Source organism: Thamnophis elegans, chromosome 1 (assembly GCF_009769535.1).
Source record: "Thamnophis elegans isolate rThaEle1 chromosome 1, rThaEle1.pri, whole genome shotgun sequence".
NCBI lineage: Eukaryota > Metazoa > Chordata > Lepidosauria > Squamata > Colubridae > Thamnophis > Thamnophis elegans.
In genome coordinates, this window is record NC_045541.1 from 64,260,545 (window position 1) to 64,382,440 (window position 121,896).

Here is a 121,896-nt window from a genome sequence, read left to right on the forward strand (position 1 = left end):
TCCCTGGTAGTCAGGACCTAAAATTAACACCACAACACTCTTAGTAATAAGATCCTCACAATTATGGAGCCTATATTGAGAATTACCACATCTCCGAAATTTAACATGAAAGTCTAACTTCAGAAGCTGTTGCTATCTCATACTAGGTTTTAATAGTTTTCTTGGCTTCATGTGGAAACCGTGGGCAAAAAATGTTTCCCAGTCCTTGATTAAAATCTGGTACAGCTGCCAGGAAACCAGCTAATTTGCTTCTTGAGTTGCTTCTTAAGTTGTTCATGAATCAGCAATTGGCCAGCTAAACCAAAAAGCTCAGTGCATTTAAATTATAAATGGCCAAAAGCAGAAACAAGAAGAGATTCATTGATTAAACCAATGCAACCCAATTCAAACCAATACCAAGGTTTATTTTATGGAGGGAGGGGGTGGGGGTTGATTCAAAACTGGAAGATTTACTGGGTCCACTAGAAAAGAGAAAAGAGAAAAGGAGGTTTGGGGCTGATGCACATGACCATTCGTCCCAATGCAAATCTTGGCAACTGACCATTTCTCACAGGCACGAATAGACAATATCGTCTTTTACCTGATCCCAGCCGTCCAACCAGGAATGCAGCCTCTACCCATCTTTTCTATGAATCAATAGTCTTCTCTGGCCTGTTCTGGCTCAAGTTCATCTGCTGCTTGATTTTACTGTAGGCAAATACTTCCATTCGAACTGCTTCCTATAAGGTGTGGCTAGAACATCCCCTTCCCAATTTCTGCCCTTTTCTTTCTTTACAATTTTTTCGGGCACCGAACCCACCCCTGGATCACATATACAGTAGATATATCTATATGGTTTTCTTAGGAGGAGTAAAGAGGCGATTTCTCATTGGCCTTCTTCCAGGATATACATTTTTTTTCCAGCTTGCCCTATAGTCCTGGTAGTTCATAGCAGGCTCCCTCCTAAGAAATAGGGAGATTAAACCCTGCTTAGTTTCTAAGTGCAAACATGGTCCACCAAGTATTGGGACCTGCTGAAGTTTTCAAAACTACATGTTATCAATCCAAAATGGTAGGTTTGCCAGCCTAAATGCTGGATTTGGATTCCAATCTTCTTTCATGACAAAATGATGGAATCGGTTATATGAAAAGGACATGTTTCATATTGGTATGTTTATGAAGCCAGCCATTATAGATTGCAAGGAATAATCTATGAATCAGTGCTAATTGTGAACTCTCCATTAGGGTTGGTTCAGCAGAATTGTATGATGTTACAACTTCAGTCACTCTCACAACTGCTCTGCAACATCATGACCAGCAACAAGAACCTTGCAGTCAAAAGTCTGGCTATGATTTGTTTTTCATACTTTCTTGCAAACCCTCGCTTTCCTTCTCTGGGTCTGGTCAAACATCCCTCTGCTCATTCTACTCACTATCTCCAACTTTCCTTTCAACAGTCACTTCTAACTTTCCCCTCAAGTCTATGTGTTCCAATCCTTCAACACTATTCTAGATGCTCAGACTTTTTTTTTTTTACTACTAGTTGATAACCCCGCGCTGCCTTGGTATTTATTTATCCCAACTCTCCTTTCATGAGAGCTAATTCTAATGTTGGATTTTCCCCCTTACCAGAGGGAGCCCCCTTGTGGAGTACTGTGAAGCTGTTACCATACCATGTACAGTAGAAGCCACTTTAAGGCAGTACGCTAGAATCCATTTTAAAGCACAACAGGCTCTTAACAGAACCCAAGGAGTGTTAGGGGTGTTTTACCCCCACAGTATTTGTTTCCACAGGGTAAGTAACCTGTGTACCAAGTTTGGTACAGGAAAAGCCCTGATTTCGGCGACAATTCAATTAATTCCAAATGTTTTCCCTGTGCCCCCAGAAGCATCAAGAAAAGTGATACCACTTTAATTTCTAATGCTGGATTTTCCCCCTTACTAGAGGGAGCCCCCTTGTGTAGTACTGTGAAGCTGTTACCCTGGCGACTCCACTGCGCTCCACAGTAGAAGCCATTTTACAGCAGTATGATAGAAATCAGTGTAAGGCACAACAGGCTGTATCTTAGCAGAACACCCAACCCAAGGGTGTGAGGGGTGTCTTACCCCCACTGTTCTGTACGATGTGTGATATGGCCAAAGTAAAAGAGTGTGTACCTTGATTCAGTGATGGTAGAATTTTAAAAACTTTCAGGGCCACAACAGTAACAAGTTCTCAAGCAGCCTTTTCAAACAGTCTCTGAGAGCTTCACATGGGCCATAATCAAGGCAGAAGCAGCCAAGATAGTGGTTATCAAAACCCCGGCCTTTTTACTTCAGTCAAAGTAGCAGCACTAAAAGTTCATTTACAGAAATGGCAAGGGAAACAATAGTGAGCTTACACATCATGCAAAGACAGACCCAAGTCCCATGGTGCTTTATCAGAATGTATGATTCCTGCCTATATAATATGTAAATGCTGGGGTTTTTTTGTTCCAAAGAATGGTTTTAGTGCTCTAAGTGCGGGGGGGAGGATTTGTCAGACCCCAAAGAACAGCCTCCCAGGAACATGCAACCACTGTATCTCAGAATACATTTCCCAGAGGCCCCCGTGCTGAGTGTTTAAGACATTCATCTGTGTTGATATAAATCTGCTATTACTCAGATTAAGAGGCTGGTCTCATTTGCCAACGTGTTTGTGGTGGGATGAAGTACATTTGAGATGACGCAATTAAGGTTTACTTGTCCCCTAAGGAGCAAGATGGCGATAATGTCAAAACCGCTGGATGAGATCAATCATATCCTGTGCCCAGAGAGTTTGGTAACTGCTGCTAAGCCTTACAATTGTGTGTGTGTGTGTGTGTGTGTGTGTGTGTGTGTGTGTACTGTGGAGAGACTGGGCAACAGCATGAAAACTCACACTTTTCCCCCATAAGACCTGGTTGAATTAAATATATTCCGCAACACTTCGTCATGCTCAATGGGGTTTGTGGTAACTATGATCCAACGTATCTGGAAAGTATTGTTTGGCCTATCTCTGGCTCCTTTGCTTGTCATTTCCTGGAACACAAAAGACAATAACTTATAGAGAATCAGCTTTGGGACACATGCTCCTTTTCAAAGTCAATTGATACAGTACAGCTTAGTTGTTGCCATTCCTCAAATTCCTCTTCATGGCTGCCATCAACTATGTTATAGGTAACCTGGTTACAGGGCTCCATGCTTCAGTGCAAGGGGAATTCTGTATTTATTATTGGATAGAAAGAGTTGATATAGAGTAGGGATAATTAATCAGTGCAGACCCAAAGGTGCTTTTGCAAAAGGCAACTGAGCTTTCTTTGTTTTTGCTTGAGGATGCTTCCCATCCAAGAAGCTTCTGAAGAAGTGAAGAGAACTGAAATTTTTTCAAGCAAAAACAACATACAGTTGCCTTTTGAAAAAGCACATTTGGGAGAGCCGTGACCTGGATGACTGAGAATCCCCATAGATTATCAGTGCAGAATTAACATGCACTGTTTAGAATATGAGGTATGGGTTCTTTACCTTATTAAAGTTTTTTTTAAAAAAATAGACAGACGTGTCCAAATCAGATGATATCAACGGTGAAATCCAGCAGATTCTGACAGGTTCTGGGGAACCAGTAGCAGAAATTTTGAGTTGTTCAGAGAACCAGCAAATGCCACTTCTGGCTGGCCCCAGAGTGGGAAGGGAATGGAGATTTTGCAGTATCCTTCCTCTGCCATGCCCACCAAGCCACACCCACCAAGCCACACCATGCTCACCAAGTCACACCCACAGAACCAGTAGTAAAATATTTGAATTTCACCACTGGATGATATATTCTGTGCTGCCTACCTCTCTAAATAGTTTCCCTCCTAGTTACATGCAATAGCCATTGCCCTGTCTGGTGCAGGGGTGGGTTCCTGTCAGTTGTAACCTCTTCTATAGAAGAGGTTCCACAAATTTACCGTGCCGTTTAGAACCGGTTCCAGCTGCCTTCCCCCCCCTGTCCACACATCATCAAGATGAAGAGCGAGTGGAGGAATTCTGGGAGTTGAAGTCTGCAAGTCTTAAAGCTATCAAGTTTGAACACCCCTGTTTTTTTTTCTAAAGGGTTAGGGGTGCAAGGGTCTTGTAACTTGACTGCTTTAAAACTTGCGTGCTTCAAATGCCAGAGTTTCTGAGCCAACATTTTGGTTGCTGAGTTTCACCATATTTTACCATTTGGACACACCCACCTGATCACATGGCCAGCAAGCCACTCCCACAAAGCAGGCCACTCCTACAGAAGAGATTCTAAAAAAAATTGAAACCCACCACTGGTCTGGTGGAACATCATTGGATTGCCCATGTTATATACATGACTTTTCCACAAACAATAGCAAATCCAACCTTTTTCCACCTAGGTTCAGGCAATATGGCGCCCCAACACCCATTCTGCATTTCCCAAAATCCTGCCAAATTGAACTGTAAAAATTCAGCACTAAATACAACATTTTAAATATGATTCTTTTTGCCCTAATTTTGCATTTAATTTCCATTTGAGCCCTAGATTCTACAAAGGGCAAGTTGAGATTTACTACCTCTCCAGGAATTGCATCAGACATGCCCTCTGTCATTTTTTTGGTTTTTTGGTTCCTCAATCATCAATCAATCAATATTCCTCCCCAGCTGCACAAATTGTCTATTCTTGTGCTGGGGGACAGTTTGCTTTAATTGTGATTTGCTGAATAGACCACTGAATCCTGATTCACAGCTAGCCATAAAATAAAATGGCTGCTTTGCGCGAAATCAAAATTAAACAAACTATATCGTAGCTTGGCATGTAAGCATGTTATACTTCAACTAGCAGAGACAGTCTTAAACTAGACAATGGACTAACAGCTTGATTCTCTATAAGGCACAGGCATTTGGCGCAAGCCACAATGATGTCATGCACTTTAAGAAGTCATTGCACAAACAATGCATTACACAATTAACATCCTTTGTGCAATGATGTCATGACACGTGCAACAAGTCTTGTTCTCTTGCCCTCTCTACAGATGCTCTTGATAAAAGCTAGCGGCGTATGTTGAGCTCCCCACATTAAAACTGTCAAGGAAAAGTATGGGGTAAATGCCACCCCTCCCTGAAATGAGGCTGGCTGAACCAAGAGTCAAGAGGGAGGTTTTCTGGTATAGAACACTTTTCCTCTGCTGTGATCTGGCAGAGCCTTGCACTAAAGGTCAGGAATCCAATGTGGGCCATTTTGTTTCAGCCAGTACATAATGTGTGATAGAAAATATCCAGATCTCATTGCATTTTTCCAGAGGAGCGCCTTCATTTAAGGAAAGATGCTATCAACGTCTTGTTGTAAACAACGGATACCCTTGAGGATTCTTTTAAGAACCAGAAACTGGGTATTTGCTTCAGGAACAGTCCGTGAATCTGTCGGGGTGCTGATTTCCCCATCAGTGTTGCTTTACACGCTCTTTATTCCCATCCAGTGTAGATGCTGCCAGTTGGGCAGAGGTCTGATTGCAGAGCAAAGTAAGGCTGAGTAGTAAAGCACCAAGGTGCCAAGCTGTAAATAAAGAGAGTGCAAGAGGAAAGTTCATCTGAATCGGTTTAGTATTCCTACCCTACGAAGGAGCTCAAGAGAGAGTTGAGTTTAGAGAGTTTAGAGAGAGTTTCTTTCATGCAAAGTTTTTTTTCCCTTGCATGATTTTGCAGCTGGGTTATTCTCTTTTTATTAGTTTTAAATGAAAATCAAAGGGCAGCCAATGCACACTGAACATCTGCCCTCTTCTGCATTACTCACTTAAGCATCAAAGTCCCAAGTCTGCCAAGGCATACAAGATGATCACAGATTTGCTATGAGATGAATTAAGGGAGTCCCCTTAGGTGCCACCAAGTGGGGTGGGGTGGGATGGGATGAAGACCTGGGGGACTCAATAGATCCCGGGGTCTACCAAATTATTTTGCTGAAACACATGGATTTTCTCTCCTCTCAATACACAGAATTTTCTATGCTGGAGGAAAAGAGGCATAAGAGACTCGGCAAGAAAGCAAAAGGGGGTGAACATAAAGCATGGCACACATGGAAAAAGGGGGAAAGGTGACACTCATATATATATCTCTAAGCAGCCCTAGAAGCCCAGACTAATTAACAGCAGTTTCACAGGAAGCGTCCTACCACTTTTCTAAATTCATTTGAGAAGAAAAGTTGGTCAACTTCTTAGAGGCAGAAGAGGAGGAAATATTAGAAGGATCCCAGGTAGCCCTTACATGCTAATATCCCTCCAGTCTTGTTACAGGTAGTCCTCAACTTACGATCACACTTGAGCCCAAAATTTATGTTGCTAAGTGAAACATTTGTTAAACGAGTTGTGCCTCATTTTACAATGTTTCTTGCCACTGATGTTAAGTGAATCATTGCAGTTGTTAAGTTAGTTGCCTCATTATTAAGTGAATCTGGCTTTCCCATTGACTTTACTTGTCAGAAGGTCACCAATGGTGATGACATGACGCCCCTGCAACCATCATAAATACGTGTCAGTTTCCAAGCATCTGAATTTTGATCACGTGACCATGGGGATGCTGCAACGGCCGTGTGAAAAACAGTCATGTGTCTTTTTTTTTCACGACCATTGTAACTTTGAACTGTCACTAAATGAACTGTTTTAAGTCAAGGACTGCCTGTATTAACTTAATTATTGGTCCCCTTCAACTGAATATTGAGATCCACTTGATTAACTGGCCCAGAACAGAAATCGTGAGTGAAAGAAAATAATATGGAGCAGAAGAAGAAAGAAAGCAGCAGCTTTTTATCTCAGAAAGAGGAGATCTTCTCCTACGAGACATGAAAAGCACGAATCTTCAAAATGAGCTCCTGGCTGTAATGGAGACGTAGGTTGTGAGAAGGTGCCTGACCTTCCAGGTAATTAGCATGAAGGCAGTATCCATATTTCCACCTGCAAGGGATCTAGTCATACGCATTCCTGAAGAAAAGTGTAGATCAGAGGAGAATGTGGTTGAGATCAGTGGTGGGATTCAAATTTTTTTACCACCGGTTCTGTGGGTGTGACTTTGTGGGCGTGGTGTGGCTTTGTGGGTGTAGCAGGGGAAGGTTAGTGCAAAATCCCCATTCCCTCCCCACCCCACTAACCTGCTTTCCAGCTCCCTTCTCCTGTTCAGGGCAACAAAAGAAGATCAGCTGGGAGGCAGGGAGGCAGCAGGGGCGGGGCCAGCCTATTTGCCGGTTCTCCGAACTACTCAAAATTTCCGCTACCGGTTCTCCAGAACCTGTCAGAGCTGGCTGAATACCACCTTTGGGTTGAGATGATAGAAACAACTGCTATTCAGTTCTGCTCTTAAGTCTACATGATCCAGGACTATGGACTCACTTCAGCAGCCACCTGAGGGACTTCCGTGAACTTCACAGAAAGTGAAAAACATCATGTTTCCAAAGGTGGTGAAAAGGAACATTTCCATCCCAAACATTCAGGGGCTGCCACAAAGAAGAGGGAGTCAAGCTAGTCTCCAAAGTACCTGAAGGCAGGGCAAGAAGCAATGGTGGAAACTAATCAAGGAGAGAAGCAACCTAGAACAAAGGAGATATTTCCTGACAGTTAGAACAATTAATCGGTGGAACAACTTGACTCCAGAAGTTGTGAATTAACCAATACTGAAGGTTTTTAAGGAGATGTTGGATAACTATTTGTCTGAAGTGGTGTAGAATTTCCTGCCTAAGCAAGGGGTTGGACTAGAAGACCTCCAAGGTCCCTTCCAACTCTGTTATTCTGATGTTTCTGGCATGAAGTCTTACTAGTGACACAGCAGAGAGGCCATGGGATGTGTACTCAAAAACACAGGATTCTGCAAATTCTTCTTAGACTAATTTTCCAGACAGAGTGGGTCCTACTGAACAGAAGGCTGAAAAGATCTCGCTAGAGATCTGGTAAAGAAGCAGCAAATTACCAGGAAACATTCTATATGTGGGAAAGGCCTGAGATGAGACTAAGGATAAAGGGCCTTGGAGATCGACCCAAGTCTTTGGGGACAAAATGTTCCCCAAAACATATTGTTGGGTAGCAAAGATGTTCAATGTGACACCTCTCCTGCATGGCACTTCCAATCTTCTGCATGCATTAAAGTTGTGGAAACTTCTTTAAAACTGTGAAACAGATGGCTGTGTTTGATGCTCCACTCAGGAGCATTGAAAATACGCCACTAATCTTGGAAAAGCAATTCAAAATGAGATCACAGAGTTACTGGCAAGAAAAGTCAAACAAAATTATGGCAGATCGAAAGTAACCGAGATATTATTCTATTATTCTCTGTTATTCTGGATGACACATCAGACATTAATGCTACAGAACAAATGACTTTAATGGTATGTTTTGTAACAGAACTCCATGGAAATGTCCCTGAAATAACTTTCCAAGATCTTTTTTTTTTTTTTTTTTGAAATCTATTGAAATTGAGGATGCTACAAGAAGGGTGGGCCAAATGTGCTTCTTTAAAACTGGAAGATGGGAATTGTGACAGCTGACATGAAAGGTCAGAACTACAATAATAGGGAAAAAGAGAGGAGTGGAACACACAGATCCAAGAGTCAAACCATCAAGCTTTACTCATCCAATCAGCTCTCATTCACTGAACATCAGCAATGCTAAATCAGTTTCTAGGGAGGCAGCTGGATTTTTAAATATAATTCAAAGCATCTGTCCATTTTTCTCTGCTTTGAGTCTTCAGAGGAACATTTTGTATAGAGCTTGGAAGAGTCACTTTGACACTGGAACCACTGAATGTCTTGCAAATGGGACAGGCAAATGGGGGCAATAAAATCTAAGTTTTTCAATACCAAATTGGGAAAAAAAGGGATAATATCATAGTTGTCGCTTTTGAGGCTACTTCTTTAATTAGGAACTATGTGGGAGAATAAGGACAGAAGGAAATGCAATCACATTTCAGGGGGGACTGAGTGATGTGGCACAACACCCTGGATGCAATAACAGTTTTAATCAAGAGATGTCAATGAGTTGGCCTTGATATACTTGTAGAATGGAACAATTGGACAAGCAAAAGTCAGATCAACCATCTTACAGGTTAGATGAGGGATGTCTTTTAAAGCCATGATGGAGAACTTATGGTACACGTGCCCAAAGAAGCACATGTAACCATGTTGCCTGGCACGTATGGTCTCACCCGTTCCTCTTCCGGGTTTCTGGCGCACATGAGCATGCAATGATCAGCTGATCATCACATGCACATGCGAGGCAGTAACAGGAAGACTGGCTGGCTGGTGTGCATGCATGCATTGGAAACCTCCTCTTCCTGGTCACGGCCCAGATGACTGTGCGTGAAGTGCTCCCTTTTCGGCACTTGATGCTGAAAAGGTTCACCTCACTGTTCTAAAGAGTACTGAAAAGTTGGCATACAAAAGCCCATATAGCTCACTTCCTCGTTTTTTCAAGAATGCAAGAATTACCATAGAAAAGAAGAGTTGACTATAATGCATTGGACAATTCTGTAAAGGACACCAAACTATAATTCCAAATTCCAACCTCTTGCTCTGTAATCACTTTCTTAAGATGCAGGGTTCAGAAATATCACAGGATAGAGATCTCTATCCAAGTGATGTCATCACTGACTGATATAGGATGATATTGGCAATTCTATTTCTTTCTTCATCAAATTCTTCCAAGCATGGAATATGCCTAGATGCGTATTCACTACTTGGTGAGCAAATGTCAGGTCAGATCTCAATAAAGTAACATTTGGATATTTTATGCCAGGGTGCATCGTATTATTTACATTGACTATATTTGCCATTGTCAAACATTTTCATGCAAGTGAAAAGATATCTTTTTGAAGCATTCACAGTCCTTGCTTTGACGTTTCAGCCCTCAACAGTTTGACATCAGCAAATATAGCAAATTTACTAGTTATTCGTATATCAGCTTAAGAACACCATTTCCGGCACTGATCTCTATGGGATCCTACTGAGTAAATTCAGGTGAAAATCATCTATTATTCTTACTCTTTGACCAGTTATCAATCCATGAGAGCTGCTGGCCCCTCAATTCCCAGCGAAGTATTTGGAGGGGAAATGGGAAAGCAGCATAGATACAGAACCTACAATGGGAACCATCCATTGTCACAGACACAGTTTGACACATGGGGAAATGGTAGCTGACTTGAGATGCTCTTGAGGGGAGTGAAAGGTGGAGGAAAGCATCTCTGGCAAAAGGCTTTTCAAAAGATGGGAGAGTTGATTAACCTACAGTCTTGGCAGGTGCCCTTAGCAGAGCTTCCTCCTTCTCCCTTCTGCTCATTTTTCAACCCTTTTCCTTGACTCCAACCTGTTCACATCCTGGGGGGAGGGGGCTCTGTGCATAGATGCTGATGGCTCCTTCTTCTCCCTCTTGAATTATTAACACCCTTGGAGAAGGAAAGTACAGTAGACAAACTGGCTGAAGTAGCACAGGGTCATATCACTCCTGAAGCTGTAAGAGGCTGATGGCCTCATTACTAGCATTGTTAGTTTCATATTGCATGAAGACCAGTTCCTTAAAGATTGATAAGATTACTTGCCCAAGTAAGTTGCTGCATGTACCACAGTTGTCCTCTAGAAAGTCAGTGGCCCCATCCTCCTTCCCCCATTCAGCAGTCTAAGAAGTTTCTTGGCATACTAAACTCAAACAAAATCTGTGCCTGAACCGGCAGGACCAGCACTCAGATTCATCCAGGAGGACCTTGGCTCAGATCCAGGGGGTGACAGTGACCTTGGCATTTCTGTGGTGAATGTCAGCATTTCAAAGTCAAAGATTACACATTGAAACAATTTTGTCATTACACATCTGGGTTTCCCTGGCAGTGTATTGTTACACAAAACTCAGATTTTACATCTATATACATATAAGCAAGATTGTTTCTCCTCATTTCTCTCCCTGCAAAAATTGTTGAGGTTTTTCATTGGATATGGAAGAATTCACCTATTTTGCTAATCTATTATTTGCTTCATCGTGATGCTCACCAAACATCTTATGCTGAAATCATATTTTATACCCAGTACAGGCTGGGTTTACACCACAAACCAAATCACAGTGTAGAAAAACTGTGACATGGCACAGCATAAAGGGTGAATCAGGTTGATTTATTGACTTCCATTATGCGCAGGGAAGAAAATGCAGTTCTGGCTAGACACCACTACATGTGTAGTCAGCCCTTGATATCAAGATCACTCTCAGAGATTAGCCATTAGCAAGCAGAGTTTCCCATGCTATGGCTTTAGTAAATAGAGTTGGTTCATTCTTCAGCTATCAGTCACTGAACATGGATTAATTGTAGCCATGCATGTCTGAATCAGCCCTGTCTGGGGCAAAGTCATGGATAAATCAGCTCAATATCTTTTGGATCAGTTATTAATTTATCCATGTGTTCCAAACCAAATTGATTGGAGATAACAGCATCCAAATTGAAATAAATAAAATATATTGACAAGATACCAAAAAAACTGCAGGGGTTCTTGGGAAAAATTGTCTCTATCCATACAAGCTACTGTAAAATCTGCCTTGAATTTCAGATCAACCTGATAGTGATTTTGTACAGGATGATCAGTTGATAAAATTGTATAGTTCAGTTTCTACTTTGAACATTTTCAAGGGAGTTAAAGTTCCACTTGTCCTTCTGCGAAATTGGAATCTAGTCTTAAGGATAGCGGGGCGGGGGGGGGGCTTCCTAAAGCTGGCTGGAACAATCAACAGGTGGTTGAGATGACCTCCTCTGCTGGTCAGGACTAGCTGGGAAGAAGGCCATGAAAGGATTAACCACACACTTGATTCTGGGGGGTCGGGCAAGTGTGTGACAATGTTGAGACAAATCACCTTAACTAATGAATTAAGTTCTGGATGGCATGGAAGGAAGTTAGGCTGGAAAGCACTTGAAAGGGGATCAGGACAGGTTAGGTGAAATTCTTAATAGATTTAAATAGGTCATGTTTCGACAAATATCTAGGTTTCCAAAGCCTGGGTCTCAGCTACAGCTCTTTCTTGGCATGAACCGCCCCCCCCCCCTTTCTCTGCTCTCTTGGGTTTGTGTCCCCCCCCCCCCGATTCTTCGATGAAATGCCCCATCATAAATGGGGCACACAGACAGGGTGCTATTGGAATCCTCTTGCGTTTTCCTTAGAGCCTGACTTTAAAAAAAAAACTTAAAAGTTAACTTCTTAGCCAAAGAGGCCGAATAAAGACCGCCTGCTTCTCCAGAGCCTTGGAGCTTTTCAACCAGGGGTTCGGTCGAGTCCCCCTCCTTTCTTTGCCTTCTGTAGGAATGTAGCCCGAGGACAGCTCAACGCTCGCCCGGCGTCGGCTCCCATCCGAGCAGGAGCGTCTGGCGTTTACCTTAAGATCCTCGAGGACCTGGGACGGGGTGGGGAAAGGGGAGCCAAGGTGCGGCAAATGGAAAGGGGCTTTTTTTAATAATAATAAAAAAACCCGGAGGGCTTTTTCCCGGAGGATGAGCGACAGAAGGGAGATGCGTCCCGGGGTGATGAAAGAACACCTCGGAGATCCTTTCAGGAGCTACTCGCGGGGGTTGGTGGCACGTGGGAAGGGTTTTTAGCTTGCGACAGGCGTGCGCGCACGGGGGGCGCGCGAGCGCTCTTCGATTCTTAGAGGGTCTCTGTCCTCCCCGACCGTACAGCTGTCCTCACGCTTAGAGAGCCCTGGAGCGCAAGGGAGGTCGGCGGTGAAGCATAAGCCCTCTGGAGTGTGCAAGCGCCCCCCTTTGAAGCTGCCCCCCACCGGCTTTTCATTCCAGGCCGGCGGGGCGCGCTTGAGGCTGGAGAGAAGGTTGCTAAGTTGGTAAGAGCTTCTGGTTCCCCGAGTTTGCTGAAGCCCCTTCTCGCCTCCAGACCTTCCAGCTCTCTAGAAGCTCTCCTTGACACCACCACCTCCCGCACGCGCACCCGCACGCGCACCCGCGCGCACACACACACCCTCCCTTAAAGGGCACTCGGGGGTCTTCAAAACGTCCCTAAGTCCGTTGGTTTCCCCGAGCTCCGCGCCTGGAACTTCCCGAGAGCTTGGGACCTCCGTTCAGTCGTTCCCGGTCACTCTCTTCGCCTTCCCAGCTACTCACCACCAGAGTCCGATGATGTTGGCTGGGCAGAGCAAGATGAAGAAAAGCCCCAGCTGGGACAACATCCTGGCGGCGAAGAAACAACGAGGAGCGCCCGGATGATCCCGGCCGTTGGGGCGCCGATCACTTTCTCCAGCTCGGCGAGCCGGGCGCCCCGGAAGGCGCAGAGAGCGCGCACGCAGGGCAAAGCCGGCTTCCCTCGGCTAAGCGAGCGGGCTGCTCGCAAGCCCCGTCCCAACCGGAGGAGGAGGAGAGCCAGAGAGAGAGAGAGGGAGAGAGGGAGGGACGGCCGGCGAGGCTGCTTCCCCTTGACAGGCAAAGCGGAGCGCGGGGAGGGGACGGCGAAAGGCAGGGAGTGGGTGGGGAGGGGGCTGAGCGAGGGCCAAGCGGCGCATTCCGATCCGAGCGCACCGTGATCGCCATCTCTCGCCGGCCCAAGCAGGGGGACTAGCCCAGATTTCCTCCGAGGAGGGGGGCCGCCTGGAGGAAAGGCAGAAGTTGAGTTCCCACCAGCCCCAAACCAGATCACCAAAAACAAACAAACAAACAAACAAACCAAACCAAACCCTGACTTCAGCCCTACCTCGCTTCCCAATCGGGTTTGTTGGATTCTTCCTGCTCGCCGGCGGTTTCCATCAGCGGGGTAGTTTCTTCCTTTCAGCACTGGGGCGTGGGACTCTTCCTAGTCGGATCTCCAAGGTCACCAACACCATTCTCAGTGCAGAAGCTGGAATAATCTTACCCCCCTTTTTTAAACCGGTTTCATTTCTGTTCACAAAGGCCTCCTCCTTTCTGGCAGCAAGGGCTCCATTTTGAATCTTCGTTGCTCCACCGCTTATCTTTAGCCTTCGATTCCCTTCGCCCTGTTTTTGAAGCTTTGGGTTCCGTCGAGGCGCTCCGGTTAAGCTATTTGTTTTAAGACTGGCAGGCGGGATGCGAAGCCTGCGCGCGCGCACCCTCAAAAATTAATATGGGTAATCCCCCCCCCCCAAAAAAAAGTCATAGGCGTTTTCACCCAGAGCAAAGGAAAGTTTCCAACACAAACCCTTGGGACAATGTTAACGCCCTCACCCAGTTCAAATTGTTTAAAATGCAGTGATTAATAGCAGATGCAATTTGGTGCCTCCAAAATGTTGCAGGACTACAATTCCCCTCCTGCCTTCATCTGGCCGTTACGTCTGGGACTAATAGAGGCTGAAGTTCAGCATGTTGAATTCTAATATCCCGTATTCTATCCCCCCCCCTTTTATTTCATCTAATGTACAGCTAACCTAATGACCAAGGGAGTGTCAAGACAATAGATGTGCGCCTGTGGAATATTCAGCCTATTTCTGTCTGGGTGCCAAACTGACTTGGAAGATTGGTTTGTGCCAACAGTGGGTGGGGCCGCGTGCACACCCAGAGCCACTCTCATGCACACTCTACCATTCAGACCCACACAATTTGTCATTCGAGCACACACACACACACATTCCATTCAGAACCCCGCCTCCCCTCTCCTACATAGATATTAGTCACACGTGCTATACAGCCAGCGTTCACACAACACATTCAGTCAGGTCCGTTAAAGGTTTAGTCATTCCATTGGCCTCATACATACAGAAAGCCTGGCGAGTATTAACACTGTTTTTATGTTCTTTTTTATTTTATTGGCATATTATCCAAATCAAATTCAGGGTGTTGATATATTGCTCAAAGTACTGTGTGACCCCAGGGAAAAAATGGTGAATTCAGTACCTCCTATGCAGAGTACGCTGTGTGAATCATAGTCCAGATCTTCGCAGAACATCAGGGCGCCTTGCATTGCAAAGCAAACCGTGAGCCAATGCAGAAAATGAGCTATGAGCCAAGTGGTTATTCACCTGCAAATCACTTGCTCAAGTGCCAGCTTCTATCTTGTATGGTAGATCAAATAGCATTTGTCTACATTAGTTGCTGCTGTATGAATAACCGATATAAATGATAGAGGAAGTGCTGTAACAATAGTATCCCCAAGCCCCCCACCCCATGTTATCACTAGCCACATTTTAAAAAGAAAAAATAAATTTCTGTATGTTCTGTTCTAATATGGTACACTGTTAGCACAGCTGGCATTAATTCAGATTCAGGAAAGTTCACCCAAATGCTGCATTTTTTGTAATTTGTCAGCTGCTTATTTAAAACTGGCCATCTGCCCACACAACGCTACAATCCTGCCCATCCTTGCCTTGCTGACCAGTAGGTAGAGCTTTCTCCATGGATAGCTGGACAGGCTATCATTGCAGGACTTTGACACAATTCTTATTTAAGCCTTATGGGATGAGAGCTCAGGCTAAACCGTTTGTTCCCCGAATATCATTTTTGTAGTCCTGGAGGTTCCTGAATACACACGTGGCCGATGGCATGGTTTCACACCATTGGGAGAGGAGGTGGATGCACAAACACTGTTGCCATGTTCCCCTAGTTCTAACCTGCTGGAGCGCACCGGGGCTGACACTGCTTTTAGGAAGAGAATCCCTCCTCCTAGTTCCAAGAAAAGAAAATCCCTACCCAGTTCGATACAGCCACGCTCTGTGTATCAGTGACCATCCACAGCAGCCTTTGCCCACTCAAGAAATGTTAAGTGTGGCTCTCCTCGACCACGTAAATGCTGCCTGTTCCAACTATAGAAGAAATCCGAGCATAGAAAATCCATGCAGAAAAGGGCATTGGGTACCCATTTCACGGAACTAGGAGGCAGCAAAGGGCCCAATTTAAAGTGACTCATTTGCCTAAATCTGTTTTGGAAGACAAACTAGCAGGAAAGCACCGAAGAGAGAAGTGCGCCAAATCCAAGTCCAGCGTAATCCCAGTTGGTAGCCTGCATATGCTTGTCAATCAACCCAACTGCATTTGCTCCTTTGAAACTGCCCCGCCTTGGCTGGCATAAAAAGCCAGGAAAACTATGTATATCCACAAGAGTCACAAGTAAGAAATCGTGCTTGGTGATTTAAAAAAAAAATCTCATATAGAGAAAGGCCGGTTATTTTGTGGCGTTTTCTCTCTTCTTGTTTTTTTTACCTACTGCAACAGTTTCTATAAACAAGGCCATTTAAAAATACTTTCGTATGGAAACCACTCAACTTCCCCAAGTCCATCCACCCCACCCTACTCTTTTTCCTTTCTGGGCTTCCCCAATACGAATCATGTAAGCATAGGCCCAACAAACCCCCTCCCCCAAACAAATAGAGGGGGGGGTCTGCACACACACCCTCCCAGGGTGAAGTCCTAAGGAATTCCCGCCCCGCGCGGAGGAGAGCAGTCCTCTTCGACTCCTAGCGATACATAGATTTTCTCCGTGACGATCTATCCCTAACCTGTTCTCTGACCTTGCTCTTGGGAGCAAGAGGTCTCGCGGCAGCCCTTCAAACGCCCCCGCAGGGAGTCTCCCCCAGGCTCCCTCTCCCTCTCGCGCAGAGAAACAGAAAGAGACAGACAGACAGAGACAGACAAATAGACATACACACACAGAGAGAGATTCAGACAGAGAGAAAGAGACAGAGGCACACAGAGGGAGACAAAGACACAGAGAGAGAGAGACAGGGAGAGACAGGGAGAAAGAGAGACTGAGAGAGACCAAGAGACACCCAGACACAGAGAGAGAGAGACAGAGACAGACAGACAGACAGACAGACATACACACAGAGAGAGACATACAGACACAGAGAGAAAGAGACAGAGGCACACAGAGAGAGACAGAGACAGAGACAGAGAGAGACACACAAACAGAAAGAGAGAGACCAAGAGACACACAGACACAGAGAGACAGAGGCAGACAGAGAGGGACCAAGACACACACACAAACACACAGAGAGAAGAGAGAGACAGAGACAGAGAGAAAGAGAGACAGAAACACACAGAAAGAGAGACAGACACACAAAGAGAGACCAACACACACATACAGAGGGAGAGAGAGAGAGGCACTGAGAGAGAGAGAGAAAGAAACAGACAGACAGACACAGAGAGAGAGAGACAGAGACACAGAGACAGAGAGACAGAAAACACAGAGAAAGAGAAAGAGACAGAGACACACAAAGAGAGAGACCAACACACACACAGAGGCAGAGGCAGACAGAGAGACAGACAGAGAGAGGGGGGGCACTCAAGAGAAAGAGAAAAAGAAACACAGAGAGAAAGAGAGACAGACAGACACAGACACAGAGACACAGAGACAGAGACAGGGAGACAGAAAACACAGAGAGACAAAGAGAAAGAGACAGAGACACACAGAGAACAACACACACACACACAGAAGCAGAGAGAGACAGAGAGAGGGAGGGCACCCAAGAGAAAGAGAGAAAAAGAAACACAGAGAGACAGAGACAGAGACAGAGACAGAGAGACAGGGGGAGGGAGAAAGAAAGGGAGGGGGAGATTCACCAGAGCGATCGCCAGTTTCCACTCCCGCACAGCCTACCACGCCCCCTCTCTCCTTTGAGCAGAGGGGCCACGGGACAGGTGAAACCCCTTTATCTGATTTTCTAACCGCCCAAAAATCCCTTTGATTTCCTTCGTCCCGGGGAGTTCAAAGCGGGAAGAAAACGAAACTCTGTTTGCCGCGGGAGCAGGTGCGTCCGATGGCAAATCCCCATTCATCATCGCTGCTGGCTGTGTTGGGCTGCTGGAGGGGGATGTGGCCGGCCAGCTGAGCCACCGCCGCGGAGCGAAAGTCTCTGTTTGCTGCCGGCCAGGCACGCCGCCGCATTTGCGAGCCCCGAGAGCCCCCCACGCACCCACCCACGCCTCGTCTCCAAAAGACTCGAGAAACTCCTCCTCTGTCTAAATTTGAAAAGTCCAGTCCTTTCTCCTGCCTTTGTGTGTGTGTGTGTGTCTGTCTGTCTGTCTGTGCTCATGCTGCTTTTATTGGACCCGTTGGGTTGTGCAGAATTCATCCGTGGTCCCTACATCACACGGGTTAGATCGCTCTTGTCCCGTGACTAGACAGAAGCGAGGACATACTGAAGTGGAGAACTCGAATGGACGGGGAGCGGCTTGCCCAAGGACACCGGAGCAGAGGTGCTTACCACTATCTATCCAGGCAACAATGCTTTGGGAACAAGGCGACACATAGAACCAACACCCCAGAGACTGGGGACTAGTGGGTGGTGCTTTAAAGCAGAAGGGCGTGGCTTCCCAACAATTCTTTGTGAACTACGTGGGTTCTGGATTCGTTTCAAAGAAAAACCCTACAGATGTAGAGGGTGAGCAGTGCTCCAGCTAATGAAAAACCTTAGGTGACGCTTGTGCAGTCTTAAGTGAGGAGGCATCGCTTGTAAGCCATGCACACCATCCCCTAGTAGAAATCCATCTTTGCCCTCTAACTCCTTGCCCTTTGGGAATCTTATCTACAAAAGGAGCTGTTGGCACCAACAATCCCTGGACACTGGATGGATTGTTGCTCTGTTGTCTGCAAAACGGGCAACAGATTTGCCAGGCTGGATTAGAGGCAGCCACTTTAGTCCAGCATCCTCTCTCCCGCCTCCAAAAGAGCCCTTCCATGTTCCTGAAAGGTTTACAGATATACCAACTAGTAAAAATCCCTCTATCTCAGTGGTGGGATTCAATTTTTTTTACTACCGGTTCCATGGGCGTGGCTTTGTGGGTATGGCAGGGGAAAGATACTGTAAAATCTCCATCCTCTCCCCACTCCAGGGGAAGGATACTGCCAAATCTCCATTCCCACCCTGCTCCAGGGGAAGGTTACTGCTAAATCCCCATTTCCTCCCCATCAGCTGGGACTCAGGAGGCAGATAATAGATGGGGTGGGGCCAGTCAGAGGTGGTATTTACCGGTTCCAGTCAGAACCTGAATACCATCTCTGCTCTATCTCATTTCTCTCAAAAAGTTAATGATACAGACCTGTGTACATGGAAGTCCCATAATGCACTGATGGAGAAACTTTTATAAAATTGTGTGCTTGGGTAGACTCCAGGTTCATATGCTCCATTTTCACAGAACCCAAGATTTACCCTCGGAACTGTGTGCAAAACTAAGACTTAGGAATAAGCCAGTTACTTTCTGCAAATATTATTACAGTCAAAACTTCACAGTAAAGATTGTTGAAAATATGGTGTACGGTGTTCAGAGTCATTGGATATCAGTTGGGCCACAAATAAGATTTTTTTTTAATTGAGATTTGTTCAGTAAGAGGGCAAGCTATGGGGGAGGGGGAGAGAGAAAGAGAGAAGCATGGGTTTGTTTTGATTTACAATTAGAGGATAAACATTTTGACTGTTCCATTGCACATCGTCCAAAAATGTACCAGCGGGATTCAATCTGTCTTCTGCCCAACCCTGATTTAATCTCTTTTTAAAGCCATCTAAGCCCAAAGCCATCCCTGTATTTTGTAATAAACAGGCTAAGCCAACCATAATGTACTTTGCTTGATTTTTGGCTTGGTGTACCATACATACCAAGTAGTTGGGGCTTATCACTTGTCACATTGTGGCAACCAAGCTAATTGTGGCTCATTCAACAAACCATATTTAGGCAAACCATGGCTTGGAAGGATGGGTTGATCTCAGTCAATTTGTCCTGAATTAACTGCTCATTTCATTGGGAAATTCAGAGCTCAGACATTTTGAAAGATTGCTTCAAACAATGATTAGCTTCTTAAAATAGGCTATTACTCACTGTACCATGTTTGTCAACCATTATAAAAGTGATATTAAACTGAAGCTGGTGCACTCAATTAACCTGCCTACCCTATCTTTTTCAAAGAATTTCACCTCATTTCCCTAGGAATCTTCAGGTTGCCTTTGCTTCTCCCAAGGCTTCTGCCCTGACTTTTGTGACATGGGAAGAACAATCATGATGATCTCGGAACTAATGCAGGAAGGTGTAGGTGATGCTCTGGTTTCCATGCAGTCCTTGGTTAGAGTAATTTGGGGCTGGTAGTTGTATTCTAAACAACTTCACCTGTTCTTTCTCTTGTCTCCCTAAACCAAGGCAGTTTATCACATAGAGATGGCTATATTCTCTTGGGATTATGGGAATTGTAGTTCAACATATTTCCAAAGCACCAGGTTGGGAAACCTTGTTGCTGAATCCATCATCTGTGCACTAGACAAGCTTTTTAAGAGTATTAATCACTATAGTAGGCAATTTTTGGGTTTTTTTTTTAAAAATGCAAGCAAGCACTCAGCTGACCTACCTAAGGGAGCAGTTAAAAATGACTTCCTCTGGCAATAGACAGCACAGAAAACCAGGAGGGGTGAAGAAGCTTAATTTATTTTAGCCACTTCCAAGATTTCCAGGGAGGTGGGTGGCCATAAGGAAATGTGCATCCAGACAGGCACCTAGGGGAGACATGATAGCAGTCTTCCAATATCTCAAGGGTTGCCACAAAGAAGAGGGAGTCAAGCTATTCTCCAAGGCACCTGAAGGCAGGGCAAGAAGCAATGGGTGGAAACTTATCAAGGAAAGAAGCAACCTAGAACTACGAAGAAATTTCCAGACAGTTAGAACAATTAATCATTGGAACGGCTTGCCTCTAGAAGTTGTGAAAGCCCCAACACTGGAAGTTTTTAAGAAGATGTTGGATATCCTTTTGTCTGAAGTGTTGTACGGTTTCCTGCCTAAAGCAGTCCCCCCTAAAGGGACCTCCAAGGTCCCTTCCAACTCTATTCTATTCTATTCTATTCTCTTTGTCCTCATAACCGCTCCACAATTTAACAGATTCCCTCCCCATCAGAAGGTATGGCCAAGGCTGCCAGAACAGAGGGCGGTTACTTCCAGTTACGCTTCGTCCCATCTTTTGTTTTCTTTAGGCAGAAGCGCGAAGGGCGATGAACCCCCAGGAGGCCAGTCTCAGGCTTCCACTTTGCGTGGAGCAGGAAGGCAGCAGGATTCCTCTTGAGTCGCGCTTCACTCCCGTCCCTCAAAATCTTGAGCAATTCTGGGAAAGTTCCCGGCGTCCGCCAGGAGGGCCAATGCGGTTTCATCACAGGACTGAAGCCCAGGCCAGAGCGGCGAAGCTTCTTTCAGCGGCTTGCCGGGCTCTGCTTGCCGGCGCACAGCGACCCCTGGCAGGAGGCAAACGAGGAGCGAGCATTTCGGGACAGCAGGGACGGACTTGGAAGAGGCCGAAGCCACCTGTCGCCAAACGCGCCTTCCCGCAGGCCCGGCGGCCGCGATCCCTCTCCGTTGATCCCCCCGCACCCCCTCCGCATTCGGCCACCGCAGCCTCCGCCTCGACCCCCGACGCTCCGTCGACCAAGGGAGGGAACGGAAATGGACGATCCCGCTGCGGGGGGGGGGGGGACCTCTCCTGTCTCCAAGACAAACAGCCGCCCGCTCAGCAGCCGCATATTTTCCCAGCGCTCCGCGTTGTCTTATATTTATCCCCGTCCGTCGGTGCTTGAAGGCCGGCGGGCTCAGCTCCTGCAGTGAGGTCATCGAGCCCTATTTGTGACATCCCCATCGTCTCCATAGCAGCGGGCTGTGATGTCATCAACATGGGGTTGCGACCTCATGGCGGGAGAGGGGATGGTGTGGTTGCAACAACAAGAGCTGTTGCGCCCCAGAAGGTAGCAGGGAGCCATTAATCCTGGGAGGTTTTTTGCTGTTGCTCCTGCTGCTGTTGAACAGGCTATCCAGTACTGTAGTCTGGTGGAGACTACAGCAGAATTTGCCAGGACCTTCCCTTTCCGTCCACTCCTGCCCAGCCTTAGTAAAGAATGTAGGAATTGGGTCTGGAGGACTTCCATCAGCACACCTAGTCCCTGGGGTTGTGCGGCGCAGGTTCACCAGCTTGCCTTTCGTTAGCGGGCATAACTTCCTCCATGAAAACATAATTAAAGATACACTATATTGCCAAAAGTATTTGCTCATCCATCCAAATAATCAGAATCAGGTATTCCAATCACTTCCATGGCCACAGGTGTATAAAATCAAGTACCTAGGCATGCAGACTGTTTTTGCAAACATTTGTGAAAGAATGGGTCGCTCTCAGGAGCTCAGTGAATTCCAGCGTGGAACTGTGAAAGGATGCCACCTGTACAACACATCCAGTCGTGAAATTTCCTTGCTCCTAAATATTCCACAGTCAACTGTCAGCTGTGGAAGTGTTTGGGAATGACAACAACTCAGCCACGAAGTGGTAGGCCACATAAACTCATCCAACATCAGTGTGTGACATCACAAATGAGCTTCTGGAAGAATGGTCAAAAATTCCCATAAACACACTCCTAAACCTTGTGGACGGCCTTCCCAGAAGAGTTGAAGCTGGTATAGCTGCAAAGGGTGGACCGATGTCATAATCCCTATGGATTAGGAATGGGATGTCACTTACAGTAAGTTCATATGTGAGTAAAGGCAGGTGAGTGAATACTTTTGGCAATATAGTGTAAATTGGTTGTGTCTTGTCAGCACTCCAGTCAAGGTGTTGGGGCAGCATGGTTACTAGACTTCCCCGTGGCCCTGCATTTGGTACTACACTGTTGTTCTAAGGGTAGGGAGAACCAGTTGTGGAGACAATATTGCTATTCTGGCCTCAGGCAGTATAGATCCAGACCAGTATATTTCCAAGCCTTTTGTGGGAGATGATATCAGGAAGAGCCTGGAAGGATTCCCGTTGGAATAAGATTTTGCACAGATCCAGAGCTCTGATATGGGGGTCAGACTATTTTCCAAGGCACCTGAAGGCCAGACAAGGAATAATGGATGGAAACTGACCAAAGAGAGATTCAACCTAGAAAGAAGGATACATTTCCTGACTCTGAGAACAATCAACCAGTGGAACAGCATGCCTTTGGAGGTTGTGGAGGTTGTAGTCGTCACTAGATGCTTTCAAGGAGAGGAATCTGAATAGGAAGTATCTCTGAAAAGATGACCCGGCAGGGCACAGGCCATCTAGTGTATTAAAAAAAACTGACCTCAGAGAGCACCTATGTTTTCATACAGTTGCCATAGATGGCATTCTTATCTTTCTCTCCCAGCTATGATGCAAATTCTGTAAGAGAAGATATGTAGCTCAGGGTTGAACTGTGGACCCCCCCCCCCCCGAGGCTCTCTAAGTTTAGTTAAGTGCTTCCAAAACACTTTGATTAGAAGTACAGGTAGTCCTTGACTTACGACCACAATTTTGAGCCCAAATTTCCATTGCTAAACAAGTTTGTTATGTGAGTTTCACCCCAGTTTATGACCTTTCTTGCCCCAGCTGTTAAGTGAATCACTGCAGTGGTTAGGTTAGTAACCCGATTGTTAAGTGAATCTGGCTTCCTCATTGACTTTGCTTGTCAGAAGGTTGCAAATGGCGATCGTATGACCACATGGGACACTGCAGTTGTCATAAACACATGCCAATTGCCACGTGACCATGGGGATGCCACAACGGTCGTTAAGTGTGAAAAATGGTTATAAGTCACAGTGCTGTGGTAACCGGTTATTAAACAAATGGTTGTAAGTTGAGGACTATCTGTAACAAAACCTAGTTCCTCACCAATAAGGGGCAGCTGTAGTTGGATTCCCTGCCCAGAGACTAGCCCAGGGGTCAGCAAACTTAAACCCTTAAAGAGCCATTTGGAGCCATTTCCCACAGAAATGAAAACACAGGGAGCCACAAAGGTCCTAACCAGAAGCCCCCTATTCAATTCTAGAGCTGACCGGAAGTTCAGTTCCCCCACCATAGAGTCTCCTCCTAGCGCGGCGTACTTTTTCCTCTACCTGTCATAACCAAAAGCCCTATCAATTTTGGAGACAACTGGAAAACCCTCCCCTTGCCATAGAGTCTTCTCCTGGCGCACTGTGCTTCTCTTCCCCCCCCACCCCACCAGAAGCTCCTCTCAAAATTGTGGCGCCGACCAGTGATGGAGCCACAGCAGAGGGAGGAAAGAGCCACATGCGGCTCCAGAACCGCAGTTTGCTGACCCCTGGACTAGCCAGTACATGTAGCATGAACAATGAGGTGGTCACTTCTCCCACAACTGGCTACCTCTAACTCTGCGGAATTTTTTGTATCAAGAATAATAACGGTATGATTATTCTGTGCATCTTGCTTATCTACTTCTCTGCCACTGCACACTTTCCTTAAAAGGGGGGCATTGATCACAGGAACAGAGGATGAGACAGCCTCCCTCAGCAGAACTTGGAAACTAATAAAAGGCAACAAATCACCATGCATTATTTTTTTTAAAGAATGACTGCCAGGAACACTATTTGGATTTCCCCTTTCAAGTACCAAAAATAACTTGTAAGACAAAGCATGAATTAATGGGTACCTTATAAGCTTTTAGAACTGGCCCACGCTCGTACATTTATCTTTTCTCTCTTAAACAACAGCCTTCCTGCATAACTTATTTGTATTTTCAGTTATTTCAGTGCCCTTCTTATAGCTCACAACAGTTCCCTTTCGCCTTTTAAGTGCCATATGGAACTAAGCTGGGAACAGGCCTGCTAGTTTTCATAACGTGGAATGCTTAAAATAAAACCCATATTAGACTGTTCAAAACATTTCATGTACATAATCTTCCAGTAATCCCTGCTGGAACACGGCAGGGTTGGGAAATGTTCTTTGTCCCCACCAGTGGGCTTTGTTCTGAGGTAAAAATGAGAACTCTTTGTTTAACAGGACCTAAGGAACATTATTCAGCAGAGGCAAGATTTTTGAATTGGGTTTTTTAATTTATTTATAGCACAGGCATCATACCATGGTCAAAGTACCTGACAGGGTTGGATGATCTGAGAAAATACAGGTAGTCCTCAACTTACGATCACAATTGAGCCCAACATTTATGTTGTTAAGTGAGACATTTGTTGAGTGAATTTTGCTGCATTTTGGAACTTGCCTTGGTTGTTAAGTGAATCACTGAAATTGCTAAAGTTAGTGACATGTTGTTAAGTGAATCTGACCTCCCCGTTGACTTTGCTTATCAGAAGTTTGCAAAAGGTGATCAACCATCATAAATATGAGTCGGTTGTCTGAATTTTGATCCCACGACCATGGGGATGCTGCAGAAATCATGTGAAAAACAGTCATGTCCTTTTTTTCACTGCCATTGTAACGTTGAATGGTGGTCACTAAATGAACTGTTGTAAGTCAAAGACTACCTGTACTGGCCTGTTACACTAGTTTGTATTTGTGCAATACAGGTAGTCCCTCACTTATGATCACAACTGAACTCAAAATTTGGATTGCTAAGCAGGGCAATTGTTAAGTGAGTTTTGCTCCATTTTATGACCTTTTGGACACAATTGTTAAGTGAATCATGCAGTTAAGCGACTCTGGCTTCCTCCATGGACTTTACTCGTTGGAAGCTGCCTTAGAAGATTGCAAAGGGTGATCACATGACCCAAGGACAGTGCAACTGTCATAAATCCAGTTCATGCCAGTTGCCAAGCACCCAAATTTTGATTACATGACCCTGGGAATTCTGCATTGATTATAAATGTGAAAGATGGCCATGAGTCACTTTTTTCAGTGCTTTTATGCCTTTGAACAGTCACTAAACAAATGGTTGTAAGTTGAGGACTACCTGCAAAAGGGTCCATCTGTGATGCTGTGCAGTTTCATGTATCTTCATCCATCTTCTCCAGCTGGGATCATGACTGCCATAGACTTGACAGCTCTTTATATTTGGCAGTTTTAAACCTTCCTTTCTTGCCTGCTTATGAGACCTCATCTGAAGCGTGTGAGGGAGATAAGCAACCCTCCTTACTCAATCCCAAAACTCATCAGATGCTTGAAGCAAATCTGGCTGGTCCTGCAGAACCCTGGTTGCCTGCCCAACAGACTTTGATAAACTCAAGGCCAAGAGTTTATCACCACCACTAGTGTCAGATCAAATCCAGTTAAAGGCCTCACCCTAGAACAGGGGTGCTAAACTCAATTTCATTGAGGGCCACATCAGGGTTGTGTTTGACCTTGGGGAGGCAGGGGGCGTGGCCAGCTCGACGTTACTAGTGTTAGGGGCGCCCGTGGTGGCCTGAACGTTCTGCTAGCAAAAACAGGCTCCGGAGCTCAGTTTTCGGCTGCAATAGCCTCCTGCAACCAGAGGTGGTATAAGCAGGTTCTGACCAGTTCTGGAGAACCAGTAGCATAAATTTTGAGTAGTTCGGAGAACCAGTAAATTTGATTTGATTTGATTTGATTTGATTTTAACTTTATTTGTATGCCGCCCTTTTCCCTGGGGGGACTCAAGGCGGCTCACAATTCAAGGGGAGGGGAAGTACAAGTTTTGAGTTTGAGTTTGAGTTTTATTAGAATTTGTAGGCCGCCCTTTTCCCTGAGGGGACTCAGGGCGGCTCACATAAAACTGGGAAGGGGGGAACACAAACATCAAGATAGAAGACATGTAATAAAATGGTAGGCAACATACATTCATCATTCGGGAGGGGTAACTATCCTTATCCCCAGGCCTGACGGGCGAGCCAGTTCTTCAAGGCTATGCGGAAGGCTTGGACGGTGGAGAGGGTACGAATCTCCACGGGGAGCTCGTTCCAAAGGGCCGGGGCTACTGCTGAGAAGGCCCTCCTCCTTGTGGTTGCCAGCCGACACTGGCTGGCCGATGGAATACGGAGGAGGCCTAGTCTATGGGATCTTATTGGTCGCAGGGAGGTAATTGGCAGAAGGCGGTCTCTCAAGTATCCAGATCCACTGCCATGTAGGGCTTTATGGGTGATTAATAGCACCTTGAAGCGCATCCGGAGATCGACAGGCAGCCAGCGCAGCTCGCGGAGGATGGGTGTTATGCGGGTGAATCGAGGTGCACCCGCAATCACTCGCGCGGCTGCGTTCTGAACTAGCTGAAGCCGCCGGATGCTCTTCAAGGGCAGCCCCATGTAGAGCACATTGCAGTATTCCAGCCTAGAGATCACAAGGGCCCGAGTGACTGTTGTGAGAGCCTCCCGATTCAGGTAGGGTCGCAACTGGCGCACCAGGCGAACCTGGGCGAATGCCCCCCTGGTCACAGCCGTTAGGTGGTGGTCAAATGACAGCTGTGGATCCAGGAGGACTCCCAAGTTGCGAACCCTCTCTGAGGGGTGCAAAATTTGACCCCCCAGCCTGAGTGTTGGAATATTAGTCAAATCTTTGGGAGGAAAACACAACAGCCACTCGGTCTTTTCTGGGTTGAGCACAAGCTTGTTAACCCTCATCCAGTCCATAACGGCCTCAAGACCCCGGCTCATCACATCTGCCAACAAAACAAGTTATACACATAAAGTTATACACAATAAAACCTCCTCCAAATAAAAATGGACTGGATAATACTTACAAAAATAAAGGAACCAATTAACTGAAGGGACCTTTCTGGAGGGTTTTTTTTGGGGGGGGGGTTGCGAGGCAGGGATGGAGATGATGGGCCAGTGTTTCTCAACGTTGGCAACTTGAAGATGTCCGGACTTCAACTCCCAGAATTCCCCAGCCAGCAAATGCCAGCAAATGCTGGCTGGGGAATTCTGGGAATTGAAGTCCGGACATCTTCAAGTTGCCAACGTTGAGAAACACTGTGGTGGGCTATACGTGAGAAGCATGAACAAAGGAAAAGGAAAATCTTTGTTAATTAAGGGAAAGTATCCAATTACTATTCAGCATCATTTCTGGATTATTACTGTGACATGTTATGGGATAGCCCAGAAAATGATTGGATCATAGAATAAGTAAAGCCAGAATTCTCGCATATGGCCCAATTAACCAGGCTCAAATTATATATTACATTATGTTAATTCTCTAGCAAAGCCCATAATGCAGGGGGAAATGGAAGGAAGGAGAAAAAGAGGATAGGTTCCAGCAAGGATGGATTTGATTACATTGGCAAGGGGTACATAACTGGAGGAACCTGAAGAACCAAATTGGGAACAAATCCTGGAGAAGATCCATGTGGTTAAGTATCAACACCAACCTGATGGCACATAATCAACGGTGATGAGAATGCACGTGAGATCTTTCGTTGGGATGAGCTTGGAAACCCTGTTATAAATTGTATGGGGTGTTAGAGGTCCTTGGCTCAATTTAGCATCTTAAGGCAAAGAACAGTGTCCCATCTGATACACTTAAAAATGGCTCTCAGATTTCTCCTTCCTTGCAACAGGAAACCAGTTGAGGGAATACAGATGGTCCTAACATGGGGTTTATCGGGATGAGAGGCACAGCCAAAGGTAAAAGACCATAAAAGGAAGAATGAACTTGCTGAATCCCTAACTGGTCGTTACCTTTGGGAAGAAAATGTGGAGCATGGAGAGGCAATAAAAGATAGCAAATATATTTGCATTTTGTGTGCATAGGAAGATGGATATCCCATGTAAAACCTATGTAAAGCAAGGAAAGAATCAACAAGATCAGCAAAAGTAATAAATAGGTTACCAAGGAATATTCCTAGTACTGTAGATAGCTGTCTGGCCTCCACCTGAACACTTCCAATGTAGGCATGCATTAATCATTGGTCATTGGTTCTACAGTACTGTCAAACTGCTCCTTCGCTTAGGTCTGCTTATCCAACAATCCACTGGTACCTGTCTTCCTGTAACTTAGATCTATTATTGCAGGTCCCGAATTTTGGGATGAAATAAAATAGGTCTTGATCTTCTCCTGTGTGACAGGTATTTAAAGGGTGCTGTTATATCCTATTTCACCTTCCCCCGCCTCTCAGTCTCCATGAGGCTAAACACATCCAGCTCTCCAATTGTGCATAGAATTGGCCTTCCCATCCTGGGGTGTCTTCAGATGCAGTGGTGTATTAACCATTAAGGAGACTAAGCACGTGGTTAGGGCACCAAGCCCAAAGGGGGCACCACAAAGTTGAGAAAGAAAAAAAAAACAATGAAGATTTGTACAGTATGTACAAAGGAGGGGGGGCACCAAAATTTGTCAGTGCTTAGGGCACCAGTGAGCCTTAATCCGCCTTTGTTCAGATGTGAACAATCAATTCTGAATATTGGAATTCCTACCTATCTCAGCACGTCATTACAGTTTAATGTTAAAATCTTGATTTTGCAGCATTTGAGTACATTCAGCTTAGTGAAGAAGCCCCCAGGCAAATCAAGTTAGCAGAAATCAGAGTTGCATGATTCAAGTAACTAAGGTTTATTTTTATTTCCTGGTTATAATAATGATGCTTTCACCCCAGCACCTCTTCTTGAGACCCTAGATTGTTCTCTCCAGGCAGCTATTTTGATCTCTTTCAATGATAGGGTCTTTCTTCCATATTGGCTCACTCTTTCCCTCAATCCCACAAGACTCTTTGCACATTTTCTTCCTTGCTCTGTATCGCTGTCTCCTTATCTCTGCTCTTTGTTGCTGTGCTTTGTAATAAGAACAGAGCACACGCGAAGCTTTCTTTCTCCAAACATTTCAGGCACTGAGGCCATTTGGCTGGATGCAGCAGACTGAAAATTGATGCCAACTCCCCTACCCGAGTGGAGGAAAGGGAGGATCCACAATCCTCTATCCCCATTCCAACAATGACTGGCCTGTAGACCACAGATGTTCCCATAAAGCAGAAGGAATGGGCTGCTGAAACATTTAAGCGCTTGGAAACCCTCCAGGGAACTGCAGTTGGGTCACAGATAATACGCTGTGCCTATTTTTGCAGTCTTAGTTATTCTTACTGATAATAATTAAAGACAATAGTCAAGACAGGGATGCCAAGAGTGTCCCAACACGTTTTCCAAAGCTATTAGCACGAGGGAGAAGGAAAAATCTTCTGAATTGGCTTGGAACAATCCTTCTCTATTTAAATGGGCACAATATTGTAATCTATGAAAGTCAGTAGTAGCACATGAGAAAACAATAGCGCTTAGACTTATATACCACTTCATACTGCTTTACAACCTTCTCTAAGCATCTTAGAAAGTCAGCATATTGCACCCAATAATCTGGTTAGTGGTAGGTTTCAATTTATTTTACTACCAATTTGCTTGTGCCGTATGTGTGACACTTCTGCATATGTGTAGAAGCGTCTGGGCAGGTGGGTGGAGCCTCCCACCGCCACCACCATCGGTTTGTCCAATCTGGGGCAAACTGGCAGAAACCCAGCTCTGAATCTGGTCCTTGTTTTACTGACCTCGGGGGGATGGAAGGCTGAGTCAACCTTGAGCCGGTTAGGATCAAACTTCTGGCAATGGGCAGAATTAGCCTGCAATACTGCATTCTAACCATTGCGCCACCATGACTATGGTGGTAGATGTGGTAAATTTGCAGGAAATTGCATTTCTCTGTCACAAGTATTCAGATTGGGGGGTTTTGTAATGAGCGTTTTCATTCCTCTGTAGCATAACCATGTATGAATGTCAAAGGCCAGCGTTTGGAGACTCTGAAGATCTCCAGGTTTTCTTCAATAGAAGGATGCTGGGTAAAGGTGGAGACACAGCTGGAGGCAGCGTGTTCCAGTGGATGCCTCCCAGGCGTGACTCAAGAGATATGACCGCAGCAGTGCTTGGGTAGCTCTTCTCCTTCCATTTTTTCTGACAATTTAGTGGCTTCTGGCCACTTTCTTCTTAAGCAAAAATGGGACATTTTGTGGGGTGTCCCTCTGGCTTTAAGCACAAACTCTCAAGAGGAGAATTTGTAAACCATCTACACAGCTTCTTTCTGTCCCAGATTGCATTTTACTATTACAAGCCTCGCCTGCGTAGGAGGCATCTAGCAAGGGAAGGCAGCCAACTCTTGACTGGAGACAGAGATAAAAATCAGGTTTGCTTAGGGCTGAAGGCAAGCAGCCATATGCAACAGGGGCTGGGACACCACTGCTTTGCTGGCTCTGCAAATGCATTCTCCCCCCACCTCCACCCCACCCCACCAGAGCACTTTAAAAAGAATAAGCTAAAAAGTATGTAAGATGCTGAGTCTTTTCCCTCCTGTAGCTGGGGGCCCCTCTGCATTTCTCCACCCAACTGGACAGCTCTGGGCAGGGACTTAGCTCCAGAGCTTGGGGTCAAGAGGCCGGGCCCACTTGCTGGGAGCTGCGGCTGTGCTGCGATTCACACGCCTGTCCTTAGATTTTCCTGGAAAACGCCTTCGCTCTGATCATTACTTGCAGGCACTTCAAATCCTAATCAGCCTACTTGAAAGGGAGACATGGATCTCTTTGGGAACTGGACCTCATCACTGCCAGGATCTCCCTGGTGAGAATGATGAGAGACCCCGTTTGCAGGTCTAGGCCTTGGCCTCCATGCTTTGCTGTGTATGGAGAGGTGGTTGTTGTTTTTTCATTTTCCCTCACCCTCATTTTTCCATTTTGCCTCAGTATTAACAAAAACAAACCAAAAACAAAAGAGACGCAAACCACAGATGAATTTCCAATTCGAAGAATGGCTCCTGGTGTTTGTTATCTCGTCCATCCTGATAGGGAGAAGAAGCCTGAGGACAATTCTATGAGATATTTCTGGCTGAAGGTCACAGATAGTGCTGTTGAGTAGCCAGAAATCCAAAGCAGCAGCTGCTGCCGCTGCCTGCTTTACTCCTCCTCAAGTGTTTATTTTCTTTCTCTCTCTCCCTTTCAGAAAGTTAGTTTTGTGCATTACAAATTGAACCGGAGGAAAAGGCATTAGAAAGATATAAAACGTGCGCTTCTTTGGCTCCCCCTTGTGGTCGTTGCTAAAAGGATGGAAATAGTTGCTCTTTGCTCTTAACTGGAGCAGCTTCTACATAAATCCTGTGCATCAAGAAGACTCTATATTAGGAAAGGCTATTTTAGGACATAAGTCCTCAAATGATAGATCAAAAGAGTATTGAACTAAACTATATGACACTAAGAGAACCTAACAGAGTAATTAGATTTAAATATAGCTTGTGATTTTTTTTTCCAAGGTGATACTGAACACTTTTTCTCTCTCCATTTTTTTCTCTCCCTGCAATGGCCCAGGTTCCATTGAAAGAGTGACTGACTGGCCCAAGCCACCCAATGAGCATGCACGGTTGAGAGGAATAAGATACTCCAGAATTACACCTGGACTCCAGGGCTGTGAATCTATTGCTCACCTCCACCAGTTCCAACCTTGATCCAAAAGCACATCAGTGTTCAGCCTGTCTCAATCACTGGCTTTTCAGAGGGGTTAGGAACAGAATTCCCAGTGTTGTTTTAATATAGGCTTGAGATGCGGTCTTCTAAATGAATCCAACCAGATCACTAGAATGAAGGTAGATCAAGAGTTCTCCAGAGCAAGGGTGCATGGGGAGAGGGTCATTAAAAAGACAAGCTATGGCCATGATCTTGTGATTGAAGCCCCACCCCCTGCACACATAACACACATTTAAAAGGGCACTGCTTTAACTGTGTGAAGGGATGCAGTGGCTCAGTGGCTAAGACAAGTGGCTAAGCTTGTGTATCAGAAAGGTCAGCAGTTTGGCAGTTCAAATCCCTAGTGCTGCATAATGAAGTGAGCTCTCATTACTTGTCCCAGCTTCTGCCAACCTAGCAGTACAAAAGCCTATAAAAATGCAAGTAGAAAAATAGGAACCACTTTTGGTGGCAAAGAAACAGCATTCCGTGCGCCTTCGGCATTTCGTCCTGCTGGCCACATGACCATGGAGACAGCGCTGGCTCTTCTGTTTTGAAATGGAGATGAACACCTCTCCCTAGAATCAGGAATGATTAGCACATATGTGTGAGGGTAGCCTTTGCCTTTTTTAAATTGTGTGGTTATGGTTGCCTGTTTTGCATTTATTTTACATCCTTTCCCCTCCCCTACCTCAGGTAGATGCTCCTCCTCCAGACCAAGGAAGAACAGAAGATATGCTTGGATCTTCTGTGAATTGCAATAGTTTTCCAACGACTTCTGAATTCCATCTACTTCACAAAGCAGCTGAAAAATCATTGCCCTTCCTAGTCTTAAATTTTTGCCAGTGAAACTAATGTGGTAAATAAAATGTAAATGATTAGTTTTGTGAAAAGATGGGGCTACGGTGATGTAAGTTTGAACGGTCCCTAAACAAAGTCAAGAACTATCTGTGGTTTCAGTGGACTCTGTGTATTGTCAAGAGAAGACAACATCCAATCACTTCTGATCATCCCACAGCAGCTCAATTATCATTGCCTTCAGGATAATGGGTAGACTCATGTTACAAATTTTACAAAACTTGAACCTGTGATGGGATACTGTAGGTTAAGGAAGGGAGAAATGTTACTTCTCTACTGAGGGGTCCTTGGTGCTCTCTGAGCTTGGTTGTTTTTTTCCAGATGTTTCATTACCTAAACTAAGTATCATCAATGCTGGTCTGCTAGCTTTGGTCTGCAAAAAAACAACCGGGCTCAGAGAGCACCAAGGACCCCTCATTTCAACCTTGAACTATAAATATTCTCCTTTATTGGTACATATATACTGAGATGCTTTCCCCGCTCTTGAATTATAGTGCTGTTCACCCATCCTTGAATGAGCAAGAGGCTATCCTGGCATGACACGTCCTGTCCCCTTTGCTGATCCCTATCTGGCTTCTCCTACCTCTGTTCTCAGTTGCTACCAATCACCAGCATCTCAGTCCCTCTTCTCACTCCATGCCAGTCTCACTCTAAGAGAATTGGTGACAAAGCTTAACAAATTTCATATACTTTGAGGATGCCTTTGGATGGTGCTAGAGAAAATATTACTTTGATATTGATGCACAGCCAAGCCAATACATGTTTATTTCATTCATGGGTTCCCTTCATTTACAGACTAATATGCAGTTTAAACAATAACACGTTTGTTTCATTTAGTACAGTGATGGCGAACCTTTTCTGGGCCAAGTGCCCAAACTGGCACATGCGTGCATGTGCCAGACCACTGAAAACCTGAAGACTAGATGGCCAGCGCACGCGTGCCTGTTTTTTTGCTGTTTTTTGGGGACTGTTTTCAGGCCTGGAAAATGGCCCAGAAACAGCCTGAAAAACGGACTGGTTTTTGGCCATTTTCAAGCCATTTTCTGGCGCTCTGGCACCTGCGAAGACCAGCTGGTGTGCATGCCGGAAACCAGAAGAGCAGCTGGCAATAGTGCATGTGCCCTCAGAGAGGGCTCTGCGTGCCACCTCAGGCATGCGTGCTATAGGTTCACCATCATTGAACTTGATTTAGTAGAACTTGGAACTTAGAATAACTTTATTATCACTTTAAATGTACACTAATTGGCATACATTAAAATGAAATTTTGTTGCATACAGCTCTCAAAGGGTCACCACCTCCAATATACACTATATAAACATGACAAATAAATAAATAAATAAATAAATAAATAAATAAATAAATAAATAAATATGATGCATATGCCCACATATATTATATAGTAGGAGCAGTGGTGGTTTGCCAATTTTTATTACTATTGGTTCACTCGTGGACACGCATGCCGTATCTGTGCATGCGCAGAAGTGTCTGGGTGGGTGGGCAGAGCCTCCCACCACTGCTACTACCGGTTCGCCCGATCTGGGCGGAACCAGGAGCGACCCACCTCTGCGTAGGAGTGAATTGAAGGCAATGTCCCAGGAACGGAGCAGGAAAAGATTTTGTGTTTTAGCTAAGCACAAATGAGGACTTGTGAGGACTTCAGAATTTTTCATTAATGGGCTGGGGATAAGTAGAAGTCAATATTGTATGGCCAAGAGTGAAGACTGAGATGGTCAGACCATGAATGTGCTGAGGGACACTGCATGAAGGAGAGGACTTAAAAGCACAGGAGAAAGCCATATTTTCTGTTTCTCCTGGCAGCGTCCGCTAGAGGGAGACAGGGGACCAAATTAAATACTTGAGGCTGATGCAGCTTCCAATACTTGCTTTATTCCCTCCCCCCTTCATATTAGTGTTCTTTGTTATGTGCAGAAATAGCTGCTCAAAAAGACCGGCGACACTCTTAAGGAGACAACAACTTGGCATTGTCTTTCAGCTAGGAAGTGCCTCAAATTCTGTGCCATTTTTAGAAGAAAAGCCTGCTACTTATTCTCATGTCCGTGTTTTTAAAATGACTAAAAGAGATACTTCCACCAATATGCTACAAAAGCCCTTTGTGTTTAACTGGGTAAAATGGCGAATCATTTTCAACCAAAGTACCTCAAATGGGCTAATTTTCAGGAAGAAAGGAAGGAAGGAAGGAAGGAAGGAAGGAAGGAAGGAAGGGAGAGTTCCAATACCCTCTGCCATCTTCCCACTGTTGGAAGAAATGTCCTCTAGGTTCAGTTACAAGTGGGGGGGGGACACTGGAAACATGGAGGCTGCTTGGAAAGATGGTTTAATGGTGGACAGGACCACATGGCTTGAGGTCCTGAACAGAAAAAGTGATCACATGCTTCCAGATGTTGGGTGAAGAAGAAAGAGAGCAAAGAAGGGTCTTGCTGGGTTTTTTAATATTCTCTATTCAGCCCTACCTCTCTGTTTCCTGTTCCTGTGTAATGTATTCTGATTAGTTGTCAGACTCCCATGGAGCCATGCAAGGGCAATTCTGTAGGCTGGCTTGACTCCAAGTTTGGTTGAGCATTGCTTTTTCCCAGGTGCCCTGTGGTGGGTAAAGGGCTAATACTATCATGCCTTGATCCCATCACCCTGGAACTGAAGGGGAGAATTCTTTGTTATGTAAAATAGACTGGCTGGGGCATTTTAATGGGCCATTAAGGAAAGTGGGGGCTATTGAGAGAGAGTCTGTTTCCTGTCTAAAAACATGTTTCTCCATTTCTGATGCAGGGAAATATAATATTCTGTCTTTTCAATATTTCCCAGGATATTTCAGTTTTCTAGGAGAGGGCTGGGTGCTAACTTCTTATACCACGAAGAAATTCAGTGGAGAAGCTGACAGAAAGTGGGAAGTTTTTTTTGCTGTCTCTGATTTTTTTTTTTTTTTTTGCCTGCCCATGATCATTCCGGTTCTCTGTTTACATAAAGAAATATCTCTGAAATGATGATCCAACAGGGCACAACTTATCTAGTTACAAATAAAGTTGGGGATACCATTCTGAAATCAAATCAGATCAGATTTGATTTTTTTTTTAATTTGGTGCCACTATTTTGAAATTTCCACCTTTACCATAAAATGCCTAAAATGATCCTTACACTCTCTGCAAGGCACAGGTTCCTTACATATTGTCCGAAACCAGGTGCATATTTGTCTGAAATCTGCCTATGATATAGATTCACATTACAATAATGTGATTGGCTTTATTTGGTTAGAATGTGCTGCATGAATATAGCCACTGTGGTTGATAAATTATTGATTATGGCCTAACATATTATGTAAATCTAACTGTTCCTTTTGCAAAGGCACAATGATGTAGCAAAATATGTGAATCAAGTCTTCCTATAAAGGGAATGGCTAATCCTTCCAGATTTCAGGTAAGAAGCCCAAGTCCATCCAGAGCCAGGCTTAAGTGCCAGAGTAGTCGCAGAAGAACAATAGGGAAATAAATCTTTCTTGAAAGCTCAGGTGATTCCATAAGGATCCTGGCCAGCACAATTCACAGAACTGGAAAACATCAGATTGGAGAAGCCTGGCTTAATGGATCAACAGCTACTTGTTTCATCATTTTACCAGATGTTCACTCACATGCAAGACCCAACCTGTTGACAAAGGCATTTAATCCACCTGTATGCCCAGAGAGCATTCATGCACTCGTTTTAGTGGATTTCTGCCAGCCACGGATTACTCTTGGAGGCATTCTGTGTGGGCATGTGTGTTCATAGCGTAACCAAGGAGCAGTAAAGCAAGGTATTTATTATAAATGAAGGGGCACACATTATAGGGAATGGTTAAGTCTAGTACTGAGCTAATAGCATCCTACCAGAAGGAGCGTCCGGGAGCATATATTATGTGCACAAGTGTCTGGAAGCACAAATGGAAATGGCCTCAGATTGGCAATGCCTTCGCTAAAGAACAGGCAGAGGGTTGCAGAGACAATTTCTATCTAAACCTACTTTCCCCTCAATGAATGCAAAGCACTGAGATTATTTTAGAACTCCTGTCTTTTCATTCATTTTCCATTGCCAGGTAAATTATAATTGTAATTAAAACCTAAGGATTCTTTATATCTGACAGGTGTGCTGTGTTTTTGAAAGGTGTGGGAGTAGCTGGAAAGCAATATACTGTATAGCTTTGTCTAAATACAATGATACTACTGTACAACTTTATTGTATGTATCCAATGATGAGCTTAATTACTTTGCAAGAATGAAGGGGGAAATTAAATGCCAGTTAGGTTACATGGGTTCAAGGGAGACTCCAGGACAAAGTTTGTCCCTTAAATAAAGCTTCAGAGTCAAATTGTGTGATAACCAGAGTTAACCATTAGCTACATGAATTGTCTGGAACCACAGGTCAAGGGCAAGGCCTCTGGAATTTAACACACTTAGATTGTGTCTGCTTAGTATCTTCTTTGAGTTATGGGTCCCACCAATAATTTTAATTTTAATTTTAATTTTAATTTTAATTTTAATTTTAATTTTAATTTTAATTTTAATTTTAATTTTAATTTTAATTTTAATTTTAATTTTAATTTTAATTTTAATTTTAATTTTAATTTTAATTTTAATTTTAATTTTAATTTTAATTTTAATTTTAATTTTAATTTTAATTTTAATTTTAATTTTAATTTTAATTAATTTTAATTTTTTTTGTTTAATTTTTTTTTTTTCTCGGTAGGGCTGATCTCTGACAAATTGAGGGAAGAACAGAGAATGTTTCCGTGAGCCCCAGACTTTTGGTCCACTGCATCCAATTCTGAAGCACTTTTTCCCAGTTGAAATGAATGGTGCGGTCAATATGTGTATGAAGGGAATCCCAGATTATTAAAATAGCTGTTGAAGTTATATTTTAACTAAATACTTGTGCAGATAGTCCTCACTTAGCGACTGTCCTGTTTAGCAACTATTTGAATTTTTGACTGCTGAAAAAGTAACTTTATGGCCAATGTTCCTGTGACTATTGCAGCCCCCACATGGTCCCACTAGTGAGATTTGGCTGCTTCGCAACTGGCAGATATTTACGACCATCACAGTGTCCTGCGGTCACATGATCATCATTTGCACACTTTAGACCTAGCTTCCAACAAACAATAAAAAACACAAGTTGTGATCACATGAGATCTCGCTTAACAGCGTCACTGTTGATAAGGTTGACAGTCCCAATTGCGGTTGTTAAGCAACGACTACCTATACTTACGACCACAATTGAACCCAAAATTTCTTCTGCTATGTGAAACATTTGCTAAGTAAATTTTGCCCCATTTTATGACCTTTCAAGCCATAGTTGTTAAGTGAATTGCTGCAGTTGTTAAATTAGTATGCCGGTTGTTAAGTGAAACCGGCTTCTCCACTGACTTTGCTTGTCAGAGGGTCGCAAAAGGGGATCACATGATCCTGGGACACAACAAAGTCTTAAATATGAACCAGTTGCAAAACATCTGGATTTTTGTCATATGATCATAGGGATGCTGCAAAGGTTGGAACTACGAAAATTGTTCATGAGTCACTTTTTCCACTGCTGTGTAACTTTGAACGGTCACTAAATTAACTGTTGTAAGTTGAGGACTGCCTGTATTGATCCACCTGATCATCTCAAATACTGATTCGTATTTTGGGTGGTATCGCCTTTATGTTTGTGTCCGAAAGAAATCAAGAAACCCCTCTGCCAATCAAGGAGGTCATCCTTCTCCACCCTGAAACAGGTGGGATAGAACAGAATATAATCGGAGATGCCATATGTTCCCAACTGATCATGATACGCATAATGATTATGTAAAGTAAACAAATCCAGAGGGAATATATATTGACAGAACTGCAACCAGCAATTTTAAAACAAGATGAGACATGTTTATTAGTTACCAGAGCAAATCTCTTGGGCTCCAGCTGAAACTCTGTTCATTTCTTTCCAATCCCTTAAAATGGAAAGTCCCAGTATGTTGGGACAGCGTGAGTAGGGGGATGGGGGAGAGAGAATAAAGAAAAAAAGGAGGGAGATTTCTTTCTTTTTAAGATTATATGTTACCCTATAATAACAAAGGTATGAATTTTCCAAAGCGATTCGGTTTCTAATTTAATTCTTGCAAAAGCGAAGTCCTCTCCCTGCTTCCAGAAAGTGGATTCATAAAACATTTTTGCGCGCATTGAGAATCCTGCTATTCACAGCAAATCTAAAGACATATAGCAAGTCTGAACCAGTAGAATTATTTTATGACTTTGCCTGCCTTCGGGCAGAATGAGCTTACAAAGTTGGATGCTCTGTTTCAGCCATTCTGATGCCTACTGATGTCCCGTCAAGTGGCACCACATTGCTGATCTCAAAGCAAAAAAAAAAAAAAAAGAAATCCAAGCAAGGTTTGGATGTCAATGGGTGGGGTGAGGATGAAGGTCATCACAGATGCTCAGGATTGCAGGGTAGATTGGGAAGTCAAAAAACATGTCAGGAAAAATGTATTGGCAAATAATTTCCCTCTTGTGGAACAATACATCACTTGTTCATGTCCTTTATCAGGAATTCAGCTCAGCTTAAGGCAGCTTGACTCTCACTTTCATATGAGGATAAGAACAGGAGGAGTATAAGAACACATGTGGACGACATTTAAATGTCCTCCTTCCATGTACAGCTTCTTTACAGGCAAATCAGAGGTGGTATTCAGCAGTTCTGACCAGTTCTGGGAAAACGGTAGGGGAAATTTTGAGTAGTTCGGAGAACCGGTAAATACCACCTTTGACTGGCCCCGCCCCCAGCTATTCTGTGCCCCACCCACCTCACCCCCATCCCAGCTGATCCGGAGGGAATGGGGATTTTACAGTATCCTTCCCCAGCCACGCCCACCAAGCCACACCCAGAGAACCGGTAGTAAAAAAATTGAATCCCACCACTGAAGATGCATTGTTTTATCTAGATTCTAGATTCCAGACCATGAGTTAACATATTTTTCATGGGAGAAGCTGAAAGAAGGAAGTACAGAAAGAGAATTTATTTTACTGCCTTCAGATAAAATCTGATCCTTTAATTGCTTCTGCATGCCAAGCAACTCTCACTTTTTGAAAGAGGTTTTTCTGGTAAAATTAAACCTAATAGCGTGAGGAACCTTTTAAGCATCTTTCCATTGACAAATGCGGCAGGAGTGTTTTGCTTCAGTCCGGAGAGGCGACTCGGGATTAAGATGCTGAATTGTGCTGCTCCTTCGGTTTGTTTTGCTACAATTTTCTCATCCACTTTAAACCGAAGGTAGCCTAGAATCTCAATGTGATTTGCCAGGACAATACGAACTTTTCGGCTGCCCCACAATGCGAATTGTCCCTCCACTGGCTGACAGGAAGGAACCGGGAGGGGAGTTTGATCGGAAGGTATAGTCAGAGTCGCCTTTGCTCTGATCCCGGGTAGAAACTCGTGTGATCCCAGCCTTGCAGACTCTTCCGCAACTGGTAGAACAGGACGTCGTGATTCAAAACAACCCGAACGCAATCTTATCTCCGTATCTCTGGATCCGACAGGTGATGGGCGGGGAAGGGTGTTTTTGACCCTGAATCGCCCGCCCACGGCCTCTTGGGAAAGCGAGTCCACGAAGAATCGATGGTTATTACTTAACTGGGTCCGCCCGCTTCTTTTTTTCTCTCTCCACTTTTACGTCTTTGGACAGCTCCTCCCGCGCTTGGCTGGAAGTTAACTTCCTTTACTGTTTTTCCACTTTCCTTCTCTGCTTAGCCGATCCAGCCGCGCTATGGTGAAATGGAGCAGCTTTGCCGGGAGATTGGGGCGCTGCCTGCAATCGCCACCCGGAGTATTCCGCCCGGCTCCCCTTTGGAGGGCTACTTCCAGCGCTGCGGAGGCAGCTTCGGTTCCCCGGCATGAAGAGCGGCTAAAGGGGCCGGAGGAGTTGCCCGGGATGGGGTCCCTTGAGACCCTCTATTGGCACTTCGTGAGAGGCTACTTGCTGCACACGCACCAACTTCAGGTGATGAGGCCACCGGGGAAGTCTCCGGGGCAGTGGGGGGGGGGGAGTGGGGAGACCTCTGGAGAGAACAGCTCTTTCCCTACGTCGCTGGTCTCAAGTAGCCAAAAAGGCTGCACGGCTTTCTGGAGATGAGCGAACCAGCCAAATGATTGCTGGTTGGAAAACGCAAACAGGCGACAACCAGCCCCAGAAGAACGCTGGGTGCTGCTGGAGCACTAAGAGTTCAGCAAAGAATGGAGCTTTGTTTTCGCTGCTTCGGGGTGATCCCAGCTCATGGTGGTGTTGTTGTTGTTGTTGTTATTTGGTTAATCTTTGGTGAGATTCACAGCCTTTTATGTATCTGCTCAGAGGTGTGTCATGTTAAATAACTAATTAAATGTAAATAAATAGATTACATCTGCAGATGCTTTATATTCTCCTGAGGTGGAGCATTGCTTCAGGAGAAATTTCCCACAGCTGATGCTTTCAAGAGTTCATTACATTCAATAGCCATCTTGATGCAAGTGGATTGAAATCTTAAACATCGGAAGGGCACCATATGGGGGAAGGATCTCCTAGGGCAAGGGTGCCTGGCGGCCCGTGGCCCAGATGCATCATGAGCAGGCCATGCCCACCCTGGTACCACAAATGGGGAAAATGTTGCAAAACATCCCCTTGCACCTATGTGCTAGTCGTTCCCGACTCTAGGGGATGGTGCTCATCTCTGTTTCAAAGCCAAAGAGCCAGCGCTGTCCGAAGATGTCTCTGTGGTCATGTGGCCAGCATGTCTAAACGTGATGCAGCATGACACAATGAGTTTGACACCCATGTCCTAGGGTATAATCAACACTACTTTTCATTTCCATTCTAAATTTGAACCCATCATAGGTTATGCAAATAAAAGGTCCCATTGTTGTTACACTCTAAAATTGAATTGTATAGCTCCTGTGTCCTAATTTCCAATGGTCTCCTCAAGTCATAAAAGCAAGTCAACTCATCTTTTGCATTTGCAGAGTGTTTGGGGACTTGGAGATAAGACATTACCTGGAAGGGGGGAAGGGAGTTTAGAAAGATGTATGAATTAGAAGTAGCAAAAGGTTGAGTTCATCTACTCTAGTCTTATTCCTGCTCTGCTCTGCTCTACTGTAAAAAGGTAAAGGTAAAGGTTCCTCTCGCACATATGTGCTAGTTGTTCCTGACTCTAGGGGGTGGTGTTCATCTCTGTTTCAAAGCTGAAGAGCCAGCACTGTCCGAAGACGTCTCTGTGGTCATGTGGCCAGCATGACTAAATGCCAAAGGCACATGGACCACTGTACTCTGCTCTACTCTACTCTAATTCTATTCCTCATTTCTGATTTCAGTACTATTCATTGTTAGCATTTTTGATATGGGACAGAGAAAGTGTCCTCCGGGAATGTGACCATCTACTGGAAGAAAAAGATAATGTTTCCCTCCTTTACACTAAATATAAACATGACAGAAGACCAGTATTAGTTCATGGCAGGGATAAACCAGGAGGACGCTGTTCACAAAAAGTTAATTTAATAAAATGTGTTAATTACAACAGTTCCTACTAGATGCCTTCTGTTTGTTTGTTTTTTATTCCCTATACAAAAAGGATATTGGAAGAATTCTCAGGGGAGAAAATGGACTCAGTGGATAGACCAGAATAAATATTTCATCTGCCATTTCACTTAAAATCAAGAAATATGACCAAGTATTTGAATTCTTTTGTCAGCGCAGGCTGCTTGTCAGCCTGATTTAGTATTTAGTATTTATTAATATTTATAGGCCGCCCTTTTCCCCGCGGGGACTCAGGGCGGCTTACATAAAATAGGGAGGGGGGGTATAAACAATAAACATAAAACAATACATAAGAGTAAAATAGTACACAACATTCATTCTTCATTCGGGTGGGGACAGATTGTGATCTGATCCCCAGGCCTGACGGGATAGCCAGGTCTTGAGGGCTGTGCGGAAGGTCTGGACGGTGGTGAGGGTACGAATCTCCACGGGGAGATCGTTCCAAAGGGTCGGAGCTGCTACTGAAAAGGCCCTCCTCCGTGTAGTTGCCAGTCGACACTGACTGGCGGATGGTATTCGGAGGAGGCCCAATCTATGTGATCTTATAGGTCGCAGGGAGGTAATTGGCAGGAGGCGGTCTCTCAAGTACGCAGATCCACTACCATGGAGGGCTTTATAGGTGGTGAGTAGCACCTTGAAGCGCACCCGGAGATCAACAGGTAGCCAGCGCAGCTCGCGGAGGATAGGTGTTATGTGAGCGAACCGAGGTGCGCCCACAATCACTCGCGCGGCCGCATTCTGGACTAGCTGAAGTCGCCGGATGCTCTTCAAGGGCAGCCCCATGTAGAGCACATTGCAGTATTCCAGCCTAGAGGTCACAAGGGCCCGAGTGACTGTTGTGAGAGCCTCCCGGTTCAGGTAGGGTCGCAACTGGCGTACCAGGCGAACCTGGGCAAATGCCCCCCTGGTCACAGCCGTCAGATGGTGGTCGAAAGTCAGCTGTGGATCCAGGAGGACTCCCAAGTTGCGAACCCTCTCTGAGGGGTATAAAATTTGACCCCCCCAGCCTGAGCGATGGAACACTGGTCGAATTTTTGGGAGGGAAACACAACAGCCACTCGGTCTTCTCCGGGTTGAGTACAAGCTAAAGTACAGAACTTTATTTGTTTTCTCTGCTTTCCCTAGCAGATTGTTGCAAGAAGTTCAGATGTACAGATTAAAGTGCTGGGTTCCAAACTAACAGATTAAAAAAAAGGCAGTTTTATTGCACCACAGCAGATAAGACATGACAGGGCACTAAACATGGGCTGGGAATATCATGTTTGAAAAACAGTATATGCAGTTAGTTGCTTTACTACTAGAATCCATAGTACGCTCCTGTTGGGAAATAAGTGCCAAGCATGATTTACCAAGTTGAAACAAAAATTCAGCAATATAGTTATGGTTTATTAAATACCAGGTTGGAGATTCTTTGTGTGTTTTTAGAATACCCAAAGCATAAACAAATATCGTAATCTGATAGGCACAATAATGGTTTCTTGACATCACAGGTTATGCACACATTGGAGCTCCAGGACTTCCTTTGAACTCAATCAACAGTAAAACTGCCAGATTACAAGGAACAAAAAAAAAGGCTGTTTTCATAGAAAACATCTATTTTGGGAAAGCTGCCAGTGTCTTTCTTAGCTACTAAGAATCTATGTAGTAACTAAACAGCTTAGTTTGTGAGTCTGTTTGTGAATTGTTCCAAAAATTAGGCCACTTAAATTCAAGTTTCATGACATGATTTTATTTTTAAGCACAGCCACATCAGGAGAGAACAAAGAGTAAAGATATCCAAGGGTTTGGGGTTGAAGACATAGGGCTTCCATCACCCCATGTTGTGAGCTCCCACTTTTGCAGCTCAGACAGAAGGTCGTGCCCCAGTTTCTCCGCTGTTCGGGGCCCTGGAGGTTTGCCCTTGGAGAGCATTAGTTACACTCCCAGTTTGATATGAAACCATCTTGTAAACGATAACCTTGTGTTTAGCTAGAAATATACGTTGATAAATTTGGATATCATTAAAGTTGCCTAGAGAAGGGGGAAGGCTGGGGAATCTGTTATTCTTTCATTAAATTTTCATACAAATGAGAACTCAGTGTATCTTCAGATCGATTTCATCTCTATTCTAGAAACAGCTCAGATTGAGTTTTTGGACAAAGGAACAAGGCAAGTGCAGAAACTGGTTACAAGGGTTGGGTGGGGGCGTTGCCTGCGACTCAAAAGAGAAATGTTTCAAATGTGTTACTTGCCACTTGCATTCATCCATATAACAGAAACCAATTGTTTTAGTATTGAACTTGACATTCACAGCCAGCAGCCGTGTTTCCTCTCCCATCTCATTCTTGTTTCTTTCCTGGTTTCTCCCCCCCCCCCCCCCCGCATCCCACTTTGCTGCAGTACTCATATTTCACGAGGTGAAAGAGAAAAACCATACAGGAAGCTAGCACTGCTGAGATTGGCAATAGTTTTGACAGACCTCAACCCCCAATTTATCTGCCACTCTTTCAAAGCTGGGAGAGGGGGGGAGGGAGGGAGGGAGCGAGGGAGGGAGAGGAAGCAGGTGAAGGGAAAAAATAAGTTTTCTCCTTGGCAAGCCCGCCCCCTGATTTCTAGCTTGAAGAACTGGATCAGTCTGAATAACTGACTCCACACAATTATTCCACTGAGCAATGAATGACCTACACACATGCACACACACACAAATGTATCCCACTTTTTTTTGACAGCCTCCAAATGACTTCATTACTTTTTCTATTCCAGATCATTTCCAAGAAACGGTATGGCCCCATGTGGAAGTCTATTATTGGTCCTTATCTTAATATTAACATTGGAAGTCCTGAAATCTTAGAGGAGCTGTTACGTCAGGAAGGAAAATACCCAATACGGAGTGACATGAGCCTATGGAAGGAGCATCGAGACATACGGCACTTATCATACGGCCCCTTCACTGAGTGAGTGTCAAGCAGCTACCTACCACACATCTATCCAGAAATTAAATAAACAAACAGACTTCTAATATGAATTCACATAGATGTGTAGCTACACCCAAAGTTTATCTATAATCTGCACATAAGAATAAAAATGAATCAATTGCTATGCCTCAAAGAAGCTAATTACTGTATCGACTAGCGCTAGCCCCAATACAACCCGTACCATGAGGTATGTACCTTTTCTTAGGCATCATCATCATCATCATCATGATAATTTATTTGTCAGTGCACAACATATGTACAATGACTATTGTATCTAAATTTAAGTAATTTATCATAATCAAGACATAATCTAAATTTATGACTAAAATTAGGTAAACTGAAATCAAGCCTGCGTAGCAGTGACGGAATGTATTATGTTTTTCAAATATGTGGAAGAGCAACTCACATTTCATTCTAGCTCCTGAGAATGCTTGCATAATTAACTGAGAGCAACTCGTTTCTGTGGGGAAGCTGAATTAAACTCTGTGCTTCTTAGGGCTAATTCCTGAGCATGATTTGTGCAGCCATAGCAGCTGGTTTGAATCTGTAAGGAATAAGATATAAATATTATTTATATAGTACTCTCCCCCGCCCCCAGAAATGTCATGTAAGTCTTAGCATTACTGTAGATCTTTGATCTAAATAACAGTACTGTGCAAATTCTCCAAATGTCTTCTAATCAAATGGCACCCTCTATATTTTAGATTTTAACTCATATGATTGCTAGTGTGTTAAGTTATTTTTTCTTAAATTTCAAAAAGATTACAATTAATCTTTCCTTAAAATAAATGTCACAACTTGTGGGTTATGTGCGGGGTTTGTTTATGTGTGTGTAGATATATTCACAAAATAAAACATATACACATCTATATAAAATATATAGAAGCCTAACCTGATTAAGAAAAAGGTGCCCTGAAGAGAAAAAGAAGAAAAACTTACTATATCTAGAAAATAAAAAAATACAGAGGTAGAAAAAACTCTAGGTTTTTGTGTGTATGTGTAAAAAAGAAGCCTTATAAACAAAGTAGAGATTTAATCACACCTAGCTAGTTTAGTTAAGTCTGCTAGTTAACTCTCCCAATAGATTTTAGTAATTCATCTGATTCCACACATACTCTACATATGTAAATGGACTGTGAGAATATCATAACCTGCATATAGCATAGCCTCTGAAGGAGGAAGACAGGAGGAAGAGCTGCAGCCCAGACCACACCCTGATAAACTAACTCTAAGCCCAAACCAGAAATGTAATTTAATAAAGCATCTCAAAACTGACCCTTCCTACTTCTGTGGAAAGTAATGACAAAGGAAGGGAGAGATGCTTTCAGACATGCAAGAAGATTCTCTTACTGTAACCTTACCATAAAGTAAAGGTAAATATTTCCCTGTACAGCCGTGTCCAACTCTAGGGTGGGATGCTCATCTTAAGTTTCTTGACTGAGGGAGCCAACATTGTCCAAAGACATTTTCTGTGTTTATGTGGTTCACCAATGGTGGGATTTGATTTTTTTACTACCAGTTCTGTGGGCATGGCTTGGTGGGAGTGACGTGGCTTTGTGGGCGTGGCAGGGAAAGTTACTGCAAAATCCCCATTCCCTCCCCATCCCACTAACCTGCTTTCCAGCTCCATTCTCCTGTTCAGGGCAACAAAAGAAGATCAGTTGGGAGGCTGGGAGGCATCAGGGGCGGGGCCAGCCTATTTGCTAGTTCTCCAAACTACTCAAAATTTCCGCTACCAATTCTCCAGAACCTGTCAGAACTGGCTGAATACTATCTCTGGAGCTCACTCTGTTGTGCAGCAATTAGATCTTGAATCTAGGCTGCCAACTTCCCAGCTAACAAACTCTGTGTCTTTAACTGCTGAGCCAGATAGTATTAGCATTCAGGGTTTTGGTTTCCTGCCTGGACTGACTACCTCAAAGGGCTAACAAAACACCTCTCATTCTTAGGGATGGAGAAAAGTGGCACCATCTACGGCAGGTGTTGAACAAGAGGATGCTCAAGCCTTCAGAGGCTATGCTCTATGCAGATTCCATCAATGAAGTAGTGTCTGATCTCATTGTGCACCTTGAAGATGAGAGAAGTAAAAGTTCCTCTGGAGTAAAAGTTGAAGATATGGCCAATCTATTGTACCGATTTGCCTTAGAAGGTAGGTTTATAGCTTGTGGTGATACTAGGAATGAACTATGAGTTCTTTTACTTCTGAGCTGTTTCTTGTAGGTGATGCTCTTATGATTTATTTAACCACGGTTTACTGAGTCATTTTCTTAGGATTGTGGTTGCACCAGGAGAAAAGGTTGCATGCAGAAGTATTTTGTTTAGAACTGCAGTAGAGGGCAAAGATTACATTTCTCCTGCTAAGCTGTTCCTCATTATAGACGTTGTAGGAGGAAAACTGGCTAGTCTATTGTACCAAAAAGCAGGAAAAATCCAGTACCACATTCCTTTCTGACACATTTTATTAAAAGGTACAACCTTCAGTTTACTTCATTAGAGGCACAAAATGACTAAGTTGACATTGGATGGATGTAGAATTGAAATTTGGGTGAGGCAGAGGGGGAAGACCAATCTGTCACTCACAAAAATTTTTACCTTTTAATACAGATGGCCAAACCTAATTATTTTCATTTCCCTGCCATCTGGAAAGTTGATCTACTTGCATGTTTTACAGTATAGATACATGGTGATATTACTGCAGCCACCTGATTTTTATTTTCTTTTTCCCTATCCCTGCAATAGATAGATAGATGGATGCGTGGAGTGTTGCACTATCTTTCTATCCATCTCTGTGTCTGTACACATATGTATATGTCTGTGAATATGTATACAAATACACACACACATACATACCCACTGTCTTTCTACACTGTTTCTCTGTCTATCATTTATCTATCGTTTATCTATCCATTTATCTATCTGTCTGTCTGTCTGTTTGTGTCTGTATGGGTTTTTTTCAAGAAAATTTTTATTTTTTATTCTCTTACATATCATTTTAAGTATACATTCACATAATTATTTTTCTTCTTTACATTTATCATTCTTATACATTTGTTATTCCATTTTATAGGTTATAATATACATATACAGTTTGGTTTGCTTTGTTTACCATCCCTTCCTCCTGTTGTAACACCACCTTATTTTCCCTTTCTTTTCTCCCTCCCTCCCTTCCCTACTTTCCTCCTTCCTCCTCTCCTTTCCCTTCTTTCTTCCCTTACCCTTCTCCTACTCCTACTCTTCCTCCTCCCCTACCTACCTTCTCTCCTTCTCTTCCTCTCCCTTCCATCCTCCTCTTCTTACCTCTTTCTTCTTTTCCCCATCTTCCTTTCATTCTGTCCTCCTCTCCCTCTTTCTTTTCTATTATAGATGTCTCTTTTGGATCTCAGTTTATGTTTTCTTGGGATGGTGTTTCAGCAAACCCAAATATAATTGGTATCTTTTCTTGTTCCCTTACCTTCACGAATCTATCCTAATTATATTCCCCCCATCTTTGTATCTCTCTATTATATATATATACTTATGTATTTAATATTTTCTTTTCTGTTTTCCTCTTCTTCCCCACATTTTCTATAACAGTGCATCGTCTGGATTCTGTATCTTATTCCTACTTTCTTTTCTAGTTTCCTTTCTCTAGCCAATCATAAAATCTTCCCCATGTCTTGAAGTACTCCGATTCCTCTTTATCCTTTATTTTCATTGTCAACCTGTTCATCTCAGCACAATCTAATATCTTTTTTTACTATCTCTTCATCTGTTGGTAGCTTATTTAATTTCTAATTTTGGGCAAATATGATTCTTGCTGCTGTAGTTACATGTATAATCAAATAGGTATTCCCTTTCTTAAATTTCTCTGGGATAATATCTAGTAAAGATATCTCTGGTCTAAATTCTATTTCATTGTATGTATGGGTGTGTGTGTGCACATATATACATGCACATATATACATACACACAGTCTATCTACACATCTGTCTGTCTGTCTGTCTGTCTGTCTACCCATCCATCCATCCATCCATTGATCCATCTGTATGTGTATGCATGTATACACACACATACATACCAGTGGTCGGATTCAAAAAATTTTATTACCAATTCTGTGGGTGTGGCTTAGTGGGCATGGCAGGGGAAGGATACTGCAAAATCCCCATTCCCTTCCCACCCCACTCCAGGGGAAGGATACTGCAAAATCCCCATTTCTACCCCACCCCACTAACCTGCTTTCCAGCTCCGTTCTCCTGTGCAGGGCAACAGAAGAAGACCCAGCTGATCAGCTGGGAATCTGATCAGCTGGGACTCGGGAGATAGCGAATAGATGGCAGCCAGAGGTGGTATTTGCTGGTTCACTGAACTACTCAAAATTTCCTCTACCGGTTCTCCAGAACCAGTCAGAACTGGCTGAATACTACCTCTGATACACACAGTCTGTCTATCCATACAGTCTGTCTCCTATTCTATTCTATTCTATTCTATTCTATTCTCTATCCCCACAAAGACAAAAAAGGGGTGAACTTTGACCAGTGGGATTTAGCCAAAGCAATCTATTATAAAATTCAAGTAAAGATTCCTGTTTTCATTTATGAATCTGAATTGCTGGCTAGGACATTAGGGGAGCTGAAATGCAGCACTTCTGGAAGTCTAGACTGAAAGATGTCTTAACATGAGACAGAGCCTAATTATCAGTATGGCCACTGTACAGTATATCCTGCCTACTGGAGTGTCATTCATTTCAGTACTTCTATACAAATCAGAAACATAATCGCAATGCCTTTCATTATAACTAATGGCACTCTTCCCACATGTCACCTTTATCTGACCCATTTATTTCTAGACAGCAGTTTTCTTTTTCTAATGGCTGCCACTGTGCATAATTGTATGACTCATGTATTTTCCACCTCCAGGTATCTCCTATATTCTTTTTGAGACCCGCATTGGCTGTCTAGAGAAACAGATGCCCGTTGAAACAAAAAAATTCATTGATGCTATTGGATATATGTTCAGGAATTCTGTCTTTGTAACCTTCCTACCCAAATGGACACGGAACATGCTTCCTTTCTTTAATCGCTACCTACAAGGCTGGGATACTATCTTTGGCTTTGGTACGTGAGTGTTGGGGATTTGAAAATAACTCTCTGAATTTTTACTCAAATCAGCTTGATGTCATCCAAGGAGCTGACATTTGTCTGTGTTCCTCTTGGGTAATTGGTATTTTCTTTAAGCTTCTTTGCATAGCCAAGGAATCAGTGGATGAATACCTGTCCATTATAATGGATATTGTCTTGTTAGTCTCACTATTGTGAACCATCAGTAACCAAAGCTCTTTCATGCTGTAGGGAAAAAACTGATTGATCAGAAGACTTTGGATTTAGAGAAGCGTTTGGAACGGGGTGAGGAAGTTTCAGGATACTTGACATACTTGCTTACCAGTGGGCGGCTTAGTAATGAAGAGATATATGGAAGCATAACTGAGCTGCTATTGGCTGGTGTTGACACGGTAGGACATTGACTTCCTATTCTTCCTATATGGGTGCCCTGATGCTTGAGGAGCAAAGGTGGTGGTAAATACTTGTCATGTTGTTGAGCACGTTGTCACCTGCTGATTAGCCTATATTCCTCACACTACTGTTTGAAAGCCTCAATATGCACTAGAACAGTGATGGAGACCTATAACATGAGTGTCAAAGGTGACACACCACAATGTTTTCCCAATGTTCACTAAGACCTGGCAACTATTCTTGAAAGCACTCTCTGTTCTCATGTGATTTTCTGAGGCTGAAGAGGCTACACGAGAATGGAGTGTGCTGTCGTACAGACTCTGTACCTTCTGAAAATCCTATGAGAACGGGGCATGCTTTCACACAGTTTTCTGAGACTGCAGAAGCCACTTGGAGACCATTCTCTACAGCTGATTCAAGACCAAAGCCTCTTGCGACCCACAGCAACCTCAGATAAATTGCAGGGGCCTGTCAAAAGAAAGAGAACATCACGTAAAGATAAGCAGTTATGTGGCAGATCCTGGGGAGGGCTGGGCTGCAAGGGAAATGGGGAATGGTAGGAAATGGCCTTTTTGAGTGGCAGCAGTGGCCCTACGGCTGAAGTCAAGACCTGGGCCTCTACTTCAGGCCTAGCTTTTGCCCTATCAAATGCAGGCCGGCTTAGATTGGGGAGGTTGGGGCAATATAGAATTGTTTATCTTTTTGGGGGGGGGGATGTGTGTGCATGTACAATATGGGAGCAGAGTCAAGTTAGGCATTTTCCAAATTTTTGACACACTGAGCCCAAACATTTGCTATGACTGCACCAGATGTTTAAGATTATTCTTTTAGAGCATACTTAAATAGGAAACTATTTTGTACAAATGCAAAACTTTTATGTCTACTTGTTGAATTGTCGGTTTTATTTACTACACTTTCATACTAACACACTCCAGAAGAACCATGGTGGTACACAGTTGTTGGCCATTTTAAATGGCAGTAATTTTCTCGTTTCCAGATAGCCTTTCCAACCCATTTTCTGATTCTCTGACCTTAAGTAATGTCATTTTGAACCTGTTGCTTCTTCTGTATAAACTACCCTAAACTATGAGCCTTCCCCCAAATGTCTGGAAAAATCAGCTGTTACAAAAGAACTGACTGTGGCTGAGAATAACATTCCTTTTTTGTTTTCCTTTTCAATAAGAGTGAATATCTAGAAAAATCTTACCAGTCTTAGCACTGAATATCTTATATAGCATTTTCATTTAATTATTATATTTGGGTCCCACCCTTCTTCTAAATTAGAGATTAAGCTTCAATTGTAAAAGGAACTCTCTACAAATTTACCTATCATAACCAAGCAAGAGTATGTAGCAGATTTGTAAGCACACCTACTGGTAATCCTTTTTAGGTTGGGATAGAGTACTAGAGAGAACAGAAACAGAGAAGCTTGTTGCAAACAAAAAAAAGGGAGGGTGGGGGACAGATATATTTCTAATTTTGAGAAATGTATAGAAAACTGCCATGTTTTCTTTATCATACAGTGTTGGGAAACAAATTTGGCTCTGCCAATCTACGGTAACCCTGATAGCTCTGAGAACCTACATCTGTTCCAAGATCCTAGCTAGGGATCGCTACCATTTTTACAAGCAATACATCTACAACAATTTGCAGCGATGACACACGTACAGCAAAATCATCATACAAATGCTTTTATACATGTGCATCCCAGCATCTGATATGTGACACAAGTTCCAGCATTTGTGATGATGTCGTCACACATACATGTTCATTCCCCTGCCCAGAGAGGATGCCTATCACTTTCACTCTCTTGTTTGGCCTTTTCAGACATCCAATACTATGTCTTGGTGTTTGTATCATCTGGCTAGAAACCCAGACATCCAGGAAGCTTTATACCAGGAAATAGCCAATGTGGTACCTGCAGACCAAGTCCCTGAAGCCAAGGACATCAACAAGATGCCTCTGCTTAAGGCGATAATCAAGGAGACTCTCAGGTAGGAGCCTCTCTATGGTTGAGCAAAGAAGCAGGATGCAGTCTTAGCCTCAGATCAAGGATAGAGTAGCTGCTACTGCAGTTTCGCACCCTGGGTTTTTAAGAAACTACCAATAGTTCTCAAATTACAACCACAATGGACCATTATCACAAGAATGAGTGACTCGTCCAAGGTCATAAGCTGTCCTAGGGGATGAACCTTATGACACAGGCCAAACCCCAAAGGATTGCAATCGCTGGTCTAGGTCATTAGGGACTTTTTTCCTGCTGTGCAATGCTGCCCACTGATCTGCCACTTCTCCCTTTAAAGGCTTTATCCTGTGGTCCCCACCAACGCACGGATTATTGCAGAGAAGGAAGTTGTCATTCAAGGATACCGGTTCCCGAAGGATGTAAGTGCTAGTGTATTATTGATTTTGCAACCAGGACATCTCTAAGTGAATTGGGCTTAGTAACCAGAAAAAATGTGAAACATAACCTAATCATTGCAATAGCAGTCCATGCTAGGAATTCTAACATCATTAGGAATGTCAGTCCATGCTAGGCAGAAGTGGGCAAAGTCTAGGAAAATGGACAGGTTGGAATATAGAAGGATCAAGGATTAAATTAGAAAGCAATTTTATTTATTTATAAGATATATATTTTTTCCCATGGAATACAAAGTAAGTTATGCAATCTGAGAACTCACTATTGGCCAATACCCAATAGTTGCTGAAGGCACACACTCTGTTCCTGTTGCACATACACCATAGAGCTTGTTCTTTGCCTACTGACGCAAATTGCCTACTGCATTTGCATCTTGTAAACATGCCAATATTCTATCATCTCTCCCACATGAAGCGATGCCCATATACACTCTGCCCATGTTTGTTGCCATCATCATAGATCTGCCTGAAGAAGAACCTTGTTGAAAAAAAACAGTATCTCCGTTGGCTTACTAAGAAATCCTTTATCTACTTTTTTTTGTGCTTTCCATTGGGCTTAGAGCCTGTTTGTACTGGCTCACTATGGCATGTCACATGATGAGAGCAACTTTCCAGAGCCAGAACGTTTCCTGCCACGCCGTTGGTTGCGAGATCAGAGAGAGGTGTCTCCTCACCCCTTCAGTTCCATTCCCTTTGGTTATGGAATCCGTGCCTGTGCGGGCCGTCGCATTGCTGAACTTGAAATGCACCTGGCTCTTATCAGGGTAAGTAGTTTCTACGTGTGAATGTACGTGTGCCAGTTTCTGTACGATCTGTGATATCTTGGCTGCAAAATAAAGTGAAATTCCAACTTCATTTCTGGAATTCAAGTCTGATTTCTGTCCAAGGGAAATCAGAGGAATTCCACCCTTCTCCCTACTTTTGCTGTCTGTTAATGTAGGGGAAATATATCATATTTTTCGGATTATAAGATGTGTATAAGATGCACCAAGATTTCAAAGAGGTAAGTAAGAAAAAAAAGTTTTTGTTCTCTCCAGCCCCCAGGAGCACTCTGCAAGCTTCAGCAGGGCTAGGGGGAGGTCAAAACCCTCCGATTTTCATCAAAATGGGGGCCATTTTCCCTTCCCCCAGCCCTGCTGAAGCCTGCAGAGTGCTTCTGGGGGGTGGGTGGAAGGCAAAAATGTTCTGTTTTTGCGAAAAACAATATGTTTTTCAACCATTTTTCACAAAAAAGGGATGTGGGGACGGGTCTTTGGGAGGCCAAAAGTGGCTGTATAAGACGCACCAATATTTCCACCCTCTTTTTTGTGGCGGCGGAAGGTGCATCTTATACTCCAAAAAATATGGTACATTTCTTAGCTGTTTCCCAGAAAGTGGAAGGTAGGTTAGATGAAAAGTACAGGTAGTCCCCAACTTACAATCATTCAAAGTTACAATGGCAGTGAAAAAAGTGACTTACAACTGGCCCTTGCAACTGGCATGTATTTATGACAGCTGCAGAAGCCCAAGGCCATGTAATCACCACTTGCAACCTTTCCAATTAGCTGCTGACCAGCAAAGTCAATGGGGGAAACTGGACTCATTTAACTACTGCATGATTCACTTAACAACTGCAAGAAGAATCATAAAATCATATGGCTGGAAGAGACCTTGAAGGTCTTCTAGTCCAACCCCCTGCCTAAGGCAGGTTATACCATTCCAGACAAATAGTTTCCCAGTGTTTTCTTGAAAACCTCCAGCAATGGAGCACCCACAACTCTGGGAGGCAACCCGTTCCATTGATTAGTTATTCTTACCATCAGTAAATTCCTCTTTATTTTCAAGTTGAATCTCCCTCTGATGAGCTTCCACACATTGCGTCTTTATCTGCCTTCAGGTGCTATGGAAAATAAATTTACACCCTCTTCCTTGTGACAATCCCACAAGTACTGGAAGTCTGCTATCATGTCTCCCCCCCTTCTCTTCATTAGGCTGAACACACCTAGTTCCCTTAGCTGTTCATCATATGATTTAACCTCCAAACTCCTGATCATCTTCTATATTGTTCTTCTCTAAATTACTTAATAACCGATTACAGCAAAAAGATCATAAAATTGGGCACAATTCACTTAACAGACACCTTGTTTAGCAACAGAAATGTTGGTCCCAATTGTAGAGGTAGGTCAAGGGCTATCTGTATCTAATCCTTCAAGCATGCAGTGGATTTGAAAACCCAATAACTTCATGGTCTTCACAAGACTGATCATTCTTTCTTTCCTATCACATTGCTCTTCGTAATAGATTTAACTTCAGTGGGTAGTTGGGATAGAAAGAAAGGGCTGCAATAATACTATGTTAGCTTCCTCATTTCAAGAACTAAAGCAAAAGTCAGAGAAGTAGTGATTTCCCTATGCCAGAAGATGTAGAAAAGGGAACAAAATGTATTCAGGAACTCTCCCATTTTAATTATAAATTGATTAGTGGCTATGACTTAGGAGGTAAAGATCATTCTCGTGACATTGCCAACTGGCAACACTTTTGACATAAAATGATGTGATGCAGGTGGTCAGAAATAAATACCAGTACAAGTAGTCCTCAACTTATGACCACAATTGAGCCCAAAATTTATGTTGCTAAGTGAGAAATGTATCAGAAGCTTGCACAAGGGGATCACATAACCCTGGGACACTGCAGCCGTCATAAATATGAGTCAATAGCCAAGCATCTGGATTTAAAATGTGACCATGGGGATGCTGCCATGGTCATAAGTCTGAAGCATGGTCGTGTCACTTTTTTCAATGCTGTTGTAACTTTGAACGGTCACTAAGTGAACACCGAGGACTATATGTAATGTGAATGAATGTAGGGCAGTGTTTCTCAACCTTGGCTACTTTAAGTCCTGTGGACTTCAACTCCCAGAATCCCCCAACCAGCTGGCTAGGGGATTCTGGGAGTTGAAGTCCACAGGACTTAAAAGTCGCCACGGTTGAGAAACGCTGATGTAGGGCAAGGTGGAACCAGACAGGAAGCCTGTGAAATAATGTGCAATTTTTCTCTGGGTTGCTTCCAGATAATGCAGAAGTTCTTGATCAGACCAGACCCGCAATGCACTGACGTGAAGCCTCTCTCCCGTATTGTGCTGGTGCCAGACAAGCCTATTAACTTGGATTTCCTTGACCGACAGACAATGCCTTAAAGTTTTATTCAGCCCGAGAGTCTGCAGAGATCTAGAAAATCTGCTCTGGGATTGGATTGTGTCCTGGATGGTGTACTGACATAGTGCTTGAGATGCTCCACTCTTCAGGCAGGATTCAGTCTAAGGGGTCTCCCTCCTACCTGTACTAGTGGATTTTCTATATCCACCAAAAGCAACATTTGCAGCCTTGCAACCGTACACCCATAAGTTTGATTGCCAGCGTCCCGCTTTCCTGTTCCTGGGCTTCCAATAATCAGTGGTCAAGTATAGAATCAAGCCAAGATAAGCCACCTTGGGCTAGCCACTTTCTCTCTCAGCCCTAAGAAGGAGGCAATGGCAAACCACTCCCGAAAAACCTTACCCAAAAAAACATGCCCAGGAGGTTTCGGAGAATCTGATACAACTGAACAGGAAAAAAAAAACTTGCTTCAAGCAATTAAGAATCCTCTCTGGATGGGAGGAGGCCTTCATGCATTCAATTCTACATGCCCCCTCCTTTCAGATAAGTGTATGTAGTATGTGTGGTTCATACTATTGCCACAAGCAAAATATCTTCAAAGACAAAGGGAGGGGGAGGAAGAAAACAAAAAACAAGAAAGTCCAGTTGCCTGTTGAAAAAGCACCTTTGTGACTATTGCCACATCATTCTATTTGAAAAGAATGTAATCTTTTTTCCAAATGTTACTAATCTAAGTATCCCAAACTGGGAGCAGAGACGGGAATTGTGCCAGGAAACTGCACTTCAAACAGTAGGAGTATAATGTTTTCCCTGAATTTTGTACACTGAGTGCAAATTTCAGAAGGGAACATGCCGTTACATAACTTACATTGAATTTATATTTTACTGACAAAGAAAATTGTTGGTAAAATATAAATTCAACACAAAAAAGTTTAGTGCGAAAGCGATTGCCTGCAAAGGGTCCTGAATTGAGGCTGAAAGGTGAATGCAGAAGCAGTCTGTTCCATCCCATATTTGGGTAGACTAGGTTGCCCTGATAAACTGATCTCACCAGAAAAAAGTACTTAAGATACCATTACACTTTCAGGTTTTCTCCATGTGTAAGTTCATGTTCCATATAAGAGTGCCAGGGAAGACCTTATACAAGTGCCATCTTTGAATCTTTTTAGGCTACCAGTGATCCCTGGAGAAGTTGGCAATCATTGGTTCAGAGGCTGTGTTTTGTTATTCTTTGCTTCATTAATGCAGTTAGAGTACAGGTACTTAGTACATTTATTTTAATATAAAAAATAGCCAGAAAAGCACATAAGATGACATACGAAATAAACATACTCACTAATTATAAGAACTAATATCTTTAATATTGCTTGTGGAATGACTGGAATTATCCAAGAAAAAGCACTTCTTTTTTGGCTGTATGCTATATAAATGTAAAAAGCACAACTCAGATATAATTCTTACTGTATATTCAAACCAGGATGATATATAGCAGGGGAGTTAAGAGATTCAAACATACAGTTAGCCATGAAGGTAACAAGTCTTTCCGTCAAATCTCCAACACAAACATCAGAGAATAAAATCTACATCCACACAGGTTTCTCTGTAGGAAAAGAAGATGATGAAAAAAATTATAAATTATGAAGTATATTGTTAGTAGGAAATACATTAATCTGATTTCTACAAATTTGCCCACTAGCAAATTGTTATGAAAAAATCAGCAAACTAACTGGTTGTTAGATTTTCCAGATCCACAGATTAAAACACCTGGGTAGAAACTGAAAAACCCTGAGATCTAGCCCCACTTTAGACACGAAGCCACCTGGATGACCTGGGCCAGTCTCTCTCAGCCTTAGGAAGCAGGTAACTGCAGAGCATTTCTGAAAACCTTGCCAAGAAAAATTTTGGGGCTTGTCCAGACAGTCACCAGGAGTCATTACTGAAATGTTTGTGCAAGCACATGCATGAGTGCACACGCATGCATACACACAGATTGTTTAGAGCATGAAAGCACTGATCAAAAAGTTGTAAGTCTTGGCGTGTGCTCACACACACAAGACATTGGCTGTTTAGAACATGGAAGCACTGATCGAAGAGTTGTCATTCTTTCTTGGCATGTGCAAACACACAAACACAGAAACATTTACTAAACTTTCATAGAAGAAGAGGTCAAAATGAAGAAAAATTATTACTGGAGCTTTAAAATGTATCAAGTGGTTTGTAGCACAAGGTATTTATTTACAGTACATTGAACACAAAAATGTCCAAGGCCTGACTGTTACAGTGGTATGCTGTATTTCTGGCCTCTACGCAGCACATCTGTCAGTGTAATGAAGTGAAACTGGAAACAAAATTTTAAATAGTCCCACAGGATCATGAAGTAGTCATACAGTAGTGGTTTTTTGTTTGTTTGTTTAGGTGCCCAAGTAGCTAAGCAGTTAAGGTAACACAAGCTGCTATGCTATCATCATCACTATCATTCTATTGTAAATGTAGTTAAAGCTACAGAAAAATAGGGCTCAAACTCAAATGATTTCAAGACTTCAACTCTTACACCAGAGGTAGTCAGCCTATGGGCTCCAGATCTTGCTGAGAGCTCTAATTCCCAGCAGTTTTTCTTATTTCAGTTTACTACCCAGTTCCAATTTATGGCTGCTGTCGGAAGAGAAAAATCCAGGTCCAGTTCAGCTGGGAATAAAATGGAGGCTGATTGGAAAGGAAGATTCTGTTTATTAGTGAATAGAACCAACACACACACTGCGTGTATTTCTGGGACAGCTGACAAAATGGAGTTGAAAGTGGGTGGGTTTTACACCTCCTGGATCCCTATGGGGTCATGTAAGGGTCATGGTTGGCTCTATAGGCAAAAGACAAAGTGCAAATCCTAGGTGTTTGTCTGAGCTAATCTTGTCAACCTTTAACTTCTTGCTTATCTGAAGTTTCTGTCTGACCCAGACATTTCTGAATGGATTGCCAAATCTGCATTTTTAAAAGCTAGCCTCCTCAGTTTCTGCTAGGGGCAGGGAGACAAGAGCTGGTTTCTGCCTCCCTTAAGATTTTTCCCCATTTCTCCTTTACAGGAAATATTCTATCCTGCCTTTTTAATATTCCCCCAAATATTGCATTCTCTAGGAGGGTGTTTGAGTGTTGATTTTCTTCACTGCCTATGGATGCTCCTACAGGGGTGGCAGGTGGCACTACACCTCTAAAAATGAGGGAGAGCAGAAGGTAGGATATATTGGCAGTCCTGCCATAAATCAGCAAAGCTTCTTGACCTAAAGAAATGATATAACCACATTTTTCTTTAATTGTCTATGGAGATTCTCAGTCATCCAGGTCATGGTTATCCCAAAGGTGCTTTTTCAAAAGACAACTTCAAGGAAAAACAAAGTAGTTGCTTTTTGAAAAAGCAACTTTGGGTTTCTTTTTAATTATTCATTAGGGTATTAAATGAAGTAAATCAGACTTGATTTCTGTATGTGTGAGAGATAACACAACAAACTCTAGAGCAGTGATTTTTTTAAAACTTGGCAGCTTTAAGGTATGTAGACTTCAATTCCCAGAACTCTAGGAGTTGACATCCACACTCCTTAGAATTGCCAAGTCTGAAAAATCCTGCTGTAGAGCGATGGTGAAGTCGAGGTGGCAGGAAGGAAAGAGACTTACTTCAGAATGGGGGTGAAATGCTACTGGTTCAGACCGGTTTGCCTGAACCAGTAGTAAAAAATGCTACTGGTTCGGGCAAACTGGTATTTCCAATGATCAGCTGTAATGCGTGATTTATATTAGCTAGAAAGCAGGATTTCCTGCTTTTTAGCTAATCTAAATCGTATGGCACAGTGGATTCCCCCCTCGCTGTTCTCCTTACCTTGCAGGTGTGCTCGGTACCAGGCTCCACCCACCCACCCGGACGTCATCACATCCATTTTTGATGCTCTATGTAGGCGTGGAAGGTCCTGCACATGTGTGGAGGTGGGGAGGTGGCGCGCGCAGGGGGGAGGTCGTGGGCTCACTCACATTTGCAAACCAGTAGTGAAGGTAAGTAGATTTTACCCCTGCTTCAGAATGTCAGTAGTATCACTGGTTTGAGCCTTCCTCTGTATTTTGCAACTAGCTACTCTTGGGTAGATTTGAAAAGCCTAAATCTGTCTTAGCAAATTCAGCATCAAGATGGAGATCCTATTTCAAAAGTGCAGGTTTTGAGAGTGTGGATCAGTTTGTTCAAAATGAAGTAAATGCAATATCACCAGGCAGAAAACTGGGAAGGCAAGCTGGTAATTTACCTGCTAAATCTTTTGCTCTGGCCTGGTAGGATATTTGACATCACTGAAGAGGCCACTGAGCAGGGTTACCTTATCTGTGGCCTCAGAGTCAGTTCTCATTTCTTTGTCCAGCATCACCAGAAAACTGCAATACATAATTGGCCAGAAAGAATTGTATTAAATATATGAATAGTAATAATATTATTCATAAGTATTATTTTTATTTGGGTTGGGCTTAAATTACCATATTTTTCAGAGTATAAGACACACCTTTTTCCCTCAAATAAGAGGCTGAAAATCTGAGTGGGTCTTATTCACTGAATACAGCATTTTTTGCCTCCCAAAACCCCGCCCCCTTCACCAAAATGGCCATACATAGCCTTTAGGAGGCTTCCAGAGTGCTCCTGGGGGCTGGGGAGGGCAGAAATGAGCGAAAAACAGCCTGTTTTTCGCTCAATTTTGCCCCCACAGCCACCAGGAGCACTCTTGAAGCCTCCTCAAGGCTTTGCATGCCCCTTTTTAAAAGGGGGGGGCACATTTTCTCACAAAAAGGGCCATTTTTGGGAGGTCTGTAGAGTGCAAAAACTTTTTTTTTAATTTGCCTCTTCAAAATCATGGTACGTCTTATACTCCGAAAAATATGGTAGATTGAATTTAGTTGTAATCTGATTCCAACTACAGGAAAATTGTCCAACCTATTATTCTGCAAGTATGTAGCTCACCACATGGATACACTATAAGTAGATCTTAAAAGCCCTGGACCCTGGACCTTCTATTTTTAAATAGAAAAGCAGGGTTAAAATATTTAAAATAAAGGGACTTGTCTTTTTGATAATTTTCTTTGCATTTCTTTCATAAAGAATGGTTGACAAAACTTAACAGGCAGAGAAGAAAAGTGGAAAATATATATTTTCTATTTCAAGGGGCTATTGTCAAATCGCCATGCTTTGTTCACTTACTTTCATATGGCATTTTCTTGCAACCACATCTGAAAACTTACATAGATGGTCTTCGACTTGCAACAGTTCATTTAGTGACCATTCAAAGTTACAACCGCACTGAAAAAAGCATTTTTCACACGTATGGCCATTGGAGCATCCCCATGGTCACCTGATCAAAATTCAGTTGCTTGGCAACTAACTCATATTTATGACAATTGCAGTGTCCCCACAGAATCATGTGATCTTTTGTGACAATCAGTCAATGGGAAAGCCAGGTTTACTTAGTAATGTTACTAATGTAACTGCAATGATTTACTTAACAACTGTGGCAAGAAAGGTGATAAAATGGGCAAAACTCACAACAAATGTCTCACTCACCAACATAAATTTTGGGCTCAATTGTGGTCATAAGTCGAGAACTACCTGTGCTGCATTTTCACCATAGCTAGCTTTTAATTCGGATTGCAGATTCTTTTCAGACAGGTGTCTCCAAGTCCCAATGATCATATTATTTAAAACTGGAGTTTTTATTTATATCCATATCTACATTTTGCCCACAGAGATATCATATACTGTGACTTCTACACATTCCTTAGCTAATGTAACTTTTGTAGAGTTATTATATGCCTGCACATTTTAACAGATTTTTAAAATTAATGAAAAGAAAACTTAGTAACTACATAAATGCATTGATACTGTATAACAACACTGTGTAAACATACATAATATGCTGTTATGTAATTGACTAAAATAAATTGACACTGAGACAGTATAAAACTTTCCCATTGTTTCCCTTAATGGTTTAGCCTTTAAAACAAAAAGGGGTTAAAAAAATACAGCTAGAATAGTGCATATCTGTGGGGACAGTCTGGAGGAGGAAAAAATGAATATTTTTCAGTGTTTTCTGCTAAAGCTTTGCCTATACTATCAAGGTTAACTCAGCCTTCCATCCTTCTCAGGTGGGTAAAATGAGGAATCCAGATTGTTGGGGGCAATATGCTGACTCTGTAAACCTCTTAGAGGGCGCTGTAAAGCACTATGAAGCAGTATCAGAGGTGGGTTCCTATCGGTTCAACCCAGTTCAGCCGAACCTGTAGTGGTATGCCAGCCTGGGTCACAGAACTGGCAGCGACCCAGGCTGGCCATGCCCACAAAACGGTTTCCTGGTCGCTGCTGTTGCCACCGCCATCTTTTTTTTAGTTCTGCCGATGCGCAGAACAATTTCTATTGAACTGTGCATGTGCATGCTGCACACATCCAGCATGCTGCGCGCATCCAGTATGCACATGCAAAGTGCATGCACAAGCGAACCAGCACTAACGCTGGCTGAAATCCACCCCTGAGCAGTATATAAGTGCTATTGCTATTGCTGTACAATACGTTATCTTACCCTTGGTAATTAATAGTGATCTTACCCTTATCTTGCATTTGGGGAGAATCTATTCAAAATCATTTTCTATTTTGAGACCTGTTCCCACCAATCCTTCTTCCATCCTTGTTAAACAGGAAAAAAAAGATTACTTTCACAAGGCTTTTCAGCTCTTACAGGCATCTGCCTACCAGTCTTCCTGCCACATCTGAAATCAATCTTAAGAACTGGGTGACTTCTATCATCAAATGTTAGCCTGAAAGAGGATCAGCTAGTTTGTGACCCAGTCTGTGTTTCTGGCTGGTTTTATACCCCAAGCTGAATTAATGACATTATTTAACCAGAACTCTATGCAGCAATTTAAAACTAAATCTTGTGACTTAATGAATTGCACAGCTCTTCCAAAAGGCCCTCATCTTGAGCCTTTGGAAGTTAAGTTAATTTTAGAGGTTGGATATGCTATGCAAAAACGTGGGTAGCTATTTTTCAGTTTAAGGTGACTGTATATACAAACCTAGAACAGAAAATTGTAGGTCACCATGTCTTCACAATAGCCACCTTAAATGAAAACAAATACTTTTTAAAATTCAATTGTTCTAAAGCATTTTTTAAAAAAAAACATCCACGCAGCCTTCAAGCAAAATACAGGGCATTTAATTATTTGCATGCAACGTAATAGCATTAATAAATCTGAAAGCGCAAACATGCACCAAGTTTGGTCACTTCTAGCAATGGAGAAGGAGCTGGAAATTTTAAAGGAAGCCAAGAGACTCCGTTGAATCCCCGTCCTCGTAATGCCTTGATTCACCACCTTTATTTCTCGAAGCCGAAGAGGTGGGCGGGAACAGCTTTTTTTAAATCGAGGGGCCGGAGGGATTTTCTTTACATAACACGAGGCGTTCCGAACAGACGGGACTGTGGGAGGAAAACCAACATTTGCGCACGGGATTGATTAACATTTGGAGGTTTGGCTGCAGGATGTGTTTGCTTACAATTCACTTTGCTCTATTGAGGGTATTTAAAAAGTGTGGAATGGGAGTTCGTCTTTTCTCTGTTCTTCCATCTCGCCTGGTCATTTCTCAGTTCCCAGCCTCGCAAGGCTGGTTTTTCTAGCTGAAAAACACAGGATATCCGAGAACGAGTGAGAGAAATCCAACCATGATTTGGACTTCATTTCCCAGAATTTGACACAGTAGGACTAGCGGATGGCTGGGTATTCTGGGTGTGGTCCTTCATGTTGAGAAGTTTTATATCAGAATATATTTTATTCTTTATATACCGTTTCCTCTCTTCCCTTAAAACATTAAAAGAATCCACAATGGACTGAAAATCGGTGCCTCCACTAGATATTTGACAGTCAAGCTGAAATTAAGTCAACCAAGTAAAAATAGCAAAGGGAGGGTGTGTCTTTTACTCAAACATCAATTTATCTGGAAGGCAGAGGAGGAAAAAGGCAAAATAAACTCTCCAAACATGTGAGGCTTCTGTTGCAGAGTTTTTCAAACAGTGGTGAGGGTTGAGCTTGGCTACTGAAGGGAAGGAGAGGAAGACAGTTTGTTTTATTGCTTGATAGTAGGCCTTGCCTTGTGCTGTGCTGAAGGCAAAACCAGTTCCTAGGCTGGCCCTGCTCTGTCGTTTTAACTTCCTTCTCAATCCTTGTTTTTAACAGGATGCATCGCTTTGGCCCACTGCTTATGCAGCATTTGGACCAACTCCTGGAGTTTGGCAATTTCAACAGCAACATTGAAGAAGGTGGGTTGGCTCTAGCTCACCTTCCTCTCATCTCTCTCCTACCTCACCTCTGAATCTGTTAGCTTTAATGACCAATTTCATTTATGCCCTACCTTGGGCTCCAAGCCATAAAGCAACTTTATGACCTGTGGCCTTCAACTCCCAGAATTCTTGAGCCAGCTATGCTGGTTTAAGAATTCTGGGAGTTGAACTCCACAAGTTATATAGTTGCCATAGTTAACCACCCTTGCCCTAAAGTTATTGTCTGCCTCTTTCTGTGTCTCTGCTTTCTTAAGGCAGGAGGATACAATTCTGGGTAGATCCTTCTGTTCTATAAGGTTTTTGTTGTTTGTCAGTATTCCTTTATGCAACACAGTACCATCTATGAAAGCAGTCTTCCTCAACCCTAGAGCTTCCAACTGTATTAGGATGAAACTTGTGCGTTGACTGGGAGTTCTGAGTTTAGTCTTCTGTGTAGACTGAACTGAAGGGAAGAGACATGAACTTTGTCCTAAATAATTCTCTTACTTTTCATGAGCTGTGGTGGTGCAGTGGTTAGAGTGTAGTATTTCAGGCTATTTCTGCTGACTGCTGGCTGATTGCAATTAGGCGGTTTAAATCTCACCAGGCTCAAGGCTGACTTAGCCTTCCATCCTTCCAAGGTGGATAAAATGGGGACCCAGATTGTTGAGGCCAATCTGTAGACCACTTAGAGAGGGCTGTAGAGCACTGTAAAGTGGTATATAAGTCTAAGTGCTATTGCTATTTGCCCTGTCCATGGAAGATTGGAATGACAAAACAATATTTGCATGTCCCTTATTTTATTTGCTGAATCATGTCCCAGCTTTCTGCTCACTGACTGATCTGAAATTTCAATTTTGGATTGAAATAACACTGAAGCTGCCCACACTGTATTTTTAAGTATCGTTGTATCTATAGATGCTTCCTGTGGTATTTTCAGGCTCTTCACGCAAGAACACTTTAATGTTTTCTTCTTCCAGCTTTCTTGTTTAACAGGGGATAAGTGTGGGGAGTGGATATGTTGAAGCACAGAGAGCCAGTGTCTAACTTAGTCTTTATTAAATATAGAAATGCTTTGGGGTTTATAAGCTACAAGCATTCTTGGTAAATAATAATAGATGACTACAAACATAATTTGGTGAAGATGGGAAGAACCTGGTAATTGCGTATCTTGTGATTGGTTGAACATTGTCCATAAGAGCTATTTGATTATTCCCCTACTTTGTATGGTCTCCTGCAATTTGCCCTTTGGCCTGGAAAGGATGGGTACCTATATAGATATAAATAAATAATACATTTAGAAATTAGAAATTAGACTATTGCTTGAGCAATTTTTCATTCCTTGGATTTATGTTACAATATGTACTGGTATGTGCAGAATTGTATTAGCATAACATTCCCTTCCTTTGATCTGATCTGGCTGCTTTTTATTGGAATGTATATGTATGCTGTTTCTCTAGCACTGTTAACTTTTGAAACTGAACGTCTCAAAGATGCTTTTTCAAGAGGCAACTGGGGGTGGGGACGTTCTTGTTTTTCTTTTCTTTTGTTCTCAAAGAAAAACAAGAGAGTTCAGTTGCCTCTTGCAAAAGCACCTTTGGGACAACCATAATCTGGATGGCTGAGAATCCCCATAGATATTTTGAACCTGAATTAAAAACTGATGTTCTGGGACTGCCTTTCAAAGAAGAAACAAACTTCAGAATAGCTTTGTTGAGGTTCTACCATAGGAAGGTACAGCTTTGCAATGCAGGGTCTCAACTGAATCTACCGTAATAAGCAGGTGGGAGTCAGAGAAAAGTCTTAACTTTGATTTCTGTTAAACTTGTAAATATAATTAAGAAAATTACTCCTCAGTTGTTTTAGAGTTTTTCCCCCTTCATATACTAACAAGTTTAACTGAGTGACAAGTTTTTAAGATACTCTGAAGGCAATGCTTTAAACGCTGCCTGCAGAGCCTCTATTGCAGTGGTTCTCAACCTGTGGGTCGGGACCCCTTTGGTGGGGTCGAACGACCCTTTCACAGGGGTCACCTAAGACCATCGGAAAACACACATTTTCAAAAAAATGTGGAAAACAAAAAATAATTTTATGGTTGGGGGTCACCACAACATGAGGAACTGTATTAAAGGGCCGCGGCATTAGGAAGGTTGAGAACCACTGCTCTATTGCTTCTCCAGCTTCCTTTAGGTCTGTTTAGCGCCATGGTGCCACAGTGGTTAGAATGCAGTACTGCAGGCTACCTCACTGCTTATTCCAGGAGGTCGATTCTGAATAGCTCAAGGTTGACTCAGCCTTCCATCCTTCAGAGGTCGGTAAAATGAGGACCCAGGTTGTGGGGGCAATATGCTGACTCTGGAAACTGCTTAGAGAGGGCTATAGAGGACAGTATATAAGTCTAAGTGCTATTGCTACCTGAAGCACCAGCTTGCTCAGGTATCTAACACCACAACCTAGGGCTCCATGCTAACCCCAATGGGTGTGGGGTGTGCAAGAAGTGCTGCATGGGTCAGGGAAGGCATGGTGTGGGCATAGTCCAGGAAGGGTGTGCAGGGGTTCCTTTTGCAGCAGAAGCACTGAAGCAGCCACAACAATCTGAAGCCCTCCAAAGATTGCAACTCTCACCAAAGTCAGGCAGTGTGATAAACTCTATACTATCAAGGTTGACTCAGCCTTCCATCCTTCTCAGGTGGGTAAAATGAGGACCCAGATTGTTGGGGGCAATATGCTGACTCTGTAAACCGCTCAGAGGGGTCTGTGAAGCACTATGAAGCAGTATTTGAGGTGGGTTCCTATAGGTGTTATAAATGGAAAATGTGAGAATAGCATGGTATAAGAAGAAATGTTTTAAGATACATGAGAAAAAAGAGAGAATCTAGCAAAAGTTCTCCGAAGTACTGAGATTTCAAGAAAATAGCTGTATTGGAGTGGATTTTTCACAACTTGGAATGGATTCTATAGAACAATTAAGCATTGATACAATGACACAGAATAGAGAGACTCTTGACTCTTATTAAACACTTCTGTTCTTACCATGACAGCTGTCAGAACTGGGGTACTTCAGTTGGTCCATTAATCAGTGGGTTAAGAGGATGCTGTTCTAATGGAATTTTGATCATACTATCTTTAGAATCCTTTTAGTGGGGTTTGACAGAAAGTGGTGAAAAACTGTGTTAATTCAAGCATTCTTTGTTATTTTGGGTATAGCATCAGTGCTTCCTGGTAGCAGGTTGGCCAGACTCTAGAAACTCTTTGCTTATGTAAGGATAAGGATAAAATTACATTTCCTGTACCCTTTTCCTGACACAGGAGAACCCATTCTCTTTGTTCACTTCGACATTTTCCATCTTAACTCATGTTATTCTTGGGCACAAACAAGATACGTATGTGCTTGCAAAGTTTATTTACACTTAGGTAATTTTGAGCCTTTGCCATCAGATCCCAATACTGACCCCATGCATCTGTTCAGAATATCTCCAGATTGCCAAGTGTCTGGAGGAGATGCGCCAGCGATGCTGCCGGCTGGATCATGATTTGCAGAAGGCAAGGCAGCAGTTACGCCAATCGGAATCTGAGTTTTCTGTGCTGGAGGTGAAGTTGAAACATGCCAGGAACCAAGTAGAGGTGGAAATGAAGAAAAGACGTTGGGCAGAAGCTGAGCTGGAAAAGCAGGTATGATAATTTTATTCTCTTGTCAGAAACAGCATTCCCAGAAGGAGGCTATCATAAGTGAAAGAAGTAGGAAAATGAATTGTATCTCTTCTGTCAAGTAATAGATTTTAGGAAAAATAGCCTCTTAATCTGAAAACAAGAGTGGATCACCTCTAGTCTTTCAGCTGTAATTGGGCTTGAATTCTTAATAGCACCAGAAAACATGGCGGTAGAACCATATTTAAAAGTGTGAGGCTAACAGTTACCATCCTAGTGTTAACATTTCTACCATACCTCATTCAGTGCACCTGTTGCATTTTTATACTTCTCAAAAACATTTTTGTGTAGGACAGGGGCGGGGAACAATGGCCCTTTTAACACTTGTGGACTTTAACTCCCAGAATTCCTGAGCCAGCCATGCTTAATCTTAAGTAAGCTTGAATCCCAGTTTAATCTAATTTATTCATGTGTCTCTGAATGGATTGTTAATGTAAAGTTAATGTAATCCTGAGAGTTCATGCAAGGTGAGGATAGTTAATTAATCTTATATCAGTGCAAGTCCTGAGGGAACACCCAGGCCCAAACCTTGTTCCAGTTGCCAGAGGCTCTCTTAAACATCATTTCATTCTTTTCATTAAGAGGATTTCTTGGTTCTCTTCCCTTCCAGGAATGCAAGTTGCAGCTTATCTATGACTACCTCATGGCAGACCCACAGATCGCCCCCCTCACTGAAGATAAACATGCAGACCTGGCCATTGTGGAGAGGCTGTGTTTCAGCCGCAGTAACCTACTGCCTAGAAAACAGTGAGTGTTAGAAGGCCAAGCTTCAGTTAAAAGGCTTTGATGTGGCATTCTTGTGCATGCAATCTTACACAAGAATTATGGTCCTCGGAGCTCCCTGTAGCAATCCAAACTCTGCCTTTGGAAAGATGATATAATTTGTCTCCATAAGAAATATTGCACATTAAAACCCTTGAACTAAATGTGAAGTGTTCTGGTTTGAGATGACTCTGGCATACCTGGCACCCTGGATGGGGAAATAAAGCAATGTTTTTTTGTCCATCCTCTTCTGGGACTTCTCCAGTTGCAAACAACATAAAGAAAATTATTGCAATCTGCCCAATGGATGATTGGCATTTTCCACTAGATCAGAGACATGAGGGACAATTGAAGAACCTTATTCCCTTCTGCCCGTTATGCAGTACTTTTCCTTGAGAGTTTTCCAAGTCAGGAATTCCCTTCAAAAGCAACAGCCACGGGACCAACAGAGAGGTGGGAAGAGCATCTGGCATTAGATCTTCCCCTCTGAGATTGGTGTTCCATCTCCAACCCTGTAGAGTGGAATCAAAGTAATTCAGTGTTACCTGGAACGCTGCACAACTACACAGAATTGTATTCCAAGTATATTATAATTTTTTTCTGAGTATTAAAATTAATCTTCATAATGCATTATCTCCATAATCTCTGGCACAACTCTGCAAAATAAGTACCAGTGACAAAGGAGGAAAATTCAGAGATCAAGAGGGAATAAATCAACACATGGACCTTGTATAGCATTTGATAAATTTATAATCAATTGTCATGTTTTAGCTTAATATATATTTAAAATATTTCCCTGGTTTTTCCATGATAGAGGAGAAGCGAGTAGAAATGTACAGGTAATTCTGCCCACTTTTTGTTAGAAACTTTTGCTTGGACACATGCACATAACTGACCAAAAAGTGATAGGGTTGCTCTTGCATTTTCTTTAAAAAACTCCAGCATTTTATTATCTTGGTTCTTCTCAATATCCAGGTTATATGCCAAACCTTTTCCAGGATTTCTTCTAAGTATCATGAGGAAGAAAGCCTGGCATATCTAGTGAGGATTCTCAGGCCATTGATATTATTCTCTTTAAAAAGTATAAATATGTCTGTATTCCTGTTAGTCTTCCCCAGAATTCTAGAAAGAAAGAAGCTGGGTAGCTATTTTGTCAGGAATGTTGTAGAAGATGTAGAAAAGAGGTGGAGACTCTAGAAAGAGTGCAGAGAAAAACAACAAATATGATTAGGGGACTGGAGACTAAAACATATGAAGAACGGTTGCTGGAACTGTTGCAGCAGATTGAGGTTTGTAATCTACTTACGAAAGACCAGGACTTGATACCACGAAGGTGAGAGAAACAGGTTTATTGGATGCATCGAGTTCAGCGTGTTCACACACCAAAATCTGAACTGGCCTGGCTACGCCCAGGGCAGTGATTTTATACCTTTAATCAAACTTCGTCAATCAGAGGGCGTTTAAAGTGCTGTATTCATACAAAACGTAAAAACCCCTGTTCAGAACAGGGAAGTACATCTTGGAAAAATACAAAAGCAGATATTCATACAAAAGTATCAAAAACAGGAAAGCTGATTTCATACCAACAGTTTTCTGTAACTTCTCTGTTCTATCTCTCACCCACATCTGGCTTCCTGTGCCACTCCTTTACAGAGTCTTGCCACACTGTTCAGCCCTATTTGTAACTTATGAGGAAGTTGGGGAGAAGGTTCACTGCAGCTAAAAGTCATCTTTGGGATTCTAGGGCACTGGACTAAAAGCCAAACTAAAATGAATTTATAAGGTCCATTCTATTAAGACCACCTAACCTGGCCAGCCACTGGTGGGTTTACCTGTGCAACCCATGCTGTATCAGAACTGGGTGTGTCTAGTTTAATGAAAAGAAGGACTAGGGGAGACATGATAGCAGTGTTCCAATATCTCAGAGGTTGCCACAAAGAAGAGGGAGTTAAACTATTCTCTAAGGCATCTTGGGGTAGAACAAGAAGCAATGGGTGGAAACTAATCAAGGAGAGAAGCAACTTAGAACTGAGGAGAAATTTCCTGATAGTTAGAACAATTAATCAGTGGAACAGCTTGCCTCCAGAAGTTGTGAATGCCCCAACACTGGAAGTCTTTAAGAAGATGTTGGATAGCCATTTGTCTGAAATTGTATAGGGTTTCCTGCCTGGGCATGGGGTTGGACTAGAAGACCTCCAAGGTCCCTTCCAACTCTGCTATTGTATTGTATTGTATTGTATTGTATTGTATTGTATTGTATTGTATTGTATTGTAAGTTTCCTGCCCTGAGTAGGGAGGGCATTATTCATTGCATTTTATCACTCTATAATTTTCATTCGAGCTCTGCTTAAGTTGGACGGGAAAACAAATAAAACATAGATGGATATTCATTTTGCATCCATTTTGATGTACTTTTCCAGGGGAATGTGTGCAATAGAAGAATCTGGTACCTCAATTCTATCTGACATCAGTTTTGACCACTCAGATGAGGAAGTGGTAAGTCCCATGCTTTTTTTTCAGGCTTGAAATGGGAGAAATGAAAAGGTTTAGGCCAAAATTGCCAAGCTGTTCAGAGTTGGAGAAATGTGTTAGCAGTAGGTCTCTTGGGAAATTATTATTCTGTCCAAAATGTTCACTTGTCGTGGTAGCACATAAGGACTCCTTCCAATAGAATAGCAGAATCTACACATGGATCACGAAGAAAATGTACAAGGATGACTAATACAGTCCACTGTATTGCACACAGTGAGTGTTGTAATAAAAAAGAAATATGCATAGGTGGTGTATGAAGGGAAGAAGGCTAGTAACACAAAATAAAGAGATTGTTTCGGCCACAAAATGAAGTGTGAATTCATCAAGAGTTGTTCATAGATTTTTCATGGATTAAATAGGAAGCAAAGTTTCTTATTGCATTCAGTGAGCAAACACCTCCACGCATGAAAGCTTGGATTCCAGCCATTAACTTCCTGATTCTATGGCTATAATTTATATTATGTGTTGAATTTCATTTCTTTCTGTCCTCTGGTTTCACTATTCTATTCCCAACTATCTCAATCACCACCTCTGGTATGTAGAGAATTTTTTTCTTCTCAATGCACCAGTGCATTTGATTAAGTAGATGGTAATCTGCAGACTTTTATAAACCTTATTGTTAGCAATAGCACTTAGACTTATATATCTTTATATAAGAGAATTATATATATATAATAGCTGATGAGAGCTAAATAGCTAGCTGATGAGAGCTAAATAGCTTGAAATAGATCTATACTAGTCTCCCTTTATTTATTTATCAGCATAAATATAACATATATATATATATATATATATATATATATATATATATATATATATATATATATATATATATATATATATATATATATATTTAAATGTGTGTGTTTTTTATAATTTATTTATTTTTTATTTATTTTTTATTTATTTAAAGTCACAACCCCTGGTATGCCCAAATATGGGAGGAAGTTCACTGCTTCCATTCTCTGTCCATCGGCTCGTCATAAGAGACCATCCAGACAGAAACCCAATATTTTTACTGTTGCCTTTGTTACATTTGTGTTGTATTTGTGCTGATAAATAAATAAAGAGAGATAATAATAAATAAAGGGAGTTTATTTATTTATCAGCACAAATAAAAATATAACAAAGGAAACAGTAAAAATATTGGGTTTCTGTCGTGATGGACTCTTGTGACGAGCCGATTGACAGACAATGGAAGCAGTTAGCTTCCTCCCATAATTGGGGCTTACCAGGGGTTGTGACACTAAATCTGGTCTTCATTTTACAATCTGGGTCTTCATTTTACCGACCTCAGAAGGATGGAAAGCTGAGTCAACCTTGAGTCTGGTGATAATCGAACTGTTGAATTGCAGGCAGTCAGCAGTCAGCAAAAGTAGCCTGCAGTTCTGCATTCTTACCACTGTGCCACCACAGCGCACAGTTGTTGTATAAGCTGCTCAAGTACTAGCAACTCTGAGTGGTTCAAGACTTTGATGCCACAAGACTTCGATGTTGGATGAAAGCAACCTAACAAAATTTTTGTGGGCTTTTGTGTGGCTCTGCCTTCTGCTGTTTTTATTATTGGGACTAATACCATTTTGCTGCTCCATGCCATACTTCTAGATGTCCCTGGACACAACCATTTATGGGTCCCGCTATTCCCTTTTAGCAGCTAGAGATTTGGCGTAGTCAAGATCTGGGTTGAAATTGACAAGAGTCTGCCAGATTTTCTTCCAGCTCGAGGAAGATGCTTCAGGTGCAATATAAGGCCCTGGTGTGAAATAGAAGAAAGTATACCCCTCATGCTCCTGGTAATCTCCCCATTGTCTCTGTGACATGTCACTTGGTCCATTTCTGAAACCTCTGTTAAAGACTGGTAAATCTGTCTCCAAAAAGAATCCATTTGATTGATGGACTTAAATAGTGGGAGAGGAGATTGGTGTGGTTATCTGGTTCTCTGTGCCTGCAAGCTCCCTCCCACTTCATTCCACACCCCATCTCTGTCCTTCGACTAAGCAGCTAGGCTAAATTTTTGAAATGGGGTTTATCTGCCTTCCAGAAGATCTTATTCAGAAATGTTTCAAGTACTGGTGGCTGGCACAGAGCATCTCTGAACCAGGAACTCTCACTTATACTGATGCAATTTTCTGCCAGTTCAAGAACTGCAGGAATTCCCATTAATGTGGCCAGGAGGAAGGTCCTTTATTCTACATGTAAGAAAGGTAACCAGATCTGAGAATTTTGCTATAGTGCTTGATACTAATTATGATACTAATCTACAAGATCTGTTGCACTGCCAATTCTGTCTCGGATCTCTATCCAAATATATGAAATATGGCAATATGATGATCCAAATCTTTCTCCCTTATAACTGTAAGTCAAATAAACTGGCATGTATCTATTGAAGAAAAGAAGGTCAAAGATTAGGTATGGGGGAAAAGTAAGGTTGGTGGAAGAGTTTATGAGGCTGGTATGTTAAGAATCGAAAAATAATTTTATTTTCCAACTGATTTATTTGAGCCCCACACTTTTAATTTCCAGTGTTCTTCACTGTAAAGTTATATCTAACAACATAATTTTAATGTAAGCTGCCAAAGTGAAATGAAATAAATATTACTATACTTATTCAATACAGTTATTACTCCAGAAAAGAAAAATTAAAAACAATTTTTTAATGAGGCTTCCAGAATGTGTAATGTTTCTTAAATTAAGCCTCACCTATGTATATGGCTATGTACATGGTCACGCAGTGGTTGAGTGGCTAAGATGCTGAGCTTGTAGATCAGAAAGGTCTGCAGTTTGGCAGTTCGAATCCCTAGCTCCATGTAATGGTGTGAGCTCCCGTTACTTGTCCCAGTTTCTGCCAACCTAGCAGTTCGAAAGCATGTAAAAATGCAAATAGAAAAATAGGGACCACCTTTTGTGGGAAGGTAACAGCATTCCGTGCACCTTTGGCATTTAGTCATGCCGGCCACATGACCATAGAGATGTCTTCTGACAGCGCTGGCTCTTCAGCTTTGAAACGGAGATGAACACTGCCCCCTAGAGTCGGGAACAACATAGCACATATGTGCGAGGGGAATCTTTATCTTTTGTATGTTAGCCATTGGAAGCAATTGGTTCCATTTAGAGTCAATGAATGTACTAGGGAATTGATCTATGTCTGAAGATGGCAGGTAGCTAGAATCTTTGTGTGCTTCTAAAATGCTGCATATATGGTATAAAACAAAATTTGAAGGGTTTATTTAGAAATTATTATTACTGTAAGTAAATTGTGAATGACATACCAGTACCTCCATGTCCTCCCTCAAGCTTGTTTGTTGTTTGTTTGTCTTCAAGGATATGAAGATGATCAGATCTGTCAAAAGTAAAAACAGAGTGGTAAGTGAAAATGCCATGGTAGAATATTTGTTTGTCTTGTCTCCTGCCACAATCAAACAACTCTCAGCAGCTTACAAGCGCACTATTGCTGGACAGGGGGAAGCAGAATTTTATACATCTACACATCTGCAACCACAATGTTTTTTAACTTCAAATCTCTGAAAAGTTTGACATCTACACTGATTTTTTCACCTACCAATGTTTTGTGGGATAAAAGAAACAAAAAATATTTATACTTCCTTATGCAGCTTTCATACTTACACTTTTTTCTTCTTCCAGCGTTTCTCCCTGGCTCCCCTGGTTCAGCCAGCAGTAGCAGCCAAACACTCACAGCATTCTGGTGCATTTACTAACAACGTACGTATCCGTCAATCAATGCATGAGTGAGAAGGTATTCAAGATGTATGCTGCTATTCTTGCCATTACCAACTTAAACCTGCTATTTCACTGAATGGCTGTGCAAAGAAACGAGATAATGTGATATTGCAAAGCAGGAATTTAAATAAGACGTCAAATAATATAGGGAAGGAACAAGCAAAAATGATAGCCCTCTTAAGTCCTGATTGGTATGATCACTAAGCTATAAAGGCCATCATTCAGCATCAAGCTTGATGATTGGTTGATCCTCATCAACCAATCACCAATATATTTCTCTGGAAACCATTTGGTCTATCCCGATAAGAGCTTGGTGCTTCCTCCAAGATAATCCAAGAACTGGCTCCTGACTCTTATCAGCCTGCTTCCTCTCCTCTACCCCATCCACTAAATTTAGATACACACTTGTTAGTTTGTGCCCTATCTCTTTATTTGGTCAGTTCTAATTAGGCCATTACCTGCATATACATGTTGCACAGCCTTGCCTTTCTTATTTGGATAAGTTCTGCTATGTCATAATCTGAACTAATATGTAAACATGTTGTGCAACTATGGCCTGCAAGCCTATACATCTCACTGATTAAATTAAACCCAATCCTGTATTTCTGTCCATATAAAATATGATATGTATATAAGGATCTGCATTCCAATTTGAAAAGATTATTATCTGTTCTTTTCCCTCCCTTCATATCTTCCTTCTTTCCTTTCCTCTCTTCCAATTCTTGCCAGGTGAAGGAATTACCTCTGGTGACCTCAAGATCTAGAGCCATTGGTGGGAGAAGAAGCCTTGCCCACGGTTTATCATCCAGCTCTGTAGTATCCCATTGTCAATCCCAGCTGAACTGTTCGATTTCCACACACCCAGGTGTCCATTCCCCCTTCGTTTCCTTGGGGAGGGGGTGTTGTGGTCACCCATATTGAAACTGAATATGTATGATTAGTGAAAGAGCATTTGCAGAAGGTTTAACAATTATGCAAGAAAATTACCTTCTTTTTCTCACCTGTATTTAATAGGTGTTTCCAAGGGACTGTAGCAATGAATGGCAGCATATGAAAGGGCAGGTTTATAATCTCTTACTGTTCAGGTGTAATCCAGAGCAGTTGCATCACAAGAGAGCCTTTTTATACTCTCTGCTTTTCTTCAGCTATTTAAGCATCTTTTAAGGAAGAAAATGTAGCTGAGCTAGAAGCAGAGAAATGGGGATCCAAACTCGAAATCATATCTGTGATTATATTCATATACTGTATGTCATTCAATCCCAAAAGGATTTGCTTGTCAATGAAAAAGCATGTGTGACTTTATGGGTTGTAAACCTAAGGTTGTGGTTTAGTTCAGTGTGTAAACCCTGCTTAGGAGTCAGTCATATGTGTGCTGACATCTTGCCAAATATTCAGTCTACCCTCTTGCTTCTCTACTGTTTGGCAGTTTAATTGTCCCTGTGTTCCCAGACTTAGTGCTCAAGGGAAAAGTTGGAGAAGTATCTCCAGCTTAACCAGGATTTGTCCATATTAAGCAATTCCACTGAGGTCTTAGCTGGAGAATCTTGAACCCAAAGTCTCCCCCCCACCCCAGGTGAAATATGCCATGCGAGGTAGGAATATAGGCTAATTCATGGTTCAGTCAAGTATTGGAAAAAAGATGAGTAGAATAGAAGGATCGGTCCCTGCTTTTATATATATATATTCTTCATGCAGAATGGGGATCTTTTTCTTGACAGAGCCCACTTCTATCTGGAATAGCACTGATGAATCTGGTAGGCAAAATAGCCAAGTTGGAAGCAAGACCATTGGATCTACCTCCGGGGGAACTATTGGTGCCTCCATTCATTCATCAGGAATGCCACTGCTTCAGCAACATCAATTTGCTTCCAAAAGGGTAACCACTTATTTTGAGAATAAGAAGTAAACTATTTGTTGCAATGCAGAATTAGAGTTTCTGACATGAATGTCCAATTACTTGAAGGTTAATGTTTTAACTAAACAAATCAATATTTAGTGATCAGAATGTGGTAGCTTTTCACTTTTAAAAAATTGCTATGCGGCCCCTGTGTTCAATTAAACCTTTTCCCCCTTTAGCTTCTCATAGAACCCTACCCAGTTTGAAAAACGTGGACTAGACTATTACAGTCAGGGGTCCTTGGTGCTCTCTGAGCTTTCCTTGCAGATGTTTCATTATCCTAACTAGATAACACCATCAGTGCTAGTAAGGGGTGCTGTTTGCTGTCAGTTTATATTCTGGTGTCTTGCCTGTCTGTGTGGTTGGGAGGCAATCTTAGTGATTCTTTAATTGGGCTGTTTACTGATGGCTCTTTGGCAGTTTCTTCATTGGGGATATTGCTTACTTGATTGTTGGTCTGAAGTTAATCTTGAAGTTAATGTATGCTGATCTGAGTGCTGATTATTGGTGGACAAGTGCTGGAGTCCCTTTGTTCTCTTTTGGGCTGGTTGATTGTCTCTTTTGCATAGTCTATAGATGTTGTTAATGTCTTTGTGCCTATTGGTGGCTGATTTATCAGAGTGCCAGGCTTCTAGAAATTCCCTGGCACTTTTGGACTTGGCCTGGTCAAGGATTGTCCCATTTTTCTTATTACAGTAATTCCAGGTTGTCTCTATGCTAGCATTTTTTTGGGGGGGGGGAGATGTCTACTCACTTCCAGAACTATACAGCTAAGGTAACGTGTAGCATTGGCTTTAAGACCTGTGTGCTTTGTAACTTCAGGGGTAATTTAAGGATTGCTCACAACAGTGGTGGGATTCAATTTTTTTATTCCCCGTTCTGTGGGTGTGGCTTGGAGGGCATGGTGTGGCTTGGAGGGCGTGGCTTGGTGGGCGTGGCAGGGGAAGGATACTGTAAAATCCCCATTTCCTCCCGATCAGCTGGGATTCGGGCGGCAGAGAATAGATGGGGCGGGGGCAGTCAGAGGTGGTATTTACCGGTTCTCTGAACTACTCAAAATTTCCCCTACCAGTTCTCCAGAACTGGTCAGAACCTGCTGAATACGGTCTCTGGCTCACAAGTAAGACTCCCTTAGACTTTCCTTTCACAGCTTTCTCCAAAGAGAACATGAACATTCTGAGATTTCAAACAAAGAGAATATTGGGCTGAAGGGCAAGGTTACCGTTTAGTTTTGTCTATTTTAGAAATAACCAGAGCTGCAAAGGGCCAATGCCTTTTGTTCTGTTTCCTGTGTGTGTTCATCTTTCTTCTTTCTCTGTCCTAGGTATTTCGTCCAGACTGTTGTGCCGTTTGCAAATTCCACCTACGCTTTGGGACGATGGCGCTTAAATGTCATTCGTGTCAGCTTCTAATGCATCCAGAGTGCAAAGAACATTGTCCCTCGCGGTGTGTGCCAGGTGCCCACTCCCCAGTGAAAGAGGTGAGGAAACTCCTCAAAGGGTGAAGTCATCCTCAAGGCAAACTTAACTCCTGATGATTACATGAATTCTGCAGCTATCTTGGCAATAACATGGAAGCCGATTATCAGGGATTCCCCTCCACAAAAAAAGCAATAATTTGCTTAATTTTGCAGCCTTAAAACTTCCAGCTGATCTTCAATTCCATAGTTCCTTATTGTTCTTTGAGATCATCCAAGGTCAGCTCAGTGCTGCCACCTGATGGCAAAACCGCAGCATATCTTTGAATTTGTTTTTATTTCCCCAATCCCTCCATTTGGAAAGGAGGCATTGCCTGGGTAAAAACAGTTTTGGGAATTGAGATCTGATGCAAAGAGATCCCTGAAGTCTGCCCCATCTCTTCCCTAGGGTATACTAGCTGATTTTGCGCCTTCCAAGCCACCTCTGGTACCCCCCATTGTGGTTCAGTGTGTGGTTCAAATAGAGAAACATGGCCTGCAAGAGGTAAGTGGAATCCACAGGAAAGGTGGGCAAAAATAAGCTATGAAATGTTGATGGAACTTCAGTTTATTATATAGTCTGCTTTGCTCTGCAGATAAACTTAATTCCCCCTCCCTGTTGATTTTTAAAAAAATCTTTACTGTATTCTCTGCTGTAGCTATTTGGTTTTTTTTATTAAAAGTTTTAATAAGTTTTACAATTATATACCTTTCCCCTTCTCTCCCTCCCCCCCCTCAATCCCACATCCCCTCCCCCCCAATCTCCCAGAGCAAATACAGGGTATAAACATTTAGCAATCATACACTAAAATAAACTAACTAACTTTAGCATCAACCCTCGCTTGTACTTTAACTCCCCTTTTGTAAAGTGAACTTTAGATAAGTTGTAACATTCCTTGTTTATTCATTCATAAGGTAACTGAAATTTCTTAATCCCATATTTATTTTGAATATAGTCAATCCATCTTCTCCTTTCCAGCTTGTACTTCTCATCTGCTGTAGCTATTTGAATGTAGAACTAGGCTATCTGAATATAGAGTTAGAGTTAGGTTAGCCCTTTGCATTCAATGGGTACATGGGATCCAACTTTTTAGAAGTGTTTTCAAATTGTATATTTTTAATGGAATGGAGTAGAAATTATTAAATATCATGTTAACTGTACCTAATATGTAATGGGTGACCTTTGGAGAATGAGGCGAGGAAATGCTGCCTAAGAAACAATCAGACAAGAGAGGCAGTCCTTTTAACAGTCAGAGGAAAAAAAAACTTAGGAAAGACCCACCCTAAGGAAACAAGCAGTTCAAAGTGGAGGCAGGAAATTTGTGTTTTTAGACTTGCAGTGTTAAAGTTAATGTAGCCTAATAAGAAAATAGAATGAGTTCATCTAGTTGCGTTTGCTGTCTGGTTTAACTGGGAGGGCTGATAGATTACATTTTTATTAATTTTCTTTCTAAATGAAAAGAAGTTGTTTATTTTTTGAGGTGCCAGGTCTCTGAGAGCTACCAGTCAAATATGCTCTTCCTGTCAGGGAATAAACTGTCTTTATCTTGTGATGGTCCTTTCCCCTCCCATCTTGTGATGAGAAAGAACAGAACATTCAAACAATGGGTCTCTAAGCTTACCCTTTTTTCCCCCTGAGATGGTCTCAAATTTTACAAAATATTACAATGCAAATTTATTAAGTGGGGTTCAGAACATTGGAAAAAATATTTATAGATTTATTGAATGTTGTTTTCTTCTGCAGAATACAAGGGGATATATAGTAGATCAGTGGAATTAGCAATGCTTCCATTATTGAAAATCAAAGCATTGGGATTTTTTTCCTTTACCACAGCTTTCTTCCAAACCTAAATAAATGGTTTTCCTCTTTCACAGAGACTAAGTTTTTCATCCTTGGTTAGACAGTTTACAAAAGTGGAAAAAATACCCCCAAGGAATAAAGGTAAAGGTTCCCCTCACATATGTGCTAGTTGTTCCCAACTCTAGGGGGCAGTGCTTATCTCCATTTCAAAGTCGAAGAGCCAGCACTGTCTGAAGACGTCTCCATGGTCAAATGCTGAAGGGGCACGGAATGGTGTTACCTTCCACCAAAGGTGGTCCCTATTTTTCTACTTGCATTTTTACATGCTTTCAAATTGCTAGGTTGACCAAAGCTGGGACAAGTAAGGGGAGCTCACTCCATTACCTGGCACTAGGGATTCGAACTGCTGACCTTTCTGATCGATAAGCTCAGCATCTTAGCCACTGAGCCACCACATCCCTTCCCACAAGGAATGCTTCTATATAATACAATCTGGGTGAACAAATTTACTTTGAATATCTTACTCATGAGAATAATTTTTGGTAAGTACTGTGTAGGTAGCATGAGAGTCCCTAGTTGAATACAACACATTTCTCAAAGGAAATTCTTCTGTAGATACAAGATCATACCAAGAAGACCTAGGAAATTAAGGGAAGGAATGTTGATCTTGAAAGCCCCCCCCTTAAAAAAAAAAAACCATACAGTTTGTGTTCTATGATATTCAGTCCAGAAGTAATTGTCTACTGTGCTTGAGAGAACATGTATTATATCAGCCCTCCTTTGCCAGACCTTCTCCATTGCTTCTGCCCTCTGATGACTGCGTAAACAGTTTTTCAATTGATATTTTTTTGTTTATAAAATGTGGGTCTCTACATCAAATTCTCTAAACACTGAGGAGAAGAAGTTTTCCCCACCTGCTCTCTCTGTTCTATATTTTGTTATGCAGTTTCTCATCTTTTTCCCTTTCATATTTTACTGCTGCTGATCATGTTCTGTTTTTTGATCCAATTTTGCTGCATGAAAAGACACAGCCCAGTGAAAGAGTTGCAAACAGGTGTTGCATTTTCCCCCTTGTGCTCTGAAGTATGTTGGGGGATCAAATCCAGCACTTCGCCGCCCTTGAATTTAATGAATCTCTTTCTCTGCAGCTGTTGTTTGTTTTTCTCTTGTATTTGCTAGGAACCTCTTTAGGATTTTCATAACTTCTTCTTTCCTTTCATTAGATACCTTCCCCTTCTCTGAGCACTCTGATTTTTACTGATGTCATTCATTGTCACTCAGCAATTGCCTACGCTCATTCCAGTGGATGTTCCACATCTTTGTAATTATTTCCCTGGCCTTTTGCTCACCTCTAGGCTGGATTGTACAGAGTGCCAGGGGCAGAAGCCCTTGTGCGTGAATGGAAGGACAAACTGCTCTCTGCCCGAGGAGCTCTTCCTTCCCTCGACCTTGTGGCTGATGTGCATGTGATCTGTGGCATCCTCAAGAGTTTCCTGAGGAATCTGAAAGAGCCTTTGGTTACCTTTTGCCTGCACTCTGCCTTCCTGAAGGCAGCAGGTGAGTTGGGATGGGATTCTCAGATAAACCACTGGAGTGGAAGTGACTAAGGGAAACATGGGTGGTGTAGGATATGACCAGGCTGAGCTGGGAGGGTGAGGGAGGGGTCAAACACATCATCAGTTTGGAGTTTCTATGCCCCTGTAAGAGATCTAAGTCCAACCCTCCCTCTTGAAGTCAGTCTGTTGACTCTTTATCTGGTGCTAATTCACCTTCGCCATTAGACGACCAGACTCTTGGGTAAAGGTAGTATGAAATAAGCCTGGAGTATTTTTTGAAGTCTATCCTGTCCTGATTTCTTGTACCTGACATTGCTCAATTCTTAGAAACTTTTTAGTTTCTTCCTGGATCACTGTACAATTAAGGTGCTATGTCTTAAGTGATTCTAGTTTCATTAGGGAAAACAGATCATTTGTGAAAAGAGGTTAAATGCTGAACTCTCTGGATGACTTAGAAAGGCATGAAGAATTTGCATCACCCTTTCTTTCCACTCAGAAATTCTGGATGAATCTGCCTGCCATACCGAACTCTGCCGTGTTGTCATGAAGTTGCCCATGACTAATAGAGACACACTAGCATTTCTCATGCTCCATCTGCATAGGTGAGCACAAATTTAGGCTTGGAAAGGAAAACCTTAGGATCAGAGAGCTGGGAGAGAGGTTTTACAGGCCACATAGTCCAGTTTCCTGCTTGATGCAGAAAAAGAAAAAATAGAACATTTTTCTACCGATGTGCACCTGTTGTTTACAAGCTTCAAGTTCTCCAATGGAGGTGGAGTCACCTTCTTTTACAAAATAACAAACACAAATCTGCCCAGGTTTTGTCTGTCTTGCCAGAAGAATAACAACCCTGCTTATTTAGATCAATCTGCAATGCAGGAGCAGCTATTTTCATAATTATAAACTTATTGAGAGGGATTGCATGTTAAGATTGTAATGATATCTGTTCCTCCCCATCAGACACATTTTTAAAGCAAAGAACTAGCACAACTACTTGGCAGAGAGCCATATTTTAAAACGTTTTTTTCTTGTGAAAACAGTTGCTGTCACTTCTAGTTGAGCCTATCTTTTGCTTTCTAGATTTGCTGGAATGAAATCTTATACTTTCCTGCCATCATGGCCATAGTTGTTGAAATTACATTGAAGTATAGTTGTTGTTGTATACCTACTGTTCCTCAGATGTTGGACTATTGTGAATACTTCCTCTTCCACACACACACATACAAATCATGGCAATGTGCAGTAGTACAAATAGTTCCCACTTAACAACCAGAATTGGGCTTGGAATTTTGGTAATAAGTCAGTTATTAAGTGAGTCACTATGGTAATTAAGGGTACTATGTGATCATCAAGAGAATTATGTGGTTAAATGAATCCAGCATATGAAATAGGAATAGTAATGGCACTTAGACTTATATACCACTTTACAGCCCTCTCTAAGTGGTTTACAGAATCACTATAAAGGCCCCGGGGGAGGGCCTTTTCTGTGGCTGCTCCGGCCCTTTAGAACGATCTCCCCATGGAGATTCGGACCCTCACCACCGTTCAGGCTTTCCGCAAAGCCGTTAAGACGTGGCTGTTCCGACAGGCCTGGGGCTGATGAGTTCCCAGCCCCACTCGAATTGTTGATTGTTGTGTAGTTTTAATTTGTCTCTGTATCCTGTCTTGTTTCATTCGTTTTTTGTATTGTCCCCTTTCCCATATGTCTGTTTGCCGCCCTGAGTCCCTCCAGGGAATAGGCGGCATACAAGTCTAATAAATGGAATGGAATGGACTATATTGCCCCCAACAATTTTGGGTCCTTATTTTACCCACCTCGGAAGGATGGAAGGTTGAGTCAAGTGAGATTTGAACTCCCAAATTGCAGGCAGCCATCAATCAGCAGAAGTAGCCTGCAGTATTGCACTGCACCATCACAGAAAATAACCCTTTCTTGCCATTTTCTCCTGGAAAACAGCAAAAACTATAGCAAATTGCAATCACATGACAGCTAGTTACCAAACGTCTAAAATGCAGTGACATGACCGGGAGGGGAGGGGGCAGCACAACACTTTATGACAGCCAGACACCCATGACAGCTTTACCCTTTCCAAGGCCGTCATAATTTCAAATAGTTGTTAAGTGACTCATCACTAAAGAAGGGCTGCCTATAACTGTTTTTTAAAAACTCATTCAGACTTCATGATCTCCTATTGCAAAAGTATGGTTTTCATTCGAACTGTAGATATCTTCAGCATTCTAAAGGAAAAGGAAAGATTTATAGATTTAGATACCAGCTTTGAACAAACTGGGCTTCATGTGTGAATTTACATCCTTCACCGTAGTGTGTGAAACAATTTTTCCTATCACATACACATATTAGAAATGGCTAATGATATGCAGTGGAAATGCTTTTGCTGTAGCATGGGCTACTGTTTCCATGGATCTATCTCTCCATCCATAGGGTCATGCAGAGCCCTGATTGTCGAATGGACTGCCATAACTTGGCACGTATCTTTGGACCAACACTAGTTGGACACAGCACTCCGAGCCCCAGCCCACATGCCATTATGGAAGACACCCCACGCCAGTGCCTGGTAACATCTGTGACCTCTCTTCAAGTTTCTTTCAGTTTTCAGTGGCTCATCACTGCACAATGCTCAGTCTTTGTCAGAAACGCTTGATTTTATAGGATTGATTCCTTTGTATGGCAATAACTTATCTCTTGTGGGATGGGTTGGGAGAACATAGCTTCCCTCAAATGTGAGAACAAGGCAAGACTTGATAGGTGGTTTGTAGCGAATATTCTTAACTTTTTTTTTTGCTTTTGAGATTCCATTGAGCATTATTTGAATAATTCATTGATTAAATTTAAATGCCATCCATCTCGCTCTCTGTTGAAGTGACTCTGGGTGGTTATTTGTATTATTCCTCTCTATCATGATTAACAACACTGCTTTAAATGGAATCCATGGAATTCCATTTTTGAGATACTCGTCAGCTAAAGAACCAAAGGGGAAAGAAAAAGAAGGGGGAGGAATTAGGAGGTAGACAGAGGCTGATGTTATTTCCTTTCTATAGGCCGTCTCCCATCTCCTAGCATTGCCACTCAAATTTTGGAAACATTTTATAGAAGAAGAGCAAGAAAACCTTGTCCCATCAGTACATCAGCCCATTGTAATGAATAAGCAAGGTGAGTTAATTCAAATATAAGGCATGGGACAGCATTGCTGTTTTGATCATCTTGCAAAGCATGTTAAAGGAATGAGTCTAATCTTCCCTGACCAGTATAAACCAGCTCTTCCATCCACTTGTTCCCCCAGAGGCCAGCACTGTCCAGTTGAGTCCAGGAAACAGCTGCTTTCCCAACAAGCTTCTTAAGTGCATGGGCACAACTTTGCCACTTTTGTGAGTATTACTCAAAAAAAAAAAAAAAAAAACCCTGAAAACTTGGCTAGATGTAAATGGAATGGTGGCATTGATCAAACCATACTGGAAAAGGTGACATAACGCTCTGCATTAAGGCTTACTGTATGAAGCCTGTCCCTTCACAACCAGTGCCAAACCTTTATCCATTTGGTTGCATTTGACCACTTTTTGGTCTACCAGAAACATAGTTTATAGTTTATAGTTTATTTATTTGTATGCCGCCCTTTTCCCTGAGGGGACTCAGGGCGGCTCACAAGTTAGGGGAAGGGGAGGACAAAACAAGTTATGAACATAAAACAATACATTGTTAAAAGAGAACACAACAATCATACCATTCGGGTGGGGTTAGGGTCTTTAGCCCCAGGCCTGCTGGGACAGCCAGATTTTAAGGGCTGTCCCGGCTGACCTGGGGTTAAGATTGTAGCCCCACTCGAATTGTGCGACTGTTGTGTTTTCTTTTTAACATGCTGTATTGTCTATTGTTTGTCTTCTCCCCCCCGCCCTCTTTTGAATTGTGAGCCGCCCTGAGTCCCCCCAGGGAAAAGGGCGGCATACAAATAAAGGCAAATAAAATAAATAAATAAATAACTAGCTTCCTCCAAGGACCGCTGGAGCTGAAAGGCCACCACCTTCTCAACAACCTTCCTCACAAAGGGGAGGTTGGAGACTGGATGATAGTTGTTTAGGACGGCTGGATCCAAGGATGGTTTCTTCAGGAGGGGTCTCACCACCGCCGTCTTTAGAGCGGGGGGAAAGACCCCCTCCCGAAGGGAGGCGGTAACGACCGCCTGGATCCAGCCCCGTGTCACCTCCCTGCTGTTTACAACCAGCCAGGAGGGGCACGGGTCCAGCACGCATGTGGAGGCACCTACAGCTCTCATCGCCTTGTCCACGTCCTCAGGGGTAACAGCTTGAAACTCAATCCAGCGATGACTTACCAGATTATCCCCTAGTGCCTCGGCTGGGTCTGCAGAATTGGAGTCCAGGTCCGCCCGAAGCCGAGCAACCTTGTCCGCGAGGAATTGGACGTAATCCTCAGCCTTGCCCTGCAGCGGATTGACCGAGTCCCTCCTATTTAGGAGGGCACGGGTTATCCTAAACAGGGCGGCTGGGCGCGACTCAGCGGACGCAATCAGAGAGGCAATATGATTTCTCTTTGACGTCCTAAGTGCTCTAACGTACTCTCTGACGCAGGTTGTCAAAAGTGCTCGGCTCGATTCGGATTTACTGGATCTCCATTGGTGCTCTAGGCATCTCTTTCGGCGCTTCATCTCCCGGAGTTCCTCAGTAAACCAAGGAGCCCTCCTGGATCCACTGCCTCGGAGCGGCCGTAGAGGCGCAATCCGGTTAAGAGACTCCGTCACTGCCGAACTCCAGGCAGTAACCAGAGTCTCCGCCGGACTGCGGGCGAAGGTATCAGGGATAACCCCAAGCTCCGTCTGGAACCCCAGAGGGTCCATAAGTCGCCTGGGGCGGAACCACCTGGTCGGTTCCTCCTCCCTACAGTGGGGGTTTGGTGTCCGAAAGTCAAGCCTCAGTAGGTAGTGGTCTGACCACGACAGGGGTACGATCTCACTACCCCTCAGACCAAGATCACAAGTCCACTGCTCCGAAAGAAATACGAGGTCGAGCATGTGACCCGCCGAATGGGTTGGGCCCCGAATTACTTGGGTCAAGCCCATGGCTGTCATGGAAGCCATGAACTCCTGCGCTCCATCAGAATGTTCACCGAGCAAAGGCAAATTGAAATCCCCCAGAACCATAAGCCTGGGGAACTCAATTGCCAGCTCGGCTACCGACTCGAGGAGCGAGGGGAGGGCTGCTGCAACGCTGTTGGGAGGCAGGTACGTTAACAGCAGACCCACTTGACCCTTGAGGTCCAACTTCACCAGCAGGGACTCACACCCGACAAGCTCCGGAGCAGGGATCCTACGAGGTACTAGGGACTCTCGGATAACAATGACCACACCCACACCCCTTCTCTGAGCTCTCGGCTGATGAAGCACCTGAAAACCCTCTGGGCAGATTTCTACGAGGGGGACTCCTCCCTCCGGGCCCAGCCAGGTTTCAGTAATACATGCCAGGTCTGCCCGAGACCATTATTAGTGGAATGACTATGATTGTAGAGGACGTGTTCATTCTTGGTTTATCTGTTTTATTCTTCTCTTCTGACAGGGATGTCCCCCGGGCCAAAAAGATGGGGAGATTCTTACCGTTTCCAAAATAAGGAGCTACTCAAGGTGGCCATTTATTCTGATTGCTAATGAAGGGTGTGTTCATCACTTGGTGATTGCATCTTTCTTGCCTTGCACTCTCCAGCAAGCCTCCTTCAAGCCGAGTTCCCAAGTTCAGAAATATTTAATCACCCATCATTATATCTTAATAGTGGAGGACTTTTGATCTCCTTCCTGAAGAACATCATGGTTCCATTTTTTCCATAACTAGGGATTGACAAAAGAGTGGAGTGAATCCTTGACTATCATTCTACTGATCTCTCCATTGTGGATTTGTGGGTGAATTGAAGATGTTCAGATCTGTTTTTTTTATCAATTTACTTATAGCAATCAGCAGATTCAATAGGTGGAATCTGGTGAACAAAAATATGCTCAATTTTGTACATTTTGGTCCTATTATCATATCTTTATAGCAGAATTTGATAATATTATTTGGTGTTGGGAATGTGGATGAAGAGAGAAAAATTAGTGATCCTTGTAAACTGAAGGCAAGAAATTTTTTGAAGGCACAGCTTTTTCAGAGAAAGATCAGTTTTATTGCAGATTTGTGCTAGCAACTAATCTTGGACAAAAGGAAGCATTTGACTCTCTTTAGAATAAGTAGATTTTCTTTTCAGGGGATATGCTGTAGAAAAATAAAAATGCTAATGCTCATGAACGATGGGGGATGTCTGGGAAGAATATCAAAATCCACAGTTGAGCAATATATTTTCTTTGGAGCAACAAGGGTGCATAATATGTCCTCAGATTTTCTAGTACTCTTAATCCTGTGTTACAAAAGCAGGGAATAAGGAAAACAATCTGAAAATAGAATTATCTCCCAATTATTGCACAAGTCTCAGCTGGGGACATCAGGAAATGACTGGGCTTCAGATCAAATAGGGAACTGGAAAAACGTTATCATGGCAAATCCATATTGTTGATGATATGGAATATGAAAATTTTGTGGGATTAATCTAGCCAAGAACTGAGCTAAACTAGACCTTATTGTAGGGGCCTTATTGGAATAAGCATCAGAGGACATCTTATGTACAATGGGATAAAGCAGCCATTTCTGAAAACTAAAATCAGACAGGACCTTCAAACTGAATTTTGCCTTGGATTAAATGCATATCCTTCAGGCTAGCCCAGGATGTCAATCTTGAAAGAGCAATTAATTTGAGGTACTGTATGGCATTAAGATAAAGCCACTAATTTCAAATCTCATGACTACAGTTGTTATATGAGAGCTTTTCTGCTATTGCCCCAAATGATGCGAAAAGAAGTCTGGAGAACTCAAAAAGTGTTCACTGAAGCCATTCTTCAGTTATGGATTATTTATAGATTATTCTCCTTTAAAGAAAGGCTTTTGGACGTTATGCAGGTACATACCTGCCCAGGAGACTGAAATAATCATAGTTTATATTCTTTATAGACAATTTATATATTCTTTATAGACAACTCTTGAGTGTTGCTATTGTCACTCATTGCATGCTCAACTCTCTCCATAGGAGTAGGGCCGACCCAAATGTGCCTTAGCAGTGGTATTGAACTGATAACTAGACTCCAGTCCACACCTTCATAATTTCACCTTTTATTAGCCAGAAAGTTCTCTCCATCTAAATGCTTTAAGGGCTGTTTAGTCCTGCTTCTCATATGCTTGAAGAGTGCCTCTGTGCAGCGCTCACACCTCCAGCAGTAAGATTTAGGCTTGTTGGTCTTGCCTCACTGTAGTTTAGGAAATAAGCAGGGGTTAAGCCAAAATGGTTTAGGAAAAGGAGTGGATTGGGACAGTACTAAATTGGAGAAGATTTAAAAGGGTCCTTCAGGATTACAGGTAATCTTTGACTTGCAACTGGTCACATCATGACTGAAGTTACAACAGACTTCCTCAGGGTTACTTACAACCCAGTTCCAAAGTTCTGGTGATTGCCCTCCCGATGGTCATACAACTATTTTGGACATTTGGAAAATGGCCCATATTTATGGGCATTTGCAGTGTCCTGCAGTCACATGGCCACAATTTATGATGTTTTTGCCAAAAACCAGCATTTAGTTCCAGTTTTCAGCAAAAATGCACCATAGTGAACCATGGGTTTACTTAACAACCATGGTGTTTGCTTGATGGCCAGTGCAAAAACAAAATTGTAAAATCAAGTTGGTCACATGATGACCTATTTTACAACCATCACGATTCACAACAGTAATTGGCAGGCTCCATTAGTCATAAGTCAAGGACTATCTATATCAAAGCTAAATCTCCTGTAGTAGCATTCCAGGCAGACAGCCATTTGTCCTTGCTTAAATCACCAAGCGCCACTTGCTAGAAAATGGAAGTATGATTTATATAAAAGGGGTATCCGTGTGAAAGATTTTTCCCCAAATGTGATAGCAATAAGTGCAAACATTGTATTCTGACCTAGAGGGAAGCTCTCCAACATTAAGTTGTGTCCCTTCTAGCACAATCTTTCTTACTGTGTGCTACAGTTGCACAAAAGCAAAGCCCTGATTTATACTGCAGCCTTAAAGGGGGAAAATGAATCTTTCCAGTAGAACCATCTCTCCCTGCCTCCTGTTCATGAGACAGAATTATTATGTTTCAGAACAGGGCAAAACACATTGAAAAGGGGCCTAAAACTTTAGACTTAAGGGAACTGTCTATCTCATAACAATTATCCTAAACTGGTCTTGTGCCTTGGAAGTGCAATGAAATAACAAATAAGACATGAGCCTACTTTAAGAACTAAGAAAAAAACATGCAGGTTTTTCTAAAGTACCTCATCCTAGTCCTTTTCAAGGTGTGGAATCTGTCTTTAACTTAGAATTAATCCACCTCCTGCAGCTAAGGTAAATAACCTTCTGGATTAGGCTTTATCCTGAAGCAGTAGCCATGGCCTCTAGTAATCTTTTTCCCAGCTGAAGCAAAAGAGGCCCTGAAGCACGTTGGATTTTCAAATACAATCTCTTCCAGTAAGTGAGGCCAAGAAGAGGAGGCAAGCAATGGACGCATTGTTCAAGACACACACACCTCTCCTTTCCCCCCACCCCCCACCACTTGTAGCAGACTAGTTCCTGTATATTAGTTTATGGGGCGAAGAAGTGACACCTCCATTTACAATTCTGAGGTTAGAGCACTTGTCCTCCTCAGATCTCCTATCAACGTTCGTGGTTCACTGAGAGGAAGGAACTGGCAGTCAGGGCTCTTGAGATGCTAGGCCTTCTTCATCGCTGTTAGAGCTTCTCTTCCTGGCCCCCACAAGCCATAGATGCAGTAGCAGTAGATCAAGTAGCAAATAGTCCTGCACACTGTCAGAGGGAATAGCGGTCGATGCCTGCAGAATGGAATTCATAAAAGTTAACATTATCTAGTGGGAAATGAGCCATCCCTTTGCTGCTTTTTGTAGTTGTTTTTCTGAGAAGTACTGACAGAGCTGACATTCCGAGAGAGAATGCAAGTCTGTCTACTACAACAGTATCCTCAAATACATATATGCCCCTTCCCCATTTAAAAATAATCTGTTTTGCTGATCAGCTCGTTAGGAAGTTCTTTTTTGATATTTAAGCCACAGGAGGATAATGATCTTGGATTTTTGATGTTCTAAAATCAATACACTGCAAGAGCAAACAATTATTATAGAGTGTACGAGTCAGGAAGATGCCCTCAAGGGAAATAGGCAATAACTTCTGTGTAAGCAAAGAGGGCAGAAACATTCTTTAAATCCTGAGAAGCAAGATGGAATTTGGAAGAGGTTTGGATAGGCTCCTCCCTAATTAAGTAGGTAAGAGGGAATAAAATACAAGCAGGCTTGCAATACAAGCAGGTCTGCTTACAATAGATTGCTAATTCATAATAAAGCAGGAGCAGATAGAAGGAAGATTGGGAAAAGTATTTATAGGTTATTGGATGATTTGCAGTGGACTGGCAAGAGTTTCTGACTAATAGCTGCAGCAAGACAATTTTTTTTCTTCACACCTAAATTGGTTCACATTTAAATTAGTTTATACCCAACTTTGTTTAGAATAAATAAAATATATTCGTATTCACAAATAAAAAGTTTGCGTAGTTAAGTCACTATTACAGTATTAATTACAACTTCCAGGAATTTAAGTATAGGGGATTTATCTTTCATTCCAGGTTCTGAAAGGTGGAATTTTGGGTTTAAAATGAAGCGGAACTGAGCAAACTGACTTGGTTCTGCTTTAATGTCATTCCAGCAAAATTAACATATCCGTGTTATGAGAAACTATGTAATAGGGCTTAATAAATCAACACTTGCAGCCTCAAAATTAATGAGTAGTTGCAATCAGTCTCTCCTCTCCCCTTCTCTCCCTCAGGTTTGCCCCACAGAGGCCTCTCTTATCTTATCCCCTTCTCTCCCTCAGTCTAACTCCTTAGCATCAGAGCATTTTTCAGGTGGGGAGGGAGAATAGAATGTCTAACTCCTTAGCATCAGAGCTAATGATCTGATGGTCATTTCAAAAATCATTTCTTAGCAAGCACCTAGAAGTCAAGAGGAACATACATGCCAAATTTCAAGTTTGTAGGCTTTACGGTTCTGGAGATTTTGTGATGATGCATGAGTGGTATTTGGCTTTTATATATATACATTGTTACTAATAGACAAATGGTGTATTCAAATCTATGCCAGCCAGCTGAGCACACATACAGATGGGCACAAATATCTCTAGCCTTGGTTTGGTGGCAGCAGCAAGAAATCAAAGTCAAAGGCTCAGTCAGGCTCATTCAAAATCAAGCACAGTGGAACAAGGCAAGAAATGGCTTTCAGGTGGGGCAGGTTTATAGATAGATAGATAGATAGATAGATAGATAGATAGATAGATAGATAGATAGATAGATAGATAGATAGATAGATAGATAGATAGATAGATAGAGATAGATAGATAGATAGATATAGATATATATAGATATATATAGATACACACACATACATACATATATATATATATATGTTGTATTTGTGCTGATAAATAAATAAAGGAAGACTAGTATAGATCTATTTCAAGCTATTTAGCTCTCATCAACTAGCCATACCCTTACTGGGATTAAGGCAACAGTAAAAATATTGGGTTTCTGTCGTGATGGTCTCTTGTGACGAGCTGATAGACAGAGAATGGAAGCAGTTAGCTTCCTCCCATAATTGGGGCATACCAGGGGTTGTGACACTAAATACATACCTACTTCCCTGGCTCAGCTGATAAGGAGGAAGACCTTGTGGCTTAATGGTTAAGACATCTGCCTAAGATGTAATACAGCACAGGTTCGAATCCCAGTAAGGGTATGGCTAGCTGATGAGAGCTAAATAGCTTGAAATAGATCTATACTAGACTCCCTTTATTTATTTATCAGCACAAATACAACACAAATGTAACAAAGGCAACAGTAAAAATATTGGGTTTCTGTCGTGATGGTCTCTTGTGACGAGCCGATAGACAGAGAATGGAAGCAGTTAGCTTCCTCCCATAATTGGGGCATACCAGGGGTTGTGACACTAAATAAATAAATATACATATGGTAATTTGTTACCAATAGTACTAGGTAGAAATAAAGAAATCTCACACCCTCTCACCCTCTCTCTCTCATTCTCTCTCTCATACGCACATCCTCCTCCTCCTCCTCCCTCACACACAAACAACTTTTCCTGATACATGCTGCTTGGATTGTTGCCTTCGGCAGAACAATCTGAAACCCTTAATTATCTCACTTGCTACAAATCCCTGCCTCTCAGTGTGCATTAGTGCAATCAGAAAATGAATACAAGAAAATCCATAAGGCTAAAAGAAAAGCAACCAAACTTTTAAAAAGCTTACGTTTAATTTTGGAGTCCTTCCATTATCATAAACTTAGAAGATGCGATTCAGTCTTTTTGAATCCATGCTGTGCCCTCCCCACAAAAAAATCTACTTTGCTCCTATAACTCCACTGCAGTGCACCGGCCTTCCTTCCAAGCCAGGAGAACGGTGCTAGATGGAGTAGAAATACAGACCTGGCTTGATCAGATGGACATGAGAAACCCAGCAGCAAGTTTAAAAAAATGAGCAGCAGCAGCTGGAAACAGGCAGGAGAGGCCAAGGCTTGGGGCCTACCTGAGCTGGAGAGAAGTGGAGGAATTGGAGGGTACAAATGGAAGAAGGATGGAGCGTCGACCAGCTAAGATTTTAGGGCATCGATACCTGCGGGTGTGAGCACCAAGGCTTGGAGAATGTCAGAGAGGGACACGATCCCCCGCGGAGTGTTCTTCTTATCCACCAGAACCAGGCGATGGACCTACTCAACGAGTGAGCCGAACACCATCATGGCAAAAGAAATAGGAGGGTAAAGAGGAGTTTTAGATACCAGACAAAAAAGATGCCATTCACAGAAGTGAAATTACAGTGTTTAGCACAGTCTGTTTAGGAATTGGAGCACTCTGTGCGAAAAGTAGGGGGAAAGTATATACAAATACACATGGTGGAGCCTTAGCAGGGGTGGGTTTCAGGCAGTTCGCGGCGGTCCCCGCGAACCAGTTGGTCGGCGAACCCAGAAGTAAGTAACTTCCGGGAACGCCGAAGGATCCACCCACCCGCCCGCGTTTCTTACCTGGTTTTGACGAGTTCTGCGCTTCCACGCATGCGCAGAACACATACAGCGCCTGCGCGATCCTCCAGGAGCAGCTGGAGCATCACACAGGCGCTAGTACGCATGCGTGCACTGCGCGCGTGCACGAGGATGACGCCGGCCCCGTTCCAACTGAACCAGTTGGAACGGGGCGAGAAACCCACCCCCGAGCCTTAGGTAGGCCCTATTGCATCACTGTCATCTCCAATGACCTGGAAAAGAGCCGATGCACTGGGCTAAAAGAAAGTGTGGGCTCTATTTTAAACCAAGTTGTAGGGTTACCAATCACACTGTTTAAAAAACAACTTTGTCCCTATGTGAAGGAGTTCCTGAAACATCCCGTGTTTTTATATATTCTGTTCTGACCCCCCCTCTCCGCTCGTTCACAAATGACAGTCAGACAGAACTTCAAAGGAAATATCTTTATCAGTCCTGGCTCAAGTTGGCTGCGAGCCCAAAAATAAATGTAGATAAAGTCTCTGGCAAAACGTTACACAGCAAAAGCAAAAACAAAAAGCTCTTACAGCAAACCAGGTTTACAGAAAGCAAATCACTTATCCAAGTGCCTCTTTGAATCTCGAAATGATGAACCACACACAACGAACCACGAACGAATGTTGACTTCTGTAACTAAGGCATGGCACCATCCATCTTTTATCTACAGAAGACGACCCTAACGAGCAACAGCTGCTCATTATTCCTGCATCCCGACGCAACTCACAGCAAGCTGCTACTGAGTCACAACAGGTCTCATTATAAGGATCCTAGCTAAAGCTAATACCAGTAATCCTCGACTTACAACCATTTGTTTAATGTTCAAAGTTAAAATGTCCCTGAAAAAAAGTGACTAACTGCTGTTATTGACACTTACAAAACATCTGCAGCATCTCCATGATCAAAATTCAGACTCATGTTTAGGATGGTTACAGTGTTCCAGGGTCATGTGATCAGCTTTTATGATCTTCTGACAAGCGAAGTCAATGGAGAAGCTAGATTCACTTAACAACCATGTTACTAATAATTGTAGTGATTCACTTAACAACTGTTGCAAGAAAAGTCACAAAATAGGGCAAAACCCACTTAAGGACTGCCTTGCTTAACAACAGAAATTTTGGATTCAATTGTTGTCATAAGTTAAGGACTATCTGTCATTTCCCATCTAGACAAACTTCCAAATCATCTGGATTCCTTTTATTTATAGGTTACTCTCCAATCAATGATATTTTATTTCTTTTAAAATGGCTCAGTTTTGTTTCATTATTTGTAAATAATGTAATTATTTACAAATTATTGTATCTCGCTGTGGAGCTACTTTAAGTAGCTTACAATAATAACACCTGTCTATTCCAGGTACTTGAGAAGGACTTAATAAGAAGATACAATGCCAAATCTAGTCTAAGCATCTTGATGACTACAACCAAACATCATAATAATGCCATAATTTGCATTTTTATGCTTAAATCTTCTTGAGCTGCTGGGGGGGGGGGGGAAACAAAAGCTAGAAGTCCAGATATTACAAAAGTTGCCCACACTGGGTTACAAATGTAAAATAAAGGTCCATCTGCAGCACCCAAAACACACCCATCAAATTTTCTATTGTTTGTGGTCATGGTCTTTTCCATATGAAACAGACTAGGTGAGCCTAGATTACTCCTGGAACAGCTGTCACTAAACGTCAGGGGACAGGTGGCAGGATGGTTGGATTAAAACCATACAGTTGCAAGAAAAAGTATGTAAACCCCTTTGGGATTATGTGGAGTTTTGCATGAATTGGTCATAAAATGTGCTCTGAACATCATCTAAGTCACAACAATAGAAAAACACAGTCTGCTGAACATAATACTACACAAACATTAGATGTTGCCATGGTTTAATTGAACATAACATGTAAACATTCACAGTGCAGGGAGGAAAAAGAATGTGAGCCCCTAGCCTAATGACTTCTCCAAGAGCTAATTGGAGCCAGGAGTGAGCCAACCTTGACTCCAATCAGTGTGATGATATTGGATGTGTTGCTGACAGCTGTCCTGCCCTTTAAAAACACACACCTGTTAGGCTTAGGGGAGCACATTTTATGACCAATTCATGCAAAACCCACGTAATCCCAAGGGGTTCACATACTTTTTCTTGCAACTGTAGATTAGCCATGATCTAGTAGGCAAAAGGCTTTGGATCTGAAGGACGCACACATATTGAGGAATCTAGAGAAGGACGGACATGAATTTACCCAACCCATTGCCCACTCTTAACTACGATCCTGGAGCCATACCTGCTCTTTGACAATGCGATCAATGATGTCTTCTAGAGTTTCATGGGGATGGCATGTAAGGACCCCTTCTAGGCAGACCGAGCGCTGTTTCAGGGCTTCCCCCACACTAATGTCCAGGTTGTTGTAAGACTTCTGAGCAGCCAAATGCTATGGATAGCAAGTGGAGAGGAGGAGTTTGGAGGAGAGGGAGTAGGGCCTTACTGCATTATGGCCACCGTGAACACACACTATTAAGCTGAGAGAAACTTCAAAATCTTTGAAGCAAGGCCTTAGCACAATCATCCCATATTGACACACTAATTCATGGTACACTCATATGTCACATTGAGCCATGGTTTGCTTAGTTTATTACATAAACTATGATTATCTGGCTTATAACACACCTGACAGTTTTAGGACTTCAATGGCTCAGTTCATTCAACATGATAAGCCACAATCAAACTAAAAACAATATGCTCTGCTCTGTGATAAGTGAAACCAGTAGCTATATAACAAATATTCTATGGAAACAAAACTACCCTAGTAAAAGGATTATTCATCTAGATCACTGTAGAATTAGAAGCCTCAGATGGAGGCATTGTTCTTACACTGCTTCTCTGAAATTCAGGAGTTAGATGCTATTTCCTGACTTAAAGGTAAATGACATATACCTTTCTCCTACCATTAGTTAAGAATTGCTGTTTCCTCATCACATTAACATACAGATTTTATTTTGTATGTGAACTGTTACTAGATTAGTCCTTCTTAGTGTATTTATCCAAAAATTTTGTTCCCAAATAATTTATCTTTAAAATAAGAGTTATTTTAAGGGGATTTTTTCTGCAAAAAAAAAAAATGGTACAGTTTTGTTTTTAATCTACTCTATAGCTGGAGATGGGGCAAATCTTAAATCTGGGAATGACTTCCTTTAGGGGAAATACTGTGTTTCTGTTTATCAGACCATCTGAACCTGGAAGAATAACTGCCCATACTTACAATCACATCAAAGCGGGAATAGAGGCCAACCACCGTTCCTACATAAGAAACAGAAGGGAACAGCTGTTCAGGAATCTCTCCAGGTGTAGCGAATTAAATCTTCCAATGCATGAAAGTTACCACAGAAAAGATTAACAGATTTTCCTGCAAGGAACCTGACAATGAACATGCTTTCACAATTTAATCATGAATTTCTAGGCCTGCCTTACAGCTTGAAGCTAAGAATGGAAAATTAACATTACCGACTTAACCAAAAGTTATCTCTATATTTTATGAAGGAATTTCCTTTTTTAGTAATTTGCCAAATAGGATCTTAGCAACTCTTAACAGAGTTAAGGATTAATTTAAAACAGGGTTAACTTGCATGTTCATTAATTATCACTATGCATCTTATTAAACACAATCATCCAAAATGTTGGGGGTTGTGGTTGCAATACCATCATGAAATGACAAAAAATCTCCTCTATTTACCTGATAATGTCAGCATTTCCAGGGGCCAATTTTATTTTTCATGGTGTTAAAAGTGCCAAAACATTGTTCTGAAACACGTCTCTATCTTAAAGTGATAAACCTAAATCCAGACTAAGACTGCAGTTATGTAGCTGAAAAGACCTACTGAACTAACTAGACGCTTTTGATACAGCCCATGGGCCAATCAATAAAATAAACTACCCGCATTTTTCAGAGTATTAGATGCACTTTTTTCCCTCAAAAAAGAGGCTGAAAATCTGGGTGCATCTTATACACTGAATGCAGAATTTTTGGCCTCCTGAAGCCCCTTCACCAAAATGGTCATGCTTAGCTTTTAGGAGGCTTTCAGAGAGCTCCTGGGGGCTGGGGAGGGCAGAAATGAGAGGGAAAACAGGCCGTTTTTGCTCAATTTTGCCCACCCTCAGCCCCCAGGAGCACTCTATAAGTCTCCTAAAGGTTATGCCCCTTTTTGACAAAAAACGGGCCCGTATTTGCAAAAAATGCACCATTTTTGCTCGGTTTTGGCCCCACCCCCACCCCCTAGCAGCACTCTACAAGCCTCCTAAAGGCTATTCATGCCTCTTTTAAAAAACAAAAACAGGCCCATTTTCACGAAAAATGGGCTGGTTTTGGGAGGTTTGCAGAGTTTCAAAAACTTTTTTTCTAATTTGCCTCTTTAAAAACTTGGTACGTCTTATACTTCGAAAAATGCAGTAACTAACTGGACTCGTTTTAAGTAGAGATGCATAGAGTTTTTTATTTTTATTTATTTGTACATGCTGTTATTATTTTTTACACATAATTCAAGGCAGCAAACATATCTTCCTCCTACAATAACAACCTTGCAAGGTGGATTGGGCTAAGAGAAAGTGACTGGTCCAAAGTCACCCAGCTAACTTTCATGGCCAAGGCAGGACTTGAGCTCAAGATCTCCTTCTTTCTAGCCAGGTACTTTAACCACTAGGCCAAACTGGCTCTCATTTATGCTTTGAATTAACATCATACTTGAGCACCCTTCCTTGTAGCAATTTAGTCTACAACTGGATATCCTGAAGGCAGCATCATCAGTCATATAGGAAGCAAAGGGATAATGAAATGCGAGAATATTGGGAAATAAATATAAAGGGAGAGCAGCCCAAATATAAATCCGCAACAAATTGGAGAGCTCCAGAAATGCAGCATAATATTGTAGTGAAAGGAGGAGGAAAAAAGGGAAGAGGACCTGGAACACAAAAATAGATTGTAACAAGCATGCAGACTTTGCCATGTGCAATAATAAAATAATGGCAAGCTAAGCCTCATAATTATGACAATTAATTCAAATGTAAACCTGTCATAACTGTAGAGACAGCAAAAAGAGGAAACCATTCAAGTTCCTAATGGATAACTCTGGATGGCTGGAGAACTGACCATCATAGTTATCCTGGATTACGACAGCTCAGAGCATCTCAGGGAATATGGCTAAGGGGCTTCTATGAGCTGAACATGAACACCTTCCTCAAAGAGTTACGGACCTTAGCCATGATGAGAATCACCCACTTGGGAATGACAGGATGTGTACTTAGCACCTCCGGAGGGAACTAAGTTGGGTCAGTTTCAGGGGTGGGTTCCCGCCAGTTCTAACCTCTTCTATAGAAGAGGTTCCACAAATTCATAGTGCAGTTTAGAACCAGTTCCAGTTCCCTCCCCCCCGGCCGTCCGCACATCATCAAGATTAAGCGTGAGAGGAGGAATTCTGGGAGTTTAAGTCCACAAGTCTTAAAGCTGTCAAGTTTGAACACCCCTGGGTTTTTTTTTCTAAAGGGTTAGGGGTGCAAGGGTCTTGTAACTTGACAGCTTTAAGACTTGCGTGCTTCAAATGCCAGAGTTTCTGAGCCAACATTTTGGTTGCTAAGCAAGAGGGTTGTTAAGTGAGTTTCACCACATTTTACAAGTTGGCCGTGCCCACCCAGTCACATGGCTGGCAAGCCACTCCCACCCAGTCACATGGCCAGCAAGCCACTCCCACAAAGCAGGCCACACCTACATAAGAGGTTCTAAAAAATTTTGAAACCCACCACTGGTCGGTTTACATAATTTCATGATGTAACTATAGTTACTTTTCTCATTTAGGGGTAGAAACCTCCAAGTTCAAATAGATTCTGGGGTAACTAGTGGGGGGTAACTGCAGAAGTGCTAACTGTAATCTTCTATTCCAGAATTGTTCTATTCTACTCTGCCTTAGGCAGACCCCACTTGGAGTATCATCTCCAGTTTGGAGCACCGCACTCTAAACAGACATCAACAAATTCCAACATGTTCAGAGAAGGGCAAGAGTGGAAAGTAAATCCTGTGGGGCCATTTAAAAAAAGTGGATACATTTAGAGAAAATCAAGGAGATGTGATATCTGACTTCCAAATACAGAGGAGGAAGTAGATCAATGATGGCGCATCTTTTCGGCACTGAGTGCCCAAAAGGTCACATGGAAATGTTGTGTGCACGCCTGTGCACCCACTCATCGGGACCATGCTCTGGAAAAGCAGAACTGGGTTCTAGCATGCCTGCACGCCCTACAATCAGCTGGCTGGTGCTCATGCGCAGGCCGGTTTTGATACTGCGACGTGTGTGAAGGGATCACGCTCCAGAAAAAGCGAACTTCTGGGTTCTGGTGTGCATACGACCCAGCAATCAGCTGGCCAGTGCACATGCACATACCAGTTTTCAGCACTGCGACGCACACAAAGGACAGCTGATCATCATGTGACCATGCACACCAGAGACCCGCAAGTCAAACAGGCAGGGCCACGTGTGCCGAGCAACATGGCTTTGTGTGCTACTTTGGGCATGCATGCCATAGGTTCGCCATCACAGGAGTAGGTTTTGTATTTGCCACTCCAGAGGGCAGGAATAGCACCAATGCGTCAAAACCATAGGGATGAATGGCAGTTGGTCTTACCTGAACTGCATGTTTAAGAGAAGGTGTGAGAGGAGTAACCGATGGGTATTAACCCAGCCTTTTGCCCTGGAGTCTGAGGATAATCTTTTGAGGCCACACCTCTGATTCCCCCTCTTGCTCTCCCAGATTAACCGATGGTCGTAGCAGAGCCCTGGAAGGAAAGAACAACAGAACAACGCAAGGACATATCCTTCCTATTGGCCCTGACTGACCACTGAGCTAACTCAGGCACCTGGCGCGGGGCTTCCTAAACAAGGGGGGGAAGTGACTCCTCCCACACCTTCTCTTAAACATGCAGTTCAGGTAAGACCAACTGCCAGTTTCCAAAGTGAGGCGTGGGAGGAGTAACACATGGGACATACCAAAGCTAGATGTCCTAGGGAGGGATCAATGGGCCTGAGCCCCTCGAGAGTCTAGGACTCCCTGCAGAACCCTCCTACCAAAGGCTGCCTCCGCGGAGGCGGAGGCATCTAGACAGTAATGCCTAATGAATGGTGAAGGAGACGCCCAGGCGGCGGCCCAGCAGATCTCCTCTATGGGAGCCTGGGTGGCCCAGGCTGCTGAGGTGGCCGCACTTCTGGTGGAGTGCACTGTGATGCTCTCTGGAACCTGAATTCCCCGTGCCTCGTAGGCCTGTGAAATGGCCGCCCTGATCCACCTGCTGATGATGGCCAGGGAAACCTTAGCGCCTTAGCGCCTCTGTTAGACGGTTGATATGACACGAAGAGGGCTTCTAAAGGGAGCCGTGCACTTTAGGTAGATGCGCAAGGCTCTTCTGACGTCCAACCTATGCCAAGATCTTTCCCTATCCCTGGAGGGCTGTGGACAGAAGTCCGGCAGGACTATCTCTAGAGCCCTGTGGAAGGGGGAATTGACCTTGGGCATGAACACGGGGTCCATTCTGAGGATGACCTGGTTCTCTAGGAAGGTGCAGAGGTCCGCTCTGCTGGAGAGAGCGTTGATCTCAGGAACTCTCCTGGCCGAGGTGATGGCAACCAGGAATACAACCTTAAGGGTCAGAAATTGAAGGGAAACTTCCCTCAAGGGTTCGAACGGTGCCTCCGTCAATGCCTGGAGGACCGTGGGTAGGTCCCAGGTAGGGAATTGAGGAACCACTGGGGGTTTCAGATTCGCCGCTCCCTTGAGGAAGCGCCTGAGGACCGGATGTTGGGCTAAGGGTGGAGCGTCCACGCGGCCCCCCAGTATGGTGGAAAGGGCCGAGACCTGTCTCCTAAGAGTACTGGGGGTGAGGCCCTTCTCCAGACCTTCCTGTAGGAAGTCCAGGAACTGAGGAACTGAGGCCGAGGCAGGTTGAATGTCGCTTGCTTTATACTAGTCAGCAAAGGCCACCCAGGAAGCATTGTAAATGTGGGTGGTAGATTGCCTCCTGGATGCCTCGACGGTCCTAATGACCTTAGAAAATTGGGCCCCTCTTAGCTGCTCCCGCTCAATCGCCAGGCAGTCAGATGGAGCCACTCCGGATCTGGATGCTCCAGAGACCCCTGGTGTAGAGATACTTCCCCCCGGGGGGATGCTCCAATGGGGAGCTGAGGAGAACTCCACCAGGTCTGCTAGCCAGGGGCGGCGTGGCCAGAAGGGAGCCACTAGAATCATCTCTGCCCCTTCTGACATGAGCCTCCTCAGAACCCCGGGAATGAGGGGAAGGTGTAAAGTAGACCTGGTGGCCATCTGCAGCGGAGGGCGTCCGTGTCCATGGCTCCTCTGGAAGGGAACCTCGCTACGAAGTTGGGCAGCCTGGCATTCGCTGGGGTTGCGAAGAGATCCACCGTCGCTTCTCTGAACCTTTCGCAGATACGTGGGAAGACGCTGGAATCGAGCTGCCACTCTCCGTTGTTGACTGTCTCCCTGCTGAGCCAATCCGCTTGCTGGTTCTCCGTCCCAGAGATGTGTTTCGCTCTGATGGACTGGAGATGTCTCTCTGTCCAGTTTCCTAACCGGAGGGCCTCGTCGCGAAGGGCCTTGGAGTGGGTGCCCCCTTGCCTGTTCATGTGGGCTTTGGCTGCCACGTTGTCCGTCAGGACCAGGACGTGGTGACCGGTAACCGTGGTCTTGAAGTGTCGTAGGGCCAGATGGATGGCCCTGAGCTCCAACCAGTTGATGTTGTTGCGCAGATCTGTTGGAGTCCAGTGACCCTGGGCTATCTGAGCTTCCAGGTGTGCTCCCCAGCCGAACAGGCTCGCGTCCGTTGTGAGTACCTTCCTCGCTGGCTCCTTGAAGAGGGATCCCTTGTTCAGTGCTGGGGTCAGCCACCAATGGAATGAGAGCAGCACCTGGGGCGACACTCAGATCTTGAATCTGGCGTCGCTCGTCCCCGCCCTCTGGTATGGAAGCAGGAACCACTGCAGCTCCCTGGCGTGTAGGCGAGCCCAAGGCACGATCCCTATACAAGAAATGAATTTCCCAAGGAGCCTGGAAAGAAGAACTACAGAGACAGAGCGTAATTTACAAACTTCATGAATCAGCTGCGCGATGCTGTCCTTTCGCTCCTGGGGAAGGAACACCTCCCCAGACACCAAATCTATAATAAATCCGAGGTGATGGAGCCTGGTAGATGGGACCAGCTGGCTCTTCTCTAAGTTGATAGAGAACCCCAGGGACCTGAGGGTGTCGATGATGGTCCCCAGATCCTGCCTGGCCATGGCTGGGGACCTGGCTAGGACTAGGATGTCATCTAGATAGCAAAACAGACGGACTGGTAGGGAACGCAGGTGACCCGCGGCTGCAGCCAGCACTTTGGTAAAGGTCCTGGGGGCTGAGGCTAGCCCAAAGGGAAGGGCCCTATATTGGAAGTGAATTCCCTCATGGGAGAACCTACGGAACCTGCGATGTTCCGGGGCGATTCTGATGTGGAGATAGGCCTCCGTGAGGTCGATGGATGCCATGAAATTGCCCTGTCAGATGCCTTCCAAGATGGATTTCAAGGAAGCCATCTTGAACCTACGGTAGACTACCCCTGGAATTGAGTAGACTACCCTGGGGAGCATGCGCGTGCTAGCCAGGCACCAAGGCTTTCGCTAGCAGCGCAGAGCGCGTTTGAGGAGAGATGCCGCGATGATGCTTCTTGGTAAGGGAAAAAATGCTGAAAGAAAAGGCTAACACAAAAAAGCCCTAGACTTCCTAGTGAGGGAGAGTCAGGAAACACTCCTTCTGGGCTGAAGTCTGAGGTTAATCTGGGAGAGCAAGAGGAGGATCAGAGGTGTGGCCTCAAAAGATTATCCTCAGACTCCAGGGCAAAAGGACTGGGCTAATATCCATCGGTTACTCCTCCCACACCTCACTCTGGAAACAAATCAGGTTACGGTAGTTAGAAGGAATTGCTTCCTAATAACCCTAGTAAGTGTTGTCATAGAATGCCTGATGAGGTGAAATATTTCCCTTATTAGAGGCCATCCATCTGAAATGCTTTAAGAGAGATTTGTACTAGATTTCCTCTGAGGGACCTTTCAATTGTATGATTCTGTAAAAAGGAAGAGCTGCACTAGCTGTGCTTGAACATGTGAGAAAGCTGGTCAGGATTCAGGTAGCATAGCAAAGATGGGATAAGCAGCCAGGGATTTCCCTCTCACCTTTTTCATTAACCACAGGCAATGCCGAGACTCTGCGGTCCACAAAAATCTCCAGAGCTGTATAGACAGGAGCTGAGTCTATCACTATAGCAATGTCACGAAAAGTACCAATGCCCAGTTCATGGATGTTTTTCTGCAGGAAGCGTGGCTTTGGAAGCATGGCTCCCTGCAAGGAGAAAAAGAGAGGATCATTCCATCCTTCTTTGCTCACAACAGAGAAGTGGTGAAATTCAGTTTTTTTTTCTACCGATTCTGTGGGCATGGCTTGGTGGGTGTGGCAGGGGATGGTTACTGCAAAATCCCCATTCCCTCCCGATCAATTTTGTTGTATTTAAGTATAATGACAATAAAAATTATACTTAGACTTATCAGCTGGGACTCAGGAGGCAGAGAATAGATGGGGATGGGGCCAGCCAGAGGTGGTATTTGCCGGTTCTCCGAACTACTCAAAAAAATTTTGAGCTCAACCCAAGATAAACTTTTCTCTCAACTTTTTAAAAGCACCGTGAGCGTTTCCAGTGCAGGTGGACAAACAAACCCTTAAGGAAACAATTCAGTAGAGTCATCACACTGCAGCAGCACTCCGGACCTCCTAGGCCTTCCCAGCACTCACAAAGATATGCAGAAATTTGAGGATACGCTTGTGGGTCAGGATGTGCAGGGCGTTCCCCGAGATGGGATCAATCACAGGCAGCCGGTGGATCTTATTCTTAATCAAGGAATAAACTGCATCAAAGAGGCTAGGAGAGGGAGAAATGAGAGACATGAAAAGGCCTTGTGATGTTCCTAGGGATGGACTCGGAAACCTCGTCTGTTGCTGGTTTTTTTGCTCCCCTCTGGGAGGAGGTTTCGGTAAGTATTTCTAGCAGGACTTGCAGATTCTGTAACAGCTTTTTTCCCTATTCCATCCGTCTGGTAAACTCACAAGATTCGTTTCTCTCGCCATATGTATATACATCTGAACTAGACTGTGTTGTTTCTCTGTGTCGTATAACATATGTGGGCACATGCATAATTTTGTATTAATTTATTTATCCTGTCATGTTTATGTTTATATTAGAGGTGGAGACCAGGGGTGGAATTCAGCCAGTTCGGACTGGCTCGGGTTAACTGGATGCTAATTTTACATCTGGTTTGCCAAACCAGTAGTTGCAAGGACTGGCTGGTCCCGCCTGCCCCTTCCCACCCCTCCCTGGAGTCTCTATGCGGCCAGTTTTGGATGCCAGGTAAGTGCAGGGTCCATGTGAAGACTCTGGGAGGGTGAACAACGGACTTTCTGGAAGTCCAGGAACGAGCCTGTTTCTGGTCTCTGGAGGGCCTCCGAAGCCCGGGGAAGACATTTTTGCCCAACCAGAGGCTCAAGGAAAGCCTCCGAAACCCGGGGAGGGCAAAAACGCCCCACCCGCCATGGTGCAAGAGGCCACACACACCATGGCCACAGCCTCCCAGCAACTGGGCAGAGAACCGGTTACTAAAACTTTTGAATCCCACCCCTGATGAATTATATGCAACATAATTTCATTTTAATGTATGCTGATTAGTGTACATTCAAAGTGACAATAAAGTTATTCTAAGCTCTAAGTCTAAGTCTCCTCCAGGGCATTCAGGAGCATGGACAAGCTTGCTTCAAAATGGAAGGAATATGTGAAGGAATATAGCAGAGTTATTTCTCTGTTATGGAAAGAGGCTTGGAGTACAGCAACCATTCATTTTTAACAACCGTTCGGAGTTGCAACTGCTGTGAAAAAAGTGACATATGACTGCCCTTCGTACTGTTGATTGTCACAACATCCCCATGGTCACATCATCAAAATTTGGGTACTTAACAACCGGCATGTATTTACAAGGTCGCATCATCCATGGGTCATGAGCACTGTTCCCTCTAAGGTGCGCAGCTGCGCAGCCGCGCACGTTGCAAGAAAACCCCGCGCAGCAGTTTCTATCTGCCGTGCAGAGATTTCTATAAAGGAAACGTGTGGAAGTCCTTGCAGGCGGCTACAACTGGATCCGGCAGTGCTGTTGGAGGAGGAGGAGGCGAACCAGCCTGCCACCACCGGCCACCGCCAGCCCCGCTGCTCTTCCCGCCCCCTTCCCAGCCCCACAGTCCAGCGGTCGCAGCAGAAACAGCCCCGGGTCTCTGCTGCCGCTCCCCGCATTTTCTGGACGGGGATCCCTTGGAGAGGGGATTCCTTCCTGCGAGACCCCGTCCATAAAATGCGGGGAGCGGCAGAGGAGACCCAGGGCTGTTTCTGCTGCAACCGCTGGACTGTGGGGCTGGGAAGGGGGCGGGAAGAGCGGCGGGGCTGGTGGTGGCCGGCGGTGGCAGGCTGGTTTGCCTCCTCCTCCTCCAACAGCACTGCCGGATTTCCGCCCAACGCTGCGAGGGCGCCAGCGGGAACTTTGGTGGCTTCACCTCAGCCGCAGCGCTGGGCAGCAAATGTGTTGGTGCTGTTGGAGGAGGAGGAGGAGGCGGCAGCAATAGCACCTGAGGACAGGACAAGAAGCAATGGAAACTTGTCAGAAGGAGACTTAAGCTGGAAATGAGAAATCTGACAGTAAGAACAATTAAAATCAATGGAATCTTAATTCATTTGCTACAGATTTTCAAAAGACTGGACGGCCATTTGTCTCAGATGATATAAAGACTCCTGCCTTGGACAAGGGCTGGACTAGAAGACCTTCAGTATCCCTTCTGATTCTATGATTTTAAAAACCACAAGCTTTTTACAGCTCGCTTGCAACTTTACCAAATTTAATTCAGCCATTTCCTTTTGTTATTAATGGGTATTGCTAGTTCAATGCACATGCGCTCCACTTTTAAGATGCTGAAAAAATCCCCATGGCCTGCAACAAAATTCATTCTTCCACTCTTATCTTGCCCTAACTTCTGATAGGTTCCTGAAATATAGATCTATAAAATTTAGTGAAAATATTTCTATCTATTTTAATACAGACTCGTAAAACAGATTGGGACAAATGACATTAGTGCTCTGGGATAATAGCAGGTTTACTCTATTTGGATTTTCAGATAAAAGGTATCTTTTGTGCTAAGTTCTAACAATGTAGTTCTGTAATGTCCAAATATATAATTCCCCTCAGGGAGGAATTCTGGGAGTTGAAGTCCACAAGTCTTAAAGCTGTCACGTTTGAAGACCCCTGGGTTTTTTTTTCCCTAAAGGGTTAGGGGTGCAAGGGTCTTGTAACAACAGCTTTAAGACTTGTGTGCTTCAAATGCCAGACTTAAGGAGCCAACATTTTGGTTGCTAAGCAGGAGCGTTGTTAAGTGATACTGATATTATATAACACTTTTAATTAAGCGGGTACCTTGAATAAACATAACTTTGAGTTTCAAATAATACTGATTTTGTTATTGTCTTAGGTGACATCTGTGAAAAAAATTCAGGTGCTCAGGCATGAAAATGTGCCGCTCAAACACTATACTTTTCTGCTCACACTGAAAAAAAATTAGAGGGAACATTGGTCATGAGATCACCATTTGTGACCTTCGAGCTGGCTTCCAACAAGCAAAGTTAACAGGGGAGATCAGATTTACTTAATAACTACATGATCCACTTAATAACTGTGGCAAAAAATATCATAAAAAATCTGGGTGAAATTCATTTAACAATTACCTTGCTCAGCATTGGAAATTCTGGTTCCAGCTGCGGTAGTGAAGTCAAGGACTTCAACTAGGCAGAAATACCTGTAAGTGTTTTTTGGGTTAAGAGATGATTGGCAAAGCATCAATGTTTTTTCTGCCTCTTATCAGCTGATAAAATTATCAGAGATTCCACTAGGGTATCTCTGGCTCTCCTGGGGGTGGGGGGAGGGTCAGACATCCCACTTTATCAGACTTCTCTCTGATTTCTCTTTGACAGCAGCTACAAAATGACAAGGGTTTTGTGCTTTGTGGCAGAGTGAAGGTTTTTTTGCTTCAGATGGTGCAGTGGTGAAATTCAATTTTTTTACCTATAGGTTCTGTGGGCAAGGCTTGGTAGGCATGGCAGGGGAAGGATACTGCAAAATCTCCATTCTCTCCCCACTCCTGAGGGAAGGATATTGCACAATCTCTATTCCCACCCCACTCTGGGGCCAGCCAGAGGTGGTATTTGCTGATTCTCCAAACTTCTCAAAATTTCCATTACCGGTTCTCCAGAACTGGTCAAAACCTGCTGAATTTCACCCCTGAGATGGTGGAAATGAAAGTTGGCAACTCTCTTACAAAAAAAGGGATGTTTTCCTGTTCTTGCCTATGTGGGAAATGCTGGACTTACCTGTGGTTTGGAGAAATGTGCACCAAAGGCTTGAAGGAACCTTGCAAATACACCTCTGGAGAGAAAGGGAGACAGAAGGATAGCATACAAATGCAGTTGATAATATAATAAGAGCAGATTCTATTCTATCAACAATACAAGCTGAATTTGCCAGATTGCCTTAGTTTATCTGCATTAGAATTACTATATATTTCAAAAAACAATTTAGGATAATAACAGACCAGCAGTAGTAGCCTATAACAAAAACAAGACTGTAACGCCAGCATAGAAAAAGTGAAAGAAGGGTGTAGGTATATAATGAAACTAATAGCAATAGCACTTAGGCTTATATACTGCTTCACAGTGCTTTACAGCCCTCTCTAAGTGGTTTAAAGAGTCAGCATATTGCCCTCAACAATCTGGGTCCTCATTTTACCAACCTCAGAAGGATGGAAGGCTAAGTCAACCTTGAGCCGGTGAAAACAGAACGAATAATCACCATCAGTACATAGCCAAATAATACCTACCATTTGCTTAGTAAAAAAAATTGGACAATTAGACAATATAAAACTGAATTTAAAGAATGGTTTTAATCTAATAGTAATGCATGTAAATGGACATAGATATGACATTTACATACCGTATGTGATGATGTTAACTAATGTTTAAAAAAAAGTTAACCTGCATTTATAATATTCAGTTTGTCTGAAGGATACGCCACTTACCTCTCCAAGTTTCAATTTTGTGCCCCTCAATCTCATATATCTGGACCTGGAACAAAGTAATAGTAGAGAATAGGACAGATACCATTGCTGATTGTGTGAGGTTGCAATCACTACTACTATCACTACTTGTCTCCAGAAGTTGTGAATGCTCCAACACTGGACGTTTTTAAGAAGATGTTGCATATCCATTTGTCTGAAGTGGTGTAGGGTTTCCTGCCTAAGCAGGTTGGACTAGAAGACCTTCAAGATCCCTTCCAACTCTCTTATTCTAAATACTTTCTAAAGCTTGAGGGGGGAGGACTCAGAGCTTACCTACTGTTTAGTATGGGAAAAACACAGGTAGATGTATCTTTCAAATATTTCACCAGAATTTAGATGATCTTTCTAGACAAGGTAAATCTTTATAAGAGTTCATGCAGAGTTCTGAGCTACATAATTTTTAAAATGTGATTTAAAAAAAACTCAGTGGCTTTGTAGTTTTGGGGTAGACTGTGAAGAAAATTACAGCAAGAAGAATTCTCTGTAATGGGAAGCACCTTTGCTAAACTTTAGACTTATTTCACAATTCTGCAGGACAAGAAACTGAATGATAGTGAGAAGGAGCATTTCCAAGGTTTTGTTTTCCAGCTCCAAAAATGCTGACATTGGCGTGAACAACTATTGAAGCAAGGCTTAATTTGAAGACAGACTTGTTATTCACTAGTAAGTTACTAATATATAAAAAAGATGAAGATATTCAGATTTTACAGTTCTTGTTGGTGAACCATCTTTGTTTTATATTTTTATATAAAAACTTCCCCAGCCATTGAAGGAAGATTCAAAAGCAAATACACTTTCCTAATTTACAGTGCTTATTATATTTTTAGTGAATCTATGGTCAATCAGATTACTTGTGGCTAATAAAAACCCATGACATTTGGTGGGAACTCAGCAGAAACAAAATGGGAATAGAATTTTGTGGAGGCTCTGAATTAGGACAGAGCTGGCTGGAACCTATAACTATAACTATTCCAAAGAAATCACATTCTCTGCTCTATATGACCTGGGTTTCAGCCTAACATTTTGTGGGAAACTTCGAAATGAAAAAAATTGAAAAAGACATAATAAAAAGATGCTTTTGAGTGCCAAATATTTGATGTCTGTCTCATAATGTGCATTTGCTTTCTGTTGCTTCAAGTGGTATGACCAAAAGATTTCAAATGTTAAAATATGTATTTCAGAATATTTAAAGCATAAATATTAAACTCCTCAAAAGTATGAGTTACTTAAAACACATTGTTTGTAAACAAGATAGACCCTCATTTTTTAAAGCCAGCCATTCAATGTGCACTTCTCAGTATTGGCTTCTTGCATATGGAAGTGAGATGAATTGGATAACCTTAAAAAGTCCCTTATTGTTCCCTTGAATGAGAACCCAACAGTGTAACTTTACATTGCTTTTAGAAATGGCTCTATGGCTAGTTGATATGAAAAGACAAAATATGTTGACTCTCACTAAATATGTTGAGTAGACATGTGTTATATAATTATAAAATTTTCTTCCAATTTCTGCTTCTAAAGTGTTTAGGAACACTTCAGATTTTTCTAAAATGTTTATTTTTAAACACACTAATATTTCAGTTGCATTTACCATGTCAATGAATATTTATTTTAAAGGTTGCTCACAGGCCAATGAAAAACAATTTGTGGTGTGTCCACATTCTTGGTTTCCATTTTAAAACTTTTGTTGTTCACCTACCCATTTTTCCAGCTGAAAGGCTCAACTCTTAGAATCCCAAATCTGGAACAGCTCATGCCTGCAACTTAATTTTGGGTGATGCTCCCAATTTGCTTCCTCTCTTCTTCTCTCCAGTCCCCTGAACGAAACTGTCTAAAGCCATTTTGCTCCAGATTTGAGAAGATGTTAAGGTACTGGAAAACTCACCAGAGGAGATCGATAATAGCGATGTAAGATATTAATAAAATCAGTGATGGTCAGCATACCTGCAGGAGAGGAAATAAAAGAAAAAATGAATGGCATTTATACACCCCCAGAGTTTGCAGGAAATGGGCTGTGGGTTACAAGCTACAGGAACTGACTAACAGAACTTCCATTACATGTGGCTTCTTATAGTCAGTTATGCCTCTTTCCCTTGCTGATTTCCACATCTCTACACTCCTAGTAAGTTACCTCTTCCTGCTGGGGGAAGAGTTTGAATGATCTAACCAGGGGTATGTTAGAGCTCACAGGCTACAAGTTGCCTAAGGAACCCATGACTGAAATTTGGAAGCAAAACATACATTTGGCAATTTCTTATTTCTACTTAAATAAAATAAATGTATCCAGTTTCTTCTAGGCTTGACAGACCTAGTTTGCTAAGCAAGCATCTTGCTTCCTCCATCCTCCAGTTTTGTAAATACAATATTTGCAATCTTTTAAGAGTATGTGTGTGTATGTATGTGAATTTAAAATGTTGCTTGCTCCTACCTTAACTGAAACAGGTACCAATGCATGCGGCAACAGAACAGACCCAAAATGTAAAATTGATATTTTAAAGGCTTAAAGGTGCAATTTGAGGTATTGGTGATTTCCTTTAAAGTCCTTTATGGCATGGGTTCAGGTTACTTGAGGGACCATATCACCCCACTGGGATTGACCAGTACCACTCCTGTTGGCAGAGGAGGAATGCTGCGGCTCCCGTCAGCCTGATTATTCCAGCTGGTGGGGTCCAGGAGAAAGGCCTTCTCTGCTGTTGCTCCTGCCCTCTGGAACATCATGCCCCCCACCTTCCAATGAGAGGTTGGCCCGAAACCTATTATATTTTCATAAGGGCCTAACAACGTGGCTCTGCTGGTTTAATGAAAAGGAGGACTAAGGGTGACATGACAGCAGTGTTCCAATATCTCAGGGACTGCCACAGAGAAGAGGGAGTCAAACTATTATCCAAAGCACCTAGGATAGGACAAGAAGCAATGGGTGGAAACTAATCAAGGAGAGAAGCAACTTAGAACTAAGGAGAAATTTCCTGATAGTTAGAACAATTAATCAGTGGAACAGCTTGCCTCCAGAAGTTGTGAATTCTCCAATACTGGAGGTTTTTGAGGAGATGTTGGATAACCATTTGTCTGAAGTGCTGTAGAATTTCCTGCCTAAGCAGGGGTTTGGACTAGAAGACCTCCAAGGTCTGTTCCAACTCTGTTATTCTATTCTATTCTAAAGATGGGTAGCCAGTAAATATTATAAATAATAATAAAATAAATAATAAAATAATGACATTTTATAAATAAAATTATGCACAAGTTTTCAGTAAGGTGAAATTATGATGTGATTTATAGCCTCCTCAAAGGAAATTGCTACAATGAAAGTAAACATCTAAAATAGCCTGCTCCAGTTCCAGGAAAATGTACCAAAATATGTTCATAGCCAGTTCCTATACACCATCATCATTTTCCTTCTAGGGAAGACAGAATTATTCTTTTTTCAAATATGACTGCGAATGGCAGCATCCTATGTGTTTGATTTCATGCTGGATTTACTGAGGGGATTACTGCATGTTGTCTTACATGAGGTCAATACTGCCAGTGCTGCCTCTAAAAGAAAAAAGCATTTGTGCCAGGAAGGCGTGTAATCTCTCTGGCAGCCATAGCACAAATAATCCCAGTGATGAAGAGCCCAGCAGCCAGATGGGTAGGGGGTGGTTCTGCAGCAGGCCAACTATGACCTCTGAAGATTCCTTCTCCATAAAGTATGGATTATGTGGATGAGTGATCTGATGCCAACTTAAGAAGGAAAACACTATGTTCACGCCTGGCCATTTTAACAACTTTGATTTGTCTCTGCAGCAGGCTGGCCGTGAAGTGAAGGTCCATTGTGAGGGCATGTTCTTGGCAAGCATTTCATGCTGTGGCAAGCAGGACTTGTGGATGAACCTTTAAAATGTCTGCATGTATCAAATTCTGCCTCTTTGACTCTCCTTAATACATCTTGAGATGGGTGGCAATCCCAATTCTCCTCTCCACCTTTGCCATGCCCAACTGTTGCTGCGTTCAACCTCTGCTGTTCATCCAGTTGCATCACTTACCCACAAAGCACTGCTGCTTGCTGTCCCAAAGCGGAGCGGCTCGTACCCCATTAGCCACCATGGCCAAGAATGCCTTTTTAATCTGGAACAAGAAACAGAAACCTGATTGACTGGGGTTGTATTCTGTGCCCCACCCTGCACCCTGGGTTCGTAGGGAATAACTGATTTAATCTTGCACAAGGGACAAGGAAAGACCTACTCCAGGGATTGATTCTTTATTCTTCATTTCTTTGCTTTGATAATATAATAGAAAATGTAGTTAGGGAAAGAGGGATCATCTCACTAAAACTGGTAAAGTGGTCACCCCTAACACAGAATTCTGGTCAAGTCAAGGAATTCTCATGCACAACAATCAGGAACAGCTATACTCTTGTGAACCAGCTATGCCATTGTTTTACAGCTTTTGCTCACATCAAATTGATGTGATACTCAACCCAGACAAGCTGATACTCAACCCAGACAAGACCGAGTGGCTGTTGTGTTTCCCTCCCAAAAATTTGACCACCATACCATCACTCAGGCTGGGGGGACAAAATTTAAACCCCTCAGAAAGGGCCCGCAACTTGGGAGTCCTCCTGGATTCACAGCTAACTTTTGACCACCATCTCTCAGCTGTGACCAGGGGGGCATTTGCCCAGGTTCGCCTGGTGCGCCAGTTGCGGCCCTACCTGAATCGGGAGGCCCTCACAACAGTCACTCGAGCCCTTGTGATCTCTAGGCTGGAATACTGTAATGTGCTCTACATGGGGCTGCCCTTGAAGAGCATCCGAAGACTTCAGCTAGTCCAGAATGCGGCCGCGCGAGTGATCGTGGGCGCACCACGGTTCGCCCACATAACACCGATCCTCCGTGAGCTGCACTGGCTACCTGTTGGTCTCCGGGTGCACTTCAAGGTCCTACTCACCACCTATAAAGCGCTCCATGGTAGTGGATCTGGCTATTTGAGAGACCGCCTTCTGCCAATTACCTCCCTGCGTCCCATCAGATCGCATAGAGTTGGCCTCCTCCGTATTCCATCCGCCAGTCAGTGCCGACTGGCGACTACTCGGAGGAGAGCCTTCTCTGTTGCGGCTCCGACACTATGGAACAATCTCCCCGTGGAGATTCGTACCCTCACCACCGTCCAGGCCTTCCGCACAGCCCTCAAGAACTGGCTAACCCGTCAGGCCTGGGGATAATCCTATTTCGCCCCTCCCGAATGCTGAGTGAATGTTGAGTTTTATTGTCTAATTTACTTTGTGCACATTTCTTTTTTCGTATTGTCCTACACTCCCCTTCCTTTTTGATTGTAAGCCGCCCTGAGTCCCCTCAGGGAAAAGGGCGGCCTATAAATAAATAAATCCAAATCCAAATCCAAATTAACCAAATGCTGGTCATGTTGATGGGCAATATGTAAATAGGCTCAAAATGATTCTTTGCAGAATAATTTCCAGTGAGCCTGAGATTGTATCAAAGATTGTGGCTATATTTGGTCTCTTTATAACAACGTTCTCATGTGCAATCTTTCTTTTCCCCATGTGAATGAGGAACAGGTTTTGTAGCAGCATAAAAAAAAAGATGTAACCAGGATGGCAGCAAGCCCTCTATTTTGTCATCCTAGCTACCTAAACACTACTGTAATACACCTTTGTGGATGTCTTTGAAACTATTCAGAAGCTATAGATGGTTCAAAATGCAGTTACTTGTCTGGTTATACTTGATGTACCCATGTGGCACCACTATTGCAAGAGCTGCATTGATTGTTGGGAAGCGTCTGGGTGAAATTCAAGGTGTTGCTTATAACATACAAAGCCTTCTGATTATCTAAGAGGGCACTTGCTTTTGAGTAGAATACTCCATTTTGTGGAAAATGCTGAATGGTAGAGCATTTGCAAGGGTATCAACAAGAGAAAGCCATAAACATCCCTTCTCTCTTATGGCTCCCCATCCCCTAGGAACACATTCAGAGACAAAGATGACTCTGTCATTGATATTTCAGAAGGTGGTCAAAGCTTGGCTCTTCCATAAGACCTTTGGGAATAGAATGGAAGTGTGAATATACAGCAGCTACCCCCAATGTTGAAAAGAGGGTGAGCCTTTATACTATTTGATAAGGCATATTTTTAAACCTAATTTACATTAGAGCATTATTAGACACTTAAAGAATCTTTGAACCAAAGTAGCATATAAACTCAAGTAAGTAAATAAATAAATGTCTCTCAGCAGACTCAGACATCAATATAATCAGATATCAATACTCCTTCCTCAGTCCCTCCCCAAATTACTACATGGTTCACAAAACCCCTGTATTCTCCTTACCTGCAGAGTGGTCTCAAACACAACCAGTTTGGAACTGGTGGGAATAGCATCATAACAGCGATGACTCCGCATGAACTGCATATAGATTTCAGCATCTGGGCCCAGGAACTCAATATTAGGACCACCAAACCCAAGAATTTCACAGTCAAGGGAAATGACATCATCATCATCTTCCTGTTTGCCCTGTTCGAGATTTGTGTCCTCTGATGTTATTCCTGTGATAGGACCCAGGACTGTGCCTTTGTTAAACTGACCCGTATCTTCTGAAATCCGTGTGCTGGCTGTGGTATTCCAATCCTTAATCCTACCTTGGGACATCATGTCATGGCCTGCTTCACTGTTGCTGTGGGCTGTATCCAACTCTTTGGTCTCTGAATGGGTTGACTTGAAATCAAATTCAGCAGCAACGGCATCTGCAGCTGTCACTTTGCCAATGTGTGTTGCAGTCTCAGCATCAAACACAGTTGACTCTGGATTCCACCTCTCAGTTCTGCCATCTGCCACTACATTTGTCATAATCAAGTTCACTTCTTTGTCACTGGCAGTCAAATCCTTGGCTTTCTGTACAACAACATTGGCTTTCAAAGCAGATTTCTCAATGTTCAGAGACAAGGCGGAGCCTAGTGGGCAAGCATTGTAAATCTAAACATTTAAAAAATCTTTGACAAATGAAAACAAGTCATGCTGCCCTTTTGAACCAAGTAAACTTCCTTCCACCTCATTAACTCTACAGCTATGATGTTTACTCATATAAAGCTGCAAGCATGCATATGCTGGGTTGAAATTAATTGTGCAAAGAAACAAACCTAGTCTTACAGCAATTATGATTATACTGACCTTCACTCACGTATACTATATATTCCACCTGATCATACTCATATTAGCACTCACTTCATTAGAATAAGCACTCACTCCATTTATTATTATGGTTTGTCCCACAGTCATTCAGATGTTCAGAATGGATTTGGCATTTTTATCTGCCTATTGAGCCCTTCCCAAAGACCTGGGATAGGCAGATATGGACGTTTGATGGTGTTGCAGATATTGTTGTAGGATATAAGATGTTCCAAGTAAATCTGTCTTTTGCAATTGACTGATGATTGACCATACTGATAGTGTTCAATTGGTGCTCCAATTATTTTGGGATTGCACCCAAGGTGCCTATTGCCAGTGGTGCAATTCAACTGGTTCTATCCAGTTCAGGTGAATCGGTAGCTGTGGCGGTGGGAGACTCCACCCACCCACCCGGACGTCACCATGTCCCTTTTTTGATGCTCTGCGCATAGTGGAAGGTACTGCTGTATGTACCAGTTCGTACATTTGCAAACCGGTAGTGAAGGTAAGTTGATTTCACCCCTGCCTATTGCTTTGCTTTATTTTGCCACAGTTATTCTATTTCTACTTGCAAGTCTCTGTATTTTGTAATCTTCTCCAGTTCCTTTGTTCTGCTGTCTCCAAGTAACGTTATGATGGTTATCATTTTTTACAAATAACAGAAGACCATAGATGTACTGACATCAGATTGTCTGTAGGCATTCTCTTACTATAATAGGACAGCTATGGAATGTAGTAAGAAAACATCTTTTCACCAAAGAGAAGAAAGTTCATCTAATTGCTTCTAAAAATTGACAGTGAGGAGCTGTATACTTATGAATACATGCCTATGAACAAACTTATTAAGTATTCCTTGTGGGTACAATCATCTGTTCAGTGATTGTTCAGATGGGTCCTCATTGTTCTGGCCATCACAGCATCTCCACAGACACATGATTGCAATCCAATGTTCAGCACCCAGATCATGATGATGATGTTGCAGCAAACTGTGGTTATGTGATCACAATTTCCCATGCTAGCTTCCCATAAGCAAAGTCAATGCAGAAACAGCAGAAAATTGAGTCACACAAGGTCCACACTTAACAATCTATACAGGCCTCATTTTATGATGGCAACTGGGATTGCTGGAATTGTTGTAAGCAATGTGGTCACATGATGTTGCACTTTATGACATCACTTAATAGCAGCAATTTCAGCCCCAATTGCTGTCGTAAATGGAGGACTAGCTGTAAAATCTTCACTGAATACCCTCATAACTACCCGGTGAGATAGGGCACCATTATTCTCCTTCGACAGAAAGAAAACAGAAGCTGCTAAATATTTCAATTTGGCCAATGTTACCCAAGAAACTTAAATCTGAACTTGAATTTTGAATCCAGTTAAGGTCAAATGCGAGTTGATTTATTTGAAGTGGAGTGTGATTAAGCAGCAACAAAGCCAAATTTCCTATATGAAAACTACAAGATTATTTGAGATAGGGGGAGATAAGCATTTGGATATTGGAGAGATCACGAGAGCAGTATTAAGCTAAAAAGAAAACATTCTTGCTACATGGGGTTGCCACATAGTGCTAAATAGTAGATACTCTACATAATATGATTAGCAGTTTTAGAAGATCTCCAAAGCAGCCAACTAATATCCAGTTAATATTCCCTGGCACAAATGCCTTCAATTAGTATCAGTTGTGTTGAAAGTGATCACTCCATCAATGGAGAAATCCAAGACACTACTCACCTGTTTCTTCCTGATGCTGGAGGCCATTGTTCAATGATGGCACCTGAGGGACCAAAGAGAAAAGGACAGAGTTAAACGGGGGTTTGTTACATCTTTGCTTAGTGCAGCTTTTAGGATCTGAATGCTACAGACCTGAACCATATACAGGAAATCTACATGATGAGAGGACATCTTATTTTTTCACCCAGGTATGAAACCAATCCAAGTTAATTAGTAATAGGACTTTTTTTTTAAAAAAAAAAGTGTCAGCCCTTCTTTATTTTGCAAATAAGCCTTTCAGATATTTCCTTACCAGTTGCATGGCTCTATTTCCTCCATCACACTTAGGAAATATTGAACACAGAGGAGAAGATGGAAACTTCAATCTTGGACAAGTTCATAATAAATCCACCAAGAAGGACATAAGGCCACCCAGACCAAGTTATGTATTCAAATCCTGTTAAAGGAAGCTATATGGTGTGTGTGTGTGTGTGTGTGTGTGTGTGTGTGAATATGTATATGTACATGTATGTGTATGTGTACACTAGAAACTTTGGGCCCACAGGGCCTTGAGAAAAGTTCCTTCCCCAAAGATCTGATTCCAAGGCTCCCTCCAGAAATGGGCATCATTTTGGATGTAGCTGGCCGTAATGAACTATCTGTCCACAGATCATCTTTGGGAAGGAGATCCAGCCAATCCTCCATGGAGACTACACAGTAGACTTTTCAGAGCATCCACAATTCATTGCGGCCACTTTGAAAATGGCACCTACTTTCAGGACGGCATGACAGGACTTCTGTGTAAGGAAGGCAGCATGATAGAGTTTATCTGTTTATCTGACAGGCTGTTTATCAAAGACAATCTACAGAAAAGCTAAGTGGACCAAGTAATGATGGGGATGCGGAGGAGGATGTGGAACCCAGCAGGGCGAGAAGCAGGCCCAAGGTCTGGAGGGACCCAGAGGGTCAGAAAGGGGGAAAAGCTAGGCGGGGCGGGGATGCTGCCCTGTTCCTACAGCTGGTCATAAAGCCAGGCAGATTACCAAGGGTCTGGGTTTTATTCACTTGCCCACAGGGGTGTTACAACAGTCATAGCTTTGGACAAGGGTCACAAGTCTCTTTGTTCAGCACTGTCATAATTTTAAACAGTTGCTGTAACAGGCATGGGATTCAGGTGCTAAGTTAACCTGTCTTTATTTAGGCAGCAATGAAATGGTTAAACTAGTAGTTGATCACTCTGCTAGTTCAACCAGTTTTAAAGTATTGTGATAAGCCACTGGCCAAAATGACTCAAATGTGCAGACCTACATTAAAAGTGATAATTTTGGACACATTTGGCTCCCTGAGTTATTTATAAAAATATATATCTGAGATATAGAAATATATTTCTGAGATAGAGCGTGCTTGATGCTACACAATTGTTTAAAAATGTTTCATTATTTCTAGTGCTGTTAAAGGGCACAAGAACTTCCATTATTATATTAGACTAGGCTGAAATATAAAACTCATGAGTTAAGGAGCACCTGGAATATAAAATTCTTTAAACGTACCAAGAACTTTTACTCACTACCTTTGAGTCAGCAGGAAACAGTACCTGAATGAAATTTGCCCTCCCCGCTAACACCTATTTTGCCATTGTTCCTTGGACTTCCCTCCAAGGTATTGGGTGATGGTGCCTAACAGATTTTACACCTTGAGGCCATTCTTGGATAGAATTAGAAGAAAACTTCTTTTATTTGATTTATATTATACAGGAGTTCAAGGTGGTGTACCCTCTTTTTCCTTACAACAATACTGTGAGGTTGGAACAAGTGTGGAAATGCCCCATTGCTAGGCACATTTATTTGACTGATAGGACATATATGGCTTCCCATCTTCAGCTGCCAGAACTCTGGGCAGTCCACAACAATAATAAAATCCACTAACACTCTGCCTGTCCCATCCCAGGCTTTACTGCTTAGATATTATATTCCAGTAGGGTCAGTTCTGCACCAGCCCCAGAAAAAGAGGTTGGGGGAGGTGGAGTAGAAAGAAAATGAAGGGGAAAATATATCTAGAAATTAAAACAAAACACAAAATCAGGCAGGGTTAGAAGGGATAATGGGGAGGATGCATCTCCAAAAATAAATACAGAAAGCAGGAAGGCGGTGGAGTGGGGGTGGGAGTGGGGGTAGAAAGGAAAGGGGAAAGTTATGTGCACCCAATGAGAAAATTGACACGCAGAATCGGTATTAAGCTACAAGGTCTTTCAGTAGCGGCAAAGCTGAGGCACATTTGGGAAGCAGGGGTGGAGATTCAGAGAAGTTAGCGTTGTGCAGTTGCTCCCCGTTGTACATAAATCTGCTTCAGGGCTGAACCTCGGCGACAGATTTGGGAGCTGAAGCTTGTAGCCTGGCAAGTCGTACGGCTATTAACCCTATCCTGGCCTTGCTCTCCGGGCAGCAGAAAGGGGGAGCAGAAAGTGGATGGCGATGTTGACGGCAGGATGTGCCCCGGGCCAGCAGACAAACAGACAGACACAGACAGACGGATGTCATTTAGCGCGATCGCTGCGAATCCTTTCTCTGTGTGGGATGGGATCGATCCCGGAGGCGGCGACTTGCTGTTTGTGGGACTCTCAGCCCCACGCCCGCCAGCGCCTTACCTGCTCCAAGGCCTGGGCCGCTGTCTCTTGCTCCATGCCGGCAGCTTCTATTTAAGGCAGCTGGCCCAGGCGGCTTTAGTATCACGTCTGCTGCGGGCGGGGAAGGGGGAAGAGAGGAGTGACAGCTGCAGTGGTGCCAGGAATCGTCCTCAGCTAGAAGCCATCCTGTCCCGAGCCGAAGGCACCCGGCTCTCTCTCTCTCTTTTTTAAACAGATTCTCTGCATCTATAGGTATTAGTCAGACGTTCAGCAGGAAATACTCCAGGCACCCCCTCTTGCTGCTGCTGAGGAAGTAGCTTTCGCACCAGCCTGCTTCTATTTTTGTTTTGCACTCATCAGTACGTATTGCATCATCCAATGATTTTGTCAAACATTTAGATAAGCTACTACTGCGGTTGAATATTTCCTATTCAATGCTATTAAGTTGCAGACACTTTGTGCATGCTATCATTGGCCACCCCTGTGCAAGAGAATGGGGAGGATTCTCTTAGAAAGGTCTAATTCTGATGAACTTGAACTCATTCAAAAATGTTTCTTTCTGAATAAACTTGGATTTCAAAGGCTTTACCCTCACAGTTTGAATACAAGTCATGGCGTGGCTGTCAAGTATTGTATATATATATATATGGAGCACATTGCATACTGTATGTCTGTGACT

General features: G+C 42.9%; 3 protein-coding genes and 1 long non-coding RNA gene across 10 annotated transcripts; 2 read left to right on the forward strand and 2 right to left on the reverse strand.

The window, feature by feature from the left end:
• The first annotated feature begins 40,556 nt into the window (after window positions 1-40,556).
• Window positions 40,557-57,809, forward strand: LOC116508810 (sterol 26-hydroxylase, mitochondrial). The gene is made up of 9 exons (XM_032217555.1): window positions 40,557-40,906; window positions 45,212-45,402; window positions 47,373-47,572; window positions 50,319-50,516; window positions 50,751-50,911; window positions 52,740-52,906; window positions 53,216-53,297; window positions 53,891-54,094; window positions 56,380-57,809. The coding sequence occupies exons 1-9, from the start codon at window positions 40,673-40,675 to the stop codon at window positions 56,503-56,505; spliced, it is 1,563 nt and encodes a 520-aa protein (XP_032073446.1). The 5' UTR covers window positions 40,557-40,672; the 3' UTR covers window positions 56,506-57,809.
• Window positions 57,810-62,679: 4,870 nt separating this feature from the next.
• LOC116508820 (rac GTPase-activating protein 1-like) lies at window positions 62,680-90,235 on the forward strand. Of its 6 annotated transcripts, none has more exons than XM_032217567.1 (17): window positions 62,680-62,719; window positions 64,703-64,785; window positions 68,255-68,457; window positions 69,104-69,240; window positions 71,676-71,751; window positions 75,109-75,150; window positions 75,430-75,507; window positions 76,255-76,390; window positions 77,244-77,401; window positions 78,747-78,902; window positions 79,288-79,383; window positions 82,035-82,236; window positions 82,732-82,837; window positions 84,679-84,811; window positions 85,296-85,407; window positions 85,538-85,622; window positions 87,819-90,235. In XM_032217567.1, the coding sequence occupies exons 1-17, from the start codon at window positions 62,703-62,705 to the stop codon at window positions 87,868-87,870; spliced, it is 1,872 nt and encodes a 623-aa protein (XP_032073458.1). In that variant the 5' UTR covers window positions 62,680-62,702; the 3' UTR covers window positions 87,871-90,235. The 6 variants fall into 6 exon arrangements, with proteins under 6 accessions (XP_032073458.1, XP_032073491.1, XP_032073473.1 ...); XM_032217582.1 differs by lacking the exon at window positions 62,680-62,719 and adding an exon at window positions 63,910-63,998; XM_032217575.1 differs by lacking the exon at window positions 62,680-62,719 and adding an exon at window positions 64,007-64,246.
• Window positions 69,247-75,501, reverse strand: LOC116508859. Its single transcript, XR_004255430.1, has 3 exons — window positions 75,412-75,501; window positions 75,057-75,127; window positions 69,247-69,767 (listed from the first exon to the last, which is right to left on the reverse strand). It is a non-coding gene; the product is annotated as an uncharacterized LOC116508859 (long non-coding RNA).
• Window positions 88,134-121,545, reverse strand: PRKAG3 (protein kinase AMP-activated non-catalytic subunit gamma 3). Of its 2 annotated transcripts, none has more exons than XR_004255428.1 (13): window positions 121,239-121,545; window positions 118,616-118,658; window positions 116,048-116,667; window positions 113,750-113,831; window positions 111,613-111,671; window positions 109,689-109,734; window positions 108,985-109,039; window positions 105,324-105,450; window positions 104,711-104,876; window positions 97,717-97,754; window positions 96,742-96,888; window positions 93,962-94,142; window positions 88,134-91,188 (listed from the first exon to the last, which is right to left on the reverse strand). XR_004255428.1 is itself a non-coding variant. In XM_032217621.1 (13 exons), exons 1-13 carry the CDS (start codon window positions 121,272-121,274, stop codon window positions 91,166-91,168), a joined length of 1,536 nt encoding a protein of 511 aa, XP_032073512.1. In that variant the 5' UTR covers window positions 121,275-121,545; the 3' UTR covers window positions 88,134-91,165. The 2 variants fall into 2 exon arrangements, 1 of the variants encoding a protein (XP_032073512.1); XM_032217621.1 differs by having other exon boundaries at window positions 94,049-94,142.
• Between the last annotated feature and the right edge of the window lie 351 nt (window positions 121,546-121,896).

Excerpts from the sequence above, each read along its gene's own strand:
- LOC116508810 (XM_032217555.1), top strand. The coding sequence starts at position 40,673 with ATGGTGAAATGGAGCAGCTTTGCCGGGAGATTGGGGCGCTGCCTGCAA. Across the intron at positions 50,517-50,750 it reads GGATACTATCTTTGGCTTTG|GGAAAAAACTGATTGATCAG; the intron begins GTACGTGAGTGT and ends TTCATGCTGTAG. Across the intron at positions 50,912-52,739 it reads TATTGGCTGGTGTTGACACG|ACATCCAATACTATGTCTTG; the intron begins GTAGGACATTGA and ends TGGCCTTTTCAG.
- LOC116508820 (XM_032217567.1), top strand. Across the intron at positions 75,508-76,254 it reads CTGGTGCATTTACTAACAAC|GTGAAGGAATTACCTCTGGT; the intron begins GTACGTATCCGT and ends AATTCTTGCCAG. Across the intron at positions 82,237-82,731 it reads TGCCTTCCTGAAGGCAGCAG|AAATTCTGGATGAATCTGCC; the intron begins GTGAGTTGGGAT and ends CTTTCCACTCAG.
- PRKAG3 (XM_032217621.1), bottom strand. The coding sequence starts at position 121,274 with ATGGAGCAAGAGACAGCGGCCCAGGCCTTGGAGCAG. Across the intron at positions 116,668-118,615 it reads CCAGCATCAGGAAGAAACAG|GCTCCGCCTTGTCTCTGAAC; the intron begins GTGAGTAGTGTC and ends CTTGCCCACTAG. Across the intron at positions 109,040-109,688 it reads CAAAATTGAAACTTGGAGAG|AGGTGTATTTGCAAGGTTCC; the intron begins GTAAGTGGCGTA and ends CTTTCTCTCCAG.